The following is a 129,567-nucleotide window of genomic DNA, read 5'->3' on the forward strand; positions in this document are numbered from 1 at the left end:
AGGCTGAAAGTTATGTTTAACGTGCCTTCTCCCAAAAAGTTTGTCATTAATCTCTAAAGTAATGAGTCAAAATCACAAACAACTTCAGGCGGCGCTCCCTTCCACCATCTAGCCTGGCCCAGCTAGATGGTGTTCTCCCCCCGGTGTTCGTGGTTCAGTCCAATCACAAGGGCAAAAAAGGAAAATTAGAAAATTGACGCATCATTTCAATTTTTAACTTCTGAACAGAAAACCGTAACTGTGCTCAATTGAAAATCAAAATAAGCAACAATAACCCATTTACTGTGCCGTCCTAAAGAATGGATAACGGATTTTTAAGCCTATTTTTATATTTTTTCATGTGAATTCTGCAAATAGAACATTGCACTGCAAAGCGTTACACGGACCCTACACGGACGTCAGACTATTATTCTATAAGCTTATGTTACGGAAAATAATGCAATAGGCTAAACATAGACTATTAATCTGTCTGTTTAGTGTCAATAGACGCTTGGAACAAAAGCATTCAGTAGGCTAGCCTAACATAAAAACATTGAGTGGATATATGAACATACAAAATAGCCTAATGCACAACATTTCAATTATTTATAATAGCAACATGACACATGCATATTCATGTATAACATTAGATGAAAATCGCATTGATTATAGAACAGGGGTGTCGACTCTTTGTAGAGGCAGTGCGTTCATAACTGGTGGGCCAACTGTAGGCTACACAAAAAATATTTTCATAGGCCTACCCCAAATGTAGGCTAAAGGCTTGAGTTAAACTTGAGTCTGACAGCTGTGATTTAGAACAATTAATTAATAGCCTACCTAGGCGCTATATATTCCCTGAGACAGGCAGTTAGGCCTAGAGTTTTCATGAAAATCGCACTGAATAGGCTATTTAGGACAGTGTCAGTGCGCTATTTGCAGAAGCAGTGCGTCCATGCATGGCAACTACACGCAAAAAATATTTTCATACGCCAGATATAGGCTAAAGGCAAACTTGAGTTTGACACCTGTAATTTAGAACAATTAGTAGGCCTACCTGACAGGCAGTTAATCCTAGTTTTCATGAAAGTCGCGTTGAACGAACAGGGGTGTCAGTGCGCTCTTTGCAGAAGCAGAACGTTCATGCATGGGCCATCTCTACACAAAAAACATAGGCCTATGGCCCTAGGCCCTTCGTGAAAATTGCTTTGAGCAATTGTTATTAGGCCTAAAAATAATTAAAAAGTTCTAGTAGGCCTAGGCTTTGTCAAACTTCCTCAACAACTGTCGGGCTGGACGGAACGTGGGCCGTAGTCCTATGTCAAGCCATTCGCGCAAGACCTGCGCACATCCATCAACCCTGAAAGAAGGGGTAAGTCCATCCTGTCTCGTAGGTAATCTTTCAGCAGTGTGCACACTCATGAAGAGATTGACTGTAGTGACAAAATGCTCTTTGCCCACTTTGGCATATTGACATTGTCAGTCAGCTAGCTAAGTTTGAAAACCCCGCGAGCTGTGTGTTTGAATGGCGGTCTGCGCCAGAGTAGGGGAGAACCGGACTGAAACACTTTTTAATTAAACGTAATTTACAAAGACATCGTAAAACACTGAAAGCTAATATTTTGTCACAAGCAAACTACATCGGTCCTCTGTCAAATACAGTTGAATTTTCAGCTCTGAACAAAACCATTCAGGATTTATTTAAGGAGAAATCGAACATGCGTTTTGTTTCATTCGTCCCTCCAGACCGGGATAAATGAAACGACATGGGGGACGAAAGAAATATACAGCTTAAAATTCCCACAACTTCAATATTTGACAACATCATGAATGGTACTTGAAATATGTGTTAATTTGGATAAATTACTGCTGGGCTTTACTGTCTGCTGTTAATATCTAACAACTAATTGCGGTCATTGTGAAGCGCATATCTCGCGGTTATGGAAATACCATGCACTATTAGAATGCATGTTTCGATACATAAGGTGACGTGAGCTGAGAGTGTCTGTTGTGAGTTTAGGGGGGCACGTCAGCCAGAGGGTGTGTGAGTGAGTGAGTGAGTGAGAGAGAGACTGCTACCTGCTGACCAGAGACGGTCGCTGGAAGAAGGGTCTGAAGTGCCTTTGTTTCGGCTACAAAAACCCGCCGAACTGATCCGAAACCAGCCCAATTTTTATACACCCGCCCAAACCCATTTTTGCCCGCAAAATAGATTGCAAAACCGCCCAATTGGGCGGGAAACCGCCCAATCTGGCAACCCTGAATGGCTCCCGCCCCTGAGCGTGTAGGAGTGCGCCTGTAGGCGTTGCTCTGCAACGCGCACTTGGGGATTGGGGTTGGCGACCACGAATATGACAACTTCGTTGGCAACCGGGATTAGGCTACAGGGATGCTACTAAAGATTATGGTTGGACGCGGGTAGCCTATATGAAGGATCAAACCAAGTCATTTTTTAAAACACAGATTTAATGGACAACGGATTATTTTAAACAGGGAATTATTTCTGGCGGAACTGCTTGGAGGTGGTCTTACCATCGACAAAACAGGTAGTCAGTCTCTGACATGTCGGAAATCAATCAGACATTAAGATAGTTGTCGTCTGTTTTTAACGAATGAATTGATATTTTTACTTAAGTCATATTCGGTTAACTGTTTGTCAGTCAGTGGCAGTGCATATGATACCCTACATAGATTAGTCACACCAATGCATTATGTAAACAGTTTCCATAAAACAAATCCGTCGGAGAAAAAAACCCCCCAGAAAAGTAGGCTACTGGATAGGATAAGATATACTATTGTTGTGTGTTAATCTTAATCGTTAGTGAAGTGCAAGCGAAGAGGCATAGACTATTTTTACAGGAAATAAGAGGTTTCCAGTGCCTGTTGGCTTTGCTTAGATAATCGGACATCGGTGATTGATCTCTATTGTTGGCCTGCATGATTTAAATAAAAAGTTTTTATTCAAATAGATTCACTAGGGCCTAAATGAAAGCGCAAACAAAATATCCAAGTCATATAAAAGTCATTTCTGAAAAGAAAAAAATAAGTTTCTGAATTAGTTGACACAAAATTAACCTACAAGCCGTAGCCTAATCGTAACTGCTGTAGAGTTGTAAAGACAATACATGTAATAAAGAAATAAGGAAATGTAATGAGGAAATACAGCACATACGAGGACCCCTAATATTTCCTGTGCCTTGATGAGTCACCGACACGCTTGGGGATGTAGGCTAGACTTTGGCCAATTTAATTAATTGCTTGGTCGTTTGCCGGTTTAAGGTTTAGACATATGCCTAATTTTTTTCTTTAAAGTTTGATGTTGGCCAGCGCACAGCTGTATTTGTGTGCCCTCCAGCTGCAGCCAGACATTACTCCATCTGGTATAAGGGTAGAGAAATGGAATAACTTTCCATTCGTCACTTTTCTGATCCAATCCAGCGCCTCTACTGTCTCAAACTAATGTTATACTAAAGCGTGTGTTGAACACAATCATAGACTACATATATAGACATTTATCACCACATCTTAACCCTCCTGTTGTGTTCGCGGTCAAAACCGATTGACAATTATTTTCTCTCAAAAATATTGTTAACTTATTCTGACTACGAGGCTCAGTGACTTTGTTAGCACAGGGCATCTGAATACACAAAACAAATGTTGATCATTTTCATAACAATTTGAGTGTTTTATTTGGCAAATGGAAGTTAAAAACTGGTTATATCCAATAGAACATAAGTTGATACAAAGGTCTAACACCATTAGATGATAATATATGTGTTAGGCCTACTATGGATTTATAACCAGCTATAATGCAGCGGTCATTTCTTATACACAACAAAAATATATTTGAAATATCACACAATATATATATACAGTAGGCCTATGTTACCTCTTTAGCCTTTTGTACTGACTTCTCTGTGGCATGTTGCCGTACCAGTTTGCCCACACTACTTGGCATCCTGTGACTAGGCTACATGAAGTAGATGTAGTGGTAGACCTAGACATACAGAAAAAAGACACATAAGTGTCAAAAAATATTTAAAAAATATATTGTGAAAATATATTTCAAATATATTTTTGTTGTGTATGGGCCCATACACAAAACATATTTGAAATATATGTTTTATATGAATACATAGCCTTATGGCTAATGCTATTTTAGGGTACACAAGAAATAATAAATTGAGTTGTTGCACCCAATGTTTCATAGTCTCTCTCTCTTTCTCTCTCTAGTATGTCATGTTCTAGAATGTAGATGATTATGCCAAGAACTTCCTTTACAGATTTAAGTGTAAGTGCTTTGTTGACATCTTTGTTTGCCTTGGTTGGAGCTGCTGTTTGGTGTAACCTTGCTTATGATTTGTACTTTTTTATGATATGATTTTTTCCGTAAAGGCCTAATTATGATCTTGTTTGTGCGCTAGAATGGCACTGACGCTTTGGCCCTTGTAATTTTTGTTAAAGCCATTTGGATCTACCTGATACATTAGCAATAGTGATTTAGCAGTGATGTAAAGGCCAAGTTATCTTTAATAATGCCCAAATGTGGGAATGTACTCCATTCCCAGAGCAGTGAGCCATTACGAGCATGGGCATGGTTTCTGACTTGAGAGTCAGAGAGTTGTCTCACTTTTTAAACATCAAAACTTATTTATATATGTAAAGCCTGCTGCTTGGCCCCTTTTTTATAAGGGCCATTCATCATTCTCTGAATTGTTTGTACCAGTAACAAATAATCTTAAGTGGAAATACATTGGAACCCTAGAGTTTACCATTAAAGACTGATAGTATATCCTGCAGACCTTTTGAGTATATGCTCGCCATGCATGTCAACTCACAGTAGCCTGATGAGGTGTAACTGTACCCTTGGGCTGGATGTCTGGATGATAGTCTGGACTCATTGCTCATACCAGTTCTGATCATTGTTTCAGGCTAAAATTGTTATGTCATTGTGTGCAATATATGTGATTGCTACTTGATTATTAATTTGCCAATTAAAGACTTCTTGGGTCTGATTCTTATTAATCTAAGATTGACTTTGCAGCCTTACTTTACTGCAAATATGTGTTTTTTTCATGTCTGAATGTATTAGTATAGCAGTATATATACTTTTTTGATCCCGTGAGGGAAATTTAACCCAATCGGTGAATTAGTGAAACACAAACAGCACACAGTGAACACACAGTGAGGTGAAGCACACACTAATCCCGGCGCAGTGAGCTGCCTGCTACAACGGTGGCGCTCGGGGAGCAGTGAGGGGTTAGGTGCCTTGCTCAAGGGCACTTTAGCCGCGGCCCACTGGTCGGGGCTCGAACCGGCAACCCTCTGGTTATAAGTCCAGAGTGCTAACCAGTGGGCCACGGCTGCCCACATGTGTGACACTAGATGAGGGAGTGCAGCATGTAGAAACATTCATTTATTATCTAAGCTGTATGTTACCTAGAGAAGCCCCCCTTTCACTTACTTAGAGAGAGAGAGAGAGACAGGCTTGGCATAACAAGTGTTTGACTTAACTTGTTTATTTTCTTTTTTACAGAGCAATGAGGATATCTTTGCGCAACATTGGTGCTGCGACTTTAGTGGTTACCACCCTTTTCCTGGTCGTAATTTTGAACAGGGACAACTCCTCCTATGACCTCAGTACAGGCATCTCCCAGAGACAGCTCCCTAGTGTACTGAAGGCAGACATGATTCATTCCCCTGATGATGACGCCCAGAACCCTGCCCCGACTGAGGTCCCACCGCAGCCATACTGCGAGCGTAATCACTCCATGGTCAACGTTTCGGACTTTGACACGCTGCCACACCACATTCAGGACTTCCTGTTCTACCGCCACTGCCGCCACTTTCCCATGTTGCTGGACGCCCCAGACAAGTGCGGTGGGCCGGAGGCCTCTTCCGACGTGTTCCTGCTGCTGGTCATCAAGAGTCCGCCGCCCAACTATGACCGGCGGGAGGTACTGCGCAAGACATGGGCACAGGAGCGGCAGCACCACGGCAAATGGATCCGCCGCGTCTTCATCTCGGGTGTGTCAGACACAGGTTTCGAGCAGCAGCGGCTCAATAAAATGCTGCGGCTGGAGAGCCGCGAGTACGGTGATGTGATCCAGTGGGACTTTGCCGACACCTTCTTCAACCTGACACTCAAGCAGATGCTCTTCCTGGAGTGGATGGAGCACCGCTGCCCCAGCGTCCGCTTCCTCCTCAACGGTGACGACGACATCTTCGCCAACACCGACAACATGGTGGACTATCTGAGTGGCCTGCCAGATGGCAACAACGGCAGCAAGCACCTGTACGTGGGCCACCTGATCCGCTGGGTGGGCCCCATCCGCGAGAAGTGGAGCAAGTACTATGTGCCCGTGCAGGTGCAGGAGTCCAATTCCTACCCGCCGTACTGTGGAGGGGGGGGTTTCCTTCTCTCCGGCTCTACGGGGCGCATTATATACAAGATGTCTCACTCCATCACCCTGCTGCCCATCGACGACGTCTACATGGGCATGTGTCTGGAGAAGGCCGGACTAGAGCCTGTGTCTCATTTTGGGGTCAGAACGGCAGGGCTCCCTGTGCCCTCGTCCAAGGTGGACTCCTACCATCCCTGCTACTACCGGGAGATTCTTCTGGTCCATAGATTCCTGCCATACCAAATATACCTCATGTGGAACAGGATAAATGAACCCAATTTGAAATGTGACGGTTCGCAGGTCTCCAATCTTTAGCACATTTAATTTATTTTATCTCTGTTTCTATCTCTCTGGGAGCACAATGATGTTTGTTTTGTGTTTGTTATGTTAAAAGGAAGCTCAGGTTAACAATTAGTCATCCATTTTCTCTCTGCTATTCTCTTGGCAATTGAGGGATCAGATACTTAGTGTCTGGCACAGGTAGTGTGGTGGATATGCAAACTTGATGAGGCCTCTTCTTTCATGCCCTTCATGTAGGAGGGGCAAAGAAATCCCCTACGCGCCTCCGCCTGAGGCTGGACTGGACACACCTCAAAGGCTGTAATCCCACTTATCACCCGGTTGCCACTGTAAAGCCATGCCTTTATAACACGCAAAGGAAACATGCGGTTCCGTTTAAAAAGAAGCCCACTAGTTCAGCTTGTTGTACAACTTTCATTGGCCCTATAATAGGGATACCATGGACAGTTAGCTTGTTTACAGTTGATTCCATTGTTGCGAAGCCTGCCTCCAGGCTCAACCGTCATCCTACTATGGTTGTTATAATTACCATTCATAAGCTGATATGGAACGGCGATTAAACTTTTTTTTACCAGATCTACTTCATAGGTGTCCCGTTATTTAGAATTAAAAGCCACCCCGCCAGCCAATCAGAAAAGAGTATTTCTTTTCTCCGGGTGATAAATCAAAATAATGTATTGACAATATATCATATTATAAATGACAGGGTGGTAAGACTGGAAGGGTGTTTTTTGACAAATGTGAATATTTGTTTTGTTTTTTCTATTCAAAATTAAAATTATATTTATCTAAAATTAAATGTATATACAAAGTAATGGGTTCTTGCCTCTCGTTTCTTAAGTTACTAGAGGTATACATTGACGATTGAATGTTGAAACTGCAGTGATATAATGCACTATCCTCTCCCATCCTTGGTGGGATGCTGTTTTCATTTGAACATTCAACTGCAGAGGTTATACTAGGTGTAGATGTTTTTTTTGTTAAAGCCATCTTATGCAAGTTTTTTTACCTTAATAACACAACTTCAAAGTTATTTTGATGGTAAACTAACTTATAGGGAGAATGGCACGCCTTCCTAGCCCTAGCCTATCCATCTAGAGAACCAGCCTTGCAACTTCACTCTCCCTTGTCCCAAAGAATCATTAATTACTTAACAGCAATACTACAATAGCCTACTATTTTTATGAAAATGTGAAATATTATAATAATTTAATATCAGTAGACATGGGTCTTTGGAGAGTATCTTTGACATGTTCTGTGTCCAGGGGTAAGGGTGCAAATGAATGATGAGTGGTATTTAGACAGTTGTGTAAAATAAAATATAACTATAGGGGGAGTAGCAAAAAAAGAAACAGAAACTTCATTGGATAGCTTTAATGCTCTATACAGCGAAGATATCCATAGTCATCATCATAAATAGCTAACTCTTATAGCTATTTATTATGATGAATAAATAAATAAATAAATAACATTAATTTGATCATATCATTTGAAATGAATCAGTCTTGTCTGGACTTTTCTGTGCTTGGAAATGTCCCTCCTTTAAATAAAATGTTTTTTTCCCTCCAAAGCTTTTATGTGTAGACTCTTCTTTTGTTGTCAGACAGGTGGGATAGGCAGGCAGGTGACAATTGTTGGATTTACAGGGACCTGTGCACTCACACCTAGGTGATAAGGTTATCAGATGTGGTGACAGGCTTTAAACCAGGGGTCTCAAACACCCGGCCCGCGGGCCAAATCCGGCCCAATTCCGGCCCGCGACGTATGTCAAAATAATAATGTAATTCGGCCCTTGAGGCTATTTTTAATTGCGACAAACAACGATACTGATTAAAATAGACGATAGATCCAAGTACGGTGACAAATCTCATTTGTAGCCTACTCTCCTCTACTATGTGCTAGACATCCAGAGCATGATTCAAACCCAAAATCGCTGCGCAAAGTTTTCAGGAAATACTTGTATTACACGCGAGAAACACAAAGACATTTGTAATGACGCGGAAGCGATGCAGGCCATAGTTTTGCACAAATTGAAGCAGAAATAGGCCTACACCTAATGTTGAAAAACGTTCACGTGTGATGAAGTCTTAGGTAGGCTATGTTATTCACCTATTCTGATTCTGAAGGAGAATATCCTTTTGGAGATTATGATCGATCGTCTATTGACAGTGATAGTCACAGTGCGTCTGTGAATGGAGGTGCGTCTTTGCGTGTATACGACGGTGTCCACTAACCATACCATGCTTATTTCGACCCTCTGCCCAACATAGCTTGGAGGTTGCAGTGGTAATCGTGATGAAAGTGTCCGTAATGGACGTGGTACAGACAGCAGGCTAGTAAACGAACTATGCGAACTTCTGGGTACTCGGATTACCCGCGATAGGAACTGATTTGACCAGAATACTTTATTGTAGGCCTTGTGGTTTAGTAATACATCACTAAACCATATACATCTTAGGTGTTGGTATTAGGTGTTTTCCTGTTAATTTGTTATGTGGGTAATATGAAAAAAAGGAAAGTAAACCTGCTCAAATATCTTCATCCAGTATTTACTGAAAGGTGCATAATTTGAGGTGCTTGCCATCCAGTGATGGGTACATTTAGCCCCTTCATAAACTTTTGTTTATACTCAAAGATTTTTACATTTACAGTAGGACTTTATCTCTGACCACTTTCAAGCCATGGCCTTTTGAAATTTTGATATAAAAATCCAATGGTGTTGCTTTCTTAACCCTGACGCCTAGTTTGCCAGGTTTAGAAAAGTTATGAGAGGAATATAATTTTTATTTGGTGTGAAACACACACATACCCGTTTTTATGCTTTTTATTTTGTTTTATAATTTGTATTAATATTTATTTTATCATTATTTTATTTATATTATAAGCTAAGGTTGCTAGCACAGGTGTCTAAAACTAGATAAAAACACTTGCACTTTCTGTTTGCAGTTTTGTGTGGTATTTGAAAAAAAGAACATTGCATTTTCAGAAATAGCCGGCCCTCCAATCAGATGACATTGGCAGAAGTGGCCCCCAGCTCATTTGAATTTGAGACCCCTGCTTTAAACCAACTCCATTGTATTGCATTTTATGGCAGCAAAAGCTGTTTTTGCTAGTTTTGAAGAGGTTAGGTCACATGTTTGCTGTTGCTCCATTTTAGGCCTAAAGATGTGCACACTTGAGTGTAACACATGCAATGTGTTTCTGCTTTTCACAATTTCACATAGGAAACCTCACAGATCTCACAGTGTCCTCCTTACTGGTTCTTTGTATGTGTAGTTGGCCACTGTTTATTATTCCCATTCATTTTCAGGTTTTAATATAAAATATCACCGTATGTGAAGAACTGAGATATGATACTACTTCTCATTCAGGCTAACTATAATTCTCAGCAAATCTTGGATAGAAATTATATATTTTTAATGAGTAGAAGACATGGGAGGAAGCCCCAAAGCCAGACAGATAGACTAGCATCCAACCACGTCTGTGCAGTGTCAGAGGGATAGTCACTTCCGCACTGGCCTGTCAAGCCACACTCCACGCTGCAGCACAATCCCCATCCAGAGTGCAACTTCATAGTCTATCAAGACTGATGGATGACTACAGGCATTTTACACAGGAATTGATTTTTTAGTTACTATGAGTGGCAGAGATTGCTATTAATTATATTGTTTTCTAATGTGTATGTTTTTATGTCTGTTTTATGTTTTTATGTCTGTTCATTCTTTCACTGGTTGATCAAGAACAGTGTTTTTTGGTAGGGCCACTGGCCACACAATCAATGTGGAAAATGTTTGCTGTGACTAATAAAAGCTTTTTGGCAACTGCAGTCAGATGAGGTTGACCATCTAGAATTACTTATTCTAATCAACAATAGTGATTCATTCAAGGTTGCTGAACATATGTACGTGTGGGAGGAGAGTACATACATTAAATCATAGCACCCACAAAGCCTGAGGATTTGTCTTCCTTTGTTTGTGGATTAGGCTATGCTTTTTAGCTTGTATGTTCTAAGGCTGGATTTGTCCTTCCAGTCTATTATGTGTTTGCCCAGTACAGATAAAGCATTCTTATCTCCCCATGGGACTTATCAACCAGCTTGGTCTAGCATAATGTATACCAATGTGAGTGTGCGTTCCAAGGTTGCTGTGGAAATCTTAACACATAATGTGGACACAGTGTCATCATCAATAAAATTAGGACTATCGTGGGTTTGTATGTCTCTGTTTTTGTCTTCGTCCTTATGGATTTATGTATACTACATAAATGTGTCTGTGTCCTAAGTAACATCTAGTGTTGCTGAAGATACTGAGAAGCATTGGGAGTAACTTCAGAATTAATTCACTGAGGTTTTCTGCTAATAAATCATGTAGGAGTAACACACACACACACACACACACACAACACAGTTCACATTCCACACTTTATTGCAAATGCTTTTCTCTTTTACAATTCCACCCATGTAAAAATCAGTGATATATTCAGAAGACCAGCTGATGTGTATGCATGACGTGGCAGTCCGCCATGTGTAAATGCACTAGCACTGTTCAGTCAGTTTCGGACAATGAAGAGGCAAGTTCTGTAAAGGTCTGAACACTTTTTCATGTCAATACTCTATAAAATTTCTGCATTTGGAAGGCAGGTATTAAAAGATTTGTTAAAAGTCAGTCAGTTGGACAGAATAATACAAAAATGTATATTCTATGTGATTCTTGTGCGTAAAGATTTTTTTCTGTCACAGAATTTTAAACTTGAAAACGACATCCATTTGACTGCATTAGCATGAATGTACAAGTGATGGAATTTACCACCAACACTAAAAGCAATGGCACTCCAAAGGACTATTAACCTTTGAGGCCTTCTCTGTCCTCCTGCAGGGTGACCTCGACCAGCTCCGCTAGGCTGGAGAATGCTGGCCTCTCCTCTGACTCCCAAGCCCAGCATTTCATCATTATGCTGTAAACCTGGGGGGGGGGGGGGGGACAGCTTATTAAAATGCAATGGATTCAGCATGGCTTGACTTCAGCCATTAAACCATCCAATATTCTTACTTTCCCAATGCAATAGAAACTCATTAAACTAAAATGGGAAACTTTGGCCGATGGTTAAACATTAGACCACTAAATCTTGTTGTTAATAATTGACCGAATTTGGAAAGTGGATTACATGCAGTGTTCCTGTGATAAAATGATGGATTACTGATAATAATTAACCTAGATAAAAAGTGAGTGTCCCCTTCAATCTTCTAGTATCACCTTCCTACATTTGGCAGACATGAATACCATTCAAGTACACATTCAACTGGTGCAATACATTTACTCTAAACTATGATACAGATGAAGTGCTTGTCATGTAGTTGGTTGTGTCATGCAGACACACATGTGTGTGAGAGTATTTACTCACTTTTGGTGGGCAAAATGGTGGAGCTGGCAGCCTCCAGCTGTCTTTGAGTATGTTGAAAAGATGCATCGAGGTGCAATGCCCTTGTATGTCACTGCCAATTCCCTGCATACAAAGCTTTACAACACATGAGAAATTACTAGTAAGTCTCTGCGCCAATCTATGCCGCATCATTCTTCATGGACTTGGCCATTGAGGAAACAATTGTATTAAAGATAAAAATGAGTTTGGAGACCTTGCAGTACCTTTTTGGGATTCAAACTGAGCTCGCAGTAGGAGAACAGCTCATGTAGAACGATCCCAAAGCTCCACACGTCTGATTTGTGTGAAAACTTGGACTCGCTAATGGATTCAGGTGCATACCTGCATTTTTGCAGAGGATAGGTGACATGCTCCATGAAACTATCTCCAGTGTCATGTCATTTCAGTACTACTATCTATTACCTGCAAAGTACTGTACTTCAAACCCTCAGGTCTTAGTCAGCTCTTTCACTGACATTTTGCTACCCTTTAGTTTTTCATGATAATGAAGTTTTTAAAATATTTCACTGGAAGCACTGTATTTGAAACTATAGTCTACCAGCTAGAACTAGTGAAACAGATACATGATATGGCATTTAATGGTATGGCATTTAATTATTGAAAGATATTTACCAGAAAATAGGACTCTCGCCAGGTTGGGACACTTTGTAGTACTCCTTGTCATAAGGTATGATCTTGGTCAGGCCAAAATCAGCGATTTTTACAAGCATGTCGCTGGCCACCAGGACATTCCTAGCAGCCAAATCCCGGTGTATCAGACGCATACTCTGAAGGTACTCCATTCCCTGTGAAACCAGAGATAGTGTAATTCTAATTGTTTTCAAAGGCATCAGTTTTTAAACAACTAAAGCTTACAAGATTGTGAGGATGTGTATGGATGTATGAGGTACTTTGCAGATCTGTGATGCAAATAGTAGGAGTCTCCTGTGGTTGACATGCGAGGGTCTCTTCTCAAGATAACCTATCAGACTTCCATGGGGCAGATACTCCATCACCAGACTCACGCTGCAACGCCCTGAGAGGATCAAGCAGATGTAGGGATATATGTTAGTGCATGCATTTCCATTATTTGCAAATGTTAATTTTCGAAGAATGGTTGTATTGTCTTCTTAGGTGAAAAATTATGAATTAATGTGTAGATCCGAAGTTGAAATGGTAGGCCTAGCTGTGACGTGCAGTCACCTGACATCACCATCAAATGAGGATAGAGGATATTTCAGAACTATTGACGTGGACAGCTCCCCTTAAGAGCGTCTTAAGAGCAGTGCACGCACGTTCACGATGTCGAGCATGTTCGAGAAACGGTTGGAATAACCAAACGAACGATTGTAAGATGAATCGTAGAAAACCCTCGTGTCTCCATCGTTATCGGGAAACGGGGCCCAGGGCCCAGTTCCCCGAAAGCATCTTAAGCCTAAGAGCGTCGTAAAGTCCCTCTTACGAACGTCTTAAGATTTGCCGACTGTTTCCTGAAACCATCGTAGCTTAAGAGCGTCGTGAAAACACTTGTAGATCTACGAGTGCTCCAGAGTACTCGTTACCGGCTAAGAGCATCTTAACAGTACTTCTCACTGAGGTCACCAACAGGACATACAGAGGAATTACAACTTAGAATACATAATCCAATTTACGTTCCCATTCTTTATTGTGTTTACCTGTGATGAATCAGATTTTAGCGTGCAAAATAGCCTACATTTAATGGTCATAATCATGTGATGAAAAGCGGACAAAAATGCAATCAAGTTATGAAACGAGACGTTGCCAGCATAGTTTGACATTATCTTTGCTAAGTGAAGGCTATATTTTATTAGGCCTATGAGGTAAAAAGCAGAGAAAGCAACATGTGATTTGGTCTGTAGCCTACTGCATCAAAATCTAAGCCTACACATTTCCTCTCTTTCTTACTCGACTTCTTTATCTTCAAACGTGTTCTTAAGTGACACCGCAAAAAATTATTGCATGGTGCAACAATCTAATCTTAAAATAATTACAATTATTTATGTCTCTGTGTGGTACATAACCTACTTGGGATGTATTTCTATTTTCGTATTGATGTGAATTAATGTGTAGATCCGAAGTTTAAATGGTAGGCCTATAGCTGTAACGTGCAGTCACCTGACATCACCGTCAAATCAGAGGATATTTCAGAACTATTAACGTGGACAGCTCCCCTTAAGAGCATCTTAAGAGCAGTGCACGCGCGTTCACGCTACTAGAATGTTCGGGGAAACAGTCGAAAAAACCAAACGACCGATCGTAAGATGAATCGTAGAAAACCCTCGTAAGAGCGTGTCTCTGTCATTATCGGGAAACTGGGCCCAGGGCTGGTTTTAGCCTAGGCTACATTTGGGTGGGCTGGTAGTTTTGGGTGGGCATTCTGGGCAACATAGAAAAGCGGTCAAATTGGATCAAAAATTGACATAAAACACAAAAAAAAATCGTGCTTCCTAGGTAGAGTTGCTGCAGCCAGTATTTCTGATTCAAAATAATTATTTCAAATACAAAAATAGTATTTTGTCATTTGTATTTTAGTTGAAGAAAATTGTTTTGTATTTTGTGTCAAAATACTTTAAAGCTGTATGTTTTTGTAGTTTAAAAATACTGCCAAATATTTTTGGCAAAACCAATAGCAGAGGTGAACGAAGTAGCCCGCAATTCCTTTACTTAAGTGAAAGTACAGATACACCCTGTCAAATATTAACGGTCACGGTTGCAAGGGCTTGACCCAAACGCAGGGCAAAGTACGGCAAGGCAATCTTAAGAGTTACAAGAATCTTTATTCCCAACTAAACAAACCTTGTGTAACACAACACACATTGACTAATAACCAACGAAGACTGAGGGGAGACAGAGGGTTTAAATACACAGGGGTAACAGGGCACAGGTGGACAATGAACAAGGTAAAACAAGACGGGTGGAAACCATAATTAACAGACTAACACGGATCAGGTGAGGGGCGGAGACACGGGCACAGGGAACAGAAACATGGCAAAACAAACAAAGAAACACATGGAACAGGACACAGGAAGTAAACAAGAGGAGCAGACATGAAGGAAAACACTAAACAGGAAAAACAAAACACGACAGGACCCTTACATTACCCCCCCCTCCAAGGGCCGGATTCCAGACGGCCCAAACAAAAAAAAGGTCCAAACAGGGTGGGTGGAGGGGGCTAACGGCAGGAGGGTCAGGCGGGCGGCCGGGTGGACGGCCGGACAGGGACAGAGGGTCAGGCGGACGGCCGGTCAGAGACGGAGGGTCAGGTGGACGACCCGTTGGGCGGCCGATCAGAGACGGAGCCTGAGTTGGAGCTGGATCGGGAGCCCGAGTCGGAGCTGGATCGGGAGCCCGAGTCGGAGCTGGATCGGGAGCCCGAGTCGGAGCTGGATCGGGAGCCCGAGTCGGAGCTGGATCGGGAGCCCGAATCGGAGCTGGATCGGGAGCCCGAATCGGAGCTGGATCGGGAGCCCGAATCGGAGCTGGATCGGGAGCAGGAGCTGGAGCCGGAGTCGAACTCGCGACTGGAGCCCGAATCGAAGCCGGATCCAGAGCGGGAGCAGGAGCCAGAGTCGAACTCGCGACTGGAGCCGGAGTCACGACTGGAGCCAGAGTCGGGACTGGAGCTTGAGCCGGTGTAGGAGTCTGACTCGGGGCTGGAGAGCAAGCTGGAGCCAGAATCGGGACTGGAGCTGGAGCTACCGGAAGAACTGCAGGCCCAGGGAGTTGGGGAGCTGGGACTGGAGAGGGACCTGGTCCATCCTCCTCAGAGGACCAGTCGTCCTCAGTGGTTTCCCCCTCCTCTTTATCCTCCCAGAACAGCTCCCAGGGCATTAGGTGCAGTGGCAAGTCAGAATTAAAATTAAAAAAAAACTTGCCTTCTTCCATGTATGTTGGTCGGTTATTCTGTCACAGTTGCAAGGGTTTGACCCAAACGCAGGGCAAAGTACGGCAAGGCAATCTTAAGAGTTACAAGAATCTTTATTCCCAACTAAACAAACCTTGTGTTACACAACACACATTGACTAATAACCAACAAAGACTGAGGGGAGACAGAGGGTTTAAATACACAGGGGTAACAGGGCACAGGTGGACAATGAACAAGGTAAAACAAGACGGGTGGAAACCATAATTAACAGACTAACGCGGATCAGGTGAGGGGCGGAGACACGGGCACAGGGAACAGAAACACATGGCAAAACAAACAAAGAAACACATGGAACAGGACACAGGAAGTAAACAAGAGGAGCAGACATGAAGGAAAACACTAAACAGGGAAAACAAAACACGACAGGACCCTTACAGAAACAAAATGTTAATTGAGTTGAAGTAGAGAACTATTTGCTTTTTAAACATAAGTATTCAAAAATCAAAAGTACAACCATTTTTCCTTTTTAATGTAATATTTTTCATACACAATAATAATATGTAAATCCTTTGGTTAGTCACTAGCACTGTGTATTTATTCACATGCGTGCATTCACACTGATAATTATGACAACAAAGTGCGCTGCAAGTACACGGATGGTGCACTCATAATGGTAAAAAAGTTTGCCCTCAATGATCACATGACCATGATGAAAGAACACAAACCGATTTTGTTTAATTACAGTTATTATATTGGTATAACATATGACTGGACATTTTTATATATTGTAAAAGGGGGGGGGGGGGGGCATTTACGTTCAGTTGTGAAGACCAATACCCTATTTTGAATGACAAAACAGCTTTGGGGTGTGTAACAGCTTAGAATGGCTTACAATGCAGTGTAGCCATCAACATATTTGGGGACATTGAGCACTATGGTTCCAGGTATTCCAAATTGCTTGGAGGAGAATGCAATGAATTCTTGAATTGTCAAGGACCTGTTGGGGCAGTTTCATGTCTCTGTTGCTCAGATAGTTTCGATCGTCAAAAGGTCAGCATTGCCAATAATCTTGTAGGGGCTGTTTTGGGCAGTTTCATATCTCTGTTGCTGAGATAGTTTCGATCGTCAAAAGGTCAGAATTGCTAAGAATCTTGTAGGGGCTGTTTTTAAAGAGTAGAGATTGTCTGTGTTGTGGGGGGTGAGACAAGGTACTCATGTTTTGCATGATATCTCAGCACCCAAAGTTGTTATAAATCCATAGTAGCACATATATTATCATCTAATGTTGTGACGAACGTGTGTTCTATAGATATAACCTATTGAACTTCCATTTGCTATTTATGGCCTGTAGGCCTCATTGACCTGAGCTCATGCAAGTCAGAAAGGGGAAGATTCTATTGGGGAAAGGTTCCAGTGGGGGCTGGCATAGAAGCAAAGAGGGGGAGTGAGGGTGTTTTAATGTACAGAAGCACACATACAGTCCATCTAATCAATAAGTATGTGTCTGGATTCAATTTTATACACTGACCATTTTCTCACCCATTAATTTCTGATGGCCGGTGTGTTAAATTAAACACTCAAATTGTCATGAAAATTATCAAAAATTCTTTTGTGTGTTCAGGTGCCCTGTATTAAGTCATGGCGCCTCATGGTAGTCAGAATAAGGTAATAATATTTTTGAGAGAAAATAATTGTCAATCGGTCACATTTGACTGCAAACACAACAGGAGAGGTTTTATAACTGCAGTCTTAAGTGCTGCTGGGAAAATGCCTGAGCTGAAAATGGATCACCCAAACAGCTGAAAACACTTTTTAAGAAGTTTGTAGACAGAGCGTCAAGACAGCAGGTACTGTAGATGAACTAAGTTGCAGCACAGTTTTTTTTAAGGGTTTGGCCATCATAGCAGTAAATTCAGATAAGGAGGCTACATTTTGTCTAGGCCTGTGGTGAACTCTAATATTTTTCATCAATTTTGTGATGAAAAAAAGAACCAAAGTCATTAAACATTTTTGTTGACTTGAAATCTTGAGGTAGCTCTGTTGGGGAATTTGTTAACGTATCAACAATGGCAAAAAGAGCATGGGAGTTATTAATGTGTTAATAATGTTACAATTAATGAAGAATGCCTGGCCCTATACATAACTCAGAGTTATAAATGTGGAGTCTCTTTTTGAAGATGTCATATAGTTAATCTGAAGCTTAGTGTTTCTCCATTTACGTTCAGCTTTCCTACATTCTCTCTTCTGATTTGCTACTGTTGTGATATTCCTCCATGGTATTTTAGGTTTATTTAAGTCTTTGTAACCTTGGCAGGTGCTATTATACTATATAGAGTCAAGGACCCTGAGAATATTAGAGCTAAATTGAGTAAGATGGTCTTCCTGCACACATGGTGTCATAGCTACATAGCTAAGGCTTCCATAAAAAGAGTGCTGCTATTCTCATTAATTTATTTGTGGTAGGCTAAGTTGACTATGATAGTTCATTGTAACACTGTCAACTTATGGATCTTTTACAGTTCAACCATGAAGTATTTATTAACAGTTCTACCATGACCGCTTTTGATGTGTTCATGATAAGTGATAATGGATGACACTGTGTTCTTTAATCAAAAGTTTGTTTTTCTGTCATGTTGTTAAACTTTAGTCGATACAAGTAGCCCAACATGTGAGTAAATAAACATAGCCTATTTGATGACCACGTGGTTCCAGTTTGTCGCTTTGTCAAAGTAAATCGCTGTCCTTTTTTATACCCTTTCTTTACACTTAAAAAGGGTAAATATTGTTCAGTTGGCAGATACCCCCTCCATTATAGCATAGATGCATAAGCATTTTTGAGCTTAGTTAATGGCTTAAAAGAGTGATTTACTTTGACATAGTGAAGCTGCCCACAAAGGCTATGCTATATGCTATTTATCTGAAAATGCATATTTTGGTCTTACTCTTACACTGCACTGATTAACGTTGTTTTAGTCCCCAATAAAAGTTTACACTTGTTATCATCCAAAAATAGACAAAAAAGGAAAAATAGAGTTGTCCTGTTGTTTAATCACATAAAGATAAAGATAAAGCTTATTTTTCTACTCAAATACACAAATGTATGTATTTATTGTATTTTCTAAATTAGAAATCTAAACACTACATAAAGTCAGGTTCAAAAATATTGTTGCATTTGTTGACATATTATAAATACAATACAATACAATTTTAAGGAAGGATTTTTGCATATGTTTGTATCATTTAAAAAAATCTGAAACTACTGTAAGTATACAGGTTTTTTCCCATGTTGTTAGGGATAAAATGTAATATAAATGGCTGTTAAACCTTCAAAATATAACTAATGAAATTGGGAGTTTTGGTGTTTGAAAGTGCTCCTGAAAGGCAGTTAAGCACTTTGTGAGAAAAGCATCAAATGTGGGTGAAACTCACTAAAGGAGTCTGATCAGATTTAGAATCATAGGTGCCTCGGATTTGGCCCCTGGAGGCCATGGCGGCCATTTTAAAAAATGGCCGACAAATATGGGTTTTGTTAGGTGAAAAGATATTGAAATCAACTAACAACTAATACATATTTTACCATAAATGTCATTCTTCACACATACACATAAACAAGACCCTTAAATATTTAAAGGTGCCATGTGTAAGAATTCAGGTAAAAATATCCCAAAAATGAGTTACACGCATCAAAAGAATGAGAAGAAATAAGGGTGATGATGTCATTAAAAAAATGACAAGGTATAGTGCTGCATAGACATCAACCTGAATTAGCATGCTAAATTACTAGCCACAGCCCGACAGGTGTCATAATACCAGTTTCGGCCATGGGAGGCGGTATGCAGGCAACATAACTGCCAGCCAAACTGCAATACACGTGTTTCGGTTGTTACTCTAGGGTAGACCAACTCACTTTCTGGAGGTATACTGCCCCCATCTTTTATGGAATGTGGAGTATGAATTGATTTTTGGTGGACGTTACACATGGCACCTTTAAACAATTAAAAATAAAATATAATCCATCGCTTCTTTCAATTTGGGACCTTGCAGTCGGAATTGTCATTTGTCTCAAGTCCAAAGTAGCCTGGGCTATTTGAAGTGTCAGTTTATTGCACATCATTTTTACGTCATTTTGAATAGCCACTGCATAGCCTACCGTGTTTGTTGGTGTGTTGTGCAAAATCTGCGGAATCATTTTATGCAAGCAAACTGCATACAGGTAATCTTTATTGTTGATGTCAGACATGATAATCATTCAAACATCTTGCATCTTGACCCGTCCTGTGCCCTGATTCAGTGCTGCCAAAACTCCACTCACCCTCTCTGTCTCTGGCCTTGTATGAGAAGGGGAGTGGCTACAGTAGAGTGGAGAAAGCCAACGTGTGCTTCTTTTACCAATATATTTAACGATATCTTTTGCATTACTTATCCAAACAACGTCAAACTTGGCACTGCACTTATTCGTACCTGTAGCAAGACACCTATCAAGTTTGAAATCAATCGGACTAACGCTTCGACAGATATGCAAGCCTACAGTGCTGTGTGCGAGGGGGAGTACAGTAGAGTGGAGAAAGCCAATGTGTGCTTCTTTTACCGATATATTTAACGATATCCTTTGTATTCTTATCCAAACAACGTCAAACTTGGCACTGCACTTACTTGTTCCCGTAGCAAGACACCTACCAAGTTTGAAATAGAATGGAAAAATGGTTCAACAGATATGCGGTTAACACACAAACATTGATACACACACAGACAGACAGATGTTCCTGTAATTTATAGATAGATAGAGTTATAGCTATACAGCATTGGAATAATGTTTAAACAACAGTACAGAGGAGACTATAGTTAGGAGTTACCACTGCATCTGTCAATACTAGATTCTAGAGCAGGGCTATTCAATTACAAATTCATTTGGGCCACATTTTAAAACCACAGACTTGAGCCGGGCCACACATTTTCAGCGACTAGAAAGCAGGAGGTAATTATTCAAATTACCTTTGCCAGGCGACGCGCAGAGTCTTGGGGCTTTCCCAAACTAGCTACTTGGCCCTTATTCATTTCCCCTCGCTTTGCCCATAGCCAGACTGCATGAATCCAGTGGAAGTGAGTAGGGCTAGATCGAAGTAACTAGCTTCGGAAAGGGCCCTCGCCTGTCCGTACAGTGCGTAGCGAAGCCTATATCTGATCATGAACGGTGTTTTCCTTACTGTCTGGACCATCAGCCGGGCCACTCGGAGGCTGCGTCTGGGCCGCATGCGGCCCGCTAATTGAACAGGCCTGTTCTAGAGGATAGGAGTGCCTACATATTATGTGTGTTAAGTGCATATTAAGTGTGTGAGGTTGTCATAAGCGCTAGAGAGGAGGTATTCTTGAAAGAGTTGTTTATTCTTGGAAAAGGTACCCTGTGGCAAGGCATTGATATGCAAACTTGTGTCCTAGCCATGACACATTGAACAAACGCCCGGTGAGGTAGGATTTAAACCAGGAGAGAGCGTTGTCTGAAATGTCCATGTTTGAAAGTATGGATATCTGGTGGTTGACTGTGTCAGAAGCAGCTGATAAGAATTGAGGACTGAGTTGCTGCTCTGGCAGATTTTAAGACTTCAGTCACAGACAACAGAGATGTTTCAGTGGAGTGGCCACTTTTGAACCCAGACTGGTTAGGATCAAGGAAGTCATTTTGTGAGAGAAATTCTGTGATTTGTTTGGAAGCTGCCCTTTCTATAACCTTAGAGAGAAAAGGTGGGAGTGAGACCGGCGATAGTTCTCCACCTGGGTGGGAGCAACAGAAGGCTTTTTAAGCAGCTCTAAGTTAGCTTGAAAGCAGTTGGAAATGTACCAGAAGCCAGTGAAGTGTTATTGTTATATTATAGAATTGTTATTTAGATGAGGTCAACTTCTCCCTACTGTGGAATGGATTCAACAAGAAAGGGAATTCCTTCTCCTACTCTAACTTAGCCACAAAAGGCTAATACATTGTGCACATAAATCATGACAGGGGAAAGAAAAAACATTTCAATATAATAAACAAATGGTTTGGTTTGTTCTGACAAGCAGCATGCCTACAAAGTAGTCTCCGGCTCTGCTCCCACCTACTTGAATGCCCTCATACAGACTTACACTACCTCCAGACCGCTGCGCTCCTCTGACGAACGACGTCTAGCTCTACCACCGGTACGCTCAAGCCAATCCAAACTTTTCTCATCTGTTGTTCCTCGTTGGTGGAACACACTGCCAGTTCCTACAAGGGCAGGGACATCCTTTTCCACTTTCAAAAAACTCCTGAAGACCCAGCTCTTTAGAGAACATCTACTCTCATAGCAACACTTACAACAAGTCTTACTGATCCTAGCACTCACCAGCCGTTTTAAACTGACAAGTAACTGTTACAAACAGCACTCACCGACGCACTTATTCTTACTGTACTCTAATGTTTTTTTAAACTGTCCTAAAATTGTGAGAATTGTTCTAAAACGTACTGTTTACCATGTTGTTAGTCGCTTTGGTTAAAAAGCGTCAGCCAAATGTAATGTAATGTAATGTAATGTCAGGTCGAGTGCGGTGGCTGAATTAAGGGGTGGGGCTATGTCGTCATAAAATTGCCGGCTTTACCGTCTAAACAAAAGTTAACCGGCGGTTTCAAAAAATCTCACTTTGGAACACAGTTACAAAAACTATCGGTTACAGCCTCCTAAAATGCTGGGGTCGTGTTGTAGAATAAATTCACCAGTTTAAAAAAAAAACAGCGTTGTGTAGACGGGCCCTTAGTTGATTGCGATTAGCTTAAACCATTGTTGCCTAATTACCAATTATTCATCACTTGTGTGTAGTATCTACTATTTTTTGTGCCCACACTCCACTCACATTATTTTTTCAAACAGTAATAGTATGAATAATATTGTGGCATGATATGAAATTATTCAATTCAATAAATATACCATATATTTTTATATAGTGACATTCAAATGAGTCAACGGTCATATTCAAAAAAATTAAGAGACCGCTGCAAATTTGAATATGACTGTCAACTCATTCGAATGTCCCTCAGCAACCATAGGATGACATCAGAAAAATGTGCAGTTGTCTTTTATTTTTTTCCAGAGCTGTATGTATTGTAATTGACCAGTGTCACTTAAACCAACTGGAGACATATTTTTATTCCAGAAATAATTCCGTGGAAATGCATGGATTCCAGTTGCTGCTACTGGAAGAAACTGGAATCCATGCATTTCCACTGAATTATTTTTGGAATCTGATCCCTTATCATACCTGTTCATCAGAGTGCATGAAAGTGCATTCTACTGTTATCCGATTTCTTCTTATTAGAGGGCATGAAAATGCACTCTACTGTTATCCGATTTATTCTTATTATATGTTATTATTATTCCGCTGACGCTTTTTGTGCGTTTAATGCGGCTTCGACTGTTTAACATCTTCAGTTTGAATTTCAAACTTCATTCAAACTGCGTTGCGTAGGTCTTACTTAGGTGACTTCAGCTATGTATTTTTCAACTTTGTAACTTTTATACTTTTTAAACTATTAATTAAAAACTACTAAAATTTCCCCATAGACTTAACATTGGCGATTATGGCATCACAGTAGGGCACTTAGAATCCTATGCAAAGTGTTCCGGGCACCTCCAGCAACTGTCTGTCTCAGGCTTTAAAGGTGCGATTTGTAGGATTGTTACCTAACGTTCTGTTGGCCAAAATCAAAACACTGGTGAACGTTCTCAAGACTACCAGACGCGAGCCTCTTCTGGGTTGCCAGATGTAATGAAGACTTAGCTAACGTTAGTTGACCTGCAGCTGCTTTAACGTTTCTCCAACCATGACCCAGCTACACATTACGGAAACAGTGAAAACAAAAAATACCTCTCTAACCAACGTAACATATGTAGCTGAAGTTAGCGATGCAGATTAAGTTTAGCATAGGCTACCTGTTGTGGAGAAATATGGCCAGCTCTGCATCAGACTTGATATTCTTCGTTTGACGAAGACGTCACCATCTCAGGAAGCTCCTCCGATGTCCACTTAATTTGTTTCTTGTTTTAATTTTGGAAATTTGCCTGCCTCTTGTAGGCGTTCATGACTACAACTGACAGCTGTTGACAGTTGGCCTTTGCTAATTTGGCAACCCAAATAGGAGGACGCGCTAGCCCATTATTAATACGCTATTCTAGAATTAATCGTTCAAAACATAAACGAAAATTCCAAGAGATTCCGCCCCGTAACTGATTTTATTTCATGGGTTTTACGGGGTTTCACGGGTTAGAGTAATGTTGTCAAATAAGCCATTACTTCAATTCATCATGTTTCCTCACTCTCTGACAACATATGGTGATCATTTTTGGAATGGTTACAGTTTATTTTCCATTATTTCCTACATACTGGACCTTTAAGCATACAATCTGGCTCTTTTAAGACTACAGATCCTGTTCAACTGTTTCCTCTGCCCACAACCGTTTCAAAATAAAAGTCTCCACTACAATAATTCCCTATTAAATAATTTAACCATTTAAACTATCCAACTATTTAACTTTTTAACTATTCTAACTGTCAGTTATCATCAACTATGCCTCTAGCCTACTATATTAAACCGCCACCTACCTAGCAACCAATTTAGCAACCATTGAAATTAAGCATCTATGTCAGTTTCCATAGCAACCAAGATGATTATACTAGCAAACCACTGTAGTAACTCCTTTATTTCTGATAGTAGCCACCATGGACACCCTAGCAACAACCTAGCAATGACTTCAAGTACCCTAGCAACAGCCTAGCAACCACATTCACAGTTAAAATCTAGCAATCTAGCAAGGTTTGCATAGCAACCACCAACAACAGTCAGTTGTCATCAACTTTGACTCCCGTCAACTGTTTCCTCTGCCCATAACTGTTTTAAAATAAAACTATGACTCCTGCCAACTGTTTCCTCTGCCCACTACTGTTTCAAAATAAAAGTCATCACTACAATAATTCTATATTAAAAAATTTAACCATTTTAACTATCGAACTATTTAACTGTTCAGCCTTTCAAACTGTCAGTTGTCATCAACTATGACTCCCGCCAACTGTTACCTCTGCCCACAACTGTTTCAAAATAAAAGTACTCACTACAATAATTCCCTATTAAATAACCTAACCATTTTCACTATCCAACTATTTAACTGTTCGGTCATTCCAACTGTCAGTTGTCTTCAACTATGACTCCCCGCCAGCTTTTTTCTCTATCTGACCTCCATTATTTTACTTAGATTATATTTTAGACAATATTCAACAATATTTCATTCAGAAGCCATTTTTGCATTTTCATGCACTCGTAATTCCCTGGAATTACATTCTCTAGTTCTTACTCGTCGCTCGACTTATCGTGACTAAATTCAAGATGGCTGCAAACGCTAAACTTCGTGAAGATACTGTCTGTATAAATCGTCTTGTAAGTAAACTACCAGTGCTTTTTCAAAGTTCTCAATGTCTCGTTTTAAATGTCAGGGCCCTCGGAAGTCTACCAATGAAGTGTGGAGATACATTGAGCCTCGTAATTGGTGTAAAACAGTGATTTATTTGCATGGCTAGCCCGATGCTGAAGCACCACCATTGAAAAAGCTGTTGGTAGCATCGGCTAACTAGCGCCAGATTTTGGAGTGCAGGGGACAAGACGAGATGGGCTATGAGACATACGTTTACACTCGGTATCATGTTTCAACACACTTTAGGTCAATATCACACCGGAATTCTCCTTTAAGAACCGCAAGAATCAGGATATAACAGTCTGCAAAATAAAACGCCAAATAAGTTCAAGGACCTAGCCAGTGGTTAAAGTGGGATTTGGCAGGTGGGAGAACTTTAAAATCCAGTGTCGGTGCAACGGGGAAAAATGACTCACCGTTGAACAACATATTGAGTATCGTGGTGTAGCAATACTTTTTGGACAATAATTGCTAGCTTCTTGGTCACCTCTGTACACACCAAAAATTAACTTAAACTTTTTTGAACAATTTCGTGCTATATTGTTGGTATGAAAGAATATATTTACGGAGCGTCTATTCGTACCAGGGGTACGAATAGCCTTGGCCACACAACTGGGCTATTCACACCCTGTTACATAACAACAAAAACATGTTGCTCGCGCGCCCAAAAAACATGGCCGACATTCGTTTTTTCGTCATTAGAAAGTGAAGAATTCTGAATGGTTTCAGCACTAATATCTGTTCAAATTAAATATGAGATGGAAAAGTTGTGTTTTATTTTCATAATCTTTGTTCAGTGAACACATACAAGTGTCAGTTTGTTAGCTAACAGAAATTTCGTGAATATGACGTTCAGGCCTATAAACTATAAGTTTACCTGCAATCCACACCTCTTTGTGGAAGCAGATGGTGCAGAGGTCATAGGTTAGGGCTGGCATGCGGGAGACCTGGGTTCAAATCCTATGTGATGTGTTTTGGCAGAGTGAGTGTGCATGTGTACCAACGTCTCTAGAGAAAAGGCGCGCAATTTGAACAAGAAATCGGTTCTCAAACGGAAGTTTTGATTGCAACAATTAGCTAGTTCTTGCACCAGGGTGTAAATAGCATGCAGTACTATACCAGGCTACGAATAGAATCCACTTCTAACTGTACATTGATGCAAACAGCATACCTTATTCAGAGTGTCTATTACACAGCTGAGCTATTCACACTCTGTTATGTAACAACAAAAAAAAGCATGTTGCTTATATATATATTATTATATAATAATATATATATATTATATATTATATATATATATTATTACATTGTGTGATTAATATGCCAGATTAAATGCACAGGGGTGCAAATAGCATACACTGATATTTGTACCAGACGGGGTGTCATGAGCTCTCTCTCTGCCTGGTAACACGTGCTGATTGAAGTCTGATGACCTCCACCTGTTCCTGCTCTGCTCTGCCTCACCCTCGTTACCTACCAGCTGCACTGCATTCACCACTCATCATGCCCTCTATATAAAGCCTTGCTTTTCAGTCCACACTTGTCAGATCGTCTGCAACCAGCACCAGTTACCTGCCTGTTTATTGAAAACGCCTCTGACTCTTTGCCTGTGATCCCGGACCCGCTCGACTACTTCTGTGTTCTCCAGCCCCGGTAATCTTGACCTGCCTTCCGTCCCTCTTCTACGAATACCGCCTAGTCCTTGACTGTACTGCTGCTTCGTTTCAATTGCTGTGGTGTGTGTGTTTCCCCCAGGACTTCCCGGATCATCCAGCTCCTGCCTTCGCTGTTCGGCTACTGGGGGAACACACACACGCAGACTCTTGGAACTCCTGTACCCCCCCCGGAACCCCTGAAACCCCCAACCCTTAAATAAACTTTTGAACGTGACGCAATTGTGGTCCTCGTCCTGTTTGGTGTCTGACAGTACGATCTGACCAAACATGGACCCAGCGCACGGTCGAACCAGCATGGAAACCGACGAACCAGAACCACCCACCGCCATGCAACGCCTGGTAGAGACAGAGAGAGAGGTAAACCGCAACACTGCTGACATTGCCTCCCTACTTCAAGCCGGCTTGAGCCAGCGTCAGCAGTTCCAGCAGCAACAGCAACAACTTGCAATGATCATTCAACTTCTCACCAACCTTTCTCCTCTGCCTGCTCCCACCGGCCCAGCCCCAGCCAGCCTGCTCACCGGCCCAGCACCCGAGTCTCCTGCCCAGTCCACTGCTACCGTGGCTGCCGGAGCCCCAGAACCCAGGATCGGCAATCCAGAGCGGTTCAGCGGCGACCCAACCCAGGTACGGGCGTTCCTGACGAGCTGCCGTGTCCAGTTTACCCTGCAACCCAGGACTTTTGCCACTGAAGGGGCGAGGGTCGGTTACGTGATCACTCACCTGACGGGCCGAGCTCGACTCTGGGGAACGGCGGAGTTCGAGCGCCAGACCCCAGCATGTGCAACCTTCAACCTATTCGCAGAGGAGATGCTCAAGGTATTCGATTTGGAATCCACAATAGCCGAGGCATCTCGGATCCTGATGAGTATTCGCCAAGGCAGAAGGACTGTTGCGGATTACTCCATCGACTTTCGAACCGTGGCAAGTCGAAGCTCCTGGAACATGGAAGCATTGGTGGATGCTTTCCTCCACAGCCTGGCGGACTACATAAAGGACGAGCTGGTTTCCCATGATCAACCCCCCACTCTTGATGAAGCCATTGCTCTGGCTGTCCGCATCGACCGCAGGATCCAGGCCCGCCGTCATGAGAGAGGGCGCCAGAGTCCATCCACCAGCACACGGAGTGTCCCAACTGCCCTTCTGTCCGCACCTGCCACACCATCTAGCCAGCCGGACCAGTCTGAACCGATGGAGATCGGCCGCACCTCCCTAACCCCTGCAGAGCGCCAGCGACGCATCACCTCCAACTTGTGCCTGTACTGTGGTGGTGATGGTCATCGAGTCGCCACCTGTCCAGCAAAAGCCGGAGCTCACCAGATGTAGGAGGAATCCGGATGAGATCAATGAACATTCAGCCCTCCATCAGCCGTAAACCCCTCATCCAAGTCTGTCTTCACCTGTCTGATTCCACCCACACCCTGGCAGCCCTGGTGGACTCTGGCGCAGAAGCAAACATTATTGACACAGGACTTGCTCGTCAGCTGGGCTTGGAAAGCCATCGCTTGTCCACTCCTGTTCCAGCCCGGGCCCTGGACGGTCACGCAATTGGCACAGTTACCAGCATCACAGCCCCCATCTCAATGATGGTGTCAGGAAACCACCGAGAGACCATCCGCTTCCACCTGCTCAGCTCTCCAGGCCAACCCCTAATCCTGGGCTACCCTTGGCTCCGTCTCCACAATCCTCACCTCGATTGGGCCTCCGGAACTGTGAAAGAGTGGGGAAATGCCTGCCACCTGACCTGTTTGCGTGCTGCCTCGCTGCCCCCCGGCTCAGTACCCCCCAGCATTGCCCACGACATTTCTAATGTCCCTGAATGTTACCATGGCCTCCGAGAGGTGTTCAACAAGACCAAAGCCACATCTCTGCCCCCACACCGTCCGTACGACTGTGCCATTGATCTCCTCCCTGGGACTGCTCCACCCAAAGGTCACCTCTACTCACTATCCCCTCCTGAAAGAAAAACTATGGAGGATTACATCAGGGACTCCCTGGCAGCTGGACTCATCCGCCCGTCTTCCCCTCCTGCTGGTGCCGGGTTCTTCTTTGTGGGAAAGAAAGATGGTTCTCTTCGCCCCTGCATTGATTATCGAGGTCTGAATGATGTCACAGTGAAGAACCGGTACCCTCTGCCTTTACTCACCTCTGCTTTTGAATTGCTCCAGGGATCCACTATTTTCACCAAACTGGACCTTAGAAATGCTTACCACCTAGTGCGAGTAAGGGAGGGTGACGAGTGGAAGACAGCATTCAACACCCACACCGGCCATTATGAGTACCTGGTAATGCCATTTGGCCTCACCAACGCCCCAGCGGTATTCCAGGCGCTGGTGAATGATGTGCTGCGGGACATGCTGAATAAATTCGTCTTCGTGTACCTGGACGACATCTTAATTTTCTCCAGAACTCTGTCCGAACACACCCGTCATGTCCAGCTGGTTCTTCGACGGCTCCTGGAGAACTCTCTCTATGTCAAGGCGGAGAAATGCGAGTTCCATGCTCAGACTGTGTCATTCCTGGGATACATCGTCGCTGAAGGCAATATCCAGATGGACCCCGCAAAGGTCTCGGCAGTTACCTCCTGGCCAGTTCCGGGGAATAGGAAGAAGCTGCAGCAATTCCTCGGTTTTGCCAATTTCTACCGGAAATTCATCCGGAACTACAGCTCCGTCGCCGCTCCCCTCACAGCTCTGACCAGCATCAAACACCCCTTTTCCTGGACCCCAGAGGCCAACACAGCCTTTCATACCCTCAAGGCCCGGTTCACCACTGCCCCCATCCTCCAGATGCCGGATTCAGACCGGCAGTTCGTTGTCGAGGTGGATGCCTCAGACGTGGGAGTCGGGGCCATACTCTCTCAACGGGCAGAGGAGGACAACAAGTTGCACCCCTGTGCATTTTTCTCTCGCCGGCTTTCACCTGCAGAGCGCAATTATGATGTTGGAAACCGTGAGCTGTTGGCTGTCAAGCTTGCCCTGGAGGAGTGGCGTCACTGGCTGGAGGGGTCCACAGTTCCGTTCCTGGTCTGGACCGATCACAAAAACCTCGAATACATCCGCAATGCCAAACATCTTAACCCCAGACAGTCCCGCTGGGCCTTGTTTTTCACCAGATTCAACTTCACCCTGTCATACCGCCCAGGTTCTCGGAACACCAAGCCGGACGCTCTCTCCCGTCAGTTTCATAAGGATGACGCCCCTTCCCAGGAACCTGCATCAATTCTGCCCGATCCCTGCGTCGTAGCTGCCCTGACCTGGGATATCGAGGAGGAAATTCAAGAGGCCCTCCGTGACCGTCCCAGTGCATGCCCAGACGGTCGTCTCTTCGTCCCAGATAATTTGAGGTCCCGGGTCATACAGTGGGGACACAACTCCCGCCTTGCCTGCCACCCGGGCTCCGCCCGCACCTGCCATCTCCTTGCCCAGCGCTTTTGGTGGTCGTCTTTGAGAAGGGATGTCCGAGAATTCGTCCGTGCCTGCCCCACCTGCAATCAGAACAAGTCCTCCACTCGGCCCCCCGCTGGTTTACTCCAGCCCTTGCCTGTGCCCACACGACCCTGGTCCCACGTCTCCTTGGACTTTGTAACTGGCCTCCCACCATCAGGTGGGATGACTGTCATTCTCACTGTGGTTGACCGGTTTAGCAAGATGGCACACTTCATTCCCCTCCCTAAACTGCCATCTGCCAGAGAGACTGCCCAGGCTGTTCTTGATCATGTCTTCCGTCTACACGGGCTGCCCAGGGATGTTGTCTCTGACCGAGGCCCGCAATTTACCTCTACATTCTGGAAGGAGTTCTGCCGTCTTCTAGGGGCCACAGTGAGTCTCACCTCTGGGTTCCACCCCCAGTCCAATGGTCAATCCGAGCGGGCAAACCAGGAGCTGGAGAAGGCGCTGCGGTGCATGGTTTCTCGCAAACCCCAGGCTTGGGCACAACAACTGATGTGGATAGAGTATGCTCACAACTCCCTCACCTGCTCTGCCACTGGTATGTCACCTTTCCAGTGTGTGTATGGCTACCAGCCCCCCCTGTTCCCCAGCCAGGAAGGAGATGTGTCCTGCCCGTCTGCCCTCGCCTATGCCCGCCGTTGCCGTCGTACCTGGTCACAAGCTCGTGCCACGCTACTCAAGTCAGCTGTCAGCTATGCCACTGGGGCTAACCGCCGAAGATCGCCGGCACCCGCCTACCGTGTTGGCCAGAAGGTGTGGCTGTCAGCCAAGGATCTCCCACTGCGGGTGGAATCGCGTAAACTGGCACCTCGATTCCTCGGCCCGTTCCCTATCCAGAGGGTCATCAGCCCAACCGCAGTCCGGCTCCAGTTGCCAACCTCCATGAGGGTGCACCCTACTTTCCATGTTTCGAAAGTCAAGCCGACGCATGAAAGCCCGCTGGTCCCCGTGCCGCTTCCTCCTCCTCCTCCTCGCCTCGTTGACGGTGGGCTGGTGTACACCGTTCGACGCCTGCTTCGGTCCAGACGGCGAGGTAGGGGCCTCCAGTATCTCGTCGACTGGGAGGGCTATGGACCTGAGGAGAGAACCTGGGTGCCAGCCAGTCGGATTGTGGACCGGACACTCATCGCCGACTTCCACCGTCTGCATCCTGATCAACCTGCAATCCGTAGGGGCCGCCCCAGAGGGGTCCCTAACCGTCCTGCCCGCCCGGCTTCCTGTCATGTGCCTGACCCTGACCCTGTCTCGGTACCTGTCCCGTCTTCTGTCCACGACCCTCCAGCTCCCTCCGAGGATGAGGATGTTCACTCGGACCGCTCGGAGGAATTCTAGCCCTCCACCGGCTCCCCTCCGCCCTCCCGACGTGGTGTCACTCTTGGGGACTTCTGGGGCCGTCCCTTAGGGGGGGGGTTCTGTCATGAGCTCTCTCTCTGCCTGGTAACACGTGCTGATTGAAGTCTGATGACCTCCACCTGTTCCTGCTCTGCTCTGCCTCACCCTCGTTACCTACCAGCTGCACTGCATTCACCACTCATCATGCCCTCTATATAAAGCCTTGCTTTTCAGTCCACACTTGTCAGATCGTCTGCAACCAGCACCAGTTACCTGCCTGTTTATTGAAAACGCCTCTGACTCTTTGCCTGTGATCCCGGACCCGCTCGACTACTTCTGTGTTCTCCAGCCCCGGTAATCTTGACCTGCCTTCCGTCCCTCTTCTACGAATACCGCCTAGTCCTTGACTGTACTGCTGCTTCGTTTCAATTGCTGTGGTGTGTGTGTTTCCCCCAGGACTTCCCGGATCATCCAGCTCCTGCCTTCGCTGTTCGGCTACTGGGGGAACACACACACGCAGACTCTTGGAACTCCTGTACCCCCCCCGGAACCCCTGAAACCCCCAACCCTTAAATAAACTTTTGAACGTGACGCAATTGTGGTCCTCGTCCTGTTTGGTGTCTGACACGGGGTACTAATAGGACACATTGCTGTGTGCACCGGGGTACGAATAGCATACATTGATATTTGTACCAGACGAGGTACTAATAGAACACATTGCTGTGTGCACCGGGGTACGAATAGCATACATTGATATTTGTACCAGACGGGGTACTAATAGGACACATTGCTGTGTGCACCGGGGTACGAATAGAATTCACTTCTTATTGTACCAGGGTACGAATAGCATACACTGCAAATAACAGCTGTTGATGCAGGCAGCTCACTGCGCCGGGATTAGAGTGTGCTTCACCTCACTGTGTGCTGAGTGTGTTTCACTAATTCACAGATTGGGATAAATGCAGAGACCTACTTTCCCTCACAGGATCAAAAGAGTATATATACTTACTTACTTACTTATACTTATACTTATACTTATTTCACACACTCTGTTTCTACAAAGACTTGAAAAACCGAAATGTTGCCAAATTAAAAAAAATATCCACTGCATCAAGAAACAGAATGTGCACTTGCACTTCCTTTTTAATTCATAACCTCTCCGTGACATGCACATTCTTGGGAAGTATACAAAGTGTGTGTTCGCTCATCCCGACAAACATTTCACATTTAATGGCAAATTATAAAGACATTTTATTCTGGACAATCAAAAGCTGTGTAATAGGATATGTGTAGAAGGCAGAATTCAGCACTTGATTTAATTTCAGCCATGTACAAACATACAAGCTTGAAGAACAATTTTACCGTATAATAATAACATCAAAATAATTTTGATGGCACACAGTAAGACACAGGGTTAGCACTTTTAAGCTGGAAGCTGTGTTTGATGTAGTGGTGAGTCTTAAGGTTTGAGTTCTGGGATAGCAGTGGTCAGTTTTGGCTTTTTGAAAAAATGTGGCAACACTAGTTCACAGGTGCACAGTTTAGAGTGGACACATAGGTCTCAAACGACACATGGCACTGGGTTGGACAGCACCTGACCATAGATAATAGTGTGCAACTATGGTGACGTGTAGACGTAGGCATTTCTTTTAACTAATGTTGAGACCACATCATTTTGCTTTTACAGGTTTATGTAACTATTTTACATTATTAAATTCGTGTTGATAAGCACATCTGTTATTCTCACGTTATCCATTGAGAGTGTGAGAGTGACTGAATGCTAGTCTGGGTTTAGGCACACAAACTTTTTCTGTTGTTTGTGTGCATCTGTAGCCTGGGAGAACCCATACAGACTTTTAGCCAATTTTAATTTGCTAGGTCCGTCTAGCAGAGGCCATTCTCCCATTTCCGATGTTCCTAAAACCCGGGCACCAATCACAACCGTTGAGGCCAGTTTTTGAAAAAAGCTTGTTTGTTGAGATATTTTTTCCATTGCTCTGCATGTCATCGCCTTCATTACTCTGATTGGTTTTAGGTCTATCCAATTGCATCCAGAGACATTTTGATTGCCATCCGTTGGTGACGGCCCTCGGAAGTGGGAGATAAATTAACCTTGTCCAGACCTAATCTCAATTTAGATAGGGATAAGATAAAGTCTGGTGCTATTTAGGCTACCACATCTAAGTCTATCCTAATAAAATATGTGTGTGCGTGAGAAGTTGAGTATAAGTTACTGAGAAACGTCCCACCAGTTCCTAACAAGTCTTTAGAGAATCAAGTTTCGTTTCTTCAATACATGGGTGTGAACAACTGAAAGGGAGGCTGAGACCCTTGTACTGTTCACTGACGTGAAATATTATTAATTATAGCTCTGGTGCACAGAGAAGCTGTGTCCTTGCCTTTCACACACTGACAATGATTTTTTTTGGTCAAAGCAGAATGTACTACATGTACTGCATGGTGGTGAGTAATATGACCACCACATAAAGTGCGAGACTGAATAAAAAACAAGTATAATAATGAGATTTTTATCCAATGGTAAATTCTTTGTTCTACAGGTGGGTGACTTCCCATAACACTCAATGTACGATACCAAACGACCTGCTGTAAGTTATAACAAAACAGGGAGTGCTATCATGATGCCATACAAAGGCACAGTTGTACCGTCTGGACCACCACAGTGATAAAGAAATCCACTGGAACAATTTCGTGCTATATTGTTGGTATGAAAGAATATATTTACGGAGTGTCTATTCGTATTCTTTCATACCAACAATATAGCACGACGAATAGACACTCCGTAAATATATTCTTTCATACCAACAATATAGCACGACGAATAGACACTCCGTAAATATACTCTTTCATACCAACAATATAGCACGAAATTGTTCAAAAAAGTTTAAGTTAATTTTTGGTGTGTACAGAGGTGACCAAGAAGCTAGCAATTATTGTCCAAAAAGTATTGCTACACCACGATACTCAATATGTTGTTCAACGGTGAGTCATTTTTCCCCGTTGCACCGACACTGGATTTTCACAAAATTTGACATGTGTCCTAAAGCGACATACAAATAACAATAATACAAAGTTAAATTTAACAGTAAACTATTTAAAAAGTTGGTAAGACTACATTAAGGAGAATAGCAATAATAAACAACAATGTAAATTCAATATACAAACCATAACACATAAGAAACGCTTATTAAATAAGTGCATGTTGAACAGATATGCCTTTAAGCCCAATTCACACTAAAGATTCGAGATGAAACCGTTGCGGAAAGGAGTTGCAGCGGTGTAAAGTAAATGTTAGGCTGTTGGGGATACTGTATATATCTTGATCATTGAATTAAAATAACAGGGAGCAGGGAGGGGAGGAAAGCGATATATTTTCATTATAAAATGATCCAGTTCTTACTGACTGTTCTGATATATTTATATAGGCTATTATTCTGTGTCTTTGTTGCATTTCATTATTGTGGTTGAAGGTCAGTTTATGGAACATAGTGTGTAGTTTAATCTCCTCTTCTGTCTGGTTGTCAAGGATGCAGTATGGAGAGCTGGACCGAGGAGCAGGGCAAGTCGAGAACGAGGCACACTTAAACTCGAAACCAGGAATCTTTAATGCGAATGCACACTACAACCACAAAACAACATCAATGACCGACAGGGGACTGAGGGAGACAGAGGGTTTAAATACACAGGGGTTAAACAAGGCTAACAAGGCACAAGTGGACAAGAAACAAGAGACAGGTGAACACAGGGCTGGAAATCATAATTAAACTAGCAGACTAATAATGAGGAACAGGTGAGGGGCGGAGACACAGGGAACTAAGAAATGGCAAGACAAACAAAGGAGCACATGGCTGACAGGAACTAAAACACAGGGACAGGAAGTAAACACAGGAGCACATGGCACAGGAGGTAAACAAAGGAGGGACAGCGAACACAGGATCGTTACACTGGTGTTCTTCTAATAGTACATACAGTACTTGGCTGCAATGTAGAACGGTGGAAACAGGGGCGTCACTAGACCTTATTCACTAGGGCACGTGCCTTAGTAAAAGTCTCCAGTGCCCCAGTACAATTCTAGCGCTGCTCTCGCTGGAAACGGCATTCATGAGCACATCTCCGTGCCTGCTTTAGTCATGACTTGAGCCTGTCACTTACCAGCCAATAAAAATAAACAAGGAAAAAAAGAAAGGGGGCATAATAGCCAATCAGGAAATAGCACCTCTGTAGCTGGGTAAGATTGAACGCAACAACCAATGAAAATCGTTCACATGATTCTTCCGAGTGTTTCGTTGTACAGTGGAAACCGCTGGAGCTCATCACATCACTTTGAGCGCAGAGTAAGTCGTCCCCTGTTTTAATGTTACAACAAATTTACAACTTGTTTGACAGAAAAAATGACAAGTTGATCGCTGTTAGAGAATGTTGCCCACATAATTAGCATCTGTTTTTCAATGCTTAGCGTCATTGTAGCCTAAATTTAGCAACCATTTACCAGCTTGTGCTTTCTCTCTCGCACACACACACTCACACCATGCGTAGGCTGCATGCACACATGCGGAGAATTAATAATGATTTACGTATACTGTAGAGAGTCCTGTAAAAGTAGCCTATACTGTTTGTGAAGCTGTCCTACTGTAAAACTAAACATAGCCTTCTGTAAACATAGCCTCGTCTCTCCCTCCTCAGGAAACTGCGAAGCTTTAACACCAGCAAGCACACCCTGACCATGGTGTACAGATCACTCACTGAGAGTGTTCTCACGTTCAACATCACCTCCTGGTATGGGAACCTCTCAGTGAAACATAGGAACAAGCTGGCTCAGGTGGTAAACCAAGCCAGCAAAATTACAGGAGAAAAGCAGTTACAACTCCACACTCTATACAGCCGTTCCATAACACAAAAGGCCATCCAGGTCTTCAATGACCCCACCCACCCCCTTCATCCATCCTTTCAGCTACTGCCATCTGGCAGAAGACTGATGGTCCCAATGGCCAGGAAAAATGGGTACAAAAAGTAATTTGTTCCCTCTGCTGTGTCTATCCTGAACCAAGGCATACTAAAATAACTCCCCCCTCCACTTACTCATGCACCACCCAGTCAGGGTGATGATGAGAAGGATCAGTAACGAGAACTGCACTAGTATTTATTCATTTATGTTTTTTTGTTTTTAACCATTTATGTAACTACAATTTAACTTACATTGTCTGTTGCTGTGTGTTTTTATGTCGCCAGAGTGCCAAAGATAAATTTCCAGTGTATGTACATTCAGTGGACAATAAAGTTTTTATCTATCTATCTATCTATCTATCTATCTATCTATCTAAACTATTCAGAGATGGACATCAGAAAATTCTTCCTGAACAGAGGGAGAGGAACAGTGAGGAGAGATGAGGAGGACGAGGGAGGTATGATAATTGCCCACATTAACGGTAACATTATGTTGGTAGCCAGTGCTGTGATTTGATCTATGCTTTAATGGCAAACTTAAGTAAGTTTGCTGCATTTGCAAATGTAGCCTATAATAATCTATACAGAATCAGAGTAGCCTATAGGCTACATTTGGAAATTATCCCCAAAAGTCAGTATGAAGGCTTTAGTAGGCTATTTAAGCTACAAAGAACTGCAGTATTGCCAGAATGGCTATAGGACCCTTGCCTGGGAGGGAAGTATATCTCAATTCTGACTAAAAATAAGCTTCCCTTGTATTAGTAGGAAAGCCTATTAAATTCATGCAGTGAGTATAGGCCTACTTATGCCCATGTGTTTGAATGTTGCTGGATAGTGGCTGCTACAATTGAGGGAGAGAGTGCTGGTCCTACAAGATGACAGTGACAATAATGATTTTGAAACTTGTAGCCTACCCCTAGGCTAGCCATTTATTTCATATTGCGGGCACTTTTTTTTTTTTTTTATGTATTGGGAGTTGGGGGCCTGTGCCCCAGCAAAGCTCTAGATCTAGAATCGCCCCTGGGTGCAAATATGATGATCCATTACAAGTATATTTCAGGTTATCTGAACTGATATGACATCTAACTCTAAACAATGTTTGGTCTACATGACCTAATCAAATGCCTAGAAGCAAACCAAGAAATTGATATTTGATATGTGCATGGGTGACAGCAGACTGGCTATTACCGGCAGGCAGGAATGTGAAGTGTTTTCTAGATTTGGCTAAGCTGTGTAGAAGTGTTTTCTAGATTTGGCTAAGATGTGTAGAAATCCATGGCAGGTCATTTAGATACATTGTACACGATCCCAAGTGAAAATAAAAGTGTATTTTATTATTAACAAGTGAATTTCTGTACATTATTGTTTTATGTACCAAAGCATAAGTGCCAAAAAATAGTAGCGCTTTAGTGTAGGCTACATAATATATGTAGCTCTAATTAATAGGCCTAATACTTCAACAATTGATAAGTATAGTATCTCCAAAACAAAAATGTTTTGTTAGTGCATTATTTAATATAATTTTGAATGCATTGAAAATGATTTAAATTATATATATATTTTTTTTTTCGGTGTACCTAATTTCACTATGCTAGTTAACATTCCTATGAAGCTTGATTGTGTATTCAGTTGGGGGTTATTTTGGTACTCAACATTGATGTAAAACATTAATTTGTTTTACATTTCTGAAGTAGTCTAGAGTGTCCCAAAATAACCTATTAAAGAACATTTAGGATATTTACTTTCCATTAATCTGTTAATTCATTTGATTTAAAAGCGACTGAAAGGTTCAATTAAGTTGTCCCAAAATACGGTATTTAGCATGACATACAATTAAAATATTATATTATATTATATTAAAATATATTAATAGTATACTTTTTAATGTAGCACATTTCTTTCCACAAGGGATATAGTATGTAGTCCATGTACCTGACTAAATAGGCCTAACTGATGACTTTTAAAATTAAACTATGATAGCCTATCAGGGACGTTGGAAGTATTTTTTAAGACGGGGTGCGGATCAGTGTGGGTCCAGGGTTCTCCCCCTGAAATTTTTTGAAATTCTGGCTGTTACAGTTTTTTCCAATTGCTAACACACTAAAATGACACGCATAGCACAATTATTTAAACTGACACACAGAGAGCAAAACCTCATCTCAAGTCTCCAAAAGTCTAAACACATTTTCTGCTTTAGTCTACACACATTTTGCAATTCAAAATAGCACTTTTATTGCACAAAATGCCCTGAACAGGGTTCTCTGCATATGACACAACAATCGGACATAAAGTCACATGTTTGCCATTTCAAAACACTGCCATTCAAAATGACACTACATGAGCTAATTGGCCTATATGTGTGCCACCAGGCCAAACACCTCAATGATTAATTGTTACCACGTCAGTCACTATGAAAACAACAATGGAAGACGTTACAGAGAGAGGAAGAGGGAGGGTGAGAACGAGAGGGGGAGAAAGTGAGAGCTGGTAGAGGTGTTCATGGCCAAAGAAGACAACAACATTTTTCTGCAATTTTCTTTTTCAGTTTACTGTTTTTTGTGAGCATATTTTTGTTCACTCCAATGTAAATATATCTGCTGTGCATATGTTGCACTGACTTGTTTGGTGAAAAATAAAAAAAATAAATGTTTCAACAGCATGTGTGTGTGTATATGCAAATATTTCTGTGCATGTGAACAATCTGAATCATTTTCTACAATTTTAACTATTTTAGTATTATGGCAAAACATACTAAAGATGAGAGTGCTTTCTATTATGCTCAACAGTGTGTAGTTGGTTAGACAAAAATCTGGAAATATAAATGAAGTGTGTGCCATGTGGTGCAAAAGTTTGATTCTGACCATGCTATATGTAGTTTTGGTTGCAGTGGTTCATTTTGCAGGACATATGAGGTATTTTACTAGCCTAGAAATCTAGACGCACCCTAGCGGCGGCAAATTAATTTGCTCAGCCTGTACGTCTAGTATCAAACCATAGGGATTTCTATTGGCTGACGCCGTGGACGTCATCCAATCACAGCGCTCTATTTTGTTAGAGAGTCTTAAGACGGGCTTAACAGGATAACGACAGTCCTGCGACGGTGAACAACAAGGAAGGTGGCTATGGCGAACGAAGAGCGGTTGTTTGAATCGGCGTTGGCGTCAACTTTGGAGGAGTTGGACACAATGCACTTAAGTCATTCCTTTCGAAGAAGGATGTATTTGCCGTTTTGCCGACCAGATACGGATATGGTCGTAGCACTGGCCTATTACATGCCTAGGCAGTTTGAAAGACAATTCTCTGCCCGCCCCTTGGATTAAGCGAGGTGAATGGTTCGATTCCAGACTATACATTTCAATGATATAGGATGGCCCGCCAGGCTAGTATTTTACAGTTTGGGTGTGTGGCTTTGTGAATTGTGTGTGAATTTTGATAAAACACGAAATGCCATGAATAAAATTGACATATCATGTCGACTTTAATCTCGACATATCATCTTGACATAGCCATCAAAACTAGTTTGGAGAAAGGGCGGCCGCTCCAAAGTAGATATGTCAACTATTCTCCAAATTTCGAGTGTAATGTCGACATGGCGAGTTCATGGCAAAAATATTTTTTTTCTTCATGTGTGGCCCTAATACTCCGTCGTAAATCGCTATGCTGTTTTCATGGATAGTTACAGGAATCCACATCATTCGTTGTTAAGGTCGTAAATAGGTCGCTTCTAGCCTACCCACAAGTGGTTCAGTTTCACTTGCACAGACGCGCACATTGAATGGGCACTCATACCACTAGGCCACCGCCTAAATATGCCTCTATATTTAATGACACCAAATTAAGTATATCTTGATCGCAGAAACTTTTTCGTTCCGCGGTTCCATAATAGGCTATCATGAAATTGTGCCGCAAATTAACAGACTCCATGGACCAGCAATCTATTAGTGGAGGAGGATCATAGTTTGAGAAACGGTGCAGATGATAGACAGAGAAAGCCTATGCTCTGGGAACTGAAAGCAGTTGCGTATCCAGTTATTTAGCCTATAGCGAGGGGGGAGTGGCCACCACCACCAAGTTTCATGTCCCCTAGTGTTTCAGTAACCTGGAAATCATTGACCAAAATTGATGACGGTAAAAGAAAAAAGAAATAAAAAAAGATTTTTTACATTTTAAATTACTTGTTGTCCTGATTCTTCCTGTGCATCTTAGTGGGCACTGAGGATGCAATCATTTTATATCAAAATGTACTACTTAAGTATATGTTTTATGTAGTTTGTGGAGGACTGGTTCAGACACGTCACATCCATAATGCCCAGGCAATTTTTTCCTACATAATGCATTACAAAAATGAGGTATAGTTTCAAAAACACGCTTTTTGTGTTCATTCAAGTCTCCTTCATGCTGCCTATATCATGGTTTTGTCAGTTTCCTTTAAAAGTCACAGAGTTTGTAGAAAACCCGTAATCGCTCATAAAAGTGTGTCTATTTCATGTCACATCCATAACACTTACAAAATGCCTGTTAGGATGTAAATGGTTATATGAAATTTGAGGATTTGTCAGTATTTAGAGGACAGAGTTTATATTAAAAGTTATGCAAATGAATTTACTGATACTAATTTTGTCCATGCATTTTGTTTACCAATATGAGTCCAACTGTCACATCTATAACTTACTATTACTTCATTGTTTCTGTAATCTCGGCTTCATTGAAAATGAGGGCTTCCCTCAATGACCCTCCAAGAATAAATAAAGGTTGAATGAATGAATAACGCTGGAACTGCCCTATCGTATCTTTGAGAGGGGAAGCTGTAACTCCAGTCAACTCCACACCCAGCCTCTGGAGCATCTGTGTTCTGTGAAACCCCCGGACCTTGCTCTGTGTTTGAGGCTTACCTCAGCTTCTGCCACATTATGAATAACAAATCCAATAGCGACCACGTCTTTAATTTCAGGTTTCAAGTGTACGTTCTTTAAGTGTACAGGTTTCAAAAAACTATTAACCCATCACCAGCAGTGCTGAAGTAAGTGAATGGGGAGGTGTCTCCTTACCCATGCTGTAGCAGACTCCCCGGTACTTGACGATGAAGTCGCAGTGCAGGGAACTGATGGTCTCGATCTCTCTGCGGAAGTCTGCCAGGTTGCCCTGCTTGTTGGGCTGCAGCCTCTTGATCGCGATGAGCTCTCCAGTGTTGTCTCCCAGTGGATCGTAGCGGCACAGCTCCACGCTACCGAAATTTCCCTGTAGGAACGCAGGTCACTTAGCCTGGGAATACCCATATGAAAATTTGGCAAATTGAGATTTGCTCTGCAGGTCAGTCTGGCGAAGAGGATAGAGTCTACTAGTCCTTATTGACTATTAGGCCTACCTGTTTCACTAGTATCACTGTGTAATCATTCTTCTATGTTGTTTTTTATGTCTTTTAATGATTACTTTTTAAACTATTGCCCTTAATTGAGGTACTATTACCTTGTGTGTTTTTTTTTTGTAAACTATTCTTTGACTATTGCCCTTCTATGCTTTTGTTAGCTATTACTGTTTGCTTTTGTTTATGTAAAGCACATTGAATTACCTATAATAATTCAATATAAACTTGACTTGCCTTGACTACATAGAACTATCTTCCCACAAGATAAATATAAATACTCTTTTGATCCCGTGAGGGAAATTTGGTCTCTGCATTTATCCCAATCCGTGAATTAGTGCACCACACAGTGAACAGAAACACACACTAATCCCAGCGCAGTGAGCTGCCTGCTACAACAGCACTCGGAGAGCAGTGAGAGTCTGGTTAAGTGCCTTGCTCAAGGGCACTTCAGCCGTTCCTACTGGTCGGGGCTCGAACCGGCAACCCTCCGGTTACAGGTCCAGAGTGCTAACCAGTGGGCCACGGCTGCCCCTGAGATAGTTCCCAGTCCAAATTACTTGACTCCATAGATATGTCATTTTTGTCTCCCTTTCTATGTTTGATACTTTAATGTACTATTGTGTGCATCCTTGTTCTCCAAAATAATATCTCCTCCCATGTGTTATTCCAACCCATCTTCCCCTCTCGCTCATTGTAGGCTACTCTTACAACTGGTCATGGGAGGCAACAAGTGTTGCTGGACAAACAGAAGCATAGTGCCATCTGCTGGTGAGGACCTGTAGTAGTAGACTGTCTGCAGTGTGTTTATTTAAAAGCACAGGTGCTTCCTCTTAGGAGCACAGTTCCCTTCCATATTTTCCTCCTGTTTCCTCTTTCCTCCATTCTTTTCTTCTTTAAAGCAACACCAAAGAGTTTTTTGTACCTTAAAATAGTGTTTCCAAAAACGTTTCAGTGGTTTATCAACTCTTAACAGGGTGAACGGCACTTCTGCATTCGCTTCGCAGCCCTCCATCGGCTATAACCGCACTATGTAGGCTAAGTTTGTCAGATTGGGTAGCGGATCTGTAGTTCGAAGGAATGAGAGATGAGAGAACTACAAATTTACTTGCTTCTGATGTTGCAATACATCATACTTTCGTAAAATCATGCAAAATAGTCTAGGCCTACCTTGTCTGTGTAAATTGTTTTTCCAAAGCCGGTGCTGGATAAACAAATAGTGTGCGTGTGACAGAGGAAAAGTGCTTTGGTGTTGCTTTAAAGAACATCGAATGGCTTTTGTGTATGAAATAAATAAACCTTGTATTCATGGTGTCCCCTTATCGTATTCTCATCCCTCTCTGTTATTTTGCTTTCATTTTCTTTGGACTGGCCAGTCTGACCAATTTATCTGTAGATTTTGACTGGTAGAGATACCATCCTCTAGTCCAGTGTTTTTCAACCTTTTTTGGGCCACGGCACACTTTTGACACTTAAAAAGTCCCACGGCACACTAACATCCTGTGTGAAGAAAAAATAAACATGCCATAGCCTAAAATTTCAAATAATGCACAGATATGGCCTTCTATGCAAGACCTGCTCAATAAAACAAGCGCCCTCTGTTTCATTTGTAGGTGACTATATCTAATTTAATTGTTGTTATGAACTGGATATGTGATGATTCTGTGAATACTGGATATGGTGCCCCCGTTGTACAATGCCTGCATACCACAAATAGTGCAATCATACAATCAATGAGAGCATGTGGTTATAAATTCTTTGATGCAACAGTTGCTTTTCTGGACCAGTGAGTGACATTTGGGTAATTTTCTGCGGCACACCTGATGATCTCTCACGGCACACTAGTGTGCCCCGGCACAGTGGTTGAAAAACACTGCTCTAGCCTACACTGTAGGCTACTTTGTTCTGAATAAAATAGAGTTCTACATAAAAGATTGTTATTTGATTAATACCTTAATAGCCTGCTCTCATATAAACTCATCTCATAGCCCCTCCAGCCTCTCAGCCCTCTCCCTCCCCTCCTTCCCTTACCTTTCCCAGGGCAGAGATGTAGCGCAGGTGCCTCTCCTCATACACCGTCTGTTCCGGGTGGTATGACTGCAGGCTCAGATCTCTCCAGAAGGTGTCGCTGTTGTTGGTTGTACCGGCTGCATGCAGAATCTCATAATCTACAGAGGAAATTGAGCAGTGGAGGACCTAGTCAGACATGAAACTTCACACAGGAGGTGTTATGTTTCTTCCTGATTTTAAAACATCTTCTTGTTACTGATGGTGTCTTCCTTTAGCATGTCACAAGTCTGGTTGTCTGGGATACCTGACGTTATGAGACTGTTGAGGTGGCGGATGATGCTTCGACTGGATGGTCGTAGAGCGGGCTGGTAGTTCATGCAGTGGGTGATAAGGTCAGCTAGCTCTGTCCACTCTGGGGATGGTAGCCGGTGGTTGTTCTCATAGAAGTGCAGTTTCTGGAAATCACATTAAACTCCAGATTTAGTAATATAATTTAGTGAACTGGTAATGCAGGACCCAAAATGAAATTCTACATAGGGAAGTTGCCGTGTATCCGTGATTGATTTCTACTGCTCTACCTGGTGGGGGTCAAAGCCTTGTAGGGGCACCTTTCCTCCGTTGAAGACTTCCCAGAGAGTCGTCCCAAAGCTCCACTTGTCACTCTCCAGCTCTAGTGACTCCAACTCAGCAAGCAGCTCAGGTGCCACCCAAGGGATTCTGTCCAGTTTTACTGAGTTTTACACACACACACACACACACACACACACACACACATAAATACACATATTCTCTCTCTCTCTTACACACAAACACACGTGCACGCACACACACATGCATGCATGCACGCACACACACACACACACACACACACACACACACACACACACACACACACACACACCGCTGTTTTCAACCCCCTCACCATCTGTCCCCAGCGTTGTCACACTGATCCCTGGGTCACTCAGTTTAATGAATGGGGTGGGCTCTCCCCTGGCCAGCAGTACATTTTTGGCGCAGATATTCCCATGGACAAGGTTTTTCTCCTCCTACATATAGGGCAGGACATGACAGGAGACGCATCAAAACACTCACGGCATGAACATGGCATGCTACACCCTTTCACATGATTGAACACCACTCTATTTACACCACTCACTACTTCCAGCACCTTTAGGCACAATTTACCTTTCACTTTACACAGAACAATATCAAAGTGCACAAACTTCGCTGTGCAGATGTCTCACCAGAAAATTTAGGGCACAGGCGAGTTGCTTGGCCACCTCTAGTTTCCAGCTCACGGACACAGACGGAGTTCTCCTCAGGTACAGGTCAAGGGCACCACACTTCACAAACTCCTGTACCATGATATCTGCAGGGTGACGTGAGGACAGACACAGACACTTAGAGGCCTTGAGATAACAAGCCACGAGGCATTCAGTCGAGTCAGCAGCACTTACAGCTGAAGGTTAGCTTGAAAACACATTTGCGCTCAGGGAGGTTGTCAGCTGGCTCGGCTGCGGTTCATCTGTGGTGTGTTTACCTTAGTGGTGCTCAGCTGAGAGTTATCATGTGTTGCTTGGTCAGGTTGCATTGCATGCATGACAAGATGCAGGGGTGCATGCATATGTCTGTTTGTCTGTACATTGCTGTGGGTGTGTGCGTGCGTGAGAGTGTGTGTCTGTTTGTGTGTGTGTGTGTGTGTGTGTGTGTGTCTGTCTGTGTGTGTATGTGTGTGTGTGTGTGTATCATTTGTGTCAAACCGCCAACTCCCTGAGGTGTAGTGGTCACTCACTGCTGCTCTGGTACACGCTGATGCCGTACACATGGAGGAGGTGCTTATGGGAGACCTGGCTCATCATGCTGGCGGCTTCAAAGAAAGACTGCTTAGAGAAGACACAAAGCATTCAGTGAGAATGACCACCACCAGCCTTCCAGTTGCCTTGAGTTTGTGGGTGTATTCATTGTGATTTATTATTTATATTTAGGATTTTTTCAGTGTTTGTGTGTCGTATGTGGGTGTGTGTGTCTCGGCACCTTGACCACCTGAATTTCCCTTCCTGGGATAATAAAGTTGACTTTGACTTTGAATAGTGGGGAAATGTGGCTTACCTCCCAGCAGGTTTTGGGGTTGGCATCAAGGATTTTAAGTAAAATATCTGTGACGTATTTCTCTCCATCCCGGGTGCCTGTCTTGCGGCCCTTATGAATCCTTGTGAAAGAGCCTCGACCTAAACTTTCACCCTGCCAGTGACACAAAAACAAACAAGTTGAGTAGGTAAAGCATTACATTAGAGAAGATGCTTTACCTTACATACATTACATTAGAGAAGATGACTAGGCCTAACAGTTTCCTAAGAGAAAGTCAAAAACCTTTACTTAGGATTCACTGTAAAACTAAGCAGACCAACAGAGTACATCTCAGTTATTTCCTTCAATGTTTTGTTTAAGAGAAATCATGTAGGCTAGCATTCCTAGTTACAGAATAGAAACTAATGTGTTAGCTTATGGCTAATGTATATGAGAAATCCCATAGAGATGCTTAATCCCAACGGTTAACATAATCGATACGCGTAGATATTTAGAGTGAACTTCAGTCCATTTACAAAAGGGTTACATGAGAAGAGTTCTTTGTTTACAATTACAAGTTTCAATGCGTGATTTCGAGAGTTTTTTTCCCCATAAGTAATTTAAATACTCGATAATGTAAATTTGCACATCGTTAAAACAACAATCATGATATTATCGCAGACGATGTATATCGCCTACCACTATTCTGTATTATACGACTATTGTAACAATGAAGTAGGCTACTTTGACAAGGTTGATTTATCTGGTCAACATTGCCTCTAGCACGTGTAAGCAAAGTGTAAGCAAACAATGTTTACTCTGTGGCATGAGGGTGCTTTTCATGACAAAGGAATGTTAGTACTGTGGCACAGAGTAGACGTCCTTTTGACTTAGACTAGAGTAGACTTGGTCCAGGAGGCCATTAATATTTGGCTTCTGGTGTGTCCTACAGGGAGGACTGTGCTACAGCTGTTAAAGATCTGGAATGCAAGACACGGTTTGATCCCTGAGTGTGTCTGGACACACACACACACACACACACACACACACACACACACCAGCTCCAGCTCCTCATAGCGGATCATCTGGAACTGGATGTGACTGGGCTTGTGGTGCTGTAGAGTCGGGGACCCCTGCAGCTCCACAGAGGTGCTCTGACGAACGATGATCAGGTTGGTTAGTTCTAGAAACATCAAGGAAACAACACATGATGATTGGTTGGTTAACAGAAACAATTGAATGTAATGTTGCCTAGGCTACAGTTGTCCATGTAATGATCATCTTCTGTGGGGGCAGCGTAATAATGTGGCAACTGAAAAATGCATGTGTTCAATCTCACTTACTTTTCTAATTACCATGAACAGAATTACAAGTGTTATACATGACAGAAGAACAAAATGGCATTTAGAAGCACACAGACACACTGTACCTTTGGGGCGAGGAGGACATACTGTCTCGAGCTTGATGGCATCGTCTCCCAGGTAAAACTTATTCTTCTGGTAGAACTCAACAAGAGACCTCAGGTTTACAAAGGAATTGTGGACACCAGACAGTGTGACGTGTTCATTGCTCACAATGAGGCAGTCTTTGTAGTCCTTTCCCAGAGATGTCTGAAAAGAGGGGCATGTTCACCACGGGTACATGATTTCAGAATTACACAGGTTACATACTCAATTCCTTATGCTATAGAGAGGGGATTTCCCACAGTGGCTGATCAACAACCAAGCCTTTTTGACATTGCGCATGATGTAGAATACAACAGCAATGCATAATTGGCTGGCAGCAGTTGCAAACACACTGCATGTTGTACCTGGGATCTCTAAAAGCCCTCCTTTATTGTACTACATGAAATGCCAGTAGCCTGAATGGCCAACCAAAGAGCCAAAGCAGCCAAAACCACCAACAAAGCAGCCTTTGTGACCATACATAATGCATTATGTTTATGATGCCCCACCTGAACACACACAGTGAGGAAGTACTTGTTGAATTCCCGAGTGCTGTGTCTCAGCAAAAATGAGCCATGTTTTGCTCCAGCCTTCTTCAGCTTGTGCACCGCAAACTCAGGCCTATGAAAACAGACAACAGGTTCATGTCATCACACACATGCCTGCTGCAGGACTCTGCTTCCGTAGAAAAGCCACATCCTGCTGCTTATGGGCGCACTGTCCCAGAGAACAATGAACCACCAATACTGTTGCATAAGCATGACCTGATTTTAATACATAATACATAATCTTTGTTATATATGATCTGGCCATGGATGTTTCAACAAGGGGCGGTAGAGTGATTATCTTGTCCAGCATCAATGGGCAGAAGGGGAGTTCAAGGATGACACTTCTACATCTACTCACGTGATTGGGCCATGGCAGTAGTTTTGAAGGTCCTCCAGCAGGCTAGGGGGTGCCACTTCCTGACAGAAGTAATGACTGGAGTCGGTGGTGAGTCTGAAGTAGCCGTCAACAAGTGAAACGAAGGACAGGGCTTCTGTCAGACTGGGGAACTCAACTTCCTGGAGTGAAAAGAACATAAATCTCCCTTAACTATACCAACCATCCCAAACCAAAAGACATATTATGAGGATGTTGCCATGCACACACTTGCTCAAATGAGACTTGCTAGGATTTTGTTTCACATTTCCACATAGAATGATAAATCACCATAAAATGCTCATGATAACCCACATAACGTGTATTAAAGGTACAGTCCATGATTCTGGTGACAGCTTGTTTTTAAGCTCAACAGCCAATCAAAAGGCATCCTTCCCCTATGTGCTTCTGAAGCGATCTGTTGATTGGCAAGAATTGTTTTTGTTTGTGTACTGTGTACGAACATCAGAGTTTTTTTCAGCGCACACACACTGAATGGATGATTAGACGACTGTAAGGAGTATTTCACCCAATTTGACAAAAAGAGTACTGGACTAGAACCACATACTGAACATTTAAAATGGAAGTGTTAATCCGTCACGTGGGAATGCCCTGCTCTACTCACCACAGACCTGTCATCCTGCCGTGTGAGAGTAACCACACGGCCCTCCTGTGGCACCTGCTCGTGGCAAACCTGCTTGATGCTGATGTCCGTGATCTTTGGGAAGTCACAAAATGTATGCCACTCCTAAGGAGCGCAATGGCCATTTAATTACTTATGTTTAAAGAAACACACAGTTTAGAGCTCCTGCAGATTTTACGCACAATGTCAGTGAATTTCAACCAAATTCTACTGTCATCATGAAGTGCCCCAGTTGTGTTTGGCTTTGGGAGAGTACTATACTGTAATCTCATCTCTCAACTTGAATATAATTTATTGAATCCAATCACTCCTGTAGGTAAAGTAGAACATTCACATACCGCAGCCTCATCTGTCCTGGTCTGGACACCTGTCTCCCCGGACACGCGGATCAGCCTGGTGGTGGCCTGCTGGCCCTGTCTGTAGCCGGCGTCCTGGCCCTGGAACGTCTCGGTGCCAAGCATGGGCTCGATGGCTGCCAGCTCCATCAGGTACTTGAGCTTTAGGTTGCATTCGCTGGCTTGGCAGTGGCCCAGCCTCTTGAGGAAGCGCTTGACCGTCTTGCGGATCTGATAGCGGGCCAGGCGGCTCAGGCCCTGGATCTCCTGCCGATGGACCTCCGGCAGGCAAGACTTATACCTGAGGTAGAAGGCAAGAGTGTTGTGCCACATTCTATACAAATATGGAAATATATCTAAACAATTTAACAGGTTGTCTGTCATGCTCATATGAAAATTCTGGAAATGCCCCAGTTTCGACATCACAATCACCCAGCATGCAGGTTACTTTGTTATATAATTTCTTCTTAATTCCTGCTTGGGGACCTTGGAGAATCACATGAAATTCTCCAAGGTCCCCTGAGAGAATGAAGGGCCTTGGCTTTGGCTTTTCTATCCCTTGAGATACTGTTTATAGTGTAACATAAATACATGCTCCTGAAACTGAACAGATGATTCAGCTATTTCTTTTTTGTTTTGTCTAAACAAGGTTTCGCAACATACCCAACTCTTTTACAGATGTCCTTCAAGCTCAGGCCTTGCTCTTTAGCATGACACCAAAGGTCAAGTACAGCTAAACCCAGGCACTCTTCTTGGACGCTGAGGGAGGGGCTCACTCCAGCCTGACCATTCACAAAGTCACTGCGTGACTGCAGTCCATACGGGAAATCAACCAAGGAATGCAAAGAAGACAAGCACAACAAAAGTTACCTCTAGATTCAGACTGCAACTGAAATGAGAGGTGTGGAAAGTTTGAATAAAAATAACAGCAGAACTCTTTGTAACAAGCCTAACAACACCCCTAAGCTGTTCTAAAATCACTGGGAACTACGGCCCTAGGTCTTATTCTATTTTACAGGTCTAAGGTCTTACTGCAGAAATTGTCTGATCCTCTCACATCAGTGGAATTGCAGAAGACCTACAACAAGCCACTGTTTAAAAATAAATAAAACTGTTAATAAATTGCAATACACATATTTTAAATTGCAATAAACTGGATGTTTAGGTTGCACATTTTATCACTACTGTCTAGAGTTTAGATTTTCTGCCCTAGCCAGAGCCCCAGCCCGAACTTGACCCGGGCCGATATTTCCCGCCACTATCCTCGGGCTGGGCGGCCGGGCCAGGCCCTTGATCAAGCATTTCTGTGTTTTTTTTTTATCATTACTTTATTAGCCTAACTGGGTGGGGAGAAAGCTATGCCATAATCAGAAATATTATATATATTTTTAGCAAAAAGTAGGCCTAAGTAACAAATGTGTACAAAGTTGCACAAGTTACAAAATGCAAGTTGCACAAGTTGCAAAATGTCTCATGCGCAGCGTCTCCTCCACTCACACGCATCACACTGCTCTGCTGTATACAGTAGCCTACATGGTGTAGCCTAGCTTAAGTGCAACATGGAGCTTGAAGATATAAAGAACAAAATTAAATCAGGAGAACATTTGTGTTGGCTTTCTCGAATGCATTAAGTGCGGCACGCGGCTGCTCGCCTATGACAGCAAAAAAACGGGGACTTTGACGATGAACCGACACGTGAAGCAGGCTTGCCATGGCAGAAGGGAGGATAGTCAGCCTTCAATGTCGTTGTTTGTTACTTCGCCAAGCATACCCGAGGGCGAGGCAAGCCCTCACAGAGAAATGCGTTAAGTTTTGCCTCAAAGACATAAGGCCGTTTTACTTTGTAAGTGGCCAGGGCTTCCAGGTAGCCTGGCTAGCGCCACCACTTCTCAATGAGACGTGGTCTGGGAACCAAACGTTCATTTTCTCGTATTTGAAAAAAATGCCCAGATCCATTTATTGGGTGCCACGGATGTCTATCAAATGCGTCTGTGCATAGCTCATCATCGTCTTGCTTTCCCCCCTGTTCTGTGATTGGTTCCCTATCTCAGGCGAAAATTTGCTCCATGGTCTCCAGGCTGCCTTAGCAGCGTGAATCAAATCGCGCGCAAGGCAGCATGGGAACACCCAGGCTAGCTTCCAGGGGCTAGCTCAAGAGTTGATCAATGTTGGTGCATATGGTGAAAAATGGTCATGTATCGGCCCAATCCATCCTGCCTCACCATAGCATTGTTTCCAAGGCTTGCCTAGAAAAGGCCGATTAGAGGAGGGAAGTTCTGGCACAGACGCTCAAAGATGCTCTGAAGAATGGAGACGTAGGGATGAGCACGGATATGTGGACTGATGACAAAAAGCTAAGTTACATCGCAATAACGTGCCATTATATCATTGACGACTTTACATTAGTTGATAAAACTATCACCACAGCAATGTTTCCCTGCCCTGGAAACTCCTTGATATAGGTGGGCCAGAGGCGAGCTATACAGATGACAGTCGTAGTGTTATCCAATTGCATCGAAGTTCGGAATCAGTCATTACATTATTTGTGGCCAAACCCTTAATCTTTCTAGAATCTCCAGGCTAATGTTTCCCTTGGAGGATTCCAAAACGGGGAAAAATATCAGACGCCTGCTGGTCAACAAATTTGGCGCTCGACCCTAGCTCCCTCAGCCGAATAGTGTGGGCAACAGATCAAGGCAGCAACATAATAAAAGCCCTGGAACCATATAGGAGGCTTTCTTGTCTTGATCACCTTATTAATACTGTCCATCGCCACGGTCTGCATGCCAATGCACTGGCCGACAAAGCACCGGATATAGGAGAGACCATCTCTGCTGCTAAAGGACTTGTGAGATACTGTATCTGAAACAATCTGGCCTGGTTGCACAATTATCAAAGACAGTGCTACAGATGGGGGGAGACACGATTTGGCACAGTGTACCTCACACTCAAGTCAGTGCAGGACATACCCAGTGCTATGGGAGAAGCTGGAGACCTGCGGTGAGCTTGAGCGCATCTGGTCACTTTTTTGGAGCCATTCTATAAAGCCCACAAAGAGTTGGAGGGCGACAAATATGCAACCATAAACCTGGTCTGCCTCTGGCTTGAGAGGCTGAAGAGACATTGTCAGCCCTCTCCCAACGACTCTCTGCAGCAAGCCTTTGTGCGCCAGAGACATGCCGAGTTCATAGTGGAAAAAATCCAGGAACATGCTGCACATAGTTGCTTTTTTCCTCTGGCCCACATTCAACAAATTGAGGATGATGTCTCCTGAAGCACATCTGTAGTACATGCCCACATTCGCACCCTACTCTTGCCTGTGGAAGAAGATGCTGCAGCAGCTGACAGTGAAATGAGCAGTACTGGCTTTACACCATCAACAGCCAGGCCCAGGAGAGACTCCGACTTTGCCGAGTGGGAGAACCAAGACGATGTTAACGAACTCGCTGAGGATGAAGTGGACATGTACATTTCACAGAGGCATGCCATGGATGACGACGGGGACCTACTGAAATGGTGGAAAGTCAACGGATTGGTATACCCAAAACTAGCCAGGCTGGCAAGATCCGTCCTCTGCTTCCCAGCAAGCAACAGCAGCAGCGAGCGGGTATTCAGCGCAGCTGGCCGAACGATAGAGCAGAGGAGGACCGCTCTGAAACCAGCAACTGTGGACGCAATCTTATTCTTGCATGACAACATGTAGAAGGTTCATACACACTACTGTCTAACTGCCCATTTAGTTTTATGGTTGCTCCAGCACCTGCACAGATTGAGAATGATCATATAATTGTACAATTATTGTGGAGGACCCTTTATTGTCAACTTTTATTGTGTTGTTATCTTTTACCTGGGCAAAGAGATAATCGATGACACAGTAGTCCAGTACTGCACTGACTTTTCCCCTTGAGAGGCTATAGCGATACGATGTTTTTGAGCCTTGGCCAAACCAGTTTGAGAAAAAAAACCTAAAGAGCCAAGAATAACAGAACAATATTGCCAGATACATGTCTGCAATGTCTACACAGTAACAGATGCCAACTGATATGAAAATACATAATCCTATCTGAAGAGAATTTTACACTAGACTTTGATAAACATACAGTAGTTAATCAGTGTTTAGATTTTCATGCATTAGCTAAAAGAGCAAACCATGCACATTCAGACTCGTAAAAAATGACAAATGATGGCAAATATATTCTTCATAGCCTCATTAGTGCATCTGCACTTCGAATCAATAATCTATTCAATAAGATAAGTTGTAGTCATTGTTAGTTGTTTTGTTAACATGTATTCAAATTTGCTGTTATTTTAACAGGAACCATCATGTATCTGATGAATGACGGGTATGTCTAATTGAAATTGACTTTACCTTACTCTATAGTTCACCACGGTGCCCTCTTCAGCATTAAAGACATGTGTAGGTGGGTACCAGAAAGAGAGATCCTCAGAGGCCAAGCCAAAAAGACTGTGAAACACAGGGAGAATGCCTAGTACGGACAAAGACACAGATGCACATTTAGTGACAAACACTAACTGGCAACAACTCATAAATTCACCAATGCAAGCTCAATGGCAAAATGTAACAAAGTATTGTATAGATATTAGGTGAAATCAGAAATCTCCCACCTAATAACATTCTATTAATGTTATGTAAACCCATCAGGCCAAATACTGCCTGACCACTGCAAACACATGTTGCAGTCATGGATACAATTCTAGCTCCTAATGTAGCACTTCCATAAGTCCTCACAGGCTTCCCTTCCTCCCAACTATTTGTTTAAGTTTCTATTGGTTTGCATTGAGTGCGCTCAGCAATGAAGAGACAGAGCCCAGCATAAACGAGCAGGAGTGGACAAGGCAGACATGTCTCACCGCATGTCTTTGCTGCCTGAATGCATACGTTCTCAGCTGAGATCTGCCCGCCGGGGATGCAGAAGGTTGACTCTGTTTTGGTGATCGGCAGGAAGTGGAGGTTGACCTGCAGACCAGACCTGCAGCTGGACCTGTGGCTGCCTTCCCTGTCCCTGTACACCAGTGGGGTCGTTTCCTCCTCACTCAAATCCATGGCTGAGGCGCTGGCCTAAGTCAATGAACAGGACAATAACAGGAAAAAGTCTGTAACAAAGAGACTAGAACTTCCTATTCCTGTCATGTCAACAATAACATGCCATCATTTTGTTTATGTAAATATAGGCTATGGTGGTCAGCAAAAAAAAACAGTGTCTCAATTGGCATAAATGTATATGACATCGTGACACTTTTTTCGCTTAGGCCTACAGCATGAGATTAATCCTTCATTGTTATAAAAGTTGCAGTTGTAACGCTACTGATGGCAAGTACGTCACAAGCTTAATACTTCCTGTTCAGGGACTTTCCAAGGCATACTGTCATTCTAGACTATACATCAAATAATTATTTGTAATTTATAAAGGATTTATCAAAATATGCTGGAAACCATGGTCAGGGAACAGCGTGCTCATGTACACACACACACACACACACACAATAATTTGAATAATATGTCCAGAATTTGTTTTACTGTGTTATATTTTATTTTAATATATTTTCTGCATTAAAGTTTAACACGTGATTTAACTTGTGATCTAACAAAGTAGTTTATTCTTCATACAAATACACCACATTATGCCATAAACAAGTTTTGGCCATATTTTACAATGAAATCATTGTGGTGTAACAGTTATATTTGATATGTTTGATATTTTACTTCGCTGTTGTTTAAATAGTAATGTCTTACCGTCATGTGCTCATGTTTGTCTCTGTAGATCCTGTGTCTGTGTGTATTTGTGTGTGCATGTGTCTGTAAAGAACATTTGACACCAGGCTTCCTGTATCTACGATACCCCTTGTCCTCTTCGCTTTACTTTGACGTCATCAGTTATCATTTCCCTTTCTTCTATAAGTGATGGTAAAAGGTTCACTGGTTTGCTCTGCACACATTCACACATACAATATATTCCCCTCCCCAAACACACACACTGACATACTTTCTAAATACACAGATATATAGAGGTAGTAATAGATCTGTGAAACTACTGCAGGTCATGGCTCTATGCTGAAATTGTGGTTTCTTGATAGCGTGGCATGTTGCATTCTGTGGTTTAACACAAGTTCCTGTGTAGAACAACGGGTAAAACTGTCACTCTGCAACTTGAGAACCCTGTAATGAAGACAAAAATAAAATATCAGACAAAAAAATTCTGAAAATGATTTGCTCTAAAAAAAAAAGAGAATAGACATGAAACTTTCAAAATAATAGTACAATCAGAAAGGTAATGCAAGAAGGCAAAAGTCTCTAACTTTGTCTGCCTCCCGTTGAGCAGGTTTAGGGCAATACTGTGGGACCAGAAGCCCAGTGATGGATATGCAATTCTATTTTCTTTCACTGGCCTGATGGTAGAAACACGGCTATTGACTGATGTTCGGCTATTGACTGAAAGAACTGATGTGCTTTATTGGCGTTTTGATATATTTTATACACCGTATGAGAGCTGGTAACATTTTCATTCTTTCTGGTCATGTCTTTTATATCTGGAATGTCATGCCAATTCAATAAATGGGAATATGCAAAGGGAGAATAGATCAGACGGTATGTGTGCTCCCTCCTCTGGTGGGTTTTGATATTACATCTAGATAGATAGATACATAGATAGATAGATAGATACTTTATTGATCCCCAGGTGGAAAAAAAATCTCAGTTGCTTCCAAATAAGCCTCTCGGTCACATGCATATTATATTATAGGATCATATTCCATTTGTCCTCATTACATAAGACAATGTCCTTAATCATTTTTGCAATCAACACCAACAACTGTAACATTACTACATCTCGTGCACTTGTGGCACCTCCATTTACTGCATGATGATGTCATAATCAGTGTAATGGCTCAAAGCAAAAATGAAAGAAGATAAATGTATTTAATAATAATAATAAGATTTATTTATATAGCCCTTTTCAAGCATTGAGCACAAAGTGCTTTTCAGACAAACATGAATAGCACTTTTTCAATGCACAACAAACGTGCAAAACAAGGCAAAACAAACAAATAACACATATTTCTAAGATGCTGAAGGAGTGGCGTACCCTTGACACCAAGACAGACAACAGACAAATTAACAAATAATAATAAAGTCCAAAATAATAATAGGAAAGTCCATGGGCAATGACGACTGATGGGTACAGACCAGCCCGGTGGATTTGCTGGCAGTCTGGAGAGCAGTCTGGAGTCATGAACAGAGCCCACCCAGGCAACGTCATAGGGCAATGCTAGGCCGAACTTATTGAACTTCATTAATCCCTTTATCATGAGGTATTGAAACAATTAACTACAACACAAAAATGACGATGGCAGTGGAAAAACAGCCAAACTGAGCTGACCTCCATGGCTGTGGATCGTCTGATTTATGATGATGAAAATATAAATGTGACAGCCTGTAAACTGCTGGGCCCACTGTCAACACTGTTTGTTGTGGGATGGAGAAAGCTCACCATTTGAAACAAGCCCTGTGTGAAATGAACCCACACTGCAGGAGACATAGGCCAGCTGCAAAAGTATAATAACAATGATCCAAAGAGCCCTGGCTTTATGAAGATTCTCAGCCGTGGGAGACCAAACAGTCCCTATTTCATAACAACAAAGCAATGCTTTGCAGAACTAAATCAGTATTTAGACTCAATAGAAAAGTGCTTCCATGCCAATTAGATACAGCAAGTCCGAGGTAACAGACTCTATACAGGTAGACACCTGAGCCATAACCTTGGGATCAGCTCATGATTAAGGACTGCTGAGTAACTACTGGACATTGCTGATTACTGGCAGCAAATGATGGAGCATTAGGGGAACACGTCTGGATGTGAAGGACATTAATCTTAAGCAATGACCCTTCCTGTGTAGGATACATACACTTATGCTGATAAATGTAATATCAATATTAGCATTGCATTAGGCTCCTTAATCCTCAGCCCCAGTAGGGGACAGAGAGTGTTGTAATCAGATCCGTCTGTCTGTCTATGTGTTGTCCACTTACATTACTTAAAAAGTATTGGTCTGATTTACACAAGGTAGAGGGTCATAATATCTTGGTCCGATCATCAGGTTCTGGATGCAGGATTTCTCTCTTTTTAAAGACCAAATGCTTGTTTCAAATTAATATCTTTAAGTGTGTAGAATAACTGAAGTAACCTCCTCCCCACTGTTTTGAATGGTCAACATGAAACACTTCCCTGAGCAACTGTTGAGGCCGAGGGTAGGTGAGGATTTCAGGTTTTATTTTGTACATTTTGGAAACCTCACAGGTTTTGGAAACTTTACACATTGTGGAAAGCCCACAACACTAAAGACCAAAGCTTAAGGTCAAAGGTTGAAATCTAATGACTGGCAAAACTATGACTCATTTTTATTTATTGGAAGGAATTCTCTGGTTCCTTCCAATAAAATAATGCTCTGCTTCCTGATGAGAAAATGGTCAGATATGGATTTGTTCCTTCTTAGTTCTCTTATCTCAAATCTCTCATTTTTAAATGAGATAAAATGATATCTCTTTTCAGTGGAAATGCTGATCAAACAATTTTTTTTCTTGCAGCCAAGTACCAATAAGCGCCAAGTGCCTTGTAGACTGAACCAAGCAGAAAGTTTTGCTTACTCTTGGACATCCTTGTAGAGGTCCAACAGTAAGCAAGAGAGGAGAGAGGAGGTGGAGCTTGTTTACTCTATGCTTGCAGCTGATTTGATTCTTTAAGGGCCACTTACACCTGGAGGAGCACTTGTCTCATTCCCTCTTCACTTTTTCTTGGTTTCGTCTGGTCTCTCCTGCTCTCACTGCTCTCCCTTTGTCTTATAGTTTCCAATGCATTTCAAACCAATTTCTCTGTTTGGTTCTTTAATACTTCTATGGCAGTGGGCCCTAAGTAAGTAACAATTAACTATTTTGCCACAAGTGGATTTGGACTTCAGGGGACAGCTTGAATAACTCACAGCTCCTTGCGGTACACGAGACTGGTGTGAGGAGCCAACATCTCCCTGACAAGGTAAATTCAGGCCTGTAGCCAGCTAGGATATATTTTTAAAGGTAAATATTCACCCGAATAACCAAAATCAGCAATTGAAAACATCTCCGTGGCAAGTGCACTTAATTCAGCTCAAAAATGTAACCGGTTAGTGTCGGTTGTGTGTGTGTGTGTGTGTGTGTGTGTGTGTGTGTGTGTGTCAGAGTGAGCAATAGCATCCTGTATAAAGACAGAAGGTCACTCGCAAGCGCACTTCACTGAAACCATTTCGAATTTACGCACGTTGTGCGCGTGTGATCATTCAGTATTGCAAGGAAGGGTGCATGATGCGGTCAGCAGCATCTCCATAAATTGAAGGCATCATTCGGCAGAGATTGGGAACTCGATTCTTATGACTTCCAGTTTTTACAGATATTGATAAAAGACCTGACTTGAATGTTTAAACACTGAGACGTTATGTTTTGTTTTTGAAAAGTGACGGAGTGATTCATGCAATGTGCGCAAAAACCTGTATGCATTAAGACGCAGAGGGAAGCCAAGCAGTTCAAATGGGACTCGTTCAAAGATAATCTACATTCATCATCTAATCCTGTTACCTATGATAGGCTACCTTAATAGTGTGCGCTGTAGTAAAAAAACAAAACAAAAAAACAGGACTGAGTAGGCCTACAGTGTGAATTTTAGTGTCTTACAGAACCGTTTTCTCTGCTTCGTGTCGTGCCTAACAAAGACCCTGTTCTTAAATCACTGGAATCTACAGCTTATTGGGGCTTAGGCTATTGCTTAACAAAATAATGTATGCAAACGGAAAATACCAACCAGTTTAAGTGTTCACAAACATTGCAAAACAAAATCTAGATAATTCAGGAAAAAAGACGAGTATAGTGATGAAGAAAAACACTTGACGTCCATGAGTGACGTGCGTGAATCTTCGGTTTTAGGAACTGTAGTCTGTAGATCATGAATATTTTGCATGACTTGACTTGTGGCTTGCTTATCTTGAGCAATGACTTGACTTTATATCAAGGACGCGACCTGATTGATTTTCACCACTTGAGACATGATGGTTAGAACTTGAGAGTTGTCTCTAGCCTAACTTGCACACAGCTGACATACTCCCACCTCTATCATTAGGTAAGACAGATGATCATTAGATTCTGTAAGACATGTTCCAATAGTGCAACCTGGTATAGCTAATGAATATAATAATGAATATAATAATGAAGATAATTGTATGAAACATATAAAATGCATTGACTCTGCCCATGTTAATATTGGGTTTAATTTACATTACACTTAATAGGCTAGCCTAGGCTAAATCAATGCAATTTCTAAAATAAATTAATTAATAAATAAACAGCTTATTAAGGGGATTGTATCATTAACAGTGTCCATGGAATCATTTCAAGTCAAGTCAAACATGGATATTAATGGAGCACAGTCCCATTTTGAGTTTTTTGCCCGACATTGCACATCATCTAGGAGGGCACTGCTCCTCAAATCAAATCCCTGACCTCTTTAGAAAGCTGAGACATTGTAGTTTCTGAAAAGCAATCAGAAGAACTGTGTGATGTACTGACACAGAGTTACAGAGGTTAGAATATTGTTTTCTCTTTCTCTCGGATAACAAGCATCTCTGAACTGTAGTGATGGGGACGAGACCGCCTATGCCGAGTCCGAGTCAAGACCGAGTCTTTGAAGGGTCGGGACCGAGTCGAGACCGAGTCTGTTGGTTTCCAAATACAGTCGAGTCCGAGTCAAGACCGAGTCTTTGAGGAAGCAAGTCCGAGTCGAGACCGAGTCCTTTAGGAGTCGAGACCGAGTCGAGACCAAGACCATAAAAACATGTCAGTTTTCATATTCATAATTTAATATCACCCCAGTTAATAATCAACCATTAGGCCTACAGACTAAGCTAGACCGTGGCCCACTGGTTAGCACTCTGGACTTGTAACCGGAGGGTTGCCGGTTCAAGCCCCGACCAGTGGACCGCGGCTGAAGTGCCCTTGAGCAAGGCACCTAACCCCTCACTGCTCCCCGAGCGCCGCCGTTAAAGCAGGCAGCTCACTGCGCCGGGATTAGTGTGTGCTTCACCTCACTGTGTGCTGTTTGTGTTTCACTAATTCACCGATTGGGTTAAATGCAGAGACCAAATTTCCCTCACGGGATCAAAAAAGTATATATACTTATATATAGATTGGGAATTGTTTAGAGGAGCAGTCTTAACGTCTTATGGACTATGCTGACCTACAGACACTCACCGGCAGCAAAGCCATAGAGATAAATAAACGGCTCTGACGGCAGTATCTTTGCATTGTACCATGGGATGTCATTTTTAAATAATGCCGGTCAACATTGCATTTTATTATTATTGTTGTTATGTGTTTTTTTTATATGAACATAAAAAATGCGTTGGTCTTGAGGACTCGGTCTGAAATTACGAGTCCTTCTCCTCCCACTGTGGTCCGAGACCGAGTCAAGACCGAGTCTTTGAAGGAACGAGTCCGAGACGAGACCGAGAAAGCAGAAATTGGTCTCGAGTCCGGTGACCAGACTCGAGTACTACTGAACTGACCACATTTCAGCCCTCTAGGTCTCTTGATATGACTTAGAAACACAACTGAGCCCTAGCACCAGGTCTTGTGAAGCTGTGTGCAAAAGTAGATCAATGTAGAATGAAAACATGAGTACTTTAGACCATTATTTGCTAAGGTGTGCTCATGTGTTTTGTAAAATTTTGTTTTGTTTCCTTTGGAAATTCCCCATAGAATTTTTGGTTACCAAAAATGCATACTGACAATCAAATGATTACTGCATATTGTGTAGAAGCATGATCTTGGTCTCAAACATGAGAAAGATAACACTCTGAAAGTTTCATGCTTGCATTTGAATTGTTCTTCAGGGGTTCTGATATGGAATGAGTCAGAACTCATTTCCGTGAGTGAAACACAGAACATAAGGTTTGCTCTGGGTCACCTTGACAGAGCAACAAGCATACTCCACTAAAAAGGTGTTTATTTTGTACTTGTACTCATATCAAACATGCAAACATCATTACCATGGTCACCGGGATGTGGGAATGTGAAGGTGAAGAGTTATAACTTGATACTAACTCTAATATAACACTGCCCACAAAAAACAAGCTGCACAGAGCAAGGCAGACAAAACATTTAAAACAAAATATAGATGTATTTTACACACACACACACACGCACGCACGCCCGCGCACACACACACACAATGTACTATATGGTTAGTGGAGTATGTTTCTGCTCTGGCAAGGTCATCCAGAGTAAACTTTAAGGTTTAACTATTTTTGGATTTTGTGTTTTTCAGATTTTCAGTTGAAACACTAATGAAGATATGTTTCTCGCAAATAGCAATAGGCCAAACATTGATTAATGGAATGTTGCAACTTGTTTATTTTGCATCAGGCATAAGCTGAGACTGAAGGGCTGATATATACAAAGGCTCTTTCAAAGAGGCTTATGATGGAAAGTTCAGTTGGCAGTGACACGAAGAGGCCTGGCTTCTCCATTGGCGATTATGCCGTTTTTACTGCCATGCTTGCAGTCTCAATGAGTGTTGGGCTCTACCAAGCCCTGAAGAAGGCCCCCCGTCAGACCAACATGGATGACTTCTTCACAGGTGGAAGGAGCATGAGCGCTGTGCCGGTTGGACTCTCACTGTGTGCTAGCTTCATGTCAGCTGTCCAAGTGTTAGGTGTACCATCTGAGGCCTACCGGTATGGACTGAAGTTCCTCTACATGTGCGTCGGGCAAAGCATCAACTCCATCATCACAGCCCTCTTCTTTGTCCCTGTCCTCTACCGCCTCAAGATCACAAGCACCAATCAGGTTTGTTCCCATCTCGCCAGAAAAAAACACCCTTCAAGCATTAAAAATAGCCACTGCAGAGAGACAGGTGCGGAGGCCAGGTGTGAGAAAATTCTTCGCAAATGTTTGCAGAGGTCTTTTATATCAAACATGCTAGGGTTCGATTATCACCATGGCCACAGGCATAATGTGGAGGTGAAGAGTGACCGATGACAAAGAGGCTCTTTCATGTGATGAAAATGTGGAGAAGTCCTACACATTCCTTGTGTACTGACCATCTGTTCCTGTCACAGTATCTCCGAAAGAGATTTGGCAGGGGCATGCAGCTGCTGGGGTGTGTGCAGTTTCTTATTGCAACAGTAAGACCCGCATGCCAAACAGCACACGTCTTCACACATGCATTACACATTATCATGACCCTTTAGAAAACAGATTAATACACTTTATTGTATGTTTTAAGCTCCATATGAATTAATGTAAACCCACAGAGCGAGTTTTATTTAGTGAGTAGTAGGCCTATAAAAGGATTACTTACAAGCAGAGGTGGGCACAAATACATCAAAAACTATTTTGTTACCAACTACAAATACTGGCTCATGAAATGTAATAAAATAAAATACAAAATCCTGATTTGAAAAATGAATTTAATTAAATGTATTTAAAATACAAGTAATTAATAATTTAAAAATAGAAAACTACCCACACAATAATCATGGTATTCCAACTTTTATAAGAAACTACAAGGCATATTATTGAAAACGTAAGAGAAAGACATACTGTTTTCTGATTGGCTGGGAGGGGGCTATTAATTATGTACAATGGGGCTCCTATGAAGTAGATCTGGTAAAAAAAATGTAATCACCATCCCATATCAATGTAAATGATGATTGAACTGACAACAAGCAGGCTTAGCAACTGTGTAATCAACTGTAACTACCCACCATCATTTTCCGTAAACAATGAAAGTAGTACAACCAATTGAACAGGTCAGCCTCCTCAACTGAACTACATTTCCCTTTTTGTGCTATAAATGCATGCCTATTGCCTACATACATGACTGGCAATATGGGGGTGAAACAGAACTAGAATTGCATATCCAAAAAAGTGGGCTGCAAAAGTGGGCTTGATCAGGTGCAGTTCGCCAAAACAACGTTTGTAAGTTGTTGATAGGGTAATCAAGATGGTTGCTAGGGTGTTGCTAGGGTAATTAGGATGGTTGCTAGGGTGTTGCTAGGGTACATATGGTGGTTGCTATGCTAAATAATGTGGCTCCTATGGTGGTTGCTAGGGTAATCATGTTGGTTGCTATGGTGGTTGCTAGGTTGACATGATAGTGGTGGTTGCTAGGTTGTTGCTAGGGTAATTAAGATGGTTGCTAGGGCGTTGCTAGGGTACATATGGTGGTTGCTATGATTGCTATGCTGGTTTCTAGAGTTAAAGCCAAACCATGTGTATACAGGTTTGCACTGTCACATCTTTAAAGCCAATCCAAGCCAATCCATGTGTATACAGGTCATGTACAGTACATGGTCAACTGTGGATCTACAGATTTGTTTGACATGGATTGGCTTTTACATGACCTGTATAAACATAGATTGACATGGATGGGCTTAAAAAAATCTGCGCTGTCCCATCTTATTTTAAAGCAACACCAAAGAACTTTCCCTCTGTCGCACGCACGCTATTTGTTTATCCAGCACCGGCTTTGCAAATAACGATGTCCACAGACAAGGTAGAATATTTTGCATGACTTATAAAAGTGCGACATCAGATGGAAGTCAAATTTGTAGTTTCTTATGTCTCATTCCATCGAACTACAGATCCGCTACCCGATCTGGCAAACTTACATAGTGCGGTTATAGCCGATAGAGGGCCGCGAAAGCGAATGCAGAATTGCCGTTCACCCTGTTACGAGTTGATGAACCACTGAAACGATTTTGGAAACATTATTTTAAGGTACAAAAAACTCTTTGGTGTTGCTTTAAATTATCTGTATACACATGTATCGGCTTTCCGCGCTGTCCAATCTTTTTTACATGACCTTTACAACTGGTGCTGGCTAGATATGCAGTAAATCTTGATCAAGCCCACTAATAATATGTATAGTTAAGAAGAACAATAGTGGGCTTGCTTGATCAAGCCTACTAATAACATCCTGTAAGGTGTCCCGATAATTAATTAACTTGATGGAAAAAACTCCACTGTTTTCCATCGGGGAGGACTTTGCCTCTGTCTCATCCATTATTGACGCATATCAGGCCACATCGGTGGATGTTATCCCTAACATGAATCCTCATGTCAAATGGTTTTAATACTTTTGGCTCCCTCAGTTGATTTTCTTGTAATTCTTTCCCCTTCAACATGTGTAGGATTGTAAAAGATTATCTAACACTTTTAAGTTGGTCACAATGTAGCATAACCCTACAGGAACAAGGAAAATGGGTTTAGTATATAGTATATAACATTTCATGTTGTCCTTCCAAAAGGGTAATGAAATTGGCATTTTTATGGACAACTTTAGGGCTGAAAATAGGGAATTGCCCAAGGAATATCACTGGGCACCCTCACTATTCTTATTGAGTAATACCCCTAGGCATCAAGAAACAGTAAAGAAAAAAACTTTAACCAACAAAACCAGGTTCAAGACTCTGGCCTTTGGCTCCCGGACTATGATAAGCATAACCTTGTCATGGTTATAGTTAGAATATTTAACTGAGCGATGACATTTTGGCTTATTTAGGCGGGGAAAAACAGATACTCTACTATACATCTATAATACTATGAATGCAATCCCTCAAAGAATTTTCTTACAAACTACATTTATTTTTTTCCAATCCTGCAAAATAAAAATGACAAACTACGCTAAAGTAATTACATACGTATTTCAAATTCATCTTTTTGAAATACTGCCCATGTCTGCTTACAAGTACTTACACATGCACACTATTCAGAGGAGTACTAATGTCATCAATGCAGATAAAGTAAGTACTTCACACAGAAGAGGTAACAGTAAATAGGAAACAAACTGTTTGATTAGAAACTATCCCCATGAGTAAAACTGCCGTTAATGACATGAGTGAAAGTGTATTAATCATAGTCCACTTTTTTCTTTACAGCTGCTCTACACAGGAGTTGTTATCTACGCACCTGCCCTTATTTTGAATCAAGGTAAAGAGTCAGGTCATGCAACATTGTTCAAAATTATGTGGCGAAAGTCTATAGTGACTCTTTTTAAAAATAAAAGGATGTCCATTTCCTTTTTGAATGGTTAATAAATAACAAATAATTTGTATTGGTCAATGACAAACAGATAACTCTTTTATGTTTCAGCCACTGGGTTAAACATGTGGGCTTCCCTGTTTTCTACTGGACTCGTCTGCACTGTCTACACCACCATAGTAAATCCACTCACAAGAATCACACATACGAGTATCACTTAATAGGAAGTGATACGCTTCAGACTAATGTTTATTTTTCTACTGTAACGGAATCAAAAACTATTAACTGAGTTGTATGTCAGCAAAACACAGGATTCCAGGGTCAAACAAACATCACAAAACAAATCAATAACCTCAGCAAAACTTACTGGTTACCAGGCACTAACAACAGACAGAAAAGACGACGATCCGACAGAAAACAAAGGCAGGCACAAGACTTAAATACAAGACAAGTTACAGACAATGAGGATATAACAGGGCACAGGTGACAAACATCAAAACAGGAGGGCAGGAAGTCCAAATATGGCAAGGGGTGGGGACAGGCAGACAGGACAGGAAAATGGAAACACTAAGCACATGGCAAACCAACAAAGAACAGGAAGTGAATCTCATGACAAACATAGCACAGTAGGGGTTAAGTCATTGAGAGACTCCGTTTGCAAACTGCTAAAAAACAATTCACTGAAGAAGAAGAACAGGCCAGTGAACCCTTCTTCTTTAATCTGTGAAATTTTTTTGGCAGTTTGCAAACGGAGTGCATTACCACCACCATCTGCTGGACTGAGGTGTAATGGCAAGTGTACCCCTCAGCCTCGTTATGGCAGCCAGGTGAATAAGGCGAATTAGACCAGCCTCAGACGAGTCCAGGAAGTGACATCAATTCCGAAAATAAGTATTTACTTTACTCTTTATGGAGAATACAGCTGGAAAAAACGTGTTTTCTTTTACAGTTCATGGAAAAAATAGTCACATTAGGTAGAAGCTTTGTATTATTATTCGTAATTCACATTTATTTATTAAATAATCGATCGCGACTGACTGTCCACGAGATCTGCCAGAGTCAGCTGGAAGGAGCTTGTGACTCACGCATAGGGAATCACGGCAGATATTGCGCGAAATTTTGGTTTATGGCTATCGTTTAGGTGTCCTTCCTATTCATTAGCATGAACATGATGACTGACTAAATAAATGACTATGATGTTTAATAAACCATTGTAGGCATACAAGTTATCATTATATCACATCACATCAATTAGGCCTAAGTGTTTTCTGTAGGCTAGGCTACTGTGTGACATGCTTTACACTAGGCTACAGCATATAAATCAACAATAGGCTATCAACACGTTTGCAGTATCACTGTTGCAGAAATCACATACAAGAAGGCATCCTCTTGATTGTTTGTACATTTTTGCACATTCCAACATAAGGAAGCAGCATGAGGAAACTTGTCGTTTTTCTGCCTTATTTTCTAACTACTTTTACGAGTCTGCAGTATCACAGCTGTTACAAGAGGGTCTGTGGCCGGTTGCACAAAGCACCTTAAGTTTTTTCCCTTAAGTATGACCCTTAAAGCTTAAATTCTCCTTAGGTAAGGGATTTACTTAAGAGTGTTGCACAGAATGCCTTAAATTGTTTCCTTAGTTAAGAAAATCGTTAAGGGATTTACTGCATTGAAAGAGATTTTCCGACACGAAAATTCTATAGTTTCCATGGAGACCTCGCTCGCACCTGTGTAGGCTACCTGTAACGGTAACGTTACCTGCGATAACATTAGACAAACACTTAAACTATCAACTCAAAATGGAGGAAAAGAAGGCAAGGAAGCCAAATTGGACAGAGGACAAAAAAATTATTTATTCTTCTTGAAGAATACAGAAAACGAAAAACTATACTAAAAAGTAAATTCGACCCGACAATAACAGCAAACAAAAAACAAAGAAATTGGGAAGAAATCACTGCTAAAATTAATGCGAGAAGTACGGTGAATAGGAGTGTACCAGAAATACAAAAAAAGTTAGAGAATCTAACTGTGATGGCCAAGAAAGAGATGTCCTGCTTTAGGAGGGAGTCCAATGGAACTGGTAAGTTAAGAATAACTTTTAAGATATGTTTTAACTGCAGACTCAAGATAAATCAAGTCAACGACTAGGCCTAACTTTTCGTTAACTTGGCCCAGTTCAATTTGTCACTAATGGTCATTGACATTGATATTTCTGTTCTGGTGTCGTTCATAATAACAATTATATTTCCCTAACGAACTATTAATCTGTGATTGCTTTCATTATGCTACAAGTTATGAATATTAACTTAATATAAACTAGACTGTACATCATCCGCTGTTAACGTAGCTAGTTAGCTAACTAACGTTAGCATGCGGCCGTTTAAAATTGGCCTTGACCGCCTATAACGTAATTCACGTTACCTGATGTTACTAACAAAGTTTATTTCCATACAAATATAATTTTTCAGGTGGTGGATCAGCTCCAAAACCAATTTCAAGCGATGCTGCAATGGTTGCCGACATCATTGGTAGGGACTCATCCACAGTAAAGGGGATTGCTGGTGGACAGGAGAGCGGTGTCATATTGGAAAGGTAGGCTAGATAGCCTGATAATATTCTTTAGTTTGAGCTTAATTAGCCTGTTCAGTATACAGGTTCATGATAGTATTTCCTGCTTGGCCTCCGGTGCCCTTCGGGTCAGATGCAAGGTCGTCAGCTGGTGCCACCTATCACCGATGTTTCGCCCCCTAGCCAGTACATCTCCAGGTGGGGGGGCAAGTGGCTTGTCAGGGAAGTCTCCCTACCACTCCCTGCATCTGACCCTACTGGGGTGTCTGACCCCATCTACCATCCTTCCTCCTTACCCACAACCAAAAGCTAGCTTTCTCAGCCTCTTCTGCCAGCTCTTTCACTGCTCGCTGCAGCCTTGACCCTGATGTTCCTGTGGCACGGAGGAGCTGCATCACTGACCGGCCTACAAAGCCCCTGCACCCAACCTCCACTGGGTGGATGGATGCTGCCCAGCCTGCCTGCTTGCACTCCATTGCCAGCTCCGTGTATTTGTCCCGTTTCAGCTCATGGGCAGCTGGTATGCCCTCTTCCCACGGAACGGTCAGCTCAATTATGAGGACTTGCTTGGCGGCTGTGGACCACATGACAATGTCTGGCCTCAGGGTTGTGTCCACAATCTCACTGGGAAAGACGAGCTGCTTGTCCACGTCCACGCGCATCTCCCACGCCTTTCCAGGAGTCAGCAGTGATCTTGACTGGCGCCCTTGAGGCTTCTGCTGGTTCTCTCCTGGTCTCCTAGGCTTCTGCTGGTTCTCTCCTGGTTGGACAAAGGACACGCGCGAGGGTTGGCTGTTTGAGCTGTTGGCAGTTGCTCTGTTTGTCTCCAGGTGTTCTGCAAGCTTTCTCAGGACTTGATTGTGGCGCCATCTGAGGCGCCCCTGTGAGAGTGCAAACGGACAGGATGTGCTGGAGTCCTGCGTTGGCTGTTCCACATAGAGGGCATTTGTCCTCGCTCCCAAACCATATTGCCAAGTTCTTAGGGCAAGGGAGCAGAGGTGGAAAGTAACGAAATACATTTGGGTGGTTGACATGACATGGCCTTTTTTTGGTCTAATGTGTCAAAGATAGGTAAATTATAAAAAAATATATCAAAAACTATGGTGATATTGTTCAGAAAATGCTGTTTTATATGAACATACAGAGCATTCATGGGATTAATCTTCCATTTTTTCACAATTTTCAGCCAAACCAGAAAAGGCTCATATGGCGTGACTGTCCCAGTCACATTTCACAAATTTTGATTTTGAATAAAAACAAGAAAATGAATTCATTTTCTGTTTATTCAGTCATATATTGATAACCCAGATGCCTACTTGTGAGTATGCTTGACTAAAAGTTCAGGCATAATATTGTGAAGCCACCCTTAACTAAAACACTTTGTCCCAGAAATGGATATCATATGGTGTGACGCCATATTACTTTTTTTAAACGGGCAATTGTTTGGAGACCTTTGGGGAGTAGGGGTTCTCCTTCTTTCAGGAGGAAGAACAACACCTCAGAAGGTCACTGAAAGTTACAAGGTGAGTTTTCTCTCTTCATGTTTTCAAAAAAATCAAGTATATCCGGCACTCCTGCTTCAGTTCACTGTCTTTTGGTGTGACGCATTTTACACAAAAATGCCCAAATAAAATTACTTTTCAGTCAATATTACCTTTAAAACTATATTGTCATATTGCAGTTAGCATGTTTTTAGGATGTTAGCATAAAAGCACATTGCTTAATGTCATGCTAAGTACATGAAACCTCATATGGTGTGACCCCATATCATATAGTGTGACCGGGTTTTCTCGTCACACCATATGATTTATTTGTCACACTGTATGATAGAAACTGCATTTTCCTGCATAAATAATGTTTTTTCATACATATGTTCAACTCATAATTAAGTGTAATATATATTTTGACATATTTAACATGATTTAACATGTATTATTTAAGATGTGCAACTATTGCATGTATTGCGAATCACACACACATAAAACACAGAAATCACCCACACACACACTCACTCATAGATACATATTTGACATTCTAAATATCAATAGTAGTCTGAGAAAATAAATTCTGGTGTTAAAGAAAACAGTAATATTAATGTTGTCTAGCACTATAAGTAATTGCAACAATTTAATCTGATTATAATGCAGGAAAACTTTTTCAATTATCTGAATAAATTGTTGAATTTGTCTTTTAACAGATATAAAGAGAATAAACTCAAAGGGGAACTGCAAACATTCAGATTGAAGCCCACCATTGAGAAGAGAAAAACTCAGGGAACCCAATAGCTATACAATATTTGGTGGCATTCTGTTTTGCATAGTTGTGATTTCTAAAAGTGAACCTTTACATTATATACCTGTCTTAAACTGTCTTTTGTTGCTTGTGAAATACATATAATACACATTTTTGTATTAACAGATTGTTTTGTGGTGTTATTTATCATATGGCGTGACACCATATCATTTGGTGTGACATCAAGAAATTATGAAAATAAAAAGGCTTTTGGGGTCTGTATCATACAAATCTCAATGGAACAGATAGAAAATAGGGTCAGCAAAAGTCACAAGCATTTTCTTTCTTTTATATCAAGGTATGTCAAAATGAATATGACGTTTATTGAAAGATTGAGGACATATGCCTTACTCTGTGTATTGATGAAGAAATATACTGTAAAATGTAATACATTTGCACAAGGAAATGCTAGATCTTGATGAAGTAATGATAGAAGATTATAATACATTGCTCACATTAAAAACAAAATACCCCATTATAATTTTACAAACAATAACTTTCATGTCACGCCATATGACAATTTTAGTCACTACCACAACTAATTAGTGAATAAATATGAATTTCAACACAAAATCTAAGACCATACATATTTTTGGGAATGGAAGGGTCAGTACAACAGGACTAAGTGATTTCCATGCCTAATATCTGAATTTTTTTTCAAAAACTTTTTTTTTGCCTAAAACGTCAACCACCCATTTACTCACGTTACTGTATTGAGTATTTTTTTCTGTCTATTTTGTATTTTTTTAAGTAGTTTATAAAATTGGTATTTTAAATTTTACTTGATTACATTTTGAGTGAAGTATTGTACTTCGCTACATCAAAAATCCCATCCGTTACTTGAGTAAAAAAAAAGACTAACGAAAACGGAAAGGGAGAGAAAAAAATCGCGCCCTAAACCACTAGCCTAGTGATAATGACCAGCATGTAGCCTACAACAGGACATGAATCAAGCTGGCGCCATGCAGTCTTTCTGAAAGTGATGGAGACTGGATCACGAAATGCATCAGATTAGCCTATGAAAGTGTATTTTCCGCTATTCCAATCGGTTAGTCTCAGTTCGTTTTAGCACTAATGATTGCGGAGATATTTAAGCAAACACCATGGGATTTCGTGTTTTGACGTTTGTGCTCACCTTTCTTTGGAAAGAATTTTATTAGCAGTTGTTTCCCCTCATTTTGATGTCTCTCTTTTTCCTGTTTTGGCCTTTGTTTTTAGTAACCTGACTTGGCTTTCTTGGAGAAAGACGGTCCACTACTAGCGATGCTGAACTAAATAAAAACAAAGACTATAGACTAGCCTACCTTATGAATCGTGCAGGCGGACTAAACCATTTAGCTCTTTAGCAAGGGAGAGTGAGAGTGACCTTACACAGTTTTCACTATGTTTTGTATACAAAATCCAGTCAGTCAAACTTTAAATTTTCAAGACATTTCCTGTATGACAAAACTTATTGGTCGCAGTATCAGGTCTGATTTTGGCCCATTGTTCTAAACAGATTCCAGGGGTCCCTCTTGTGAATCTTTAGTTACTTCCAGAACTATTTAATAGAATTGGCTGCCTTCAAGTCTTTCTGGAGCTTTCTCCGAGTGGTCCTTGGCTCTTGGAATTGACTATCCTTCTGACTCCCTGGTCAGAAATATTACGAGGAGATCCTGTGCATGGCCGGTTGATGATGCAGTGATGTTTCTTCCACTTGCAGATAATGGCTCCATGCTGCTTACTGGAAGATTCTGATGTTTTTCTGTAACTAGTTTCATTGATATGTTTTGCTAGCCTAGAAATCTAGATGCAATTTGCTGCCAGGGCTAGTCTAGCAACTCTCCGTTGGCTTGTGAGCTCCAGAAATCGAAACTTAATCAGGACATTGAAATCGTGTATAGAGTCGTTTGGTGGGCTTAACATAATGATTGATGGGAGAGTTGCAACGGTTTGGCTTGAATTCCCTGCTACTTGAAAACAAATATCCTATTGCGTCCTATTGCGTGCAGAGGGAATTTGAAAGACAACTGATTATCCCGCCCCTCGGACTGAGCACTGCGAACGGTGAGTGCCCAGACCCTACATTTTAATGTGGGTCTGGCTCGCCAGGCTAATGTTTTGCAACAATAAGGTTGCAAAGGTCTTGGGAGAGCTTTTTGCTTTTTTCATGAAATGTTTCTTGTATGACACCTTGGTAATGAAAAACCTTTTTATAGCCCATCAATATGTACTAACCAAGCTTATATTAATTTGCACAGATAGAAAGGATAACTACTCTCTATACAGATTCCAGCTCGTTCCTTCCCTTTCCTTGCCTTAGTGCTTTTTCTTAGCGTGTTTAATACTTTTCCCCTGTGTTATTCCACTTCATTACATGACTCTACTTATTGAGTTGTTTGTATTTTTTTTATTATTACTAATGCCTGGTGAAAATATTGTGCCCCCTGTATTCCACTTTTCACGGGCCCTCTCCTCCATTGGGGCCCTATACTTCCCATGCACTTTCCCCCCCAGTACGACGCCCTTTAATCTGCTGAACCTTCTGCTCGTTTCCAAATATATAAAAAAAACTCTCTGCAACTCAATATTGGCCTGCCTGCCTCAGCTGCCTGTGAGGGGCTTTTCAGTTGTGCTGGATTACTGTTCACTGCAAAGCGACCCAAGGATGAGTGCAACTAACTTTGAAAATTAACTACTGCTCAAACTTAAAGGAGAACTCCGGTGATTTTTCACATAGATCTCCATTTCTCAACGTCCTTTTCAGGCAAGTACCTCCACTCGGCGGCCATATTGCAACACTTTTTAGGCACTTATCGTGCATCTATTTCAGCAGAAATGCGTGTGCGTAAGGCTTCACGACACCAATCTTGCTCCAGCAGCGAGATCACAACAGATGATTGGCACGATGTCTTCACAGCACACCACATTATTGGCTCAATGTATTTTACAACACACCACATGATTGGCTCAATGTATTCACATGTCGACGTTTTGCCGCGGAAGGGTTGTGATATGTGTAGACATATGATGTGTAGGCAACTGCCATATTGGCGTTACAAACCAACCCCATGCATTACTATGGAGGATTTTTTGAGTGCTGTATCTCCTCATTAGAAAGTCTTTGGTAAAACTGGTTGTTCTGGTACCCCCCCCCCCAAAAAAAAAAAGTAACTAAGTATCTTTTACTTAAAGTACATTTTAAATGAACTACTTTTTACTTTTACTTGAGTACATTTTCAGATTGGTATTTTAACTTGTACTTGAGTAATATTTCATCAAGGTATTGGTACTTTTACTTGAGTACAATATTTTCATACTTTTTCCACCTCTGCAAGGGAGTGTGTCATACGCTGCCCTCACTCTGAAGCTGAGCCGAGCCTGTGGGGCTTGCAAGATGTCCTGCCACGTCATGACCCTATGGATGGTGTCCTCCCACCGAGTCCTGCCGCCCATCCTGCACTGCTGGGTCCTTCCGCACTATGGTTTTCTACCTGGCGTTGGGTCCCTTTCGTCTGACCTGCCGAAGCAGTGCGATTGTGCTGTCCAGGCTGGCTGCTGCACTTTGTCCGTCCTTGATGGATACGCAAGCCTCTAAGTGAAGTCACTTTCTGCCACCCGCAACTGCATGTCCGGAGGAACATCTTGTTGCCGTTATCCGTTCCGTTTGTTACCGTGTGATCCGTCCTGGTGGGCCCATCTTCCACCCCGCCTCTCGGAGGGCCCTCGGGTTGGCACCCTCTTGGGGAGCCAGTGGCTAAGGTGACTAACCGCCCACCCCTGGTGCAGTCTCTCCTGCTGTCCTCCGGTCTTCCCCGGATGCCCGCCAGTCTTCCCTGGCTTCCAACTGCTCTTTTACAGTAGTCACTGGTCGCCCAGATGTATCAGTTCAGTATACAGGTTCATGATGGTATTTCTTGCTTGGCCTTATGCTTGTCGCACCTACTCCGGTGCCCTTCGGGTCAGATGCAAGGTCGTCAGCTGGTGCCACCTATCACCAATGTTTCGCCCCCTAGCCAGTACATCTCCAGGTGGGGGGGCAAGTGGCTTGTCAGGGATGTCTCCCTACCACTCCCTGCATCTGACCCTACTAGGGTGTCTGACCCCATCTACCATCCTTCCTCCTTACCCACAACCAAAAGCTAGCTTTCTCAGCCTCTTCTGCCAGCTCTTTGACTGCTCGCTGCAGCCTTGCCCCTGATGTTCCTGTGGCACGGAGGAGCTGCATCACTGACCGGCCTACAAAGCCCCTGCACCCAACCTCCACTGGGTGGATGGAAGCTGCCCAGCCTGCCTCCTTGCACTCCATTGCCAGCTCCGTGTATTTGTCCCATTTCAGCTCATGGGCAGCTGGTATGCCCTCTTCCCACGGAACGGTCAGCTCAATTATGAGGACTCACTTGGCGGCTGTGGACTAATGACATTAACCTATCTTTAATGTATAGTTAACCATCAAAACCTTCTGCAGTGAGCCAGATAAAGAAACGAAGGGTGAATGCGATGTCCCCGTTGTCCTGCATGAGGTGAGCCCTGTGCCAGCCCAAGCGCAAAAGAGACGGAGAGCGGAAAAGTAAGTTATTGATGACACTTTGATGTTTCCATATTCAAATGTTACATATGGTGTTATAATCCTAAACATGGTAGTCTTATAAAATACACATGTTCTATATAACTGCCTATGCAATTTAGGTTAGGCCTATCAGCAAAAAGCTGACGTTTAGCCTATGTAACCACCAGACCTAGGCTACTTTTGTTCTTTTCTTTTCATTACAGAAACAACAAAGATAACCTCGGACGACGTATTGGCCCTGCAAAAAGAAGTTTTGCTTCTTCAGAAAAAGAAATTACAATTAGAAATAGAAAAATTTGAAATTGAAAAAAATAATTTGACAATGGAAAGTGTTTTGCTGCAGCATAAATTAAGCAAATTGTCTGGGGAATCAATAACATTAACCTTGACTGAAGAATAGGTCCAGTTACACAATCAATAAAATCATATATTAATAATTAAATGTGTATCACCATTTCATTCCATGTAATCAAATGAGTTAGACTGACTGTGATTCATAATAGTTATTTATTCATTGTTGTAGCCTAATTTAGCTAAAGAAATTGTTGACCATGGTTTCCCTCACAATGTTCCCACTAAGTTCAACTCCTCCCTCCCCATCCTCTTCGACCTGTTCAATGGCCTCAGGTAGGTCTTCCTCAACTCCTGCGAAGTCCTTTGACAGGTTAAATAACACTGCACATGCAAGAATGATTTTGCATGCCCTGCCCGGTTCCACGCGTAGCTCACCATGTAGCCGTTGACACATTCAATAATTGAACGGGTTTTGCACAGACTGGCGTTGTAGTTCTCCTGTTGTATGGGATTGGAGATGAACATAATGGCATCAGTCACAACTAATTAGGATACATATTTAGGTCAAACTGCCTATCAGGCCTAGGGCTACAATTTAGACAACTTTCCTGAGGTCTGTTTTCCGGATTCCTAAAAGGTGTCATCAGCCAGGAACGACATGGGTAGCCACTGTCACCCAGAAGGATGCCCTTGTGTCTACCCTCCTCAAACTCCCGTGCAAGGTTGCTTTCTTCGAGAACGCGTGCTTCATGCGTGCTTCCAGGCCACTGTGCCACGATGTTGATTATTTTGCTTTCATGATTACAAACTAACTGTACATTTATTGAATGGTAATTTTTTCTATTTACAAATTGGTCTTCATACTATACAGGCGCTTGGATCCTGATGTGGGTCCCATCTATCACCCCACACACTCGTGGGAAGCCGGCAACATTGAAGAAATGTGCTGCTATTTCGTCCTCCTCCGGTTTTGATGGAAATTTCACCTCGGTGTTAACGAGCCTAGAAAGGGCATTTGAAATGCGATGGATTGACCGCCGGTCAAATTTGTAATCCAGCAATAACTTCACATCAGTTAATGTATTCAGCGGGTTTTCTCGGCCGCAGAAAACACGTCTCGGAACATGTTGATTATGGTTTACAATCATGAACTCGGCCATATTTCGATAACGTTTAAGGGAGCGCTGAAAGTACCTTAAATATTTCCCTTAGTTTTCTCGTTAAGGGCTTTTGTGCAACGGGTTTAACGGATTACTTAAGTATAAAACCAAGATAAGGATTAACCCTTAAATACTTAAGGGAAAATCTTAAGGAGAAAACTTAAGGGTTTTTGTGCAACCGTTTTTATTTTAAGGGACCCTTAAATCAGATTTTAAGGGAAAAACTTAACTTAAGGTGCTTTGTGCAACCGGCCACTGGCGTGCCTTTGTTATGATGCACTTCCTGCGACGCGGTCATTCGTCTCTAAATGACTTAACTCCCTCTCACATGGCATCACATGACAAACCAGGAAATACACAAGGGGCAAGAACAGAACACATGACCAGGTAAACATGAACACATGGCACAAGGTAATAAGACACAAACACAAGGTAATACACAGAATGACCACCAGGATGGCCAAAGTCCAGGCAGGTTCCTAACAGAGAGATTAAAGGCTCAGGAAACCGTTGGTGGTGTTCTGATTAAATTAGCTGACTAGAGCTCATATCAGGTCAACAGTTCTGTATAATACACGGTTAGACAAATGGTGATAGTTCAACATGTACTGTGATCTCTGGTGAATAGCTTTGTATCAGCACAGGTGCAATAAAGTAATGGCTGTTTTACACAATAACATGTTAATTAAAATATACTTCTATGAAACAGGGTGGGATGAAGGCAGTTATCTGGACAGATGTGTTCCAAATTGTGGTCATGTTGTCTGGTTTCATAGCCATCTTCATCCAGGGGACTATTCTTGTGGGAGGACCTGCTAAAGTGTTTGAGATTGCCAACAACGGCTCACGGTTCAACTTTAATGAGTAAGCTCTTTGGCCTAACTTCACTTAAAACATTTGTTTTCTCCATTTTAGAGAAACGAGTATACTGTAGGGTTTTCTTCATCCTTAGTCATAAGGTGACTGGATGACATGCGTGTTCAGGGGCGTAGCACAAGATCCTGGGCCCCTGCATAGGCAGTTCTGATGGGCCCCCATGTTCCTCATGCCCCCCCCCCCCCCATAAATAATAAATAATAACAGTGATTGGGCCTCTGTACATGGATCTGTAGGCCTAGATGTTGTAGTCATTCAATCAACCAAGTTATTCAGCCAGTACACTTGGCTTTACAAACTTTACATTTCATCTGACATGCAATATGAAATTTAAGGACATGAGAGTGAGTGTATCAACAAAGTTAGGGAAGGACACAGGGATACACACAAACTGTACCATCTTACATTAAATTAGCTGCCAAGCTACCAGTAAAGACATGTTGTACAGTCATTTGCAGGTACCTTAAAGAAAATTGCTGATAGTGTGTTCCTTTTAGTTTTGATGTAGACCCAAGGAAGCGCTATACCTTCTGGAGTTTCATAGTGGGGGGCACGCTTGTGTGGCTCTCCATGTATGCAGTGAACCAAGCACAAGTGCAGCGCTATATCTCATGCAAAAGTGAACGGGAAGCACAATGGTAAGTCTTACGCACTTTGAGGTCATATCACTGACCTGTTAAATGATTGAAATGGCCAATTGTCAATGAACACTGGCTTCAACACTTACGTCGTTAAAAGGACTTTTCTATAATGGCTGCCTTCACCTACATCTCGCATAGTGTTTCTTCATCTGTGTCTGCAGGGCCTTGTTAGTCAACCAGCTGGGCCTGTGGTTGGTGGTGGGTAGTGCTGCCCTTTGTGGAATTGCCATGTTTGCTCTCTATTCAACCTGTGACCCTCTGGAAGCTGGTCACATATCTACACCTGATCAGGTAATCAATCTTCGAATGATGGTTATTCTAATGAATAAAAACAGTATAGCGACACAGTGCAATCAAATGCATGATTATTTGCATAATATTATCTATTATTATTGATTTATAAACATTCATTTAATTAAGTTTGTCTGCATGCAAACCAGTTAGTTTGGAGATTCTGCATGTGTATTATCCCTATCATAATCAGTCATGGATACTCTTTTCTGTTTTGGAACAGTATGTGCCTTATTTAGTCCTGGATATTTTTAGAGACCATCCTGGCTTCCCTGGCCTCTTCTTAGCATGTGCATACAGTGGGACACTCAGGTATTTACCCAGTCCATGTCATGCATCACAGACATGTCCATCACACGGTTTTGGCAGTACATTGTAAGGACGCTGTCTGCTTTCATTTCCCTTAGTACTGTCTCAACCAGCATCAATGCCATGGCTGCCGTGACTATGGAGGACTTGCTGAAGACACATTTGACCAACACATCAGAGAGAGGACTTGTTTTGATCTCCAAGGCATTGTGTGGGTTTGCTTTGAGCTTCTGTCGTCAAAACAAACATGTTGTATACTTTTCTAAGTTTGTAAGACATGTCAAAATGTCTGTCCAGTGTCACACTGGCCACCCCATCTTATTGTTGTTTGTTTTCAGTTAAATAGACTTTCATCATTGTGTGTTCCAGCTCTATTCTATGGCCTTGCCTGCATCACTGTTGCTGCACTCTCTTCCCTATTTGAATGGGGAGTTCTTCAGGTATGTTAATGAGTTCTTATGAAGAATGAATTTGCTTACAAGCTTTGTATATTTGCCTACAAGCTTGCCTGCAGCTTTGTCTATTAAGAGCATTTGTAAATAATGTCTTCGTCTTCCTTGACATTTGAACTAATCCCTATGTCTTTATTTTTCATTTTATTTTGCTGTAGGGGTCTTTTACCGTTATGGGGGTGGTCAGTGGTCCCCTACTGGGTACATTTATACTGGGAATATTTGTACCAGCAACAAATAAGACAGTGAGTATTCGCTGCCCAAAACCCATTGACACCACAATGTTGTCTGCTGAATAACTGTGTCTGGTTCACCGTTTAAAACTGATTTGATATGTTTGTTAACACATGCAAAGTTGGACCTCCTCTGTTTTTTGATGCATCATATTGTCTCCAAATACATTCTACATAACTAAGCATCTTGTAGGGTGATAGTTTTGGACACATGAAATGCTGCTTCCTACTTTAACTTAATGCCCCTGTGATATTTTACACAGGGAGTATTTTCTGGTGTAGCGGTGGGATTCTGCATTTCTGTGTGGCTTGCAATTGGATCTACTCTTTATCCCCCTACGCCACAAATGATGGGAGTTCTGCCTGCCTCCGCAGAACACTGTTTGTCCATTAATACAACGGACAATAACAGGACAGGAGGCATTCACTACACCAGGCCACCCCTCTACTCTGAACCTTATGGGTAAGGCACCAGAGCAGGTAACGGCACAGTGAGTCGAGGTACCAACGGTCATATGATCTGGTTATAAGAGAAGTGCACAATATTCAAAAAACTAAACAGAAAATAAGCCTCTGGTGATATCTGAGAAGTATATTAAGCAGCCCAAAATTGACAAAAAAGGGTCCATGTGTCTTCCAAGTTGGCTTTTTGTTCCTTCAAGAAAGATTAAACAAGGGCAGTGGGGTCTCTGTTAATTTTCATTTTTATCAAAATAACATCAGTTATAAGAACCTCAAAAAAGGTTGTAAGTATAAGAATAATAAGGTAATATGTATTGTTTATGTGTGCAAATTCACTCTTTTTGTTTACAGTTCTGGAGGTGTGCACGACTTCTATTCAATGTCCTACCTATATTTTGGGGCCTTAGCAACAACTATTGTTGTATCGGTTGGAGTTGCGGTTAGCTACGCAACAGGTGAGATCACACTCCCATAAAGGAGGATATAAACTATAAGCGCTATGAGAAATGAGAACTTTCCACCTTGCACCAATGGACACTTTGGTGTTAGACATAGCATTGATCATAAATCCAACATAACATTTCCCTACAGGTTTATTGTGAAGAATTCTAATCTTGGTCATTTGTTCATGATGCACTGCATTTCGCAGGGCCAACCAAAAGAAGTTCCATCAGTCCAGGGTTACTCTTTTGGGATCTAGAGAATAAGACCATTGAGGTAAGTATCATATAATAACCCAGGAACTATCTCCTCTATAAGCACGGATATGATATAAACAACGATAATATAGTCACTTATATTTCATTGGTAACACTTGCCTTTAATTTAAATGCATGAATTGAAAAAGAAAAAAAGTATAGTGCATAGCAGGCCAAAGGTTGTCAGTTTCACATCACAGACTATACAGTTCTCAATACTACATAATTCCCCTACTGTAATGAACTGAAAAATTATCCTTTTCATTTCACCATAGGCCAAACTGATGGTTCAGACTCCTCAGAGTACTAACCTCAGACCTGTTGATGGCCTGAAGGTTGATGAAGAGGCGTTCCTTTGAATGCGTTTCCTTTTTTTAAGTGTGGCAACGAGCTTCCATAAACATTTCATGCAGCAAGAGGACATACTTTTATTGAACGGTCCCAATAATCTTGACTAAATTTTGTGGGTTAAATTACTAGAAAGCTCCCGCACACTGTTTTTATTTGCAATTGTAACTTTTCATCAACGTTTCGGTCAGATGACCATCATCTGACCGAAACGTTCTTTTCTGCTTATTTTGATACTGGTGACCCTGTGGTCCTCCTTGTCCAACACACCCGTCCCAAGGAGGTGTGCAAAAGTACTCAACATTTTCATTGGGTTAAATTACTAAATGTTGTTACTTTTGTATGTAGGCTGCATTTCATGCAGTCATTGTGCATACTTTATTTGTGACATGAATGTCTATTTTTGTGAGAACAAAAAATATACTATCTTTCACTGCAGATGGCTGTATTACTGCCTGATGTGCTCATGTGTTCACTACTAAACACAGTACTACTACAAGCCAACAAATGCCTCCCAGTATTTCATGTCTCAAATTCACCTCTGTTGAGTGACCTGTCATGTTTTAAAAACTGAAAGCCACACCATCTACAATCTCAAGGGCCTTCTGCATTTTCTTCCGAATTTTGTTGAAAAAGTATGAGTATACTGTGCCAAACTTTCAACAACTGATATTTTAAATTACTACAAACTGTCATGATTGAGATGAGTTCACTTGTCAGCTGGTAAATGTAGAATGAATTGCAGTCTGTACAACACTGACAAACAAGGTGATTAAATGCCTAGGTATCTATTTTCATTACATCTTAGACTGATCCCATTAGTTTAGTAAACAAAAAGGCCTTCACAGTTGAATAAAATCACAAAACACTTTATTCAGAGATGATATTTACAGATCAATATACCTTTTAGAAATGATGCCCTTGAACCAATTACGCCATATTTATATTAAATGAGAACCTTCTTTGGACAGTTACATAGTGTACTAGTGGGGCAGCTGTGGCTTACTGGTTAGCGCTTCGCTAACCTAACCCCTCACTGCTCCCCAAGCGCCACTGTTGTAGCAGGCAGCTCACTGCGTCAGGATTAGTGTGTGCTTCACCTCACTGTGTGATGAGTGTGTTTCATTAATTCACGGATTGGGATAAATGCAGAGACCAAATTTCCCTCACGGGATCAGAAGAGTATATATACTTATACATTTGGTTCTTGTTTTTTGTCTTTGATTAACCAGATGTGGTCTGGTGGAACACGTTTGCCTCTAGAGCCGTACGGATACACTGTGTGACTCAACCATGATCACTCAACGCTTCGGTTTCTTTTCTTATCTTCTTGTGCTGTAAAGTAAAATGGGCCTATTAGTGCCAGTACGTGAACTGTTCCCCTAGAGGTTTGCCTGAGAAAAGAAAAGGATCCAAAGTATCAGGCTTAATGCCATTCTTTTGCCAATTTCATTATGAAATTATGTGAATTGGTGATGAAATTAAGACAGGAGGACTGTGAACTAGGTTTAAATATATATATATATATATATATATATATATAAATAATCGAAAGATTCTTTCTCTTCCTCTCTCCCCTTGTGTGTGTGTGTGTGTGCTCATCCTTGATATCCAACTGCTTTCCGTAAGGGATTCTCACCATTCACCACTAAATGTGTTTGTGCAGTTACATCAGGTTTCCTCCCTTATATCTCAGAGCCTTCAAATTATTTTGTCTCTGGTTGAACACTTCTTCCGACTCTAAGCCGATTCACTACATTTCTCCTCAGGTTCAGGACTGGCTTTGGTGCAACCTGCCTCATTTGACCTGGCTTCTATAGGGGGAAGAGGTAGACCAAAGGTCTGACAGGTTTCTTCTTCTCAGATGCCTGGCTGAAGAGCTTGATATCTGCGTCAGGGCCGGTCTTGCTAGACTTGATTGATGCCTTTTTAAACTTTTGTCCAAGCATGGCCAGTGTTTCGAGGTCCAAGTTCAGTGATAACAGGAATGTTAATAACTTCCTCTGGATTTAATTGGTGGAAGTGGTTCGTAAAATACTGGTTCCTGTCTTTCCCTGTCAGATCTGAGGAACACACTAGATGTTATTTATTACTTCGGTGACAATAAAAACATCGATGAGCTCTCCGGAATAAATCCATTTTTCAAATGGATCTGATAACTAACTATAGGCTGTTCCATCACAGCTGTTTTCCACAGCAAAAAAAAAAGCATGTGCAGCATCAGGATTTGCTTGAAGTGACAGTAGACAGTGAGGGTCATTCAAATAATTTCAAAATGTAGGCTATTATTTCATTTACTCCATTTTGGCGAGGCGAGTGGGTGCCTATTTTAAACCCTGTAGCAAGTGATGACGCTATAAACACTGTCTGTGTGCTTAAGTCGCTTACGCCCTCCTACCAGATCCTATGGCCACTTGGCCAGTGGGAATGCAAATGAAAAATCGGTTTTGGGGGGGGGGGGAGTAGTTAGTAGAACCTATTTAGAACTGGACTGTTCCTATAACTAAGTTCCTATAGTAACTACTTGGTCAGAAACAGCCTACTAATGTCTATGGGTGAGTTGCCCCAGTCTGGAAGCATCCTGACATCTGGACAGAACATCTTACCGAAGCTACAGAGGGTTCAGGGTGTGCTAAGGTTAGCTGTCTAATTCCGACTACTAATAAAATCAGTGACCCACCACAGTACAATACGATGGCCAGTTCTCCTGGTAGCATGCCTACTTTCACTGATTTAGCCCCACGGCCCTAGGGACTAATCCTAGCCGTTCCCCCTGACACATCTTAAACTTTGAGGGATATCTAAAGAAATTCTAGAAAACTATACGGGTCAAAGCATAACAATTTATTTGTGAGATACAAGCTATTCATCCAATACATTATAAAAGGTACATCTAAATGAATAATGTGAAAGTTACGAAAACAGGTTAAAGGAACATTTAGGAAACCATATGAAGCAATCACAGAATGAACATACCAGCTCAGAGTATGATGACTACACACCTTAGTGGTGTGGGAGATTCTGACTACAGAATGGCTCCCAGAATGCTCTGTAAACTTCACTTAAATAGGCTACCTAGTTTGTGGTTGGTTACATTGATATGGATCACATGATTGGAGGTCAGCTGATTTGGAATCACATGGTTGGAGGTCAGCTGATTTGAGAGTACTTTGATGAGACTTGAGACCATTGTTGTAGTGAGAGTGAATCAATCAAGACATGACAAGGTATACATTTGATTACATTTCCTGTCCCTACAGTTAACTGCTCCTGTGGACATGTGACAGCAGGCCCACAATAGGCCCACACTAAGTAATGGATCAAGAGTCAATATATGACTGAAAAGATTATCATCAGCCTAATTAGGATCCTTACAGAGGTGAATGGGAAATGCCTGCTCTGCCTGTAGATGTTGCTCACTGTGGGTCTTTTTGGCCTTCCTGTTTATTCCTGTGGACAGTGGAAGGATTCTTTGGAACAACAGAGGCAGTTGGCGAGGCAACCTGAGATTGTCCATCTGACGGTGAGCGAGGTGGAGAAGTGTTCTGGGGGGTGTGGCGCAAAGCTCTGTGGAGTGGCCTGTGATTGGATGAAAATAGTATTTTTCTACTACACTTCTTAATGCTACACTACTTCTAAAGTTTTGATTCCATTAAATATCAACTTCTGACATTACAAAGATTACAAAATGGCAATAGGCCTACCCTTCTGTTACCCTGTACATGTTTCATTTAAATGTTTGACATGTTTTCATGTCCCTTGAAGTCCATTTTAACATCTACCCTTAGTTTTTAGATCTTAGTCTAATACTACTATATTTAAATTCACAAGTGTGATGTCTTCTCAAATTGTTGAATATAATTGTGTGTTCATGTGGCTGGGAAGTGGGAAGGTTCCCATTTTGGAACTCCCTACTTGACAACAAATGGGCAACGTTGTAATGTTCTTATCACCTGAAGTGTGTACTCGTACAGGCCTCTTAAGATGTTATCTCCAATTTGATCAGACCGTTAAATTAATCTTTTTGTTCTGCCAGAACATGGAGATGCCCATAATTAAAGATGACACGAAGATGCCTGGATTACGTTCGAAGTTTAATGAATACACAGCGGTAGAAGTGTTGCTCAGATAGGCTACACCTCATCATGGATAGCCTCAGTGGGTAGTCCGATAATGGTGGGAAACTTTACCCGAACAAAACCTAAGCAGGCTAAACGACATGTTCAGACACTGTAGATCACCGAACGGGTAAAGTGAGACAGAACTGAGAATAAATTCACAAACTATTGTAAATTGTAGCCCTCGGCGTGGCATGTTTTGCAACTTCGGGCCTGTTAGCCTAAGGTTGGACAAATTGTTGCCATGGCACAACATAGCTTACACGCCAAAGACCCCTTACAAGGGAGGACATTAAGAGTGAATTATGTAGATACGATTTGTCTTATACTCTTGGGTGTATCATCATTGATTATATTTATGAACTATATTGGACCCAGGCCTTGTGAGTAGCCTAAATGGCGTGTCACCATTCATCCGCGGCCCGGTTTGAATCATCCTCCCCTGCGACTGCACAGTCCAACCGTTGGATTCCCGGAAGACCGACGGCAGTTTGGTTCAGTTTATCCAGAAAGGACAACAAAAGACGCTTGTTAAGGTGATCCGTAAGGGTCCTTTCTTCCTCTTTCATCTTGCTCTCGGCCAGGTCACACTGCAGTGCTGGCTCGTCGGGCGTCTCTGTTGACGAAACACCTGAAGCAACATGAGGCAAACCGTTCAAACATTCGCTGCCGTGGCAGTCTTGGTCATCGACTCCGTCCAGCGTCGATACTTCTTCCGTCTCCATTCGTATGTTATTTAAACTAGTTTGTAAAACAACGTTTTCTAGTTCTTTCAGTCTTTTGCTATGACCATTACATGCACTGGACCCTGCCTGACTGCTAGCATTGTTCATCTGAAAGTCCTCACGGGAAGACTCCATATCGTTGCGGTATTTTCCTAGTCAGTGACGTCATGAAGTAAATAAGTGGACGTAAAGTCACAAGTCTTTCCCTCTGCCTGATTCTTTTATTGTGGCCTGTACATATGAACATTGTATGGGCGGACCCTAACGTGATTTATGTCATGTTATAACAATCAGCAAGAAATGCAGTATTTGAATCACTATTCTGACGTTAAGGCCTGCAAGGGCCTTATTTTTGGGCTCAACCACTGATCAGCAATTCTCTTAAATACTACTACTACTACTACTACTACTACTAATAATAATAATAATAACAATAATAATAATAACACTTTATAACTTTAGATAGATAGTGAAATGTCAACAATGAATGTGAGTGGCTCTCTATTATGGTGTTGCGTCATTAAAAATTGTCATTTGGCACGAAGGACCCAAACAAACTGATGTCTGTTGCTGAACGGCTAACATTACATGCTATGCTACAGCAGAGCCCAGGCTGGTAACGTTACCTTGGAGGAGGCTCATACCGGAGCGAAAACAGCTGAGGTAAGTGCATACAAAATATCTCTCTCTATGTCACTCTCGTGTAAGTGTATCCAGTATTTTCCTCACAGACAGACAACTCGTAAACCCACTATTCAGCATTTGTCAGAGTGAAATACGACGAGCTAACTAGCCAGTGGTGAGGCTAACGTTACATCTAGCTTCTATTCCATTGAGCATTTTCAAAGGCTAATGCATTGCTAGTTGGCCTGCGCCAAATGAGACTGGTTATCATATAAGTTCTGTACATTGTCTCTAAAGTTATCTGGGCTTAATAATAGATAGCTGGTTGATGTTCAGTCAATGATCAATAAACCTCTAGATACAGAATATCATACGCCTTTCAAGTATAAGTTATATTTTGATAACGCTATCAAAATGAAATCACATGTTTGCACTTGATAGCTAGCTAGCTAGCTAGCTAGTGCTACGATCACCAATGTCAGCAATGCATCTAGCCATTTGAAACCGTTCTTGATTTTTAAAGCTAACTTTAGCTTGAGGATTGACATGCCACTGTGGTTTGTGTCGTATAGACTGCGTATGTCTCATTTGTTTCCTAACTAAAAGTAACGACTTGCTCATTAGTGTGACATTCACAGCAGTGTGCGATTCACTTACTCTTTTGCACGAAACACATACTGTCCATGCCCATAGATGCATATATTTGGTTCGTGCCCATAAATTACCTAGCAAGAGAGACGGCGAACAGTTTTGAACATGAATTGACGTTATCGGTGTTATGCTGACTCAGTCGTGGAAACGGTTGCATTGTAACCCCAAAGCAAAGGCGTGTGTTTGCGCTGAACACTTTTAAACGATTTATCTAACTCGTGTCGTCATGTCTACATAGAATTTACAGTGACTAAACGTTTGGAAACAAGCTAGCAGTCTGGTTTCAGAAATGCTGTGCCAGCGTAATTTTTTCTCTGATGCCTTGCTTGCCTATATGCCACTGAAGAAACAATTGGCCTGTGACACGCCGTTAATGTTTTTGCATTCCAACTGTCAAACCAAATGTTAGGTATATGGTCAAAAGCGTCACATGCAGACGCAGTATACAGTAAGTCACAGACTGAGCTGAACTAACTTCAATTTAAAGGCTGGTTATGCCATTTACGTTTTCCTCTACAGATAGCCCTAAATATAATATTTTTGAAGCAAACCCTGATGTAATGTAACACCAGGGAATAATATATTTTATTTTGTCCCTGCTCTGTCAGTCTGGAGTCATGGAGATGGCAAAAACGATGTTTCACCTTATTGCACCTTATTTGGGACGTTTTTTTGTGTTAAAATACTCTATGTGTGATTGTGCTTATGTTAGTGGATAGGAGTGATAGAATGCCTTTAAGTATAATTGAGAGTAAGTCCCTTAACATAAGAGAACTGATTAGAGTTGGTGTGCGTAGATGCTCATTTAAAGCAACACCAAAGAGTTTTTTTGTACCTTAAAATAATGTTTCCAAAATTGTTTCCGTGGTTCATCAACTCGTAACAGGGTGAACGGCACTTCTGCATTCGCTTTGCGACCCTCTATCGGCTATAACCGCACTATGTAAGTTTGCCAGATCGGGTAGCGGGTTTGTAGTTCAATGGAATGAGACATAAGAAACTACAAATTTGACTCTCATGATGTCGCAATACATCGTACTTTCATAAAATCATGCAACATATTCTACCTTGTCTATGGACATTGTTATTTGCAAAGCCGTTGCTGGATAAACAAATAGCGTGCGTGCGGCAGAGGAAAAGTTCTTTGGTGTTGCTTTAATAGAGAAACCGATGGATCGTGTATGTTATGTTTCAGTCTTTTCCAGCACTGGAGTATTCTCGGGGATGCCGAAGAAGTTCCAGGGTGAGAACTCCAAGTCGGCCACTGCGCGGGCCCGAAAAGCAGAGGCCAAGGCCGTTGCAGATGCGCGCAAGCAGAAGGAGCTTGAGGATGCACTATGGGAAGATAATGACAAACATGTGATGAGGAAAGAACAGCGTAAGGTAAAACCAGTGTCCTCACATTGATTACACACAGCATCACATCATTCAAAATGTTTGTCCCTTCCACAGGGCCAGTACTGTGTACGAACACAGGAGTTTCTGACTGCACACACTGAACTTACAGCTAGAGAACCATTAGGTGCAATTTGATGAATTCAACAAGAATGTATTGTATTAGAATCGAAGGTTGCACCTTTAAAGGGAGTGGTTGGGACATTTTTAACAGTGAAAAGTGCAGCTCCTTTACTGACGTATATTATAAATGCTGTAGATTGTTATAGAGCCTTTATGAGAAATTTGCTCTGCCACACCAACTAGTGAGGAAAATGGGCCTGTATCCAAATGAAGGTAAAGCAAATCCAAGAAACACTTGCAATGACCAAAGGCAAGACTATTTCATGACCATCTAACTAGCCCATACCTCTCATTCAGTTACCCCTCCCTCTCCACTTTGAGCAAGTTCAGAGGGCTTCTGTTGTGTATGGTAGGTAAGCATTATCATAACATTATATCCAGTCCAATGATGCTCACCTTTTCAGACTCACAGGCAAATGAGTAGTTTTGTTTCCACTCTCCTAAATGAACAACAAAAAAACTAAGTAAACAAACAAATAAAATAGTGTCGGCATCAGTTAACGGCTAAATTATTATTTTGTACATCTTATCTGTATCGGCCGAGAATTTCGCAGTGTATCCCTAAAAATGAATAATGCACATTTATTTTGAAGGGAGACCTTTTGCTGTTTGCTCATTACAAAAGCTAAGTTAGCTTCTAGGCCTTTTGTCAGTGTTGCTATATGAACAGATAAAGGAAGTAAGAGATTTGTATAAAATTATGTTGGAGCTCCTGAAGAAAATGGTCCAACAAATACACCTCAGAATATCGTTTTGAAAAACACCCACAGTTGGCACAATATAACACTGGCTGGCAAACCTGATGGAAGGCAATTCATGTGAAAGCATCTTAGATGAAATATCCTGTGAGCTGATGTGATGTGATGTGAAAATTTCCTATCCACACAAGGCGTGATGATACTTTTCCTTCAATGAACAATAGGAAAGCAACAGCAGTACAAAACACTCTTATGGTTCACACTACAGTGATGGCCAAAAGTATTGGCACCCATGCTAAAGTTGACTGAAAAGAGGAATATAAAATCATCTTTTGGAAATTGATCTTGACGCCTTAAGTGAAAAATGAGGAAATATCTAACCTTTAAGGACACCAGTTTTCTTAGTGAATGAATAATGTATCATAAATAAATAAATGTTCTTCCTTAAAATACAGGGGTCATAAGTATTCCCACCCCTATCTTAAATTCCCATAGAGACAGGCAGATTTTTATTTTTAAAGGCCAGTTATTTCATGGATCCAGAATACTGTGCATCCTGATAAAGTTACCTTGGCCTTTGGAATTAAAATAGCCCCACATCATCTCACACCCTTCACCATACCTAGAGATTGGCATGGGTGTTATTTCAGTTAGCCTATTAGCTGGTTTGATTTGCATTGAGCTCAATGAGCATCAAACCAGCTAATATGTCTGTATGGGAATGTAACATAGGGCTGGGAATACTTATGACCCCTGTATTTTAAGGAAGAACATTTATTTATTTATGATACATTATTCATTCACTAAGAAAATTTGTGTCCTTAAAGGTTAGATATTTCCTCATTTTTCACTTAAGGCATTAAGATCAATTTCCAAAAGATGATTTTATATTCCTCTTTTCAGTCAACTTTAGCATGGGTGCCAATACTTTTGGCCATCACTGTATTATGACTGCTGCGCAGCGAAGGTATCTTTGGCTGACATGAGTGAGTCATGAAGAGTAGGATCATTATGACACCTTCTGAATGCATGCCGAGTTTCGTGGAATTCCGTTCATGGTGGGCCATACAATAAATTAATATACACTACTCACAAAAAGTCAGGGATATTCGACTTTCGGGGGAAACTTCAGGATGAACCTAAAATCCACTATATTAGTGATTGTACACCAAGTGGCCTGTAGATAGCCGGACACAGTTTTCTGTGAATATCTCGATAAGCGTAGGATTTATTTTTTTAGTGCTCTGCGCTACATCTAGTTAAACTTGGCCATTGATCCACAGTTCACATGCATGCTGACCTGTAGGTGATAGTCCATGTGTTACACCACTAGTTCTGACCACATGATGGCAGCATAGTTCAGTGTTGGGGACCAGCAGATGCTGATACTGTAGTAGTCACTCCAGAGCCAAAGGGGCAGATGATCAACAGCAGATCTTGAAACATCAGAACAGGCAGCGCTGTGGATCCTTGTTTTTTCCCTTGTGGATTTTTGTTTGTTTGGATGGTCTTTTCAGGATTTGTTTCTAAAGTATGTGATTCTGTAACCCAATGGTTATTTATAAACGCTGTAGAGCATCCATATCGTGAAAAGTACACAGAATAATTGGAATTACTAGAGTACTAGAGGCAAAACGTAACAAAATCCTATATTAAACTAAAAGGGGCAAATGATTTGGGGTATTTGTGTAACTAACCGTAGGAATTTAGATATTTGAGGAACTTTAATATTACTATCACAGTATTGTGGGATGATTAGTGGTCACAGAGTAGGTAACATTTTGTGGGCCTGTGCTATCGGGCCATGGTTATGTTGATCCCTGAATATTGGGAGTTATTACTGAGGCAAAGCCAACATACAGCTTACGGTAGTAGAAAAACAGTGTGGTTCACTGGCCTCTCCTTTGAAGTTCTAGATGTTCCTGTCACCCAAGGGCTATTCTATATTGCATCACTGGCAGTCACCTCTTGTGTTTTGTCCCTGTTTTGCGACACAGTACCCTTCTCTATTCTCAACCCATGCTCTTTGACACTGATCAAAGTGGGCATGCCACGTCTGCCAACTCTTTCCTCGAGAGCAGGCCTGGGACTGTGCCAAGGTGAGCCGCTCTGAACTTTTTGTCCGACTGGTACTACGGATCACAGGACACTTTGACTTCTGCGCTGGGGGGGGGGGTTGGAGTTGCACAGCTGTCGCACCCCAGTGGCCAATCCCAACCCTCCCACCGGCTCCTGCACGGTCATCACAACTGCCATCCAAGTCATTTTTTCCCCATCTTCCTCTAGTGTCTCAGGAGGCTCCTCTTATATTCTAATCAACTCGGGATCCCAGGGAGGACCATTCATCTAGAACTTAATGGGTCGATGGTAGGAGGGTGTGAGGTTACACAGGAAATTAAGCTCCATCAAAGCTAAAAAGGGAATGAGGAGAAGGATGGAAATAAAGGAAATAAAGAAAGAATGGAGGAATGAGGAGAAGCCGAAAGAGAAGGAGAAGAAGCCTCTCTGTCATAATGAGAACGGGAAGGTGATCTGAACCTGACAGTCACACGTTGTGATTGATGACCCCTGGAGACTGGCCTGCTAGCTGATCCTGCCACCGCGATGTGCAGAGTGGACTCTCGTGAGCGGTCGAGCAGTGGGCTGTTGGCACTTCTTATCTTGGAGGTGCGCTTCGTCCCTTCTCCCGCTCAAGTCTCCCCTCACCCTTCTCTCCTTCACCTGCACATTTCTCATCCCTACCTCTCTGTCCTCCTTTGTGCATCTCTCTCTACTCTCACACTCTTATTTACATTCCATTTCTTTCCGTTGATCCGTCTGATCTCCCTCCTCCTAAATGCTACTGATGTACTACTACTATATACTACTCTGTTGGTCTTGTTCCTCCCTCCATCCGTTCTACCCTCCTCTTTCACCCACAACCACAGTGGCCCTCTCACCCACTCCTTTCTCTCCTTGCCCCCGGTGTCCCAATTGCCTTTGCTCCTCACCCCCATCGCACTCGCTTTCCCTATCCGCTTTCCTGCCGTCCCTCTCCTCTCTGGGCTCCCATGCTCTCCTCCGCATGCATAATTCAGTCGGTGCGGTCCTCGCGCGGGCACCCGGGGTGAAACGGCAGCACCGCAGGCCGGCCGGTCCGCGGGCCTGGCCACTTCCCTAAGTGGCTGTGGTTAAAATGCTAAATCACACCCTGTTCCCGGGCCTCTTGTTACAGCGCCGCCGACACCTGACACCAGGCCGGCTTATCGGAGCCGCGGCTCGCTTGAGCGAGTGAAGGACGAGGAGGGTGCATTGTGGCTTTTGCGTGCGCTACTACTCTTTTAATTACATTGCCATATATCATTGGCCCACATGTGAGCCTGGTAACCTGAACCTCTCTCACACTCTCAAGTTAGTACAGACATCTCTCTCTGACCTGATTCTTTTCTCCCTCCCACCCCATCCTGGTCCTTTTATTTTGCTGCTGTCTGTTGCAGTGATTCTCCTGGATGCCTGTGCTCACCGCCTGCCATGTAAAAATATCATTCTGTCTGGAGGGACAAGCACGAGCAGACTGATTGTCTGTCTAGACCTGCACCCATCAGGTGGGGACTAGAAGGTTTAGAAGTGGGGATGGGGTGTGTGTGTGCGGAGAGTCGTCTAAAGTGTCTCCTCGATTCTGTTGACCTGGATTTCAATTCTCAGTGCAGGCACTCTGGTGTAATCCCCTTGCTTGCTTGGCTCTCAGGTGATCTTGACCATGATGTCTTTAAAAACAGGACCAGGTTTCTATTCTAACTGGTCAATCTGTCGTCCCTAATATACAGTATAGCCAATGGACCAAATGTGTCAGTCTTGATGTACACCGTGCCAGTGCTAGTTCCATGCATAGACCTATGTGACAGTCTCACACATTTTGTGTATGTAGGGTTTTCGTCAGAAATATGAAACACATTGTGTGCACAAGGTACTGCCATTCTCCTCACAAATCAGGAAAATGAGTCAAAACATACTTAATGTCCACTCCTATTATTCTTGGATGATATGAATTGCACACCTTAAATTAAATCTTCCAAGTAGACCTCTGCATGTATGGCACACCTATGGAGGAACTTGAAATTAATTTGCTGCGAATCCTACAGGTTTATTAGGGGAGCCATCTGCCATGTGGGTCAAATCTGCCATGAACTAATATGCTAAATCAATCAAATGATAAGTGAAAATATTGATTATGTATTCGTTATGAGGTTGTGCACCTTTCCGTATCACCATTTGTGGCATACCATCTTTTTTCTGTTTTCTCTAAGAATTTGGGTATTGATTTTTATTGATTAAACTTATCCTCCTCTCTTGGTGCCTTGGTGGATGCACTATATTCAGTGGAAAGGCAAGAAGGGCAATGTTGTGGAGACGTAGTTATAAGAATGAAGTATATTCTCGCTGTCTCCTTGTCCTCTTAGACACAGTCTAAATGTCTGCCCCTCATGCTTGCAGCCATTTGCTGAGTAAGTTCTCATGCACTCCTCCTGTGATTGTGGTTTGCTTGCAGGAGGACAAGGAGAAGAAACGCCTGGAGGCCCTGGAGAGGAAGAAGGAGAACCAGAGGCTTCTGGACGAGGAGGATGCCAGGGTGAAGGGCAAGGCCAGGGAGGCGGCTACAGCGGCCGCAGCCGCAGCAGCGACCAAGGTGACCCGAGCTCAGATCGAGGAGACGCTGCGCAAGGAGCAAGAGCCGAAGCCAGCAGAGGTCAAGGAGAAAGGTGAGGGGATTTTACTCTCTCTTGCACACCTATGTAGTTATTTAGAATCTACTACTTTGCTTGTTAACCTTATCTTTTTACTGGATTTCTTTACTTGCTCTATTTCTTTCTCTTTGTTCTTTTCGGACATTCCTTTTCTGACATTCCTCTGTTACATTTTGTAATTCCTGCTGAAAAAAACAGCTAGAAACCAGATTATGCTGGTAGCTGGTTTTAGCTGGTCTCTGCTGGTTTTCCTCCAGCTCTTGCTGGTGTAGCTGGTTGAGCCACCAGGTGGACATGCTGGTGTGACCATATGAGGAAGCTGGTCATGCTGGTGTGACCAGCCTGTCATGTGGGATACAGCTGGTGTAAGTGGTCATGCTGGTGACCAACCTACCAAGCTTGACATTGTTGGTGTAAGATGGTCAACACATGCTGGTTTGCTAGAATGACCAACATAAGCTGGCATGACCAGTTAAACCAGCAAAAAATGACCAGCTTGAGTTGTAACGACAAGCAAAACCAACTGAATTACCATCATAAGCTGGGTAAACCAGCTGAAGGTATGTTTTTGCAAGAGTTTTGCTGGTCAACCATCATAGGATGGTCAAACAAGCTGGTCAGCTGTTTTTTTCAGCAGTGATCTCTTTCTGTGTCTTGTGAAATGTGAATTTACTGTTTTTTTCACATAACTGTTGAATTTGCTGTTTTAAATTTGCTAAATATTTGCTTTTAGTGATTGTAAGTTGATTGATAATGATTTGAAGACCTTTGTAAGTAAACATTCATCTAATGGTCTTTTTAGGGAAGGGCAATAATTGGATCTTGTTTTATCGAAGTGTATCCGGTAGGAAAATGACTTCTGAATGTTGCTGAATCAAGCAATTTTATTCAAGGACCTCCCTCAAGCCATTCATCCATCAGGCACCTTTTGATCCAACCTCTTTCCTCCTCCCCACAGAGAAGAGTCACCTTGAGACACCCTTGGAGGAGAATATAAACCGGATCATCCCGGAAGAGGGGTCCGTTGAGGCCAGAACCATCGAGGATGCTATCGCAGTGCTCAGGTATGTGGCTTGGACCTTGTGGAGTTGTTTGTGTATGATGACTAGTCAGGGTCATTTTGCCCACAAAAGGAGAGGGTTTTGATGAGACTCTCCCATTTTAAAAGTATGCAGTATGGAATAGCATAGTGATGAGCTTAGTAGACATATGCAGAGTATGATGTTTTATGTTTTATTTTATTAATATTTTTAGTTAGTGACCATGAAGCCCATGACCCTGTGATGTAAATGCACTTCAATTTCATAAACTTTTCCTTCAAAGATGGAAGGTGAGCAGTTGAGGTCAATAGAAACATTTTGAAAACGTAACCATTTATATTCTATTTCTGTAGCACGAAGGAAGAGTCAGACAGGCACCCTGAGCGGAGGATGAAGGCTGCTTTCGCTGCCTATGAAGAGGTGAACATGCCACGCTTGAAGAAAGAGAATCCCAACATGCGTCTGTCGCAGCTCAAACAGCTGCTCAAGAAAGAGTGGACCAAGTCCCCCGAGAACCCTCTAAACCAGCGCTTCACTTCTTACAACACCAAGTGAACAGGCAACCGATCGGCCCACCAATCAGGAAACAGTGGCAACAATGATGACTTAACAAGAACTGTTTAACAACTATGCACACAACACCCCAAAATGAAATCATCCCAATTGACTGTATTATTAAATTCCCATAGATTTCTAAAACCGGTTGCATGTTCACTGACGGTTCATCTCAATATAAGTAAACTGATCACACACATCTCTGCCGCATCTACCCAATAATAATCAGGTTAGCAAGTGCCATTTAAACACATACTCTCTCTCTCTGTCTATCCCTCTCTCTCTTTCTCTCCCAGCATTGGCATATATTCTGTATATTTATATATAATAGATGCCAAAATTACATTTGACTTATTAAGGTCCTATTGCAGTCCAATGGCGCTACAGAGAAACATGACAGAGAGAAAGGGAGTGAAGTATAGTTGAAGAAGTTCATACATTCTTACATAACACACAGACTATATTCTGTATATCTTGGATCTCTTCACCAAACCCTCCATTTGGCCTATTGAGAAAACACTGACTGTGGATCATCACTTATCTCCAGATCACTTGTTCTACTTCACACAAGGCTACGGATGTGCTGCTGCCTAACAACCACAATCCTGGAAGAAGCCCATCATGGTTATGAAACCCCCCCAACACACACACACACACACACACACACACACACACACACACACACACGCCGCAAGCGATAGGAGGTCTTTTCTCCGCAGGTCCTTTTGCACATGATGTGGGACTCCCCACTTTGCCCATAACATCCACCCTGCAGTATTTGTCAGTCATTGGGGACTCGTCAATATTGCAGAGGTTTGTGTAACACTTGCGTTGCATTTGTCCACTTGGGACACACGAAAAAAGAAAGGAAGGGGAAATAGACATGAAAGGAAATTGGTGACCTTTTTCCATCTCGTTGGGTTGATATGGGGGAGAGTTTCCATTCAGCGAGCTTTACAAGCCTGCGGTCGGCAGGTCTGCCATATGCTGGCGTTAGTCGTGCGCACCACCTGGCGAGATCCATTTGTCGGGGCATCTGGAGAGCGGCGCTACTGCCAACACTCTGCACAAGCTCCCCCTCATCCGCCATGTGCATCACTCGCTTTAGGTGCTCTTCTCTCGCCTCAGCCAATCCGCAAACAGAAATAATAAAAAGCAGCAACTGTACTGAGAAGATGGTGAAATTAGTGATAAAGGTAAAACCCAAGCGCTTATTATGTACAGGATTTTTATTATTATTATTATTATTATTATTATTATTATAATTATTATAATATTATTTTAAATGGTAAATTTTATTTGGGAATTGATTTGATTTTGCTCTTAAAAAATGGTGTGAGGTCAATAGCTAACTGGCCTCAACATGGCACTTGTATCAGATGAGCTCTTAGGACGCCGAGATTGGTGGAAAGGAGTAGAGCAGGAGGCGGTGAGTAAAACACATCCCACCTTGTCACGCCACCCCCAAACCCCCCCCCCCCCCCCCCCCTCCCCCCAACACACACACACACACACTCTACTCTACCACCACTCACGGTCATCTTTTTTTAATTAAGCGGCCAAATCAATAATGTCCTTCAGTTGGTGCTCAAATGGATGGCGTCCCCTTTGAGGAATGGATAGCCCGTGGATAGAGATCAATGCTATCGTGACGGGACACCTCCTCCCTCCCCACCTGTTCACCCTTGCTGTGGGACCGTACCACTACTTCTCCAGCTCCAAACATCATCCGCAAAACAGGAAAACAAGGGCATTTTCATCTCACCCCCCCCCCCCAAATCCAAAAACATTTTTCTTTCGGTCTTCCTTGCTGGAACGTGTTTTTTTCCTTTCTCTTCTTTTTCATGGAAGGAGCTTGGAGGATTTGCATGAGGTCCTGGCATGTAAATGCTTCATTCTTACCCCCTGATCACTGTCAGTGTCTATTAGTTGGAGATGCCTTCACACTGGCTGAAGCACATCCATAAAGCAGGAATAAGGAATATTCAATGTGATGTTTTAAGTTCAGGAAATGCCTTAATTTATTTACTATACATGGATTTAATCCATGGACTCACAAAACATGTTGGTGGAGTACAACACTCATTGAGTTTGGTGATTTCTAGTTAACAAATTCGGCATCCGTAATGAAGCTGACTCGGACGCTTTAAATGACAAGTGTGGAGAGTGGACTACTACCTGCTCCTTTATATTGACTGCATCTCATGGAAGCACCAATAAAGTTGATAAAGGTATCTCATCTCATTCAGCACAGTTCTGTCTCTATTGTATTAGTTGAGTGTGTTGTATTGGTTGATTGTGTTATGTATGCACTGCAGTGATCGGAGTTGCTCACCTCACACACTACAGGCCGTAAAAATATCACGTGTCTGGTGTTCACACAGAACAAATAGTTGATCAGGTTGACCTGGCTCATGGGGTAGGCATGACTCAAACATCTTTAATGTGATGGATCAGGTATCACTTGGATGATTGGTTAAAGGTTATTTGTGTGTCATTTGGAAACCTTTATTAAAAGTGTTTACCTTGATTTAACTAGGTTTGTTCACTAATTTTTCTTTTTAAGGTTAGATTGAACTTTGCAACAAAATGCAGTTTGTGTCTAACCAGAAGTGCAAAAAAGCAGAAAAGTGCAATGTGATATACAAGTATAGACAGGTGGCGCAAAGACGGGACACTAAATATAGTGCAATGTAGACAGTAGTATACAGTTGGTTTACAGAAGGTGGTGTAGAGTAATATAAATGAAATATAAATATGTGCAGTGTATTAGCAGTTATTTGTATGAACTGAACGGACTTCCTCAATATAAGGATTTAAACTGGTGTATCATGACTTCCATGGATTTAACTGTCCTATCTATATCTCATTGTCACATGAGAAAGAAGAGGATTGAAAATATTGCTAAAAATAGCTTTTTTGAAAGATCAACAAGGAGGTGCATACAAAGAGAGATGTAAGTGAATTGCTGTGATGTGTGTAGGCCCACATAATGACATGCTTGAAGTTATTCCGGTGAGTGTGTGCTTTGATAAATGATAAGCTTATGTAGCAATTGACAGGCTATTGTAGATCTGCATGGCTTGGTAACAATGTGTAAACAGGTTTGAAATGGATGGCCCCAACTGATAGCTGTTATAAGCATTTCAGTTCTCTGAGGAATATGTGTTGATTTTCCCTCAAATTCTTTTGCCCCCAGCCAAGAGGCAAAAAATATCACACTTTGTGTCAGCCAGGCAAGAGGGTGAAATGCAGAAATCTGGTTGTATTTGACAAATATATATATATATATATAATGTCTGTCAAAGCAGTCAGATTTTCAGTTTGCATTCAAGAAACTCTCTGTTGATGACCTTGTTAGGACCCTGTCAGAGGGCAAGTCTGGGAGTGTCCATAAGGCTGTTCTGGGCTCTTCCCAGTGCTACACATGGGATGCTCGGTACAACAGCAGTGCCAAATGTTCCCACACTCCGATGACGCAGTAAAGATGCTACCTTGGCAGGGGCTGCGAACCTCCCGCAATTTCTGCGGGCCGTTAGCGGGCGTGCAGCTGAGAGCGCTGAGCTGTGCCGAGGATGAGTGGAGAGGAGGGGGGACACATCGGCGTCCGGTGGAAGAACACATGCTTTGATTAAACGCCTGAGCTGACAGGAGAGGCATGGGGAAGTGCCTGTTCTGACATTTTTGTTTGCTTCATTTTTTTCTGGATCTACAGACCTGATTCTTTAAATAGTCTCATTGCCCCCCCCCCCCCCCCATCCCCCCAGAAACACACACACACACTTTTATATAACCTACAACTACAGACTGGGTGAAGTACTAATCATGAGCAGTAAACCTTTAAAAAGCAGGGATGGTGTCTGTGTATGGGGGGGGGGGTTTCCAGGGGCCCTGGACTGACAGGGACCTCCCATTTAGAATATAATGATCAATATTATCATTGATGGGTGGGGGGGCAATGGTTTATTCTTTCATAGGGCCTGCAGTGGTCCTGTGTTAAAGCACAAAGATGTAAAATAACGCAACTTTGTACCATCAATAGAAATTAAAATAATACATTTTAATAAAATTAAATAAATAAATAAAATAAGAGGCTTGAAAATGGAGAGTGAGTGATGTCATCAGTGGTGCTGACCAGGGCATGAGGCGGCTGGAACCATATAGACAGGGTGCAGTGGTGAGAGTTCAGCTAGAGTTTATTGTTTATTGATGGACAGGAAGTGCCCAGAGATCATGGAGAGACTTCAAAACCACATGGAACAGCCTACTTTATACTGATTACAAAAGTGCACAAAAAGACTGAAGATGGGAGATATGTTTTTGGCTGAGTCTAGTGTGGACAAGAGCCAGTTGATTTTTGCCCATACTGCAGCCTGCAGAGTACTTCTCTTTCTGAGACTCAGCGCAAGATGTAATAAAAGCATCAAGGAGGCCTGAAGCATGGAATGAGACCCCCTCTAAACTATTTTCTTCCTGGTTCCCCACAGGGCTGTGTCCTTTCATCACTGCTTTTTATCTTATACACCAATGACTGTGGGAGTACTTATAACAGGCACCTTGTTAAATGTGCTGATGGTACAGTCATTGTATGCAGTTGATGACTGATTGCCTGGTGCAAAGATTTTTGGCTATCAATAAATATGTCCATGACTATAGACATGATTATCGACTTCCGTAGGTCACAGCCTAATGTTACATATACTCATTCAGGAGAAGGATGTTGAGATTGTTTCTCATTATAAATATTTGGGAACCATTATTGATAATACGTTATTCTTTGAACCCAACACTGACGCTATTTGTGTAAAAGGCCCAGCAGTGGCTTTATTTAGTTAATGTGTTGTCTCTAATGTTTCAGTCTCTGGCTCAGTGTGGTAGGAGTTTTTTTGTTTGTGTTGTGGAATATGTATTTGTTGTTGTTGTTGTTATTGTTACTTCCTTTCTTATGTCTTGATGCCTGCTGCAGACCAAATTTCCTTAGGGATAATAATACATTTGAAGTTGAAGTTGGTCTGGCTGTGTTAGACTGCTCATGTTTTTGTTTTTATCAAATGCAGGCCAGTTCAACAGCTTCTTAAACACTGTTTAAAGTAGAGAGCGATGGGGTATAAGAGTGAACAACTGTCTGAACAGTGTGAAGAGTGAACGTCAAAGTAAAAAGAACTTTAAAACTCTAAAAAGAATCTTATCTTGGCATATGGGACACTGCAGTGGAGTGTTAAAGAGGGATTCATAAAAACAGACTCTTTTGTGACCGCAGTCTTTGCCATCAAATTAAAATTAACAGGGAGGAGCTCAATTAGCTCTAATAGCCCTCCATCACCAGTGTCCTCCGTTTTATGAATGTCTTGTTTTGTCTTCCATGAAATGACCATGTAGTGACAGGATGAAGTGAAGGTAGTTCTGCCATGGTGGAGCAAGCCAGTGAATTTGACCACACATTGGTGGCCTGGTTGGAAATCAGAAGTGCCGTCTCCTGTGGGACTCTCAACGCCTAGACACGAAATTGCCTCAGCACCTGCCGAGAGACCGGGAACAGCTCTCGGCCTCCTGCCACTCGGCCCATCTGAGCTGCCCCACTGATAGAATCCATGGCAGTGAATGCCCTCTCAAACCTGTTGGGTATTAAAGCAATTAAGGACTGTTTCCCTGTCCCCAGACCCTCAGCTGGTGATTTTGCTATTGGCTGGACTGCCGCAAGGGTATGTTAAAATAGCCTATATCATCTTTGACCATGTGACAAAGTTTATTGCCTATATCTATCACATGTAAGTTGACATTTAACATGACAGGCAAAGTGGCTAGGATACAAGGATACAAGGAAGTGGGGGGGGGGGGGATAAAAAGTGCAGTAGAAGAGGGGTTTAGTAGATTAAGTGGCAAGGGCTGCATAAAAAAGGTGGGGGAGGATTGGGATTGGGGGGGGGGGGGGGGCACCAACAAGGAGCACCCAAGAGCAACAGGGGCAAGGAAAAACTCCCTTACCAAGGAAGAAACCTTGGGCAGATCCACGGCTCAAGGGGCTAACCCAACTGCCAGGGGTCTTGGTGTGTGTGTTGGGGAGATGACAAGGGAGATGGGATAGTGTGCTGTGTATGTGGGGAGAGGGCAGTGTGCAATATGTGTGTTGGAGAAGCTTCCTCAATGTGCTGTGTATTGGGGGGGGAGAGGGGGGGCAGTGTACTGCAAGTATGATGAAGGGACTTACTATTGCATACTTGCAAGCTAAGCTGTTTCATTTTTTAAAGTCTTAGATAATGTGTCTCTCATGCCATATGTTCCCAAAAGTGCCTAACTTGTCTGTATTTTATGCTCTACTTTATCAATTCACCCATGACAGAAATGTCAAATTCCACAAAGTATTGCTGGAGGTATACCAGTCAGAAAGGATTTACTGTATGTTTGCATGTGACCCATTCCAGTAGTGTACTTCATGTTGGTCAGCGATGTTGATGAGAAAACAGATATGGGTAGCATTACAAACTACTAGCACAGTTTCGGCTTCTTTCTTACATCATGGCACAGACATATCACTGCCAGTGGCATACAAGGTACCTCGATATTGGCAATTACATGGATGTAATTAAGATGTGTATGGTCCACATGATCAGACAGCTGTAACCTTCAGGCCTTGTGATATTGGCACTGGTAAACCCAACATTTATTCTGTCCACCTGAGCTGCGTCTTTAAGCATGAGGCCTCAGTTAGCGTTTACACTGTGACTGATCTTGATCCACTTCTGCCATTTGTCTCTTGCAAGGCCTTGAGTTTGGATAATTTACTATCATGACAACAGAAAGGCTCTGTTAGCCCCTCACAGGTTATAGATGTGACTTCAGCCCATTACCCTGTAATGTCTCATTGTTCACAAGCTTGAGAGCTGAGTTCATGTACATTAAAGCTATAAGTTAACAGGCTTGTTTTGCTTTGAAGGTTATTTGAGTTATAATGCAATCATGTAGAATAGTTCCCCTCAGAATTCTGAAAGATACAAATAAATCGGGACTCTTTTTTAGCATGGAGAAGAATTATTGGCATAATATAGGCTGGCAAAGGTTATCACCCAGACATTTTTCACTTTATTGGTTCCCATATGAGCAGACTATTTTAAAAACCCGAGAGTAACACCTTTGTATGGGGTTATATAACGTTCCCCCACTAATTTATTGCTAAACCAAAAATAATTAACATTAGCTCCAGATTGTGCATTTCCCATCGCCTTGTGAGGTTTTTCATAGCTTCCTGCTGTGTCTGTTAATTAAAATACACACCCTTCCTGTACACGAAGATAAAGAACAACATTTGGCTCTCTTTTGCGACAGTTTCAGAGTCACTGCCAAATTGTGTAGCCCTCAAGGACAGGGTGCACGGCTGAATGAGATGGTTAATCACTGGGAGAGCAATCTCATAACATGCTTAAGGGAGGAGATTTAAGACCATTGAAGAGTACTCTCACTGCCATTTTATTAATGCTTTAAAGGCACCGTTAAGAGTTGTTTTACCTTAACATAACACTTCCAAAATAATTTAGATGGCACATAACCTCATAACTTAACGAACAGCACTTCTGCCATTGTCTGAATGGCCCTCTATAGGCGATTACCGACCTATACCAACTTTCTGTGTTCGGGTAGGAACACTGCCGTAGGTGCCGTACAGACTGCTGTTGGTGCATTCCCTTTATATTGTATCGGAGTTACATATGTTCATACTTTGTAACAAAAGACACATATTTAGTTGGTTTATTATTGCGGTTCTCAACTGTAGGGGGACAAATCTTCTTTAGTGCTGCTTTAAAGCCCCCCTATGCAGTTTTGCCAATTTCTTTGCTGTTTTCTCACTTTTTGCTCGTATGTTTCTCTGCAGAGCTCCCCCTAAAGCTTCAGAGTATATATTTTATAACACTCCTCAATCAGTCAGTCTGCAGTTTCCTCTTTCCCTGTTCCTCCGACAATGGTTTACCCGCTTTTTGCTTCTTTTCTTAGTGCAGTAAAGCAATTTGTTACATTGCGAGACCCCGAGACTTTTCGGTCTCTGAGGCCGGCGGCTCGCCGGCCTAAAGTTGCAAGGCGGGTCTTTCAGCTCACAGACGCTAGGGGGAAGCGAGACGGCCACTATTCACCCCAGAAAAAGTCATATAACCAATCCAATGACTCCGAAACTGTTAAGGTAAATTAAGCTAAAAAACGTGCATGTTCCCCTTTAAAACATGGGTAATGTTTCAAAAAGAAATTATATCAGATTTGGTGTGTCAATCTTCCCTCTGATTCAAACCAAATAGTGTCTATGAATGCATAATTTAAGGTCAAGAAATTTAAATGGTTTTGCTTCTTACAGCTCCGATCCATCTGGGTAGAATATTTCCACGTAGATCTGGTTTTTATTCTCAGTGACCATTTCAACATCTTTAGATTGGTTTCTGCCGCAGCTGGAAGACTTTCACCGGGAAAAGCCCCTGCTGCTCAGAGCGAGAACACCCTTCTAAAAATAGAACGGAATTCCCTCAACAACAGAGCCTTGGTACATGACAAGGTCACGTTGCTCTGTATTCGATCACCCCTTTACACACACATGGACCCACACAACAATCACACACCAACCACATACTCTCTCCCTATCGCCTGCATTCCCACCAAAGCCATGATTTGAACATGTGGCATGTGTAGGTGTCTGGTAACTATGCAGACATGCTAAGCACCATGGGGTATCAGTGGTTTGGGGTCATTATCTCCCAGCTGAGTCTTCTGCACTGCATTCATATTTTAGAGGCAGGGACAGGGTGAATTTCCCTGTTTCTGATCATCTAAGAGTATTAAAGCAACACCAAAGAGTTTTTTATAACTTAAAATAATGTTTCCAAAATCGTTTCAGTGGTTCATCAACTTGTAACAGGGTGAACGGCAATTCTGCATTCGCTTCGCGGCCATCTATCGGCTATAACCACACTATGTAAGTTTGCCAGATCGGGTAGCGGATCTGTAGTTCGATTGAATGAGACATAAGAAACTACAAATTTCACTTGCATCTAATGTTTTTGTTGTGTTACTGAGACATTGCATCTTTTATATTTTCATTCATTTTTGGCAGATTTCACTTTTTCGATATGCTTACAATCCAAACACATCAATAGGCCTACTTATCTTAAATTACTTATTACTATTACTATTGTTTCCCCATCACTAAAAATTACTAAACTCTAGGCCTGTAATTGTAATACATATGAAATATCTCTTGTTTACATGATGCAGATATGTTTTTTTTTAAATTGTTGTCAAGTGCGTAGTTTCTGATGCGAGTTGCTGCTTTGTGCATGTTCTCCTTGTGGCGGGGGAGATAAGAGGCTTTGTGTGGGCCTTTGAACTGCTGAGCATCAATGGCTTCTCTTCCTGACCCACCCCTCCCCTCCCCTCCACCCACCTCCAGCACCATCACCAGCCCCTGTCTTCATTTACACATTCCCCATTCAGACTGACCAGCATCACTCCCCCTCACCTCAACTCTGGTCAACAATACCACCAGCAAGGCAATGCTGTGTAGATGACCGGTAGTCTATATTTTATTTTTCATCACTGACAACAAAAAAAGAACAGTTTTCCCTCCGAAGATTCAATGTCAGCTGCCTTTTAGGATTCTGCTGGGTGCCTGTTGCTTTGTGGTCTCTGCCCCCCCCACCCCCCACCCCCCCCAAGGACCGTCCACAGTCCACACACCTCCACCCACATCACCACCCGACGCCCAACATCACCGCCCCCCATTTGCATGGCAGCTCTTAACAAGCTCGACTGCCCTTTCTTCAGCATGAATCCTCATTATCACTCTCAAAGGGAGGACCAGTCCTATGTCTAACGAGAGCCGGCGGAGGGGGGAAAGGACCACCATTTGCTGTCTCCATCCAGTCTCTTCAAGCTTATTCATTTTTATTTATCACCCATTTACTAAAGAGAACCATTCCTCCAACCTTTGCCAATATTGCTATTAAGTTTCTTTTTCGGCTTCCAAGACAATGGAGTGAAGCTGACAAGTGACATAAATAAGGTAAGAACATCCTGTTGTCCTATGGTCCGTGTACAGGAAGTAGCTGGAGTAATGTTTTGTAAAAGTGTGACAGATTGGATGTTTGGGGAAAAAGTTGGAAATCTGGTGCCACATTTCACTATGTTGTTTACGTTTATTACATAATGTAGGTACTTTGACACAGCTGATTAAGGGCTGAATACTCTCTTGTGAGAACAGTTTAGAATGCTTCCAAAACATTATGAGACACCATAAGGCAGTTGAAATTGTAAATATACTGTAAGGGTTATATGTTTAGCAAAAAAGGATAATACACATGCATCTGTGTGTTTGTGTGTGGTATCAGCATTTTGAAATGATTGACTGCACATACAAGCAAAGATTCCATGCATGCCTTTGTGTTTGGGAAACCTTGTGCAAGCAGGAGATACCATGCCAGAGTAGGATAGTATCCTAGAAACGGCAGTGCTCTTTGTGCAACCATTTCAAAATCAGGGTTCTCTCGTTCTCTCACCAGCTTCAAAGTTATCAGCATGGCCGCCATGTTCTGACAGCCTCCTGCCATCACAGTGCCCTTGTCACTCGTGCTCTCATTTCTGTCGACACCTTCTGTTGTGTGTATGATTTTGGTTCCTATTTCACCATAGACTTCCTATTGGATTTATCTTTTACCACCTGGTCCTCCTAATGACCGCTGTTATTCACCAATGTTGTTGTTTTCATTTTTCATTTGCTGCTTATTTAAGCCATCTATCATATTCACACTTTTAGCAAATCACACTGAGTGATGTCCATAGCATCATATATCAACAAACACATTGGTGTCACAGGGTAATGACCTCATTATGGCTAGCTATGCTTACCTGTTCCAGTGCACATGTTATCTTACTGTTGCTCAAACTCATATCAGACGGTGTAAGCAATGCACAGCAGTAATCTATAGGTTTGATGCTGATTACGGTCACGCTTGTTTGTTTGTTTATTTGTTTTTTGGCACTGCTTTCTGATAAACATGGCAGGACTCCCATACTCCCTCCCTGCGAGTACACACTCACTTGCCTCTTCCTTCCCTCCTTCTTTCCTTTCCTCTCTCTCTCTCTCATCCTCCACTTTTTTTTCTTGGCACTTCTCTTTTTTTCCTGGGAGGCACCAAATGAAAGTAGATCAGAGGAGCTCATCTGCTCCTGACAGGGCCCCTCCATCTCCCTAACTGCTGCGTGTCACGCCGTGCCGCCTCACAGTTCAGAACATGACCACAGATGTCCCTTTACACTAGCAACAACAGCAGTAGCCCTCCCTGCGTCAGAGATGCTCACACAGGCACGACTATACAACCTCGCCTGAAATATGCAACACAAAAATGCTGTAACAAGTACCAAAATCTCTGAGTGAGGAGAGTGACTGTCATATAAGTAAGTTAATTACTGGGTTAGGTTTAATTTTGAGGAGGAAGGAGGTGGTTGCTTTTGAGAAGAGCATCACTTTACTCTTCTCCCTCCCTCTCTCTTCTATCTCTCTCTCTCCCTCTTGTGTTCTCTCTCCTGTGCATATAATATTGTATTTGCAAATGAAAGTTTTTTGAAAAATCTCATTCTTACCATCACATCCATACTCCTCATTGCATTGTGTACTAGCTTCATACCTCAGATTTCCCCAGTGATTTTCATCTTCTCTTTGAACAGCTACGACAAGACTTGGTGAATTCACAAGAAATGGCTGTTTTCCATTCATGCTAACATATCTATGCGACAGCGACAAGGTTGTCTGTGCTCCTGTCACATCTGATCCTCTTCTCCTGCTGACAGTGTTGCTCCTCAGTGTGGCCACCCAGTGGTGGTAGGCCTTCCATGCAAACCATGACTGAGGAACAGGTGTGTGTGTGTGTGTGTGTGTGTGTGTGTGTGTGTGTGTGTGTGTGTGTGTATGTGTGTGTGTGTGTGTGTGAGAGAGAGAGAGAGAGAGAGAGAGAGAGATGGGGGTATGTCCAGTCTGCATCAATAATGCAGAGGGAGAGTGCGTTACATAAGACCTCCAGGCTTGATTACCTGCAGGATTTCTGAAAATGCCAAACCCTCTTCTGTCTGAGGGCAAAAAAAATCACAGACGTGTGTAATTCAAAGGTCCAGAAGAAAAGTTATGCTTTCAGGTGTTATTCCTTCAGTGCCCAAATGCTCTCCAAAAGAAACTGAAAGCAAAAGGTTGCATTATGAATTCCTAATCATCTTAATGACTGGTGAAAACTGTGGTTCTCAGAACTCCCAGATTCCTTCTTATTAATGTTATTTGATGTTGGCACTAAATGCAGTGTTAAACCATGTGTCCACTGCAGTCACCTGACTTTTAAACATGTAGCGGCTCCAGATGAGATCCTTTGGGCCCTAGTCTTTCCTCTTAGTCTCTCCTTCCTTTCTCTCCCTCCCTCTCTCTGTCTCTCATTCTTTTCCTCTATGTCTGTTGGATCAGGAAATTAACAATTTATATAGTTGTAAGCAACGTTGCCTCCCAAACCACGAGCAAATGATACTTCATACTGTCCAGGTGCCTGTCCACAGCAGAGCCTAATTACTTAATGAAAATGATCAAGTTTCCCCCGCGGCCGTGTCCCAGATCGGACACAAAAAACATCCCTTGACCTATTATGACACTGACCACTGGCTTTAATGACAGAGATCTGCCACATCCAAATATAGCGCTGCATTCTACTTGCCCACTACCCTGAAGCTATCATCTCTTTGTCCTCGCCCAGAAAGATGTTGATAGTTGTTTTTCTCCCTGCTCTATTCAAGCAGGGTGCCCAGTGCGTCTGCAGCTTTTGCCAGGCTCTCATTTTGTGAAATACGGGCAGAGACATTCACTGATATTGACTGGATGGTACATGGTCAAAAGATGGTAAAATAAGCCGCAAACAACAAAATATATATGTTGTCTTTAACTTTTTTTAAGTGTATTTACTGTGTATTCTGCGTCTCTTCTTTTACAGGCTTAAGATGGTGGGGACAAATCATGGCGTTTGTGGATGTTGCCTATGACACTGAGGATGAGACTTGCATAAATGAAGAGCAACTTGTCGATGAAGAGATCCTTGACAGGCCTTTACTAACCAATAGGAAGGATACCATTATTTAACAGACCACCTCTTCCTCATTTTTTTCTATTCTACAACAGCTTCTCATCTGCCAGGTGATTGCCATATGTGCCCATCTGAACTGGTAACTATTAACTATTAACTTATTGACTTGTGACTAACTACTCATATGGGAAAAGGCTGAAATGATTTCGGTTGTAGAAGTTCATAAACTTTACATCCCCTTACTCACTCAGCCACTGCCACCAGGCTGTTCGCTGCTATTTGGGGGTTCATTCACGAAAGTCGTGGGGGTTTATTTTCTGATGAAGGCGGTGTTCCCTGTAACTACTCTGTGACGTGATGAGGTTGGTCCTGGTCAAACCTACCAATGAAACGCGCCGCCTCGACTCAACTGGGGCTGCACGCAGCGAAGGGGTGTCGGATCAGTGCAACACGGAGCCGCAGTCAGAGCCCGTCGCAGGTGTTGAGGGGATGCAGCATCACTGCTCGGGAGTTGGGAACCAGGCACCCACTCAGCAGCTGACGGGCGCGCAGAGCAGTGCAACTCCACCTCCTCAGGCAGGGCTGAGTCAAGTCGCCCCGGCGTGCAGTTTGCCGCCACCACCTCCAACGCACAAGCCGCGGGTCTCCACATTATCAAGACACAGTCAACAGGAACTGCCCAGCCCTCTAACCCAGGAAACCTGTCACGCCACTGAGCTGCAGCGGGGCGGTTCGCCAGCGGCTAAAAGTCCCGGAGATCACCATAGGCACTCAGAGCAGGGCGGCAAGTTGCACCATCACCACCACCAGTCTTGGGGTCGTCAACAAGGTCTGGGCACCACTGGAGAGCCGCAGGCGGAGCTACCCGTGTACCAGGACACGTATGGAAGATTGCCCGAAGAGGGAAACTCCAGCTGCCAACGCCATCCACTGCGGTGTGCCCACAATTCTCCTGAGCTGTACTCTCGAAGTCAGGCTAGAGGAGATCAGTGGCATAAAGCTGCGAATTGCCAACAGGAGCACCACGCGTGCCACTGCAGAAGGGAGCATCACCAGCTGTTGCAGCAACAGCAGCACCACCACCACAACCATTACAAGCTACATCAGCAGAGCGCTCCCTGTTCCTCGGTGGCAACAAACTCTCCGAGATCACCGAGCCTTGGTAAATGTCGGGTGAGTGACGGGAGCCAGCAAGTAGTTTTATTTCAGCCGGGAGACGCGCAACCGGCTCCGCTGCAGGTTCAGCAGCAACGGCTGGTTGGAAGCAGTCATCCAAACTGCTGCGCCAATGGATCGAGGGAGCTGAGCAGACACCAGCACTTCTCTCTGCCGCAGCAACAGCAGTATCAACAGCCAGACTCTCATGCACACTGGCATCACCCCTGTAACAGTGACGGCCGAAGAACTGGTGAACATTATCCGTCTTGTCCGCGACATTGCCACCAGTCCGCCAACTGTCCTCACAGCAGATGCCAGGGAGTGAGGAGCCCATCTGCGGGAAGTAGCAGCAGAAGCGGCCGGCCTCACTCTACCGACAGTCGGTTGTGGTTGGAAAACCACCTGCAAGAGGGGACGCAGAGTAGCAGAGGACAGAAGGTAAATTAAAATTTCATACACAGCCCTGTCAGCTCTTATCTAAACCAAACCTAATCATTTATTTTGCATTGCACATGTCACCTGGTTAAATACGTGACCTTTGTAAACGCACTGAAAGCTGCGTGTTAGTTGCTTTAAAGTTTGCGATTAACAGGTAGCTAATGGAAGGATTGCGGAGCCTGACGCGTGTAGGCTTTTCAGTGAGCATCGTCTGTTCACACGTAATAGGATATCATAACTGTATAAATGTTTTGGCTATGTAATGTGTATCAATTGAAGCAATATGTTTCGCCACAAGAATCATCGTGCGACATCACTGCATATAGCCTATCAAGTGAACGGAAAGCTCATATCGTCTGGAAATTTCAACAGGCTGCGTTGTATAGCCTACTGTATAATGGCGCTTGTCTCTACTAAGATGCATCGCGTCTCTACTCCTGTTTACTTATGTTTCACCCTTCGTTTATTGGCTCTTTTTTCATTTCCGTCGTTTAAGATCATAATTCTAGCTTCAAGTAGGCTATAGCCTATATGCGAGCGCAGGGGAGATGAGCTGTTCCATATCAAGCATTCTTTTAATTACCCAGTTGTGCTTCCAGAACGAGGACCTGAATGGACGCAGATTGTCTTTGCCACTTTGGTTGATTTCGTACTGTTAAAACATAGGACACTCTAGCCCACTGGATGTTAGCTATATTTATCCTCTAATTAAATTAATTAAGTGATCAGATGAGAACTGAATAGCCAGAAAGGCAGTTTAAAGAAAAAAGTATAGGCTAAGTATGCGAATCAGATGGTGGCTAGGGCACGTGTTTAACTTCTGTAAAAAATAGCCTGATATTTCTACTGGGTTTGTGTAGGTGACACCGCCATGTCAGCGTCTGAGTAATGTTTAATGTAACACGACTCTGATGAGCTATCCCGAGTTTCACACACCTGTCTTGACTCTTGAGAAAAAAATGATATTTATGAGCAGATATTTGTTGTTTTGAAACCCATATTTATTCATTCTTGTGTGAATGATTCACTGTAAAGCAACTGTTTCAGTACCGGTTACCCTGTTAACAAGTGTATCCCTTCTTTTATGCAGTTGGTCATATTTGTCTCTTCCGCCCTATACCTTTTCTTCTGATATTTCCACATTACTTTGCAATAGCCATGCAATGGGTAGGCCTAAGTCAAACATTTAGGTGAGAGGGTTTGTTCTGTTCTTACAGTAAACAAAAAGTGATTATACTATACTAGCTAATTTAATGAGGCCTGTGTCAGTATCATGATGGTGAGAGAGGTGTTTTCTGGAGAATATGATGTGATTTGCCTCATCACAGATATTCACTGATGAACAGAGACATGCATTGTACAGGTACTGTACATTAAACATTTTAGTTTAAACATGTAGTCCTATAAACCATTGTCATCAAATTTGTTGTTTTTATCACAATGGCTCTGTCCATTACAGACACATAAAGAGTAGCCCAGTCTTTTGAATCATTAGGAACATAATAAAGGTGTTGTGGAGAGTAGGGATAAGCTGTCCAAAACACGCAGGTTTTTTTGTGAGGATGCTTTGGTTTCATGAATATTGAAAAGGATAAGAAAGGGTCCATCATGTGAACAAATTTAGAGTGATATCTACTGTGTGAGTGATCCTGTGTGTGTCTGTCTCTGTGTGTGTGTGTGTGTGTGTGTGTGTGTGCATGAATGCATGCATGCAGAGTTTGTCACTTTAAGTTGAATGACAACTATAATTTGCAGTGAAATTTACATCATCTGCCCAGCTTAGTCATAGTCAGCTACAATGTTACAAGATGAATGTGGTTTTCACAATCTTACTCTGGCCGAACATTACCAGGATGGTATTTTAGAGATTTTGAATAATTTATAGCTGAATATGTAATTGGTAACCACAATTAGATCTACACATTTCTCAGGGTATTTCATTTATTCCCCAATAATCTTCCAGAATAGAGCCCTGGGCCTCTTGATTTTAGATGGTTGCTGGTCATTACCATTTCGATCATGAGGGGGAAACACTGACAAAATAATAGATTTTTCCGAACTGTTATTTTTTTCCGTGGTAGACAAGTCTTTAAAGTCTCTCGGTTACAAAAGGAGGCCATGTTTACCCAAACTTGAACAGTGCGAGGGTAAACAGAGCCGACACCTCGAAGGTAAACATGGAGAGAGGAAGTGCGTGTCAGCCATACTGTAGGCTGCCAGGGAAAATCCTTCCTGCTCGTCTGACTCCGAACACGTCCACCTGTCTGTCTCTGGAGGGCATGACACGACAGTGCAACACATAAGCTATGCTATCAGTATGGAGGGTTAAAAGTCTGCTCATGCACAGACCCACTAGTGCGTTAGCATTTTTGTGTCCTTGGGTGATCGTATCCAAAACAAAGTAAATTAAAGGACAATGGACAATTTTGACAATGACAATGAAAGCTCTTCCTGATACAGTCTATGGCCAATTGTCAAACTGTAATAGATGTGAAAACAGTATGGGGTTTGGTTGAGCTAGGTGTTTAGGGGTCCTTTATGGCACAGTGTTGCAAATGAGGGACATGAGATAGCATTACATGGCTTTTTACATGTATGCAAAATAACATTCGTTTGAGGGGATTTCATCACACATCCACACACACAGCCATGGCCTCAGCCATTGGTATTTTGCCACTGCAGCTGTTCTCGTACTGGTTAATCAAGTGTAATTTGTGGAAAGTGTAATTGGCTCAGCGCGCCCCCCTCCACCCCCACCCTAACCCGCCCCTCCCAACCCCCCTCTCCCCCCACTCTTCACCCCCCCCCCCCCCATTTCCCTGTCCTCTCCAGCATTTATTAGTATTGAAAGAGCTCCAGTGATTCTCGTCCAATATAATCATTGTGTATGGGAGACTCCTGGAAGCAGTTCAGTCTGAAGTTAGGACACTGTGAATGATGTGATGCATTTGGGTCGGGGATGGTTTTATTATTTTTTTTAAATATATTCTCTTCTCCCTCCACGGCCACTGCAGTAAATGGCTGAGGGTGAGCTAATTCTCTAATGGCACCATACGTATTCACCAAACACCAACCCACAGTTCTCAACTCGCTCCTTTCATCGAACACACTCAGTCGCTGGATTTTGTGTTAATATTACAGTGCATAAGCAGATGCACTACTAGAAGCTGTAGAGCTACAAATCGTGTGATATATCATTTGTTTTGTCATCACAACATTTTTGCTTCATTAAAATGTATAATGTCATTACTTCTAAGCTGTGTCTGTCAAGGTTAAGTCTAAACACTTTTCTTTGAGAAGAGAAATATTTGGTTGGAGTATAATCGAAGAGAGATTGTTAATGCTGCTCTCAAATCACTGTCTGATACAGTTTACTTTGATGTCTTCTTTGCCATTTCTTTTACAACACACCAAGTAATGCCTTGGTGTCTTGATGAAGACATGGTATGGACGTCATAGACTGCCACATCCATAAGTTCATGAATTCAAACAGATATGGTTTACATAAGAGTAATGTATTCCGATCACTGTCTGTAAACACAAACAATGGTGACCGGAATGTGATATGCCATTGCCATTCCTCAGGGGCACTGTTAAGGAAGTGTATAGTGCATACAAGCCCGAAATCTGTTAAGTCCAACAGCCATGCACTCTCAAGTCGCTTATGCGAGGAGTTATTAGGTGCAAAGGCTGTGATTTTACTGCTCGGAGCTGCTGCAGTGCCATGCTGGAGTGCTGTTGAAGTCAACCGATAAGCTGTGTGAGGTGCCACTTTTTGATTGTTTTGTGACTGCCGTGTTTTTGTGTGTGCGTGTGTGTGTGTGTGTGTGTTTTTTATTTGGCTTCTTATTTTTCCACTTGAAGGGTGTCTCTCCCGATGTATTTATTTGCTCTCACAAGCCATTTCCTTTTAAGGCAAAAATCCATTTAAATGGAGGCAATTTTTAGTGTTGCTCCACAGGGAAATTGAGGCACTGCGCTTAATTTCATTAAAAATATTGCAGGGGAAAAAGTGTTGCCTGAGTCTGCCATAGCAGTTCCTTAGACTTGTTTTCTCAAAGGCCATAATCTGGGTAGACTATAAATGTCCTACAATTGATTGACCATCTACTGCTGGTGATGTCTTAAGCAGTTTTGTCTCATTTCATTGTATGCATATTCTATGGCCATGTAGTTTTTTGTCAGTCATACGGTTAGATAAGTGTGTTTTGAAAGTGTAGCCCTGTAATAGTGAGTTGTTGTTTTTAGGGCTTTTGTCTTTTCAATGTGCTTAGGATATGAACCTTGACTTGGGTTTTTTACATTATTGACTTTAAGTCCTAGTGGACCCAGTAACAATGGAAATAGAGTTTGTTGGAGAGTGATGGATGACAGTGTGCAAAGAACAATTCCCCATTACCTTCCAGGATTTCCTTGCAACCGACTTTCTGTTGCTGCACCAATTTGAGACATGCCAGGAATTCTTTATCATAGTAACTCTTGCTCTGGTGATGTTTGGTATGCACAGAAATATAAGTTCATTAGTGGACCGAAGTCTGTAAACTGTAACATTTCTCTGATATGTTGTTGGAGATTCACTCAAACTTATTTTGTATGATTGATTGTTTATTCCTTATAAAACTCATTAGATGTTCATCTTTAAAATACTTACTTGTCATTGATTTATCAAAAGATCCATTTTTACCGTTCTGGTTTTCCATTGCTATTGGCAACCATTTTTATGCAACATTCTGTACCAAGAATTAAATAATGAAGAAATGAAAATTATACATTGGCCAACTGACAATGACAATGTACCCAAAGCAATGCTTCAGATTCAGATTGAGGCAGAGATTTTGAGCATGCAAATGTATAACGTTTTTAGGTCAGTAGACAGACAATCCATTTTCACTGTACACTGACTTCTCAGGGCGTGCTAATGCCATAGTGCTCCCAAACACAAAACTCATCAGTACTACCCAAACATACACACACACACACACACACACACACACACACACACACACACACACACACACACACACACACATACTCTCTCTCTCTCACACACACACACACACACTCACACACACACACACACACACACACACACACAACACACACACACACACACTGCATCTCACCAAGCGTGCTGGATCGGCCTCACACGCTCTCTGATGCCAGTGCTAATATCATTCTGTTGCAAAAACATACCCAGAAGTCACTAACTTGCTGCTTATTTCCCAGGCCTATCATTAGAACTTTACTTGGACTATTAGGACTATACTTGTATAATTCTTGTATTGTTAAGGAGATCACCTGGAGGTACGACTCTTAGGTTATTCACTCGGTTGGTTCTTGCTGTTATCCTATCAATGTCTGTTGTCTGTGGGGCAGTAGAATGGTGATAACCTCCACTGCCAAACTCTCCCAAAACTCACACCAGTGTGGAGCAACATGATTCCCTGATTCAGTTACGTGACGCCTGTATAATTATGCCCGTAAAGAGCAACAACAACCTTGCAGTTTGCATCCTAAGCATGCAGTGGTATTGACACCTTGTCGATTGTGTTTATGTCGCCGGGCGAACAACACTGACAATTATCACAAAACTGACTGAGGGCTGCTTGGCACTGAGGCGACGCAGCACCCGCGGCAGTAGCTTAATGGCGATACAGATGGGGCAGAATATGGCTCAGTGGAAGAATGAGATTTTGATGTGAAGAGAACGAGGATGAGGTGTGTGTGTGTGTGTGTGTGTGTGTGTGTGTGTGTGTGTGTGTGTGTGTGTGTGTGTGTGTGTGTGTGTGTGTGTATGTGTGTGTGTGTGTGTATGTGTGTGTGTGTGTGTGTGTGTGTGGAGGGGTAGTGGTAAAAAGGAAGCTATGAGTCACAGATTCAATCATAACCTCTCAGTTTTGTTGTGGACATTTCATTATGGGCGAGAGGGCCTGGTGAGGAATAGAGAGAGCTTGATGGGAGATCTGAGCGAGTGCAAATTCAATGTCAAAATAGATTTTTTAAATTGGATTGCTATGGACTGCGGAGCGGACGAGTAGGAGGAGGCCTGCGAGGAGAGAGAGGGGCCACACATGTGCCGGAGGTGCCCAGTGCCACCACTGGCGGACTGGGCACGGGACACAGAGAGACAGACAGACAGACAGACAGACAGACAGACAGACAGACAGGGCAGAATGATCGCTCAGAAGGATCCTCCTGGCAGAGTGACGTTGGCGTTCGTCACTGATGTGCACACTCACTCGCTGTGAATCATGAGAGTGTTGTCAGGAGTGAGAACTCCTGAAAAATGGGTGTGAAGTGTAGTGAGTGACTCGTTCAAATGATTAGGTTCTGTGGAGGTGTGACTATCTGCTTCTTGTTGGAGTTGAGAAGTGAGTGTAGCCTATTCACAACTTGGCTGTACTATGTAGCTGTTTGTAATGAACAGAGTAATGAACTCTAGTATTGAATGTCCGTGAAAGAAAGAATGTTTGCTAATCCAATCCACTTTAAATGCTGTGGAAACAGATGTATTAATTGTGTCTTACTCAGCTCTTAAGACAGATGACAGTGAAGTGGACCCTATTGCATATTCTTGTAGTAGTGTGCTATTTGATTCATTTGACTGATGCCATTTCACCAATACTAATTTACATCAGTGGGATCTGAGAAACCTGTTGTAATTACCACTAATAGAGAAACCTGTTGTAATTACCACTAATACCCCTGATATTAGACCCCCTCATCTGTAGCTCATCTGTCTGTTCTGAGACACTATAAGCCTTTAATCTGATGTATCTTGTATCTGATAGATGAGGGGAGGGTTAATGTTAGTGTTGTTAGTGTGAAAAACATGTTAGTGTTTGCCCCTTGTTGTGGGTATGAAAACCTTGTCTGATACAGATTAGTCTCTGTGCATTTGATTTCCATTTACACAGAAAATAGCCAGTTAACATGGCGAACCAGTCTGGTAGTAAAAGGTTTCTGTTCTTCGCTGTCGTCAATGAACTAGAGGCCCATCATCAAAGTGCTTTAACTGGGAAAATAATATGGGCATCCATGATTTCCATATTCTGCTGATTGTGCAGTTTTGGACATCTAAGAGCATCAAAGAGATAGTTGAGTGTCAGAGGGCTCTCTCACAGGGAACGGTGTTTGTAACATGTGAGAGAATACAGAATGGGGTAAAAGTCTTCCACTCTCTGGAGTGAGGTGAGGTCTAGGGATTGGTGACGTGACAGCATTTAGGGTTACCTTGACCTGCATTGTTGATACAGCTTTTTTGAGAAAAAAAAAGAAAAAAAGATAAAGCACCTCTTTTGGGGGCAGCCGCCCCCGGGAGGGAAATTGGCGTCCTTGTTCATTCGGCTGTCAGGAAATGAGGGAATAAAAATGAGCGCTTTTGTTGCGATATCAAAACAATAGATGTCTTTCGCACTACACTCAGACAAGAGTGGTGAATGTTGAGTTTTTTTTCCATGTCCCCCTCTTCCAATCGTGGTAATTAAACGTTCAGCATTCTTTGAGAAGAGGTGAAGAATTATTTTCGTCCTGTCTTTGTCTCTGCCTGCACTTCTGTTTTTTCCCTCGTCTCTGTGGTGGCGAGTGAAAAGAAATCAGATTGCATTGTGACAAAAATAGTGTGTTGCTGGGTGATTGTCATGTTAGCCTTCTGTTTTGCATCAGGACATATTGATTTAAGACAGAGGAAGTTAGACTGTCAACGTAATTCAAATATTTTACAACTATGGCTGCTTTTAGATGATGAAAAGTCTGCTGAATGCAAGTGCTTCATATTCATAAGATATACACATGTGAAATGTTTAAAGAGCTCTAAATCGGCCATTTTAATCTGCCTTTTGGTTAAATAATATACGTGATGCCATGCGAGTTGCTGTGGAGGTGTTTTATGTAACCAGTGTGAGGCCTTTATGTCTCTGTAGCACACTTTCTGCTACAACAGTCCGATTTCTGCTGTTGGGGGTACTGCTCTCGGTTTCCTCTCTCATCCGTCTTTCTTTCTTTCTTTCTTTCTTTCTTTCTTTCTTTCTTTCTTTCTTTCTTTCTGTCTCCTTCTGCTTCTCTTATTTCCTCTTTTCCTCCTTACATTTCTCTCTGTCCCTTTCTTCCTCTGTGACACAGAGGCCCTGTTCCTGTTCTCTTTCTCCTCTTTTCCTCACTCCTCCTTTCTCTTTCACAATATTCAGACCAACCTGTACTTGATTTAATCTTTAGCCATTATTATGACCGCCGCGCAGTCATATTAGTCAGATTTTTTTTTCTTTTCTTTTTTGCATGTCCAAATTTCCGTCAAGGATTCCCGGGACACTGTAAGACCGGGGTACACGAAACTTGGTGGGCATGTAACCCCACATGGATAGCATGGAACCTCCTGTTTTCGTTTTGATCTGTAGCCCCCCCGCTGGACTGGACCCCCCGAAAGGAGGGTAGGGCAGACACAGTTTTCTGTGAATATCTCGAGAACCGTAGGGTTTAGGAGGACCATTTTTTTTTATATGTTGATCTCAAAGGGCCATGTCAATCCATTCCATAACCACTCATTTCATGTATAGCGCCACCTAGTTAAACACAAAAAAGTAAAAATGAGGTGTTGTAATCGCAGGTATCTGTGACCTAACATAGTCAAAACTTCACAAAATTGGAAGTGTAGGATCATTATCACACCCTCTGAATGCACGGCAAGTTCCGTTCATGGGGGGCCACACAATAAATTAATTTATGTTACTATACACCAACTGGCCTATAGGTAGCCGGAGACAGTTTTCTGTGAATATCTCGAGAACCGTAGGGCCTAGGAGGTCCACCTTTTTTTTATGTTGGTCTTAAGGGGGCATGTCAACCTATCCCATTACCACTTATTTCATGTATAGCGCCACCTAGTTAAAAATGAAAAAGCAAAACATTAGGTGTTTTCATCACAATATCTCTGGCTGACATGGTCAAAACTGCACGAAATTGAAAGTGTAGGATCATTATGACACCCTCCGAATGCATGCCAAGTTTCATGGACTTTCGTTCATGGGGAGCCTTACAATAAAATAATTTATGTGCACATTTAGTGACCGTACACCAACAAGGATTCCCGGGACACTGAAAGACCGGGGTACACGAAACTTGGTGGGCATGTAACCCCACATGGATAGCATGGAACCATCGCTTTTCGTTTTGATATGTACCCCCCCGCTGGACTGGACCCCAGGGCAGACACAGTTTTCTGTAAATATCTTGAGAACCGTACGGCCTAGGATGACCAATTTTTTGCGTATGTTTGCCTCCAGGGGTCATGTAAACCCAATCCATATGCACACATGTAGTTTAACTTATAATTTTGTTGAAGCAGCTGAAATGTTAAATTCAGGCCCAGGGCAGTAAGGGCCATGGAACCATCCTACTGAAGAGGAAATAAATAATGTTGTATCCTCTGCCTCAGTCTGGCTTAACACACATTTGTCACTCGCTTTAATAAACAGATCTGAAGAACAAATTGGGTTTCTGAAGGAGGGTACGCTTTCTATTTTCTGACCAAACAAGCATGTTAATTTATTTGGTGAAGCACATGTACGGTATGGGATGAAGTAGTGTTTGTTTCTGTGGCAGTTGTTTTTTTCAGAAGTGACGAATGAAACAGTAAAATATATATTCTATCAGTATGGGCAGGGGCCTCCCAAGGGGCCATCATGAACTTGTCATTGCGGACTCTTCAGCTGTCAGAGTTGAGCTCCAGGAGCCAGATTGGTTTGTCCTGAGATGGTCTGTTCTGGAGAAACAGGGTGGACATGGCTTGTTGACTTTGGTCAGGATGAAGGGCATGGCAACCTAGACTGGCGTACATGCTACAATCATCAGCTATAACCATCCAGTCAGTGGCAGCCAGATCTTTTTTTTTTTTTATCTTTTCATAAATTGCTAAAAGAACAATAATGTATCCACTGTGCATACTTGCATACAGGGGTCTGTAGCAGAATGGGTGAGTTGACCACCTATATGGACAGGATCTCCTGCCTTCTTAAGGCAGCGAGGGAAAGCTAAAGGAAACCACTGCAGCTCTATCTGAGTTGAGGGATCTGTGGCTCCCTGGTGGGTAGACATGGAAAATGACCCCCACCCTGCCCCTTCGGCTCCTCGGCAGGCTAGGCTCTGAACACACATCCATCGAACAGACTCCCGCAAGATGAGAGAGATCTAGGCTTTGACGATAAGGCGGATCTAGCATTTCGATATTGATTTCATTTTCTCTCTCTGGCGAGTCGCACCCCCCCCCCCCCCCCCCCCCCACACACCCCTCCCTTCCCCCCATCCCCCTCCACTCTCATTCAAAGGGACAACAGAAAAAAGGGGGTTTTCCCATCCTCCTCCTCCACGTGCGGAGACGTGCATGTGGAGTCCTGCTCCGCCCAAATACAACACCAGGGCCGGTGCCAGCGAAGCCCCAGCATGGCTTTGGCAGCGACGTTGCTGCCCCAGGGCTCGGAGCTCGGTGGCGCAGATGGCGCGACCTGCTCATGCAGACAAGCGATGCCTGCGGGCACGTGGAAGAACCCCGAAACCCATCCTGCCCACTCGCTTGCTGCAACGCGGATGCCATCTTATCAGGTGGTCTTGCGTAACAATTGCTGCAAGGCGCTCTTGGTGGATCCCCTCTTTTAGCAGTAGATTAGTAGTAAACAATACTACACTGCTACTGCACTGCTATATCAACACTCCACCGTGGCTTATGCTGGACTAATGACTGTGTAATAGAGTGTTTGATGACTTTATCCATGATGAAATCTATGGGCATAAAAGGGCCTTGCAGGTTCTCTCATAAAATGGATATCCTCATATGTCTCAGTGAGGTAAGTTGAGTTAGGTGATATAGGTGAGTTGCTTATCCTCTTGTAAATGACATTTGATAAATAAGTGTTGTTGCGATTAGCACCTGGATTTGTGCTACATTTTGATACTCTGTCCCACTCTGAATTATATGACTGCCTGTGTGAGTGCTGTGCTTTGCTAACTGTAGATATTGATCCTCTGATGAAACACACTCGTAATCAGTGTCATCAATGTAGTTGCTGAGTATATAAACAGCCCTTATTTTTAGTGGAGTTTAAAGGCCTTTTCCTAAATAATGATATCATAATTTTACGAGCAAATTGCCCTCAAGGCGAAGACTCATGGTACATAACCATAATCTTTTATTAAGTCTGCCCAAGTGTCGCTGCCACATTAATGCAGCTCTGTAGACCACAGGACTCCAATTAGTGTTCTATCCAAGCTCTGAGTCATGGATGGTGAGTGGGATCGCCGTATGGACTCCATACTGGAGAACACTTTAGAATTCAAGCTCTAACATCAGGATGGAGAATATTTTACATGTGACCCGGGATGCATGTTCAATGGGCAAAGGTTGCAAGCAAAGGTCAACACCACTACTACAGAAGTGTGTGACATATGCAGCCTGCACTTGTGGCTTTTTGATATAGCCTTTGAGGGAGTTTGGAATGGGCTATGAGTCCTTTCAGTCTAAGGCAAATGTCTAAAAATGTTGTAATTCATGGTGACATTAAGGGCACAGAGTCCCTTTAACTGAGGCAAACGTTTCCTTTAATGTAAAGTAATATGTCCTAGAGCTCCAGTCAGGCAACCTCTCAGGAGCACATTCAGAGTGGTGGTCAGGAAATGTTTTGGCGGCACGCCAGCTGAAAGTCACCTGTTGTCGTCTAGCGAAACTGCTGGTACTCTCTATGAAAGTGAGGGCAGTCACTGTGTGTGTGTGTGTGTGTGTGTGTGTGTAGTGTTTTTTTGTATTGGTCGGGGGAGAGACGGGTGGAGTGGAGGCTGGGGGTGGGGGACAAGTCTCAACAATGCCTCACAAATCACAGCTTGAACCAACAGGCCGATTTAACTGCTTCGCAGAGTTAAAATAGAATTATGTGTTTATGTCGGAGAATTTATGGCGGCCGAATGGGAAAGAGTTATTGATTGGGGCCCAGGGTTTTTCTCTCCTCTATTCCTTGACTCACTCTCCCTCCCTCCCTCCCTCCTTCCCTCCCTCCCTCCCTCCACCCAACCCCCTCAACTCCCACCTGCTGCCCGCCTGTTGAGGCTCATATTCGTCTCACAACTTGGTAATGTGGCTCATTTGTGAGGGTCAAGGGCACTGCAAACGTTGTTAAAGTGCTGTTACTGGCCATTTGCTGCAGGCACTGGATTTCACACTCACTTGTCTCAGCTTTGTTATGGAGGAGATGCTCAAGCCAAACATGCAAGGGTAGCTGCATTGTCCTGTTGAGATGGACAACGAATACCAGGGAGGATTTTCAGGATTAATTAATGTAGAGCAGTTATTCAGAGTGGTATCAAATTTTTTAATTTAGGTCTGGACTGGAGATGTGATCAAGAATTAGTCGAAAGCTTACGTTTTAAAAAATACAGTGTATATTTTATAAAGGGGCTTGAGGGTGGTGTTTTTCTCAGAAAACTACTTTTTATTGGAAAACTGCTGACACATCTGCAAGTTTAAGCATTAAAATGTTGAGAATCAATATAGTTTATGAGCTACATTTGTATTCTACATAAGTAACACAGTGCTCTCATTTCGACCACGGGAAGTAAGATAAGAAATTAGTTTAGGGAAAACTAAACTGTTCCACACACACACACACACACACACACACACACACACCCTAATATATGTCCCCCTATTTATATGACTAATTAGTGAAATAGTGATCTTTTTCTTTCATAAAAGTCTGCTTGTCTTCTTCTTCTTCTTCATGTTTTGGATTTGTCCCTACAATACACTTTTAAGAAGAGAGCAAATTTAGCACAATATTCCTTGAAAAAGTTACATTTAATATCCTAAATTATATATCTCTCTTTCTCTCTCTCTCTCTCTCTCTCTCTCTCTCTCTCGCTCTCTCTCTCTCTCTCTCTCCCTCCTTCTCTCTGTACGACTCTCCTCGTGATGGCAGGTGAATGCAGACGGCCAGAAGCTGAGTCATGCCGGGTCGCAGCCTTGCCTGTCCCAGAGCGCCCGGGCCTGCTCGGAGATAGCTATGAACAGCTGCAGCCGGTACAATGGCGGCGTGGGCAGCAGACCGCTGGGCAGCCTGGGCGCTTCGCGGCGCAACCTCGCCGAGCTGGACTCGGAGACGCAGCCCCTACAGACGCTGCACAGCTCCGGCCTGGAGGTGGTGGTGTCCAAGGGCCACGATGACCTCCTCCACCACCACCACCACCACCGCAAGGCGTCCAGCGAGAGCCTGCCCCGGGAGGGTGGAGGCGGCGTGGGGGGAAGCGGCGGCGGGAGCCCCGGGGACGTGGAGCAGCCGAGGGGCCGTGGCGGCAGCGTGCGGGCCATGCAGAAGAAGAACAAGGACATCGGCATCAAGCTGGGCCACCGGAGGGCGCTGTTCGAAAAGCGCAAGCGGCTCAGCGACTACGCGCTTATCTTCGGGATGTTCGGGATCGTTGTTATGGTGACGGAGACGGAACTTTCCTGGGGGGTTTATTCCAAGGTGAGCTGGGGGAGCCTGTTGCATGTGGAGAGTGGCCAGTGAAGCTTCTGCACACACACACACGCACACACACACACACACACACACACACACACACACACACACACACACACACACACACACGTACCGACATACACGTACCTACGCCATTCTGTTGTGTGAGCTCAGCCATTTACAGGCCCATCTTGACATCCTCTTTCCCATCTTCAAATTTCCCTCTCTCCCCCTTCTGTCTTGCCCTCTCTTTCCTTTTTCTACACCTGCTTTATCCTTTCTTATTCTCTCTTTCACACCTTGTTTTCATCCCTGCACTACCCATTCTGTCCTCTCTTGTCCTCCTCACTCCTCTCTGGCCATTTCACCCCCTCTATTTCTCTCTCTGTCCATCTCTCCCTCTCTCTCTCCCTCTCTCTCTCTCTCTCTGTCCCTCTGCATCTCACTAACACTCCGCTTTACTGTGGCTATCAAAAGAGAAAAAAAAAGCCCAGTGCACAAATAACGACACGGAAATAAAGGTGGCAGGAGAGAGAGAGAGAGAGAGAGAGAGAGAGAGAAGAGGGAGTGTGTATGAGGGAAACCACCACCTCTCTGTTTGCACAAACACAATCAGGAAACATGAGCTCCCTGAGAGCATGCAGTAAACACACCTGTGCCCACACATATAACATAAACAAGCGTGCGTACGCATAGACACACACACACACACACACACACACACACACACACACACACACACACACATCCAAACACACAAATGTGTTAACCGATTTTCATATTGTCATGTTAAAAAACCTCCCTTTGCAATAAGTCACCAACAATGGACCACAGCCATTGCATTGTCCATCATATGAAAACACCCCAAATAATTTTCTCTATTTCTGCACTATCCCTTTAAAGGCCTGGCCTAATTTTATCCTGTTTAACAGCTTCAATTGCAAGCAGCGCTGGTGTTCAGTAACAGACATGGGCTACGTTAGATGGGGATATTTTACCTATCAGGTTCTTAACATAGATGAGCTTGTTAAGTCACTTTAAATAATTAAGGGAGGGCATAATTAAGAGCAAGGCTCGGGCCGCCCGGTGCGATGGTGATGGCGATGGGGAGAGTCTGTGTGTGGGCGGCCAGGGTGGGGTGGTGCACAGGCGTGTGCTGAGCACGCTCAGAATGGCCACAGCCACTTATGGTGCTTAGGCGCCAGAGGGGTCTGGTTACTGAAGTGTGGGCATGTTTCAGATCATTCACAAAGCCCACTAACCACCCTCCTAACCCTCACTTCCTGCAACACACACATGCACACACACATACACACACACACACACACACACACACACACACACACACACACACACACACACACACACATACACACACACACACACACACACACACACACACACACACATACACACACATACACGCATACACACACACACACACATAGACACATACACACACACAAACACACAGACCATCGCTACCGACTCCCACTCAAGTGAGCAGCGGTGATGGAAAGAACCAAGTTGAGGAGGTCTGAGCGTTCCTGAAAGGAACAGAAGGCACTGCCTCCTCTTCATCCTCCTCATCCTCCTCCTCCATCTCCTCTACCTCTTTGTTTGCCGATGCCGAAGCCCCGTGCCATGCACCCCCCAGCCCCCCCACCCCCCCTCTCCTGCAGTTAGGGTTTCGCTGGGTGGGTGGATCCGTTTGCAGGTTGGAGGGTGGGTGGAAGTAGACACATGATATTAGGCAGAGAGGGCTGTTTTCTCCCATTGTGCCGCCGGCCTTTAATGTCCGGAGGCAGCACAGCGTAGCGCCGGCCAGTGCTGCCACTGCTGCTGTGGCTCAAGAGACACGCCGGCCAGAATGTAGCGGTCAAGTGATCCGTAGCTCCTCCACAAGACCATATGCTTGTGTGTGTATGTGTGTGTGTGTGTGTGTGTGTGTGTGTGTGCGTGCGTGTGCGTGTGCGTGTGTGTGTGCGTGTGTGTGTGTGTGTGTGTGTGTGTCTCTGTGTCTCTGTGTGTATGTGAGTAATGCTGCTTCTATTTGTCTTTGGTCTTTGGGTGTTTGTATTTGTCTTAACATATTTATTTTTCTGTCTGTGTGCATGTGATCCTCTGTTACTGTACAGTATATTTACCCTTGTGTGGGTTGTTTTGGGCATGTGTGTGATTGTTTTTGTTTTGTATGGATCGAAGCGTGTATCGTTGTGAGTTTCGTTTTATGTCCTTATTAAGCTTAGAGGTGTGTCGCTGTCGCTGGTGGACTGGTGGCAGAAAGCAGGTGTAGTCCAGATTGTATGTTAGACATGTGAAGAAGATACAATTTCCAGAAACAATAGAGTCAGTATTCTGAGCACCAGATTTGCTAATTTGTACCATGGGGGCAGCCGTGGCCTACTGGTTAGCGCTTCGGCCTTGTAACCGGAGGGTTGCCGATTCGAACCCCGACCAGTAGGCACGGCTGAAGTGCCCTTGAACAAGGCACCTAACCCCTCACTGCTCCCCGAGCGCCGCTGTTGATGCAGGCAGCTAACTGCGCCGCGATTAGTGTGTGCTTCACCTCACTGTGTGTACACTGTGTGCTGTGTGTGTTTCACTAATTCACGGATTGGGATAAATGCAGAGACCAAATTTCCCTCACGGGATCAAAACAGTATGTATACTTATATACTTATACTTATACTGACAGAAGCAGCTTGTACTTGCCTATTCATGTCTCCCCATCACTTTTTCACTTTATCTGCTTTAGATTCCTTCTACTTTTCAGAATGACCTCACAAGCTTGAGCTTCACAAATAGAATAATTTCTTTTTGTCGTATAGAATTACTGTCCTGTATTACCTCTCTGATGACACCTTATTAGCATGTATATATGTTTCTTGATAGCTAAACGTTTGATTCCTTGTAATGTCAGCCAGTGGTCCAGTGATTCCATTCAATTCTGCCTTTGACACTGTTGTGGGTGCTGAAAATTATACAGTTAGATGGCAGTAACATGCGTTGGTTATGCGATCAGTCACAGGTTTGGTAAATTCTATGTAATTGAAAAAGCTTCTGCAGCAGTCTCTAACATAATATGTGCATCTGCCCTTATGTCTCAGCTCAACTGTCCTTGCTTACTGCACTGAGATTCCTCCCTTTCTCTCCATATTCCCTTATATCAGTCTCTCATGTGCAGTATGTTCCATGTTGTGAGCCAATGTACATTTGTTTTTTTATGTTTTGTCCATGCCTGTGTGCGCATATGTTATCTGTATGGTATACGTATGTGTGTGTTTGTGTGTGTGTGTGTGTGTGTGTGTGTGTGTGTGTGTGTGTGTGTGTGTGTTTGTGTTTGTGTGTGTGTGTGTGTGTGTGTGTGTGTGTGTGTCTGTGTGTGTGTGTGCGCTCACATTTTTGATGCATCTTTCATTCATCATGAGCACCAAACAGCAGCGTCCACGTAATGGAAATGAGAGACTTTAGACGCATCCCCAGAGGAGGACGCTCACAAGACAAATGAGGGTTTTTAAAGCATTAGCCTGCCAATGTCACCAGGGGCTCTCTCTCCAGCTCTGTCTCTGTCACACTCGCTCTCTCCCTCTCTCTCTCTCACTCTCTCTCTAGCTTCCTCTCTGTCAAACACTTTCTCTCTCTCTTTCTCTCCCCCTCTCTCTTTCTCTTTCTCTGTTTCTGTCTGTCTCACACTCTTTCTTTCTCTGTCTTTCTCTCACTGTCTCTCTCTGGCTTTGCCTCTGTCTCATTCTCTCTCTCGCTCTCTCTCTCTCTCTCCAGTTTCAGCCAGGCATCTCAGCTGTTGTAGCTCATCTGCAAGCTCTGTCCGTCTCTCAGGGTGTCTGTCCACTTACATCTTTGTCCAAGCTGAGGAGGGCCTAAAGCCCACCCTGGTGCACACACACACAGAGACACACACACACACTGCACATATATACACACACACACACACACACACACACACTCAGACACACTATAGCCCTTATAAATAAAGTGTACTAACAATGAATACGTGGTTGCATGGTGAGGCTGGTCAGATGTGGTTGTATAGAGAGACTGGTATTGGAGGAAAATAACAAACAAATAGAAATGAGTGAATACAGAATTCACAATGTTTTTAAAATCCTCAAGGCCCAAATGGATTTATCTGGCTTTGTACATTTCTAGTAGGAATGTGTACGTTAGTCAGCCTCAGTGACAGTAATGCAGACCTTCAGCGCTGCGCCACACTTGGGTGGGGTGAGGTGTGTGTGTGTGTGTGTGTGTGTGTGTGTGGGGGGGGTCAACGTGAAGAGTGGGTGGAAAAACACTTTCCCTGGCTGGAGGGGAAAGAGCATTACTGAGTTCATCGCTTCAGAGGGAAGCCTCTGAGATCTGATGATTCATCACTGCCCTGGTTAAAAGATTTAATATGTTGGCCTGTCGGCTTCCGCAGCTGCGCACCTGGCTGTAGTGCTCCCTTGTTTTTGTCATGGTCCTCCACGCCTCCACCTAGATTCCCCTGAGGCTTATTTCAGCTGCCGGTTAATTTGTAGAAACCTCTTTTAAAATGTGTTCTTCACAGAAGGCACACAACTGAGGATATCCGTGTCTTTAAGATCCTGTACACTTTAAACTGTATAAACTGGACAATCAAGCAGAGCGACGCAAAAAGAGTCAAATAGGTAACAATGAGAGGAGAGAGAGAGAGAGAGAGAGAGAGAGAGAGAGAGAGAGAGATGGGGAGGAAGGGACACATGAGCAGTGAGACAGAAAGAGCCAGACGGGAGAACCTGTCAGTGTGCCTGGGAGGAGGAGGAAGAGGAGCAGCCCAGCCATCGTGCACAGAAATCGGATAACATGCTGTTCTGGGCTGCCCCCAAATCATCAATACCTACTTAATTACTAAATATAGATAATGCTGTTATGGCCACTTAGCTGGGTCTGCCTCTGCCTCTCTGCTCCCTGTTAGCGAGCGTCTCTATTTCCATTTTCCATCAGTGTAAAGAGATTTGTAACAGGCAAATGTACGTTCTCTTACCCAACCCGCTTCTCTGTCTGTCTGTCTGCAGGAATCTTCATATTCATTTGCACTGAAATGCCTTATCAGCCTCTCCACTGTTATACTGCTGGGTCTCATCATTATGTACCATGCCAGGGAAATACAGGTAAGACTGACACACCTATTGCCTGGTCTCAATGGTATATTATACACATGAGAAATTAGTCTGCTAGTCTACAATATCAAAAATCAAAGCTACACATATTCAGGTTGACTTCTGGCATGTGTAACTTGGAGGGGTTCTTTTGTTTCTATTATATGGTAATCCAGCTGTAAAGGGCCTTGAGGCCATTTTTCTCAAGTGCTAGTTTAGTCAAAGTGATCTGTGATGTTCAAGTAGCGAGTTTAGATGTCCTTCAAAATAATATGTCCAACCCTGAAGCTGTTGTGAATTCTAATAATTATTTGAAGTAAATGACACTCACAGGCAGGGAAACCTTACTGACCTCAGGGTGCAGCACAGTATGTGTGTGCATTTGCACAGGCAGACTGTGATTAATGCTCACATTACACCCAGAGCTGATGGCCAATAAGAGATGTAATCTAATAAAGACCTGTCACTTATGAGTGTAAATAGCATTTAATTGGCCATTCAGTTGCCACTTATCAGAGATAGGCTGAGCAGGAGGTGGGTTTCAGACAGGCCTGGCCTTCACTGTTGGGCGTGATGAGGTGATTAATTGACATGACAGAGGAGATGTGGACGGTGCACATGAGTAAGGTATGATGGATGGTAGAACCATGATGAAATAATGATAGAAACAGGGGGAACACTTTAAC

At 42.8% G+C, this 129,567-nt stretch overlaps 5 protein-coding genes and 3 long non-coding RNA genes across 13 annotated transcripts in view; 6 read left to right on the forward strand and 2 right to left on the reverse strand.

Annotated features, from left to right (window-relative positions):
• Positions 1-2,282: 2,282 nt before the first annotated feature.
• Positions 2,283-6,697, forward strand: LOC121724754 (N-acetyllactosaminide beta-1,3-N-acetylglucosaminyltransferase 3-like). The gene is made up of 2 exons (XM_042111507.1): positions 2,283-2,522; positions 5,513-6,697. Exon 2 carries the CDS (start codon positions 5,517-5,519, stop codon positions 6,693-6,695), a length of 1,179 nt encoding a protein of 392 aa, XP_041967441.1. The 5' UTR covers positions 2,283-2,522; positions 5,513-5,516; the 3' UTR covers positions 6,696-6,697.
• Positions 6,698-11,086: 4,389 nt separating this feature from the next.
• On the reverse strand, positions 11,087-55,540 carry jak3 (Janus kinase 3 (a protein tyrosine kinase, leukocyte)). Its single transcript, XM_042056380.1, has 24 exons — positions 55,415-55,540; positions 54,532-54,739; positions 54,029-54,146; positions 53,507-53,624; positions 50,323-50,468; positions 49,663-49,960; positions 49,307-49,429; positions 48,667-48,824; positions 48,270-48,381; positions 47,745-47,925; positions 47,374-47,498; positions 46,358-46,489; positions 46,041-46,128; positions 45,493-45,617; positions 45,171-45,294; positions 44,827-44,978; positions 44,553-44,703; positions 44,270-44,406; positions 41,925-42,114; positions 13,010-13,134; positions 12,732-12,904; positions 12,323-12,440; positions 12,081-12,194; positions 11,087-11,641 (listed from the first exon to the last, which is right to left on the reverse strand). Exons 1-24 carry the CDS (start codon positions 55,418-55,420, stop codon positions 11,522-11,524), a joined length of 3,342 nt encoding a protein of 1,113 aa, XP_041912314.1. The 5' UTR covers positions 55,421-55,540; the 3' UTR covers positions 11,087-11,521.
• Positions 37,669-56,597, forward strand: LOC121677582. The gene is made up of 4 exons (XR_006021038.1): positions 37,669-37,900; positions 40,454-40,459; positions 54,248-54,251; positions 56,587-56,597. It is a non-coding gene; the product is annotated as an uncharacterized LOC121677582 (long non-coding RNA).
• Positions 55,653-71,300, reverse strand: LOC121677583. Its single transcript, XR_006021039.1, has 3 exons — positions 71,065-71,300; positions 65,456-65,464; positions 55,653-55,663 (listed from the first exon to the last, which is right to left on the reverse strand). It is a non-coding gene; the product is annotated as an uncharacterized LOC121677583 (long non-coding RNA).
• slc5a5 (solute carrier family 5 member 5) lies at positions 58,013-81,351 on the forward strand. 4 transcript variants are annotated; one of them, XM_042056383.1, is made up of 16 exons: positions 58,013-58,706; positions 62,120-62,542; positions 62,815-62,880; positions 65,638-65,689; positions 65,852-65,919; positions 77,313-77,467; positions 77,977-78,117; positions 78,282-78,411; positions 78,635-78,723; positions 78,819-78,931; positions 79,090-79,160; positions 79,331-79,417; positions 79,669-79,868; positions 80,219-80,322; positions 80,530-80,584; positions 80,841-80,926. In XM_042056383.1, exons 2-15 carry the CDS (start codon positions 62,174-62,176, stop codon positions 80,565-80,567), a joined length of 1,683 nt encoding a protein of 560 aa, XP_041912317.1. In that variant the 5' UTR covers positions 58,013-58,706; positions 62,120-62,173; the 3' UTR covers positions 80,568-80,584; positions 80,841-80,926. The 4 variants fall into 4 exon arrangements, with proteins under 4 accessions (XP_041912317.1, XP_041912315.1, XP_041912318.1 ...); XM_042056381.1 differs by having other exon boundaries at positions 58,014-58,706; positions 80,517-80,584; positions 80,841-81,351; XM_042056384.1 differs by having other exon boundaries at positions 58,015-58,706; positions 62,334-62,542; positions 80,517-80,584; positions 80,841-81,351.
• Positions 67,590-71,074, forward strand: LOC121677581. Its single transcript, XR_006021037.1, has 3 exons — positions 67,590-67,820; positions 68,209-68,332; positions 70,506-71,074. It is a non-coding gene; the product is annotated as an uncharacterized LOC121677581 (long non-coding RNA).
• Positions 81,352-86,269: 4,918 nt separating the features above from the next.
• On the forward strand, positions 86,270-98,101 carry ccdc124 (coiled-coil domain containing 124). The gene is made up of 5 exons (XM_042056882.1): positions 86,270-86,419; positions 88,227-88,414; positions 93,776-93,986; positions 94,930-95,035; positions 95,365-98,101. Exons 2-5 carry the CDS (start codon positions 88,256-88,258, stop codon positions 95,564-95,566), a joined length of 678 nt encoding a protein of 225 aa, XP_041912816.1. The 5' UTR covers positions 86,270-86,419; positions 88,227-88,255; the 3' UTR covers positions 95,567-98,101.
• A 10,990-nt stretch (positions 98,102-109,091) lies between these two features.
• The window catches only part of kcnn1b (potassium intermediate/small conductance calcium-activated channel, subfamily N, member 1b), a 41,405-nt gene continuing 20,929 nt past the window's right edge, over positions 109,092-129,567 (forward strand). For all 3 annotated transcript variants that reach the window (XM_042057255.1, XM_042057256.1, XM_042057257.1), the window contains exons 1-3: positions 109,092-110,247; positions 123,204-123,749; positions 128,798-128,893. In XM_042057255.1, coding sequence (XP_041913189.1) covers positions 109,141-110,247; positions 123,204-123,749; positions 128,798-128,893 — 1,749 coding nt within the window. In that variant the 5' untranslated portion in view covers positions 109,092-109,140. The remainder of the gene's footprint in view (positions 110,248-123,203; positions 123,750-128,797; positions 128,894-129,567) is intronic.

This window comes from Alosa sapidissima, chromosome 12 (assembly GCF_018492685.1).
Source record: "Alosa sapidissima isolate fAloSap1 chromosome 12, fAloSap1.pri, whole genome shotgun sequence".
NCBI lineage: Eukaryota > Metazoa > Chordata > Actinopteri > Clupeiformes > Clupeidae > Alosa > Alosa sapidissima.

Coding starts and splice junctions, on each gene's coding strand:
- LOC121724754 (XM_042111507.1), top strand. CDS start 5,517: ATGAGGATATCTTTGCGCAACATTGGTGCTGCGACTTTAGTGGTTACC.
- jak3 (XM_042056380.1), bottom strand. Junction 45,295..45,492: donor CCTGTGCCCTAAATTTTCTG/GTGAGACATCTG, acceptor CCCTATATGTAG/GAGGAGAAAAACCTTGTCCA. Junction 12,441..12,731: donor GGCGAGAGTCCTATTTTCTG/GTAAATATCTTT, acceptor GCAAAAATGCAG/GTATGCACCTGAATCCATTA.
- slc5a5 (XM_042056381.1), top strand. CDS start 62,174: ATGATGGAAAGTTCAGTTGGCAGTGACACGAAGAGGCCTGGCTTCTCC. Junction 78,118..78,281: donor AGTGAACGGGAAGCACAATG/GTAAGTCTTACG, acceptor CTGTGTCTGCAG/GGCCTTGTTAGTCAACCAGC. Junction 79,418..79,668: donor TACCAGCAACAAATAAGACA/GTGAGTATTCGC, acceptor TATTTTACACAG/GGAGTATTTTCTGGTGTAGC.
- ccdc124 (XM_042056882.1), top strand. CDS start 88,256: ATGCCGAAGAAGTTCCAGGGTGAGAACTCCAAGTCGGCCACTGCGCGG. Junction 88,415..93,775: donor TGAGGAAAGAACAGCGTAAG/GTAAAACCAGTG, acceptor GTTTGCTTGCAG/GAGGACAAGGAGAAGAAACG. Junction 95,036..95,364: donor GATGCTATCGCAGTGCTCAG/GTATGTGGCTTG, acceptor CTATTTCTGTAG/CACGAAGGAAGAGTCAGACA.